Source organism: Stenella coeruleoalba (assembly GCF_951394435.1).
Source record: "Stenella coeruleoalba genome assembly, chromosome: X".
Lineage (NCBI taxonomy): Eukaryota > Metazoa > Chordata > Mammalia > Artiodactyla > Delphinidae > Stenella > Stenella coeruleoalba.
The window spans coordinates 826,337-963,153 of record NC_137152.1 but is presented as its reverse complement, the minus strand read 5'-3'; the positions used below and the strand labels follow the sequence as shown (position 1 = coordinate 963,153).

The window sequence follows — 136,817 nt, the reverse complement described above, 5'->3', positions numbered from 1 at the left end:
TCTTCGTGTCTCTCTGTTTCCTACGATCTCATCCTTTCAGGCTCCATCTTTTCTTTGAGATCCCGCCCTCTCTTTTATTTTGCAGGATCATTGCTTTGGCTTTCTGAAGTCTGTCAGCTCAATCCTTTCTCTTTTCCCTTGTGCATTTTTCTCCTGGGGCTGCTGGGGGGCTTCAACAACACAGATTCAGCGTCTCTCCTTTCCGGAGACCTGAAGTCTGAAGTCAAGGCGCCTGCAGGGTTGGTTCCTCCTGGAAGCTGTCGGGGAGACTCTATTCCATGCCTCTCTCCCAACTTCTGGTGTTTCCTGGCCACCCTTGGCATTTCTTGATTACAGAAACATCACCTCCGGTCTCTGCATCCATTGCCACCTGGCTGTCTCCCTCCTTCTGTGTGTTTGTGTCCAAATGTCCCCTTAGGGACACCGGTCATAGTGGACTCAGGTCCCACCCTGCTCCAGTGAGATCTCAGCTAAATCTAACTAATTACATCTGCAAAGACCCTCCTTGGAACTAAAGTCACATGCTGACCTACAGGGAGTTAGGACTTCAACCTATGAACTTGGGGGGAGACGGAGTTCACCCACGACAACCCCAGAGTTTCCTATGTCTTCCGTGAGTTGCCCATGGTCGACCAGAAAACCCAATGCAGCTTCCTCTGCCGGGCAGCTCCAGAAGCATCAGCCAGGTCCTGGGGTCGCTGGCAAGAAGGGGGTCTTCCACACGAGGCTGGTGGTGAGGGCGCACAGCCTCCTGGCGTCCCGACCCTTGAGGAACGGGAATTCCTGGGCGTGATGGTTAGATTCCAGACCAGCCTTGTGTTCCTTCCACCTCTGCAGCATGGGTGCCCGGGGTGGGCGGAGGGGGTCTTCTCTCCAAAAACCAAGGCCTCAGCCTTGGTGCTGGAGGGGATGTGGCTAAAACTGGAACCCTCACCCTGGGATGCACTGAGGTCAAAGAGCGCTTACAAATAATCTCCCTGATGCCTGAAGTTGGCTGAGTGGGGGTCTGCAAAAAACATCTCCACGTCCTGGCCTCCAGAGCCTATGAATGTGATTTGTTTGGAAACAGGGTCTTTGCAGATGTGATGAAATGTAGGATCTGCAATGAGCTTCTCCTGGAATTGGGGTGGCCCTGCATCCCACGACAGGGTCCTTCCACAAGTGTGTCAGGCAGTCGGTGACCCTGAGCTATTCTTTAAAAGCCTACTGATTAGTACTGATTATTGGCACCTACGTAAGGATTCTGGAAAGACAAGTGCATCAGATGTCATGATCAAATTCCAGGAGAAACTCCCCTGTTATGAGCTGAGCTGTTTATCGGGCTCTTGCCCAGTGGGAGGGTGTGGTGAATTGAATGGTGTCCCCCAAGATGCATGACCACCCAGAACCTCGGGAAGGGGTATTATTTGGAAACAGGGTCTTTGCAGATGTGATGAAGTGAAGGGTCTGAGATGAGGTCCTCCTGGAGGAGGGTGGCCCTAAATCCAATGACAGGTCCTTCTAAGAGACAGAAGAGGAGAGACCCAGACACAGAGCAGAAGCCCCAGGAAGACAGAGGCAGAGACGGGAGGGATGTGGCCACAAGCCCAGGGACGCCTGGAGCCCCCAGAAGCTGGAAGAGGCGGGAAGGATCCTCCCCTGGAGCCTCTGGAGGGAGTGCGGCCCTGGGACACCTTGAGCTCAGACGTCTGGTCCCCAGGATGGGGGAGGGTGGATGCCTGTTATTGCAAAGCCCCCAGCTTGCGGTCATTTGTTAGGACAACCCAGGACACCCCCCAGTTACTGACCTAGTTAATATTTATGGGCACACCCCAGTTTATGACATGCTTCACCATCACTGGGTCACTTGGTACCCTGGCCACCCTCAGAGGATGAGTGTATATCCCCGATGTGACACACGAGGACACTTGAGCGTTTGGGTGGGGAGACCCCACGCCACTCGTTTTCCCAGCACTTCCCACATCGCTCAGCTGTTAGTGCAGCGTGGCTCCGTCATCCTGAGTCTGTTGAACAAAATCTGTGGGGTGGGAGCTGTCCCGGGTACGAGAGGAACCAGTGGTCCCTGCAGCGATCAGCCGGGCAGGGCTGCTCAGCCCATGTGCATCTCAGGAGTGAATAGTCTACGTACCACGAGGCACCAACCATTTGGAGGCTCCGACATCACCCGCTCTCTGAAGCAGAGGCCCTTGAACGCTTCGGGGCTGAGGCTCCCGCGGCAGAGCACCGCAACCCCAAGAAACCCAGAAGGAAGGCCGGTCCACGCTGCACAGGGTCCAGACCCTCCAGTCCCCGCCACTGTGAGTTTAGCCCCAGCACTCGGGAAACACTGGCTGTGATGGTTGAACGGATATGGGGGGGCGGTCCCCAAACGGCACTCATCCCTTTGACTCAGGGGTGCTTTTCACCTCCCCACCTGAGTAAGACCCACCTCAACAGAGATGGAAGGACCACTGTACTCAGCATCTCCAAACTTCACATCGGGAGTGGTCCCAGGCGGGGTGTGACCGATAAGCACTTTGGTTCACAACAAACAAAAAGTGGAAACCCAAGTGTCCATGGATGGAAGGAGGGATGGATGGGTGGGTGGGTGGATGGATGGATGGATGGATGGATGGATGGATGGGTGGATGGATGGGTGGGTGGATGGATGGATGGATGGATGGGTGGGTGGATGGATGGGTGGGTGGATGGATGGATGGATGGATGGATGGGTGGGTGGATGGATGGGTGGATGGATGGATGGGTGGGTGGATGGGTGGATGGATGGATGGACGGGTGGATGGATGGATGGATAAACAGCATGGGGTCCGTCCACACAGTAGAATATGACTCAGCCATGAAAAGGAGTGAAGCTCTGACACAGGCTGCCACGTGGATGGACCTTGAACACACGATGCTCAGTGAGAGAAGCAGACACAGAAGGACACACAGTGTGTGATTCCGTTGGTAGGAAACTTCCAGAACAGGCAAATCCACAGACACAGAAGACAGATTAAGGGCTAGGGGAGGGAGATAGGGAGAGACTCTTAATGGGGACGGGGTCTCCTTTCGGGATAATAAACACTTTCTAGAAACAGATAGAGGCGATGGTCCCAAAACGTTGTGAATGTGCTCCGTGCCACCGAATGGTCCACTTTAAACATGGTCACTCGTACGACACATGAATTTGAACTTAATTTGTAAACCTGTATCCATGTGTGCTGGGGCAGGGGAGTGTGGGGTGATGGCCGTGGTGTGCAAGGTTTCTTTTCGAGACAATGAAAATGTTCTGGGATCACGTGATGGGGGTGGGTGCACATCTGCAAATCTATGAAAAACTGCTGCAGTGTGCATTTTTAAAAAAAATTTATTTTATTTACTTATTTTTGGCTGTGTTGGGTCTTCCTTGCTGCGCACAGGCTTTCTCTAGTTGCAGCGAGCAGGGGCTACTCTTTGTTGCCGTGCGCGGGCTTCTCATTGCGGTGGCTTCTCTTGTTGCGGAGCACAGGCTCTAGGCGCGCGGGCTCAGTAGTTGTGGCTCGCGGGCTCTAGAGCGCAGGCTCGGTAGTTGTGGCGCACGGGCTTAGTTGCCCTGCAGCATGTGGGATCTTCCTGGACCGCGGCTCGAACCCATGTTCCCTGCGTTGGCAGGCGGGTTCTTAACCACTGCGCCACCAGGGAAGCCCTGAAGTGCCCCATTGTAAACGGGGGAACTTGATGATCTATAACTTACAGCTCAATAAGACTATTAAGAAAAAAGAGACCAAGACGGGGGGCGGGGGGCCTGCAGGGGGGATGCACGGGAGCCCTGGACACCTGAGACGCAGCTGAGTCTGTGTCTCAGAACTGCCTGCGGTTTCCTGCAGAGAACAAGCCAGAACTTCCCACCCGCCGCCTCCAGGCCGCCTGCTTCGGGCAGCCCTGTGTCCGGTGCCTTTTGCAAGAGCCACCTCTGCTCGCCCAGCGCCTGGGGAGCGTCTGGCGGCCACCAGTGGCTGTTCGTTGCTCGTTTCACAAAATTTCCATCCTGTCACCGCCCAGACCTCCTCCAGGTCCAAACCACAAACGCCGTGGGTTTCAGAGAAGCCGGCATCTGTTAGAGGTGATTTCTTTATTAATCAGCCGTGATCTCTGCAGCCGGCGGCAGGCTGGGCTTCCGGAGCCCCAAGGGGGCTGCCTGCCCTCCCCTGAGATGGTACAGGTGAAAGCACGGGGGGGCCCACGGCGGGGGGAAGGCAGCAGCTACAGGGCTGCAGAGGGTGGCCGGAGCCTCCTGACATCCACATGGGTTTTCTGCAACCCATGCAGGGCAGCCGCGTGTTATGCAAATTCACACTCTTTTGAAGCTCCCACCTGGAGCTTAGGACAGATCAAAACCCCTGGGGGGTGGGGGTGGCATTCATAACTGAGCAGAAATGGAAAAAGGCCTCCCAAATGCCGCCCCGCCCTCGGAATTCCACTCGAGGGGGATGGGTTCTCTGTCTGAAGCTCTGTCCCTCATCGATCTTCTCAGACCACCCCCCCCATCCCCCGGGGACACACAGCAGCCTCCCAGGTCACACACACCCCCACCCCCCCCACCCCCGTCTTCTGTAAATTATCGGCATCTCTCCCTTCCATGGGTCCCGCTGCAGCACCCACGGGGATCCCAAGAAGTCCGGCTCCCTTTTCCTCCTGAAGCCGAGGATGGATGGAGGTGGGTGGCTGTGAGGAGGGGCCCGTACCCACCCCCCGCAATGACCATAGGATGGCACCTGGCCGTGAGCCAGCAGAGCAGAACTCTTTCCACTCAAAGCGAAACCCGGGCCATTTTTAAGTGGGTTTGCGGAAGCTCGCTGTGCACACGCGCACCACAGGTGGCACGGCTCCTGCAGAGGAAGAAAGACCAGGGCAGGAAGGCTTGAAAGGGGAGTTGCAGTCAGATCAGCGTCGAAGGCTGGGTCCTGGCCTCGCCGGTGGCTCAAGGACCACGTTTCCCGCTAACAGACATCCAGGGATGGACGCCCCTGTGACCATGTCGGGACAAGTCAGACTGCAGTGCGGATGGGAGCCGTGGGTGTCTTAGGGTCCTGTGCCCGGCTGAGCCCCACGCCCTGATTTCAGGAGCCCCGGCATCGTACATACTCGCGGTCAAATGCAGAAGGGACAGCCTCGGCCAACGGCGAAATAGCAACGCGGTCATCCCCGGCGGGATCTCGAGAAGAGAAGTAAGAGGTACGGTGAGAAACACAGACCTCGAAACCCCAGGCCGATGGCAGAGTTTCCTCTCGTGGGGTGTACGCTGGGCTCCAGGGAAAGACCCCCAGGCTGGCTAAGACCCGGCCAACTTTTACACAACGTGCTGTTTGCACAAGCTTGCAGCTCCGGTTTCCGAGTCCCAAACCCTCGGGGGCAAAGGGCTTCTCCAGGTGACCCCAGCCAGAAGGAAACTCTGGATTCAAGTGGAGCGAGTCAAAACCCAGGTGAACCCATCAGGGAGACCTAAGAGCCAGATGCGGGGTCCTGTGAGGTGCGGTGCAGGGAATACACACCTGTGGCCACCGCCGTGTCACCACCACAGCTCGCATGCAGCCACGGGCTGAGGCCATCAGTATAACGTCTGTCTGGGTCAGTTCGGGCAGCTATCACAGAATATTGCAGACGGGGCAGCTTAAACAACAGACATTTACTTCTCCTAGTCCCGGAGGCCGGATGTCTGGGATCGAGGTGCCAACGGGGTCACGTTGTGGTGAGGACCTCTTCCTGGCTTGCAGACGGCCCCTTACAGGAACGTGGCATCCTGGGCAGATCCTCAGCACAACAGCACACCTAACGGTCCCTTACAGCATCCTTAAGCCACGTCCTTGACCCCCACCAGCTGTCCCCACCCCGTGGACTCCAGGTCAGGTCGCCCAACTTGAGTGCCATCTTTGAAAGTGAGAAAACGCACACGCCGCGCTTCTCTTTCTTCCTTTTGTGTTTGTTTGTGTGTTTTGTTGGGGTGTTTTTGTTGCTGGTTTTCCTACTTTAAGTGTTAAAGCTCTTTTGTCCGGCATTCGAAGAAAGAGAAATCCGGTGTCCTCCAGGTCGATAGGGCAGCAAAGCCATCACCCAGACTTTGAAAACCAGCAGAAGTGAACAGTGCGCCGCCTTTGGTTTGCATTTACATAAGAAATTAGAAAGAAAGTGAAACGGGGACCCGCTGTGCCCAGAAGGCGGGGTGTAGGCAGCCCCAGGGATCCCTTGTCCCCGCCGGGCCCGGGCCCTCCCTCTCTGTGGGTCTGAGGGGCCGGCAGTCAGGAGTGGGGTGTGCGGACAGCTGGGTGGACTTCTCTGTCACGGGGCGGGGGCAGATCAGCGGGAAAAACAGAAGTTCAGGAGTGCGAGGCTCAGGTGCCAGCAGCTCAGAGCCCACTGGCTCCGGAGGGCATCCAGGGCATCTGCCCGCACCTCAGTTATGCCCATATTTGCAGGAGGGACCCGGCGTGTTGGGACCTGGCATCGGCATGGCTGCCCGGCCGGGCTCTGGGGCTCTGGCTCCAGACTCTGCTCCGTGAGCTCTGAAGGGCAGGCTTGGTGCTCCCCAGCGGCTCCAGGCAAAGAACAGGGGCTTTCACGCCATGAACGTGGGCAGGAGACCCAGCCACTTGTTCCCAGCTGGTTTTGGATTTAACGTTTCTGAGAAAGCGCGGCCTGAGGACGCGGTGGGAGGTGCCGCCGTGGGCAGGGACCTCGCACCTCTGTTATCCCCAGTGCTCTATGGAAGGGTCTGGAAATGCAAACCCACTGTCTCTTAACATGAGGGTCAGCATAAAAGTAACGAGCATCTCGTCATGGTCCCCCAGCCCCAGGAGGGCCCTCAGGACCATTGGCTCTGTATCGTCAGGGTTCTCCGGAGGAACAGAAACCAAAGGATGGAGAGCTATAGAAGCATGTATCTATACACGTGTATATTCAATTGCATGTACATGTATGTGCACACATGTACTACTGCACAGATGTGTGTGCATATCTATACATAGACATCCTGTGACGTGCATACACACGCACACACACACCCTACGGCATATATACCCTGTTGCATTTAGATACATATTTATGTCTACATATATACACATACTTGTGCAATTGAATATACACACACATGCATGGATATGCCATAGGATATATATCTGTGTGTGTACACACACACACACACACACACACACACACACACGCACACACACACATATTGGGTTGGCCAAAAAGTTTGTTTCGGTTTTCCCATAAGACCGTACAGAAAAACCCGAGCGAACTTTTTGGCCAACCCACTGCATGCAGGCAATAGGGTGTGTACGTGTATATACACGTGTGTGTACATGCAATATGACATATATGCGACCAGACACGTGTGTGTACACACACACACGTATATACACACCCACACACACAGCTATATGCAAGAGGATATATATATACACAAGTGTACAGGTGTATACACACACACAAGCCTACATTTGCACATATACGTCCCTACAAATGTAAAATACAATATATACAGAAAGATATTCATCTCAAGGAATTGGCTCACACTGGTTGTGGGGCTGGTGAGTCTGAAATCCGCAGGGCAGGGGGCGGGGCTAGAGACCCAGGCACCAGCTGACCCTGCTGTCTGGACTCAGAATTCCTTCTTCTCTGGGAAACCTCAGCGTCTGCTCCTAAGACCGTGACCTGATGGGCAGTTTCCCCCACTCCTGTAACACATATTCCGATCGCATCCTCCTTTGCCCACAAAGAGCCCGTCCTATGCTTGGGAAAAGCCCTGGGAGCTCACGGGGGGGTCAAGACAAGAACAAAGATGCCACACACCTGCCCGACAGCCGTTCCGTCTTCCCCATGGTTTGCAGGGAATGGGCTGCCAGCCACACGAGGTACCTGGGCCTCTCCATGGGCTCCTGTATTGCTGTGCACTTCCCAGGAGGCAGGGAGGCCGCTGGGGTTCCAAAACCACGTCCGGCGGGGATGGCGGGGACGTGGCACCTGGAAGCAGGTGCTTGCAAGACAGACACCGCTCCCTTCAACCGTGGTCCCTGGATCCCTCGGCTGGGAGCAGCCCGGGGGAGGTTCCTCTGTGGGATCATTGGGGAGGAGCGGAGGATGCTCTGTGTGGTCTGGGGGGAACCCCCAGGACCCCCCATCAGGGCCGGAGCCGGGCAGGGGATCCACTCCCCTTTGCAGTTTGGGAACGTGTCACCAGCACACCTCTGAGCCCCTTTTCTATCTTCATGTCCTGCTGGTGCTACCGGTGATGTCACAATAAGAGGATTACTGTGACATCGCCGGGGAGGGAGGGAGGGAGGGAAGACATGGGGATGATGTCTCAGGGGCCCCAACATCCACCACCACCCCCGCCCCAAAGGAGCAGCCACAACGGGTGCTCTGGGATTGGGGTCCCGAACTTGGAAGGGAGTGGAGCTGCGGTGTTGGGGTGATGAGCGGTTATGGGCCAAAGGCAGGAGGCCAGGCGCAGGGTGACAGTTACTATCCTGCTGGGACCACGACGCCAGCAGCACAGCACACCCGTGTGGTCGGGGAGGGCAGACTGCGATACCGAGCACAGCCCTGGGGTGGGGGAACCCTGACTTCACTGTGTGCCAGTGAAGAAATCGGGGCTCAGAGCATCCGAGGGAAGCTACTTTGCAGGTTGGAAACAGAGTCATTCCCTTGGTAACTTTGTAACCTTGTACCTCAGCCTCACCGCCCTGCATCCTCATGGCCCCAGCATTGAAGCCTCCGCACCGTGCCTCACAGCACGCTCCCCATGCTTCCAAGTCACAGGAAGGAAGCAAGTTGCCAGGGGAGGGGCAGGAGTGCAGTGACCCAGGTGCAGCTGGGCCGTGGGCAGTTACAGGAACAGTCCTGTGTCCTCTGGCCCCAGCAGACTTCAGCCCACACCTGCTGCCTGCAGGGACAGGACACGGGGTCTCCACGTCCCGGTGTGGGGTCTCTTTCCCCCACCACCACCCGGTGCAGGATGGGGGGGGCAGGTTTGTGACCCCCATGCTGGGTCAGGAGCCTGGCAGCGGTGGTGGGTGTTTTCATATGGTTCCTTGTAGCTTTTGTGGGTGATGCAGCCCTTGAGGATTTAGCATCTATTGGGTCTGGGATACAGGTGGAGGGCGGGAAGAGGGACCAGAAGGGAGGGAGGGCCAGCAGAGGAGGAACCGGGAGCTGCCCGCCCCCCGGGCGCCGGGGACCCTCGCATCTCTCCGTTCCTGTGCGGGCAGACGCCGTCGTCCGCCCCTCTCACCCCTGGCGCCCCTTTTCTCTTCCAGATCGGCCCCCCGACCCCCGGCTCCAGGATGGACATGAACGTGACGCGTCCGGACAACGCCACCCTCCTGATGCTGCGGGACCCGGCCATCGCGGTGGTCCTGCCGGTGGTGTACTCGCTGGTGGCCCTGATAAGTATCCCTGGCAACTTGTTCTCCCTGTGGGTGCTGTGCCGCCACATCGGACCCAAGACACCCTCGGTCATTTTCATGATCAACCTGAGCGTCACGGACCTGATGCTGGCCTGCGTGCTGCCCTTCCAGATCTACTACCACTGCAACGGCAACCACTGGGTGTTCGGCGAGCTGCTGTGCAACGTGGTGACCGTGGCCTTCTACGCGAACATGTACTCCTCCATCCTCACCATGACCTGCATCAGCGTGGACCGCTTCCTGGGCGTCGTGTACCCGCTGGCCTCCGCCCGCTGGCGCTGCCGCCGCTACGCCGTGGCTGCCTGCGCCGGCACGTGGCTCCTCCTTCTGGCCGCCCTGTCGCCGCTGGCCCGCACGGACCTCACCTACGCCGTGGAGGTGCTGGGCATCGTCACGTGCTTCGACGTGCTCAAGTCCAGCATGCTGCCCAGCGTGGCCATGTGGGCGGTGTTCCTCCTCACCCTGTTCGTCGTGCTCTTCCTCGTTCCCTTCGTGGTCACCGTGGCCTGCTACACGGCCACCATCCTCACGCTGCTGCGCTCGGCCGACCGCCACGGGGAGGCCCGGAGGTCCCGCGCCGTGTGCCTGGCGGCCGTGGTGCTTCTGGCCTTCGTCACCTGCTTCGCGCCCAACAACTTCGTGCTGCTGGTGCACGTGGTCAGCCGGCTCTTCTTCGGCCGCAGCTACTACCACGTGTACAAGCTCACGCTCTGCCTCAGCTGCCTCAACAACTGCCTGGACCCCTTCGTCTACTACTTCGCGTCCCGCGAGTTCCAGCTCCACATGCGGCACTACTTGGGTTACAGGCCCCTGCCCACCGGCAGCCCCGAGGGGCACCTCGAGAGCCTCGCCTCCGGACGCACGCTGTCCGTGCGCTCCGTGGAGGGGCTGGACGCCGCCGGCCGGCCCAGCGTCAAGCGGCAGGAGAGCGTCTTCTGAGCCGGGCGCCCCTCGGGGGCGGGGGCGGGGCAGCCGCGAGAGGGCGGCGCGGTCCTTCCCCCGCCCTGCGACAATCCACCCGCGGTCCCTCCGGGCACTGGGATTTGGCCACGTGCCCGTGGACAGGCCACCTCGGGCCCCGTGCTCTGGGGGCCCATGGGGCCCTGCGACATCACCTGTTTCCCCCGACATCACCTGGTTCCCCCCGTCCCCCGGAGCCAAACAAACACGGGGGCTCCCCGGCGGGGATCAGGTTCTCCTTAAATATCCCCAAGCCACAGCCCCCAGACCGGAAGGTCGTCCGTCCCGGAGGTGTGGACCGAGGGTCTCTGGGCGGATGACAAGTTTCTGAGTGTTCGCAGCTACAGCTGCACCTCCCTGACCTGCCTAGGGGTTCAGCTTGCCTCAGGGGGCTCCTCCGGCCCGTTCTCTGGCTCTGCCTTCGAGCTGAGAACGCTGGGCCATGGCAAGTCGTCTTGGGGGTCTGGGAGGCTCCTGGCCTGACCCGTGGGATCCTTGGAGGACCAGGGGAGAGCACTGACCACACGAGCCCGTAGCAGGTCTGCTCAGCACCTGGGACACACCTGTGCCAGCCCCACTACCTGGGCTGCTTTGGGAAGATAAGGGGCCCAGTCCCCGGACTGCCCAGGATGCTAAACCAGCAGGTTCCCGGGAGGCCGGGATTTGCCTGCAAGAACAAACTTTGGGGTGCTCTGCACATCACGAGGGATGCACAGGACTCAGCTCAGGGCTCTCTTGGGAAAGGAAAACAGCCCTGCAGCCTATAAGGTGAGACCTTGGAGGGGCTGGCAGGCGGGGGCTCAGGGACCTGAGAGTGGCTTGGCTGTGGGGCAGGTGACGTCCCCTCCGTGGGTCAGAGATGTGGATGGGGGTTGTGAGCTGATGTTCTGGAAGCACCTGGTCACATTGGAAGAGAAGCAGACATATGTACGCCGGGGTGAACGGTGTCTCGCCAAAGTCCATGTCCGCTAGGAACCGCAAAGTGTGACCTATGGGATCAGGGTGGCCCTACATCCAACGACAGGGTCCTTCTAAGGGGCAGAAGAGGAGAGACCCAGACACACAGGAGAAGAACCGGGAAGACAGAGGCAGAGACGGGAGGGACGCGGCCACAAGCCCAGGGAAGCCTGGAGCCCCCAGAAGCTGGAAGAGGCGGGAAGGACCCTCCCCTGGAGCCTCTGGAGGGGGCGCGGCCCTGGGACGCCCTGACCTCAGACGTCTGGTCTCCTGGATGGGGGAAGATGCAGGTCTGTCCGGGGTTTTAGCCTGCAGTTTACGGGAACTTGTTATGGCTGCCCTCAGACGTGTGGTCTCCGGGCTGGGGGAGGGTGCAGTCTGTCCGGGGTTTTAGCCTGCAGTTTATGGGAATTTGTCACGGCTGCCCCAGGAGACACACACACTCTGAAATTCTGAGCCTGAGCCTCTGGCTTCTGCTTCGGTGGCTGCAGGAGGGCCCATGCCTGGTGCTGGCTCCCAGGGTGGGACCTGCTTTGTGGAATCCAGTCCCTCGGCTTGGAGGTGCAGGCTGGAGGGCCCCTTCACCGTCCTCCGCCCCAGGCCACGCAGCTGGGGCATCTCCACAGAGGACGGTGTCCGAGCCAGTGTCTGTGTTTACAGGGAGCCGAGAGCCACCCTCGGGAGCCTCAGAGGGACAGCCGGACGTGCCCCTGGGGAAGGACTTGAGCCCATGGGTGCAAGGGACGAGAAAAGGGCACGTGTCCGGGACCTGGATGGTCCGTGCATGGCGTGCTGTCCCCCCGCTCTTCCCCACTGTCCCAAAGGCGAACCCTAGAAAGCCAGGTCAAGGGAGCAACAGTCTGGGGGCGGAAACCCTGAGCCGGAGAGACAGTGGCACCCACGTCTGGGCGTGGGCCTCCAGCATCTGATGCTACAAAAGTGTGAAAAACCTCAAACCACCCTCACAGGACGTTTTTCTGCTGCTTTGTGATTAAGCGTCATAGTTCGAATTCAGAGGAAGCCAGTCTAGGTAGTAATACCCTCCCCCAGTGGCTGTCACGTCCCTCCAGCCTTTGGGTCCCAGAGGGCTGTGCGAGCCCTTATTTGGTTGGCGGCCACTCCGCCATCCAGGGCTGTCGACCCCATGACTTCTGCCTTCTAGGGGCCCCCAGTTCCACCGAAGTTCAGGAGGTCCGACAGGGTCTTTCGAATTGCTGGGAATTTCCATCCAGAACTTCAGGTGACCGTCAGCCTGTCCGAGAGGTCCGTCAGATCACCTGAAATCCCAGGGCGGGATTTGCCCCTCTTTCGGCCTTTTAATAATGGTGTGTGTGTGTGTGTGTGTGTGTGTGTTCTCCCCACACACTCCTTCAATCTGTTGCCCTCTTAAGCCTCCTGTAAAAGGATAACACATTCGCATGTACATAGACATGAGAAAAAAACAAGATGTGGTTCTGTGATTCACCTCTTGGGAGGGTGTGGGAGGAAAAACGCAGAGACCCATATCCCTGACTTCTCCCCGTGTGCTGGGCGGACAGGTTTCTCCCTCGGACTCCTGAGACCCCTGCCTGACCAAGACCCTCCCATCTCACGGCCGAGCCGTCCCATGACCCTCCCACCAGGCTCCCTGGAATTTCAAGGATGGCAGAATCATGGTGTTCTGGGCTCCTGGCGTGAACCGGGCCAGCAGAACACGAACGGGGCACGGGTGGAACCCAGGATTGGTTGGGGGGGATGATGGGGCTTTGGCCTTGTTAAAGGAGACCCTAAAATGCTGAAGGTGTAAATGAAAACAGTCCTGGGCGGAGTGCGACGATGGTTGATGCTTGCTCTAAAATATGACAGCAGATACAAGCACGCACATATATACACGCGTGCACACCCATACATGCACACGTCACACACGTGTACACGTGCATGCGCCCACGTCTCTGTGTGTGCACGCGCGTGTGTGCATTTGTGCCCGCGTATTTGGGGACTGGACGAACGAAAACTGCCAGAATGCTGATAGCTCATAATGCTTGAGCCTGGGTGAAGGGAACACGGGGTTTCATTATGTCATTCTCTTTACTTGAGCCTGTTTTAAAATATCCACGCTCAAAACAGGTGGTTTGTTGGAAACTCTCGCACGGAGACGTTGATTTATTTTTTCTTCCAGCGTCTGATCTGTCTTTGGAAACCTATACGGTTCTGTAATGCCAATGAGATTCCTTAGTGCTGTTAACATACCTCTAGGGTAGGAGTGGATGTAAATAAATGTGCAGGGCGGGTTCCTAAGTGGGATGAGATTACTGCTGTGGGACTCACCGATAAAGGCCACAACGGTGGACCGGAGCTGGTGAGTTAGCCAGCAGGGAGTCGAACCCAGCGCCTGCCTCAGAGTCCCATCCCACACCCGTGGGGACCCAGCTTTGGCTGGTAACCCCTGCCGGACATCCCTGGCTAAATCCCTAGTTTACAGTGTGTCCCGTGCCAACCACCGTTCCTTTCTTGCCTTCCTTGTCCCCTTGTTGATTTTGTCTGTCACCAAGACCTTCCTACAGCGTAAGTCAAAACCATCAAGACATCCGTCAGTCTGCTCCCCTCCTTGTCCACAATCCTGAGAAGATGGAAGCTGGAACATCTAAGGAAAATGAGAGGATCGCAGACTGAATCCCAGAAGAGCACGGGGAACACGGGCGAGATTCCAACCCCGATCCCTCCTCGGAAAACGACCGATGTCGGTTCTTCGTTATGGCGGGGATGTCGGGGGTTAACGTGACGGGGAAGGATGGGGGAGGTGGCTGAGGAGCCCCAGTACTACACTGACAAGCGCCCTGTACACCTCGAACTTCCTCAGAATAAACCGTCTATTTTTGTAAGCAAGATGTTCGGCTTGTGCAGTGAACGGAATGGGAGCCTTCGGGGCTGGTTCTGGAGATGCGGGGGGAATTGACCCCATCGGACAGTGATCCTTCATTAAGTGGTTTTCCAGTTTGCCTTTGCAATACCTTCTCTGATGTCTTCATCCAGATAAAACTCAGTGACACCAGCATCGGCAGAGGAGAACCAGTAAGGGGGCCTCAAGCTCGGCTGGAGGGCGGGCAGTTTGACACCTTTTCTGCTGTGCAATTTGAAAACAAGTATTTATGCCTCCACCCTGACCTTTCGAGCTAAACATTCATTGTCACTGTCCGGGGAAAGATGATTCGGTGATAAAGATGCTTCCTGACTGGTTGAACTTGTACATTTCCTTGAAATGCCTAGAATTAGAAAGAAGAAGAAGAAAAAGAAGAATGATTTCTAACTCCAGACATTGGAGGGAAACGTAAAGTTCAACCAATCAGGAAATGACTCCCCCCAAATGGGTAAAGTTTGGGGCAAGGTGAGTCCACACGGTGAATCAGAACTCACTGTGGAGGGGCTTCCTGGTGGGTGGTCAGCCTCTGATGGGTTAACCAAGAGGGGGTTAGGGTGGAGACCTGGGGGGCTTGGTGCACAGGGACCTGGTTTGCACGACCATCTGATGCCTTGTGCTGGATCACCCAGCACAGAAGGTTAAGGGGGAAAAACTAGGACATTACGATGCTATCAAAACATACACTGGGGGGCTTCCCTGGTGGCGCAGTGGTTGAGAATCTGCCTGCCAATGCAGGGGAGGCGGGTTTGAGCCCCGGTCTGGGAGGATCCCACATGCCGCAGAGCCACTAGGCCTGTGAGCCAGAACTACTGAGCCTGTGCGTCTGGAGCCTGTGCTCCGCAACGGGAGAGGCCACAGCAGTGAGAGGCCCGCGCACCGCGATGAAGAGTGGCTCCCGCTCGCCGCAACTAGAGAAAGCCCTCACACGGAAACGAAGACCCAACACAGCCAAATAAATAAATAAAATTAAAAAAAACATACATTAGGATGTCATGTTGATATATACCACATACCATGATATGCCACGTATATATACAGGCACATGGACATCTACGTACACATAGGTATGTATTTATATGTGCGATGTATTAGTCAGGGGTCATTTTGGTTGTCACCGTGGTGGCGAGGGGTGCTCCTGGCACCTGGTGGGGGGAGACCAGGGATGCTGCTCCACAGCCCACAGTGCATAGGACGCCCCGTATCAGAGAGTCACCAGCCCCCAATGTCAGTAGTGTGAGGCTGAGAATTCTGACTAGAATGACTCTATCTGTCATCTATCTATTAATCATCTGTGTATCTATCTATGTATCCATCCATCCACCCATCCATCCGTCATATCTATTTGTCTCTATATTAATAAATAATCTATCTCTAGCATTTATCCATCTAGCATTTATCTAACATCCATTTATCTATCTACGATCTATGTATCTGTGGCCATCCATCCATCTAACTGCCCATCCATCCATTGTATCTATCAATCGTCTATTCACCTTATCTATCCATCATCTATCTATCTATCTATCTATCTATCTATCTATCTATCTATCTATCTATCTATCTATCTATCTACTATCTATGTATCATCTATCTATCTATAGCCCTGGCACACAACGAGGGGCGATTCGGTCCCCCAGTGGCTAGGACATGCGCAGACGGTCGGTTGTCCCCAACTTGGAGGGCAGCTACTGCCATCTAGTGGACAGAAACCAGACATACTGCTAAATACCCTGCAATCGCCCAGGGCAGCCCCACAAAAATGAATGACCTGCCCCCAAACAGCACTAGCGCTGAGGCTGAGAAGTGCCGCACGCCCAGTGCGCCCCGTCGACCCCATCTCCGCCCCCCACCGCGCCCCGGGGACCCCTCATCTCCGTCCCCCACAGCACCCGCGGGGACTCCTCCACCGATTCACACGGACACTCCTTTTTTTCCCCCCATCGCCCTCTTGGTGCTCCCAAGGTGCTCCTTGGTCTCCGGGTTCCGAGGACCTGGAGACCGCCCTCGCCCCAGGCCCCCAGCCCGCGCCCAGCTCGCGTCGCCGGCTGCGTGGGGGCGGGGCTTCGTGGGTGGGGCGGGGCTTCGTTCGGGGCCAGCACGGAAGCGGTCCGGAGCCGCTTCCTCCGGGGGGGGGAGGGGGGGGAGGGGGGGAGGGGGGGAGGGGGGAAGGGCGGGCCCTGGGTGGGGCTTCGTGGCGGTGGGGGGGGGGTGAGGCCTGGGCGGAGCTCCAGTGGCCGGGGCGGGGCTTGGTTGGGGCGGAGCCGGGGCGGGGCCTGGGCCGCGGTGGTAGGCGCCTGTCGCTGGGCGCGCGGCCTGGGGCGTGCGGTTCTAGGCGCGGAGTCGAGCTTGGGTCGGGTCGCGGCGGCACCATGGTGCTGTGCCCGGTGATCGGGAAGCTGCAGCACAAGCGCGTGGTGTTGGCCAGCGCCTCCCCGCGCCGCCAGGAGATCCTCAGCAACGCGGTGAGCGGCCTGGGCCTGGCCTGGGCCGGGGTCTGCAGGGCCGGGGTCTGGGGCGGGCCTAGTGGCCCGGGGGCTAGTGACCAGGACTTAGCTGGGGGCGGGGTGGTGTCTGCAGGGCCGGGGCCTAGTAACTGGGAGTGGCCAGTGATGGGGGGGGCAGGGTCTGGTGGCTGGAGACGAGTGACCGAGGGTCCTAGTGACCTGGGCTTAGTGGGGGGCGGGGGCACGGGGGTCGGTTGGTCTGCAGGGCCGGGGCCTAGTGACTGGGGGTCTGGGGTCTCTGCAAGGCTGGGGCCTTGAGGGAACCAGGGGGCAGGACCCTAGTGACCGTGGTCCAGGCCTGTGGGCCGGGGGGAAGGAGGAGTCTACCTGATCTGGGGGCCAGCGTCTTCCAGCCAGGGCCTGGAGACCTGGTGCCCTGCCGGCCGGGGTCTGTGGGCCTTCAGGCCAAGGCCAGGTCTGTGGGCCTGAGCCGTGTCTGTCCAGGAGTTGGGAGGGAGCGGACAGAGGCTCCAGTGGAGGCTTGGTCTTGGTGGGGAGGCCCTGCCTGGTGGGGGGGAGTGGGCTGGGGTAGGGATAGGTGCCGAGTAAGGGGTGCTGCCTGTACCTTCGGGGGAGGACGGGCGGGTGCTGTGCTGTGTGGCGTGGGAGGGTAGGGTAGGGGGGAGTGGAGGGGGCCCTGGCAGGACATGGGCGGGGTGAGGAGCGGTAGGTGCAGAGTGAGGGGTGCCGGCTGGGGTTGTACAGAGCCAAGGGGGGCTCACAGTGTGGTCCAGGGGGACCTGGGGGTGCGGGAGGTCCGTGATGGAGGGGAGGGCGCTGGGATGCAGGGAAGGTAAGAGCCAGCTGGGTGCTCCACGGGGCTCCCCGTGGGGATGGGAGTTTTATCCTCTGTGGGCAAGACCCGCAGTCCTGTCCCCCATCCCACTCTGGATGTCGCTGTGTCCGTGACCTGCCTTCCACAGGCGCTGCCTGGTCACACGTGTTGGGGACCAAGTGAAAGCAGCCATGTTCACCCTCGCGCAGCCCTCGTTAGTGGCATTTTTGTGGCATTTCCTGCAGGCGGTGTCATTTCAGTAGTTTGACCCCTGTGGAGGCAAAGCCTTTGGGACTCTCTGGGAGCCCTTTGACCCCTCGGGGCTGCGGGCCCCAGCATGGCAATCAATACAGCCCTGCTGGCCTCTGCGTGTGCAGAGGTCTTCCCGCCAGCGCCCCCGGGTCCTCTGCAAGTCCCGCACCCCCTGCGGCCGGGGGCTGGCGCTGGGTCAGCACCCAGTGTCTAGACCAGATAGTCAGGGAAGGTGGGCCGCGCGGGGAAAGGCCAGTTCCTGCAGAGCCTGCACGTCCGTCAGCATCCTCAGGTTCCTCCCATAAACCCTCCTGACCCCTTCTGTCCTGTTGCAGGGCCTCAGGTTCGAGGTGGTCCCTTCCAGGTTCAAGGAGAAGCTGCACAAGGCCTCATTCGCTACTCCGTACGCATACGCGGTGGAAACAGCCAAGCAGAAGGCCCTGGAGGTGGCCGGCAGGATGCACCAGGCGAGGGCTCCTGCTTCTGCTTCTTCCTGGGTCTCCTGCTAGGAGGGCCTCTTCAGGTTTTAAACATACGTGTTATCAATAAGTGCAGTTAGTCTAGCGTCTCTGCGGCTGAGGGTCCTCGTGTTGTGCACTGCTGTTAATTTACGTGATAGTATCACTTATAGAACATAGCTTACCTCTTGCTTTGCTAGAATGTAACATACTATTGCAATTCCCATCATAGTATCATTTACGATAAAGAATTGATCTACCTGATCTATTACTAGGTGTTACCATGTCATATGCTATTGTAACTAATATAATAGCATCGTTTATGATATAGAATTAATGTAGTTTATCTGTTACTAAGTGTTACTATATAATATATTGTGATATTTAATATAACAGCATCATTTATGGTACAGAAATAACCTAGCTTATCTACTCCTGTTCCTATATAATATCCTATGGTATTTAGTACGTCAGCATCATTTACGATATAGAAACAATGTAGCTTATCTATTACTGTTACCATATAATATACTATGGTATTTAATATAACAACGTCATTTCTGATATAGAAACAATACAGTCTCTGCATTACTATGAGTGTTACTATATAATATATCATTGCAATTAACATAACAGTATGACTTACGATATAGAACTAACTATAGAATTAATGTACCTTATCTATTATTAGGTCTTACTATATAATATACTCTTATAATTAATGTAATTACATTAATTGTATCACAAATGTATCATTTATGATATGGAATTAACGTAGCTTCTCTATTGCTGTGTGTTACTATCTAATATGCTAATTAATATAATAGTGTCATTTATGATACACAATCAAAGTAGCTTACCTGTTACTATGTGTTATAATAATACCTAATCGCAGTTAACATATAGGACCCATATATTCAAGTTAATGCTGTAAGAAGTATTGGTATAAATAAACGAACATTGACGGACTGATTTCCGGCCGTGGAAAGGTTAGAATTTAAGTGCAGCCAGAGCAGAAGGTTGTGTGCAGGTTTCCAATGAGTGTCTTGGGGTCACGTCTTCCTTGCTTGGCGTGTCGAGGACACTGAAATCTTGCTTTCCGAAGTGAGACTGGATTCGCAAGTAAGCAGCGATGCTGTGTCATGTGCGTCATGGCATGACAACGTGTAAGACGTGCAGAGTCGTCCTTTCTAAAGCTGAGTCTGGATTTCTTGCAGAAGGACCTGCGGGCCCCTGACGTTGTCATCGGAGCAGACACCATCGTGGTGAGTCTGCTTTCTGGCTCTCAGTGTGGCGGGCATGTCCTTGGTAACCGAAATCAAGGCCTCGGCAAGGCTGGTTCTTTCTGGAAGACCTAAGGGAGGATCCGTCCCAGGCCTCTCTCTCTCTCTCTCATCCCCACCCCCCGGCTTCTGGTGGTTTGCCTGAAATCCCGGGTGTCCCAGGGCTTGTGGCCGCATCCCTCCCATCTCTGCCTCCGTCTTCACATGCCTTCTCCTCTGTGTCCCAGTTTCCTTCTTCTTACAAGGACACCAGTCATCATGGATTAGGGCCCACCTACTGCAGTACGATCTCATCTTAAATTTTCTTACATCTGTAAAGACCCTATTACCAAATAATGTCCTGTTCACAGGGCTGGGCATCAGGACCCCGGCAGATGTTTTGGAGGGAAACGGTTCTCGCTAAGATAGGGGTTTTGGCCACTGAGGGCTGGACTTTTTGGTGGGAGGTCACAGTGATCGGTACGGTAGCGGTGCCATGCTGGTGACAACCCTCTGTCTGAGACCCTCGCTGGCCTGATGGCAGGCATCTCCCAGGGATGCTGGGCCTCATTGCTAGGGTACCGTCATGGTCTCCAGGCGAGGGACCACCTGTTTGAAAGAGTCTGGAGTTACTGTGTAGAACAGGGAACTATATTCAATATCTTGTAATAACCTGTAATGGAAACGGATCTGAAATACATATATGTACATATATATATATATGTATACGTATAACTGAACCACTTTGCTGTATACCTGAAACTTACACAATATTGCAAATCAACTGTAAAGAGTCCAGGGTTGGAAAATGCCAGATGGGGTGATCCCAGGGTCTGCCTTGCCCTCAACGTGGCATTTGTTTCTGTGCAGCCCAGGTGGATGGGACCTACCTGTGTGCAGGTGAGAATCAGACATCGTTTCTGGTTCATGCTTAAGGCTGCATGGAAGTAAAAGAGTGAACGGTGCAGGTTCTTCAAAATGTTAGTCGAAGAATTACAATATGACCCAGCAGTTGTGTTATGGGCTGAATTGTGTCCCCCAACCCGATTCCTATATTGAAGTCCTAGTGCCCAGGACCTCAGAACATGACTGTATTTGGAGATGGGGTCTTTAAAGAGGGGATGAAGGTAAAATGAGGTCACTATGGTGGGTTCTGATCCCACAGGACTGGGGTCCTTATAAGAAGGGGAGATCAGGACACAGACACACACAGAGGGATGACCCTTTGAGGACACAGGGAGGAGACTGCCGTCTACACGCCCAGGAGAGAGGCCTCAAGAGGAACCAGCCCTGCTCACACCTGGATCTCAGATTCCAGCCTCCAGGACTGGGAGAAATAATGTCTGCTGTTTAAGCTGCCCCGTCTGTACTGCTCTCGGGCAGCCCCAGCTAAGACATCTACGCTTAGGTACATGCCCCAAAGAATTGAAAACAGGTGTCCAGACAAATATTTGTACGTGAATGTTCATAGCATTATTCGCAACAGCCAAAAGATGTGAACAGCCCAGACATCCCCCCTTTGATGGACGGATGGGGTCCATCCACACAGTGGAATATGACCCAGCCGTGAAAAGGAGCGAAGCCCTGACACAGGCTACAGCGTGGATGGACCTTGAACACACGATGCTGAGTGAAAGAAGCAGACACAGAAGGACACACAGTGTGTGATTCCATTGACAGGAAACGTCCAGAACGGGCAAATCCACAGAGACAGAGAGCGGGTTGGGGTGTCAGGGGCTGGGGAGGGAGGTGGGGAGTGACAGCTCACGGGGATCGAGTGTTCCAGATGATGAAAAAGTTCTGGAACTCAACAGCGCTCCTCGCCCAGCCCTGGAAATGTACCACACACTTGAGTTCAAAATGGTGAAATTCATTATACACATCTCTCCTGCTTTAAAAAAAAAAAAATGTGAATCTAAACAGTAGACAGTGCCGTTTGCACAGACCAGCCCAGGGAGCGGAAAAGGACGCTTTCCCTCCCGTTTCTCTTGCAGGCGGTGGGAGCGATGATCCTGGAGAAGCCTGTGGACAAGCAGGACGCCTACCGCATGCTGTCAAGGTGGGCCTTGGCCGTCCTATGGGGAAGTAGCCCTGCATCCGACAGAGCCTGGGCCCGGTGGAGGGGCCGGGCTTCCTCGGGGTGGGCTGTGGGTGTCCGTGCATCACCTCCCCCGTCTCCCACCGGCAGCCCCTCCAGGTCCAGGTCCGAGCATGGGCCGGTGCCTCGAACGTCCGCTGCGCTGGCTTTGCCCTAACGGGCTCGTCCGGGAGCCCCGTGTCTGCCCCTCCTCACTTTCCTCATCCTGACTCCCCCTGCCTTGTCGCCCCAGGAGCCCAGTGCCCCCGAGCTCCCGCCATGGGAAGCAGGCCCTGTCCCTCTCAGCGTCCCGGAACCCTGCCCCCGGGCGGGAGCGGGGGGCCACACCACCGCCCACCTTCAGGGTCTCTTCCTGGCTCAGCACTCCCACGTGTCTGCGCCCAAGAGAGAGAAGGGACCCGAGAAAGAGCCGCTGAGAGCTGCCAGGACCCGGGTCCTCCCGGCGTGGCCCAGGTGCTCCGTCCTCTCATCCCGTGAGACGGCCCGGCCATCCCCCAGCCCCGACTCCGAGGGCACCGAGCGCCCTCTCGCCTAGACCTGCGCGCTTGCTGCGGGAAGGTTTCCCCGGAGGCCGCGTGGCCAGGGCCGGCGGGTGGACCAGGGGCTCGCGCCCGGTGGTGGCAGGGATGGCGCTGTCTCGGACACCCCACACGGTCGCCTGCTGGGCCCCGTCGTGTCTTGCAGGCTGAACGGGAAGGAGCACAGTGTGTTCACGGGCGTGGCCATCGTCCACTGCTGCAGCAAAGGTACCAAGGCCCCCTCCGTCCCCGTCCCCCCCCCACCCCCGGAGTCGGGCGTCGTGAAGGGAGCCTGGGGTCCTCGGGGACGGCTCTGTCTTTGCTCCCCGTGACCCTGCCTTCCCGTCCTGCCTGGGAGCGTCAGGGTCCCACGGGGAAATCCTGGGGTGCACCCTGAGCGCCCGATGGAGACCGTGCTGGGGGGCGGGGGCCGTCCTAAAAGCCCGTCCCATGCGACCGGCCCAGACGCTTTCTCTGAGGTTTTTGGTCTGGAAGGTGGAGGAGTTCGGCCCCTGTTGGCGAGGGTTTTCTCTGTGTGTGTTTTGGCCGAGCCCTGTGGCTTGTGGGGTCTTAGTTCTCCGACCGGGAATCAAACCCGTACCCACTGCAGTGGAGGCGCAGAGTCCTAACCACTGGACCGCCAGCGAAGTCCCAACGGGCTTTTTTTTTTTTTTTTTTTTTAATGCACAATTTTTAAAGCTGCTTAAGAGATATTTTAGGTCCAGGAAGGACCCTGAGGCTGACTTTGAGCTCTTGGGCTCCCCGAGCACATCCCACAGGTGGGTGACCGCGCACCTGTCTGCTAATTAGTGATTGGGTTACTCTTACCTTCTTGGTCTGTCCTGGACTTTAACCTGTGCTCTTTGGGGAGAAAGCACTTGCTGGACAGTGTGGTTCCTTTACCTGGGGCTTGAGACCACAGGCATCCATCCTTCCCCATCCTGGACACCAGACGTCTGAGGTCAAGGTGGCCCAGGGCCGCGCTCCCTCCAGAGGCTCCAGGGGAGGGTCCTTCTTGCCTCTTCCAGCTTCTGGGGGCTCCAGGCATCCCTGGACTCGTGGCCGCCTCCCTCCCATCTCTGCCTCCGTCTTCACAGGTCTTCTTCTCTGTGTCTGTGTCTCTCCTCTTCTGTCTCTTAGAAGGACCCTGTCATTGGATATAGGGCCACCCTCCTCCAGGAGGACCTCATCTCAGACCCTTTGTTCCATCACATCTGCAGAGACCCTGTTTCCTAATAAGGTCCGGTTCTGAGGTTTTCAGAGGGTGTGACGTTTGGGGGGCACCGTTCACGCCAGGACGGCTGGTGTGGAGAGCCCTCACAACTGGCCGCCATGCACAGCCACCGTACTGTGGGCCTGGGGCATTTCCAGCCCCACAGCCGAAAGCCTCGTGTAGACTGCAGCATCACCCTGTGGTAACTCTGCTCCACGACTTAGCACAGAAACCGGAGGCCCGTGTCATCCGGCTCTGCAGGCTGCAGCTTTTTCTCCTGCTTTTGCCAATTCTGTTGCCCTCTTTCTGTTTTATTCTTTCTCTTTTCCCTTGTCTAAAAGGAACCGTTAACGACCGTGTGTGAATCCCACGCAAAGCTCAGGCCAACTCCCCCCAAAGGCAGCGGCTAGAACCTGGGGACGCGGGGGCCTGGTGCCGGCCACGTACCCTCACTGCGGGGTCCTTCCTTGCAGACGGCCGGCTGGACACGGAGGTCTCGGAGTTCTACGAGGAGACCACGGTGAAGTTCTCAGAGCTGTCAGAGGAGCTGCTGTGGGAGTACATCAACAGCGGAGAGCCCATGTGAGTCTCTGTTGGGAGCTGCGGTGCCGAGTCCCCACTGTGGGCGGCGGATACACCGGGCGCGTGGCTCAGCCTGTGTTGGGGGCCAGGGCTCCTGACGAGCCCGGTGCCCCGGTGCCTGGAAGGTGCTGGAAGGATGCCTTCCTAGGGGTCCCCGTCCCGTGGATGCTCCTACAGCGCAGCCAGCCCTCCCAGGGTGCCACGCCCGCTCCCATGATGGTGGGGCAGCCGGGGCCGGTCCCTGGAGGGCAGAGGTCACCATGACCCCAATGTCACTGACCGCCCCAAAGCGCGCCGGGTCCGGGCAGCAGTCTTCTCAAGGTCACGGAGGCTCAGCTCGTCCTGCAGCCTCGCTGGCTTCACTCCCCACCCCCGCCGGGGCTGGGCTCGGCGCCAGCTGGTGGCTGGTGGCCTCGCCACGGGTCTGACGGTGCCCCGGGGACCAGCCTCCCCATGTATCTTCAGGAAGCGGCTCACTCAGGGTGCTCACGAGGGGCCGGGCACCGACAGCCGTGGGGAGGTGAGCGCAGAAGCCCTGGGCTCCTGAGACCGAGGGTCCGAGCGTGTGTTCTGCTGGTTAAAGCTGGTCTCAGGCCTGCTCAAGGTAAAGGCAGGGGAGAAGAGTCTCCCTGGGGTATTGATCTTGTGGAAGCAGCCCCAGCAAAGGAACTCCCCGACCGGCTTGTCCTTCTGGCGGGCGTGGGAGCCCCCTTTGCAGGGTAGTACGGGAGTGCTGTGCGCCCAGCCCTGTTCGCACCATCTTCTGTGATGAGTCCTCAGGAGCCTCAGATGTGGGGCATCCTAGTCTGCTTGGGGCCCTAAGAAAGCGCTACAGGCAGGGAGCTCGTAAACAAGAGACTTATTTCTCACCGTCCTGGAGGCTGGAGGTCTGAGATCCTGGCGGGGCCAGACTTAGCGTCTGGTGAGGCTGCTTCCTGGTTCATAGATGGTGACTCCTCGCTGTGTCCTCGCCTGGAGGAAGGGGCCAGGGAGCTCCCTGGGGTCTCTTCTGGAGGACACTAATCCCATCCACGGGGGCTGCACCCTCATGACCTCATCACCTCCCCGAGGTCCCACCTCCTGACACCATCGCGTTGTGGGTTAGGATTCCGCAGGGTGCCGGGCTCTGGGTGGTGACGGCTGTCAAGAGCGGAGCTGCTGGGTATCGGGGTGTCTGATCAGGACAACACACCAAAACGAGAGGCAGGGTCAGGCCGTTCACCGCTGCAGCTGCAGCGGGACCAAGAGGCCGAACCAGAGGGCATGCCAGCTCCCCTTTCCCCCAGGAAAGGGCCCGGGCGAGGGTTGGGGGGTGAGCGCAGGCGTGAGGACCATGGGGGTGGGTTCACTGCCGGGGGGCCGCCCAGATCACTGCCCCTGTCGCTTGATGGACCCGTGTCTGGCACAGCGGGAGAGGCGGGGGAGTCAGGGCGGAGGGAGGGGCTTCACGGGCCCCTCTTCCCCCGTAAGGAGGTCTCAGCAGTGGCGCCCGGGGAAGACCTGGGCCGAGGACCCACATGCATGGACATCCGAGGGACGGGGATGCAGGTGGCAGGAGAGTACGGCCGGGGGCCTGGGTCCTTGACAGCAATCCCCCTCCCCTCAGAGAGCCTGCTGGTGGCCATGCGCCAGGCCTGGGGTGGGGGGCAGCTTCCTGAGTGGCCGCCAGGTGCCCCTCGTCACGTCCCAGGGGCGGGACCGAGGGGTCACTGGGATCTGGGCCCGGACGCCCCAGCGCACAGCCACCCGGGTCCAGGGTTGGTGGGTTCCCCTGCAGGGGGCCTGGCTGCAGGTCTGCTGACCCCAGGAAGGTCAACGTCGCTGCCATCTTCTCTACCCTCCTTCCCTCCCCGCTGTGGTTCCCCGCCCCAGGGACAAGGCTGGCGGCTACGGGATCCAGGCGCTGGGCGGGATGCTCGTGGAGTACGTGCACGGGGACTTCCTCAACGTCGTGGGCTTCCCCCTGAACCACTTCTGCAAGGAGCTGGCACGGCTGTACTACCCGCCCCGCCCCGAGGACCTGCGGCGGGTCAGGCACGACTCCATCCCCGCCGTCGACACCTTCGAGAACCTGAGTGACTCGGAGGCAGGTGGCGCAGACCCAGGTCAGAGCGCCAAGGGCGGCCGTGGTGGCGAGCAGGCGGACGGAGACCGGTCACAGGCTCCGCGCGCGCTGGATGCAGCCCTTAACGGGGCGGACAGCCGGCCCCGGTTCCCCACAGGCCTCCTGGAGCTGATGGACGGCTTCAAAGCATCCAAGGTACTTGTGTGATTCATGACCACATGACCCCAACACAGGGGAGCCCAAAACCGCACGCATCCATCCTCGCCCATGCCGGGGACCACAGCTCAAGGTGTCCCAGGGCCGCGCTCCCTCCAGAGGCTCCAAGGGAGGGTCCTTCCCGCCTCTTCCAGCTTCTGGGGGCTCCAGGCGTCCCTGGGCTTGTGGCCGCGTCCCTCCCGTCTCTGCCTCTGTCTTCCTGGGGCTTCTCCTCTGTGTCTGTGTCTCTTCTCTTCTGTGTCTGTCATTGGATGTAGGGCCACCCTCCTCCAGGAGGACCTCATCTCAGACCTTTCACTTCCTCACATCTGCAGAGACCCTGTTTCCACATAAGGCCTCATTCCCATATTTTGGGGGTCAGGGCATGCACATATCCTTTTGGGGCCACCGTTGAGCCCATAACTGTGGTCTGTGCCTGGAGGGGGCAGGGTGGGGTCTGTGCGGGTGTTTGAAGGTAAGCAGGCCTCACGTGACCCCAGCGAGGGGCCACATTATGTCCCAAGTCCAGGGAGGTGGGGCTGGAATGCTGGCCGTGCGGCCGCCTCTGGGACCCTGCAGCCCTGCTGGCCGGGCAGCAGGTGGATGGTGGCCCCCAGGACACCAGCTGCCTGCAGGGCAGACCAGGTCAGTGTGTGTGTCCTCATCGTCCTGTGGCCTCGGGATCCTGGGCAGCCGTCCCAGCCAGAGGGCGTCCTGGGCAGGGGAGGGGGCAGTGCTGGGCCAGCTCGATGCTTCCTGGAACCACCAGGTACCTTTGACCACAGGTTGCCCTGTGCCCACGTGCAAGGCAGCTGTGTGCAGGTGCTTCAGGGAAGCCCCAGGCCCGGGGCCCGATGGGAAGTGGGTTGGGCAGCGGCCCATCCAGCTGGCCGCCACCATCTCTCTGGCTCTTGCGGACGCACTTGTGCACCCGCCCAGCTGTGACACGTGGCCCGGCCCACCCCCTTCCCCACCAGACCCTCTCCTGCAGCTCTGGGCTCCTGGGGGTTGGAGCAGGGGGCGGCCTTGCTCGCGCTAGGGCCCCTCAGGGGTAGCCTCAGTGGCTCGTGGAGAGACAGGACGCTGGCTGGGGAAGGACTGGGGGCCTGACCTTCCCCCCTCCACCCCGGCCACCTTCCTGTCACCTCCTCCTCAGGAGAGGGGACCTGTGTGCCTAGGACAGAAGGTGGTTATGCTGCGTTGTAGGTCAGATTCTCTGATCCACCTGGAGATGCTGGTGCAGACAGCGTTGCTGCAGCCCGTCAGGCTGGCGCCCGGTGGAGCTGTGCTGTGCTTCCACGGTCTGTCGCTCTAGCATCTGTCCATCCATCCGTCTGTCCATTTCATTTGTCTGTCGTCTATATCATCAGGCTATATATACTGTCATCATCGTCTGTCTGTGTACCTGTCATCTGTCCCTCCATCCTCTGATCTAGGTGTAATCTATATCCGTCGTCTATGTGTGTCTGTTGTTTACCTGTGTCTGTTGTTACTATCATCTGTCTACCTTCTGTCCATCCATTCATACATCTGTCTCCCTACCTATCATTTATCTCTCCACCAATCTATCAATCATCTCTCCAGCTATGTGTCTGTGTTTATATCTATCATTTATCTATACACATCATTATATATATATATCATTATCTGTCTTCTCTGTATCCACCATTAATCTAGCTATCATTTACCTATCTGTTTCTATCTGTTATCTATGTTTATCTATCTGCATCATCAATGTATGCATACCTATGGTTATCTACCTATATAACTATCATCTGTCTATCCATCCCTCTACTTATCTGTGTGTAATTTATATCTATTGTCTCTCTATATCTGTTATCATCTGTTTTCTCTCCATTGTTCATCCATCCATTTTCCCATCATTTCTCTGTCTTTATCTATTTATCTGTCATCTGTCTATCCACCTGCTTATCTGTCACGTCTATCTGTGTCTATCGTCTGTGTCTCTATCTGTTTATCTATTTATCTGTCACCTGTCTATCCACCTGCTTATCTGTCACGTCTATCTGTATCTATCGTCTGTGTCTATTTTTATTCCTATCTATGTATCCACCCATTTATTTATCATCTCTGGCTATCTGTATATATCATCTACATGTCTATTATTATCACCTGCCTACCTGTCTATCCCTCCATCCACCCATTTACTTATCACCTGTCTGTATCTGTCACCTACCTACATACCTCCCCATCTGTCCGTCCACCCTCGTGTGACACGGATCTCCTTACAAAGGTCTCCCAATGGCGGACCATGCCGACCAAGCCGGGGTCTGCTGGGGGTCTTGGAGCAAGTGTCACCCACCCCCGCCCAAGGTCAGTCATGGTAGTTCTAGACGCAGCTCAGGTAGGGCCCTTTCCCGAAGTGCCCCTTTACTCGTCCCTGGAGGTGTTTGCGTTACGACGAGGTGAGAGCTCCAGGGAGGTTTACGGTGTCACGTGAGGGTGTGTCCTGAGCAGCGTGGAGCGTCCGTGCCCTGCGCAGAGGCCCCGTCTCCACGTGGTCTCATCCTGAGGTCCTGGGACTTGGGGCATCGACATAGGAACCTTGGGGGGACACCACACAGCCCCTGACAGCAGCGCTTTGGTCTTTCTCCTCTGGGACAGTTTCTCCGCTTGGTGTTCATCGACTTGGTCTTACTTGGAGCAAACCTTGTACAACCTGGAGCCTAAACCCACTCGCCTCTGCAGAAGTTTCCCTTGATGAGCTCGATGTTTTTGACCATCCTGCCGTCCCTCTTTGGAGTCCCTGGGAATAAAGAGCAATTGATAAGTCATGTTGTACGTCTAACTGTAACTGTTCTTCACGGACAGGTCCTGTTCACGGCTTGCAAGCTCAAACTGTTCGATGTGTTAAAAGACCAAGGCCCCCTGCAGGCCGTGGATGTCGCCCGCAAACTCAGCACCTGCGCGGGCAGGACTGAGCAGCTGCTGGATGTGTGCGCGGCCCTGGGTTTACTGGAGAAGACGCGCAGAGGTGAGGGGCTTCCTGGGTGTCTTTCCAGCAACTGTGCCTGCGAGACCAAGTCACCAGGTGGCAGTGGCTTCTGAGCCGAGGCAGGGAGGACAGACCATGCGTCATCCCTGTGCCCCAAGAATGCCCCAGAGGGTCAGGAGCGGAGGAAGGATGGAAGGAGGAAACGCGCGCGCGCGTGTGTGTGCGCGCGTGTGCGTGTGTGCGTGTGCTTGTGTGGTGTGTTAGGAGACAGGCTTCTTTATGGGCTCAGAGGGCCTGTATCAGCCAGGGTTCTCGAGAGAAACAGCCCATAGGGTTTGCATGGGTGCACAGCATAGATGGCAGTTTATTCTTCCTTATTTGCTTAGATAGGCAGACAGATGAGGTGGATGGATGGATAGGTAGATATCAATTGATAGTAGAGATGATAGATAGGTACGTGGATGGCTAGCTAGATGATAGATTAACAGATGATACGTGGATGGGTGAATGGACAAGTAGGTAATAGATGGGTGGGTGGATAAATGACGGATAGATGATTGTTTGGTTGATAGGTGGGTGCATAGATATGTAGATAGATAAGCAGATAGATGGGTGAAGAGGTAGAGGATAGAAAGATAGATAATAGAATAGATATGATGGATTAGATAGATAATAGAATAGATATGATGGATGCATAGATCAATGATAGATGATAGAAAGATAGATAGATAGATGATAGAAAATACATGATAGATGGAGGGATGGGTGAATAGATAATAGATGGGTGGATGGATAAATGATAGATGAACAGAGAGATGATAAAAAGATAAATGATCGGTATATAGATCATGTATACATGCACAGGTGATAGATGATAAATGAACAGGTGGATGGTAGATGGACGAATAGGTGATGTTGAAGATAGATGATTACTAGATGAGAGAGATACATGTAGTGACTGATAGGTAATAGATGGATAGGTAGACACGTAGATAGACAGACAGATAAAACGAAGTAGACGGCGTAGGTGGTAAATGGACGGATGAAGGGTGACAGTGTGGGTTTGCTGGGTGCACAGAGCTCTCGAGGGTGTTCTCAGAGCAGAGGGTGCTACGGATGGTCCTTGAGCAGATGGAGAGAGGCAGGGGCTCAGAAGACCCCAGAGCAGGAGACACAGCATCCCTTCTGTGGTGAGCAGGGAAGCAGGGTGCTGGCGGAAGCCCCCCAGAGCCACCCCTCATACGAGAGGCGGACAAGTACACGCTAAAGATTTGGGTCGCAGGATGCAGAACTTCCCCCCAGCCAGAGCATCTTAGTAATGTTCTCCTCCATTTTTTAAAAAAATGTATTTATTTATTACGTTTGGCTGTGTTGGGTCTTTGTTGCTGCGTGCGGGCTTTCTCTAGTTGTGGCGAGCAGGGGCTACTCTTCATTGTGGTGCGCGGGCTTCTCATTGCGGTGGCTTCTCTTGGTGTGGAGCACAGGCTCTAGGCGCACGGGCTTCAGTAGTTGTGGTTCACGGGCTCAGTAGTTGTGCACAGGCTCAGTAATTGTGGCACGTGGGCTCAGCAGTTGTGGCGCACGGGCTTAGTTGCTCTGCGGCATGTGGGATCTTCCCAGACCAGGGCTCGAACCCGTGTCCTCTGCATTGGCAGGCGGATTCTTAACCTCTGTGCCACCAGGGAAGCCCCTCTCCTCAACTGAAAATAATGACCAAATGTGGAGAAAGGGTCCAAGGTCCGGACTTCCAGTCCCTGCTACCTGGCAGACGCCCTGCAGGGTCCTCAGCTGAGCCCTGCCAGCCGCTCCTGTGCCTCTGCACGGGGCCTGGGGTGGGGCGGGCGGGGTGGGTGTTGCCCGTCAGAGGACCCCAGGCCTCAGAACTCAGAGCTCTCGGTCATTAGGGAACACTGCTCAGCGTCTGTGACAACCTAAATGGGAAAAGAATTTGAAAAAGCACAGATACGTGTCTATGTGCAACTGAATCACTCTGAGTGCACCTCAAACCAACACAACATCGCTCACCAACTATACTCCAATATAAAATAAAAAGTTTTTAAAAAATATATATTTATATAATTAAAGATAATAGTCTTTAAAAAAACACGTGTGAGGACTTCCCTGGCGGTTCAGTGGTTAAGGCTCCACGCTTCCACTGCAGGGGGCCTGGGTTCCACCGCTAACTAAGATCCCGCGTGCCGTGCGGTGCCACCACAAAAAGGAAAAAAAGAAAATTAAGCAACAGTAAAAATCCAGTTTCTAAAACAAAGACAACATGTAAAGTGCCAAATGGGGCTTCCCTGGTGGCGCAGTGGTTAAGAATACGCCTGCCGATGCAGGGGACACGGGTTCGAGCCCTGGTCCAGGAAGATCCCACATGCCGCGGAGCAGCTAAGCCCGAGCACCACAACTACTGAGCCTGCACTCTAGAGCCCACAAAGCACAACTACTGAGCCCGTGAGCCACAACTACTGAAGCCTGCGAGCCTAGAGCCCGTGCTCCGCAACAAGAGAAGCCACCGCAATGAGAAGCCTGCGCACCACAATGAAGAGTAGCCCCCGCTCGCCACAACTAGAGAAAGCCCGCGTGCAGCAACGAAGACCCAATGCAGCCAAAAATAAATATAATTAATTAATTAATTAAAAAAGAAAGTGTCGAATGGACAGTTAGTTTCAATAAACTTTTTAAAAGTTCAGAAAAGGAAAACCGTAGACACCACGCTGTTCTGTCCGTCCGACGACAGATGGTGTTACGTGGGGCTGTGGAGGTACAGGGCGTCTCAGCCACCGTCCCCTCTGCCTGCAGCCTCCAATTCTGCAGGTAGGGGTGTCTCGGAAGGGCCCTTGGAGACCGGGCCGGATGAACAGCCCGCCAGGAAGTGGGAAGAGAGCGGGGCGCCCCGTACCCCTCAGGGCTCCGGAGAGGCAGACCCCGCGGGATATGGACAGATGGGTCCGTGCCTTTGGGCTCCGGCGCGTCTGAACCCCTGCGGCTGGCCGCTCGGTGCTTCTCTGCTCTCAAGGCCGTCAGCTAATGGGATGAGACCCACCCACGTTACATAGGGTCACCTCCTTTACCCGAAGTCTGCTGACTTGCAGGTCGAAGCACATGACCAAACCGCGCCCTCTCCCCGACGGGGACGTCTCACTGGGGACTGTAGCCTGGCCAAGTGACCATCCCAGGGGCTTGGAGGGTCATCTCGAGGAAGAGCAACACCCTTGCGTCGTTCTCTGGGCCGCCTCTGGGCGTCCGTGCGCTTGGCACTTAGTCAGATAGACATCCCGATGACGCTGGGCGGTGGCTCGCCCCGCGGTCAGCTGAGCCGTCACACGGCGCTCCGTCCTTTCAGGTTACAGCAACACGGAGGTGGCGACCCTGCACCTAGTGTCAGACGGCGAACACTCTCTCCAGGGCGTGGCCGAGTACAATGACGCCCACGTCTGGGGCGTCTTCACACGCCTGGGCCTGGCCGTGCGGGAGGGGGCAGAGCAGACCCGCGGGGCTCTGGGGGCGATGGAGGAGGAACGCCTGTCCCAGGTACTGTAACCCCCGTGTTCCTTTTCACGCCCCGTCTGTGCTGCGAAAGGACCAGTGGGCACGGACCAGTGGGCACGGAAACGTCTCAGATTCTGGCCGACGTGGGAATCCCTGCGGGAGGCCGCCGTGACGGGGAGCGTGCGGCTGGCTGGTCACAGCTCCTGAAAAGAGGGCTTTTGTAGGAAGGGGCTGCCTTGACTCAAGGCACCGTGTTTCCTACGTGGAGTTGCATTGCACAGACTCCTGGTTCTTAGCGCAGGGTGTGCAAAGGGCTTCCCGGCCCTTCCCCCGCCCCCTGGCACCCACGACCCCTGTTCACCGTTGTGTGGGAGGGAAGGAGTCTCAGAGGGTCTTGGAGGGTCTTGGGTGATAATCTGAGGGTCTTGGGTGGTCTGGGGGGTCTCGGAGGGTCTTGGAGGGTCTCGGGGGGTCTTGGAGGGCCTCGAGGGGTCGTAGAGGGCAGTGTCCTGGGAGATGCTGAGGTCCCCAGGCCCGAAATCTGGGTGAAACGGCAGCAGCACCATCGTGGCCTCAGGCAACGAGTCCGGCCCCCTCGGGCCCCGGTCTGCACCCCCTGCCCCTTGGGATTTCAGCTGACTCCCTGCCCATCCCTCGCCTCCTGACCACCCTCAGGAGCCCTAAGAGTGTCAGGCCCAGGCGGGTCCCCTGCACGCTGTCCTGCCGGCCTCCTTCTCTGCCCCAGGGACTCATTCCCTCCCACCTGGGTGGGGCCCGAGCACACGTGGACCCCACCGGGGAGCTGGGCAGGGAGCCCTGGTCTCTTGTAAACGGTCAGATCAGATCCTCCTCAGTGAGGCGACAGCTGAGGGGGCAGGGGGTCGTTACCCCCTAAGTCCTCCTGGTTTGGTCCAGTGAGACCCGAGTGGGGAGTCGGCAGTCTCCCAGGAGGAGACCCCCTGCAAACTGGAAATCAGACCCAGATAGTGCGCTGTGTCAGGGTGCAGTGGAGCTGCCCTCCTGGCAACGCTCCAGCCTCACCGCCTAGGTGGACACAGTTCAGACCCAGTGCCCCCTCCCACCCTGCTCTACCCAGACCCCTCTCGCCCTCCTCTCCTCTACCCCGGACCCTCCCCGCCCTCCTCTACCCCAGGCCCCCTCCCACCCTGCTCTACCCCGGACCCATACCCCTCCTCCTCTACCCCAGGCCCCTCCCACTCTCCTCTATCCCGGACCCCTCCCACCCTGCTCTACTCAGACCCCTCCCACCCTCCTCTACCCAGACTCCTCCCACCCTGCTCTACCCCAGACCCCTCCCACCCTGCTCTACCTAGGCCCCTCCCACCCTGCTCTACCCCGGACCCTCCCCGCCCTCCTCTACCCCAGGCCCCTCCCACCCTCCTCTACCCAGACCCCTCCCACCCTGCTCTACCCCGGACCCCTCCCATCCTGCTCTACCCCAGACCCCTCCCACCCTGCTCTTCCCAGGCCCCTCCCACCCTCCTCTACCCCAGACCCCTCTCCATGATCCCTGCTGAGCTCCCCACCCACACGAATGCCGGGTGGAACCTCATCCCGGGTGCAGGACGGCCTGCGCTCCGGGTGGGTCTCCTCAGACCTGCTTCCACCACCAGAGCAGGGAGCTGACGCTGCAGTTCATGAGGGCCAAGCACAGCCTCAGCAAACTGACCGCCCACCACGTGGCCACGGCCTTCGACCTGTCCCGATTCGCCTCTGCCTGCGACCTGGGAGGTACACTCACCCCCCCCCCCAGGAGTCGGGTGCAGAGGGCTACGTGCTTTTCTTCTTTTGTATTAAATCTAGGGCACCTTACCTGCTAATGAGACTTGCAGAATGGGTTTATCTCTACAAACCATCTGAGGACCTAAATATATCCAGGGTGGGTGCGGGGGCTTGAGCTGATATTCCCAAGTGCTAGGAGGTCCCGGGGATGGCCCAGGACCCCCGTAGAGGTTATGGGACCCTTCCTGGTGGCTGCCAAGTAGGGGAGGGGCTGTGGAGCCCGTCTGCTGCCTTTGCGTCAGGTCTAATTATGCCACACACACCCTCCACCCCATCCCAACCAATCCTTTCCCCAGGACAGTGGACGGAGGAGGAGGAGTTGCCCTGCCCAAGCGGTGTAGTGGGATTGGTGTCCAGGAGGGCTCCTGAGCTGCCAGCTTGCGTTTCCCCACCCTCTGCTCGCCTGTCCTCCTGGCGGTCCAGAGTGGCTGCTGTGGCACCAGCCATTGCGGCTGCATTCCCGCAGCAGAAAGGGGCAGGGAAGAGTACGGCTCCCTAGAGCTTTGCTGCCAGGATTCCCCACGAGTCTGTGCCCACCCCACTCACCTGCTCTGGGCCAGCACCCGCCCACGAGGCCCTGACTTTGAGACACCAGTGGTCTCCCCACTGGCTGACCTCATTTCAGGGCACAAGCTCAGGCCGCATCTGAGAGCATCGTTTTGGTTTTGTCAGAGCTGAACTCTGGAGACACTCCAAGGGCTTCACACATGCCAGGAGGGTCCAGAGTCTGCCTTTGCTTCTCGCAGGCTGCACGGGCATCCTGGCCCGCGAGCTCGCCCAGGAGTACCCGCGTCTGCAGGTGACGGTGTTTGACCTCCCAGAGGTCACTGAGCTCTCTGGGGGCTTTCAGCGTGGCGGACGACAGACAGAGCGGATCCGCTTTGTGCCAGGTTAGCGTGGCTTTGTGTCCGCTGGGCGTCAGCATTTGGGTGACCTTATTTATCTCGTATGCAGAGCGGGTGTGTGTGTGTGTGTCGGTATACGTGTGTGTGTGTGTGTATCCGTCTCTCTCTGTGTTTCTGTCTGTATGTCTGAGTGTGTACATTTCTGTTTGTGTGTTTCTGGGTCTGTGGGTACGTATCTGTGTATATATGCACATTTCTGTGTGTTTCTGTGTCTATGTACATGTATATGTATGTATCCGTGTGTCTGTGTGTAGCTCTGTCTTTGTGTGTCTGTGTGTGTCTGTATCCATGTTCCCGTGTCTGAATATGTTTGTATCTGTGTATCTGTATATCTGTGTGTATTCTCTGTGTGTCTGTATGTGTCTTATATCCATGTTTCTGTGTGTTTCTGTGTCTGTGTGTGTATATATACTGGTGTGTCTGTGTGTCTGTGTGTGTCTCAGTGTCTCTGTGTGTCTGTCTCTATACATGTCTGTATCTGTGTGTCGATGTGTTTGTATATGCGTATGTGTCTGTGTGTGTACGTGTATCTTGGTGCGTGTTTGCACATCTGCACACAGGGGCGCATCTGCAAACCCCGAGAACAGGAGTTTGAAGTTCTCAGTGAGGGGAGTAGCCGGGCGGGAGGGCAGGTGGGGATGGGCACGGGCCAAGATCGGCGTCTGCAGATGTCGACCAGCGACCCAGGCCTCACAGGGAAGTGACACGGGGGCTACAGCAGGAGGGCCTTGGGGTGGATGTGAGGAAGGACTTCCCGGCGGGGCCGGATTGAAAGGAAACTCTTGACATCTGGTGACTCATCCACACTGCGGCCCGGCCTGAGGGTGGATGTGCTAGACGGGCCTGTGCCCCACGACCACCTGATACTTTCCTACTTAAAAAAAAAAGAGCCAGTCACCCTGCTGTGGACTGAATTGTGTCCCCAAGTGCCTATGTTGAAGCCCCACCCCCAGCGTGACTCTTATCTGAAGGTAATTAAGGTGAAGGAGGTCACAAGGGTGAAGTCCTAATCCCGCAAGACTGCGTCCTTAGAAGGGACACCAGGAACGTCTGTCTATGTATCTATCGTTTATCCATCATCTGTCTATCTATGTATGTAGCGTTTGTCTGTCATCTGTCCATCCATCATCTATCTGTATATCGTTTATTTATCTATCATCTGTCCATCCATCCACTTAGTCATCTATCAGTGTATCTATCTGTCCATCAATATCTATTTATCCGTCTATCCATCCAAGTATTATCTATGTATGTATCATTTGTCTGTCTGTCCGTCCATCATCTATCTACCTGTGTATCGCTTATCTATCATCTGTCCATCCATCCACTTCGTCATCTATCAGTGTATCTGTCTGTCCATCCATCTATCATCTGTCTGTCTGTCCGTGCATTATATCTACCATCTAGCTATCCATCCATCCATTCATCCATTTATTCATCTATCATCTATGTAACTATCAATGTAGCTATCTACCCGTCTGTCATATCTATCTATCTTTTATCTACCTGTCTTTATATCACTCATCTATCATTTATCTATGTATCATCTATTATTTCTCATCTATGCATCCATCCACCTATCATTTATGTCCTATCCTGTTTCTCTATCTAATATCTATTATCTGTCTATATCATGTATGTATCCATCCATCATATCTCTTCTATTATCTATCATCTATTTATCTATCACATGTCTATATCTCTCCATCCATCATATCTGTTATCAATCTATGTATCATCTGTGTATCTGTCATTTATCTATTATCTATCTATCCAATATTTATCAATCTATCAATCATTTGTCTAGCCCTCTGTCTTTATATCAATCATGTATCTAGCATCTGTCTCCCTCTCTGTTATTTATCATCGATCTCTCCGTCCATCCATTCACCTGTCACTTATCTGTTCTTTCTATGTATGTATGTATCTATCATCCATCTCTCCCCACTGTGAGGACACAGCGAGTAGGCCACTACCTACAAGCCCAGCAGAGGGTCCTCCGCAGGAACTGACCCTGCCAACACCTTGATCTCGGATGTCCAGCCTCCAGACCGTGAGAAATCAGCGTGTGTTGTTGAAGCCCCTGTCGGTGGGACTTTGTTGCTTCTGCCTGAGCTGACAGACACACCCTAAAGCTTCAAATCTAGGAGCAGCACGATGGAAGCTGTGCTGCTGCTTCACCACGTATAGGAAGGAGAACCACAAAAGCAAACCACAGCTGCACCTCTGTGCAGCTGTCTGGGGCCGCCCCGTGTAGACTTGTCTGCACCCCCGTGTTTACTCTCCCCTCATGCCAATTCGAAAGCAAGCAGTGTCTGCTTGCTTTCTTGTTTTGTCTTGTGTGTGTAAACGTGAGCTACATCTGACCCTTTGTGGAACGAGGCAGGGTTAGGAGTCACAAATAGCAAAGGTGCTGTGTCCACAGTTACAGACACACATTGGGTAGATGCAGGGACAAATGACCCCAAACTGGGGGCTTAAAATGACCCGAATCCATCCTCCTTCAGTTCTGGAGACCAGACCTCTGAGGTCGAGGTGTCCCAGGGCCGCGCTCCCTCCAGAGGCTCCAGGGGAGGGTCCTTCCCGCCTCTTCCAGCTTCTGGGGGCTCCAGGTGTCCCTGGGCTTGTGGCTGCCTAGTTCCCGTCTCTGCCTCCGTCTTCACGGGGCTTCTCCTCTGTGTCTGTGACTCTCCTCTTCTGTGTCTTAGAAGGACATTGGATGTAGGGCCACCCTCATCCAGGAGGACCTCATCTCAGACCCTTCCCTTCATTTCATCTGCAAAGACCCTATTTCCAGAGGGCCCGTCCCCAGGTCAGCCCTTGAACGTCTCTTCTTTGGAGAACACAGATCTCCCCACTGCAGGCAGCGTCTCTTTCGGTTTCATCCCTTGTAGAACATGGTGCAACTCCTTTCTGTCGGGTGCAGGACCAGTTCCTGTGGCCCTAACGGTTCAATGCCATTTGTTTTTAAACCAGGTGACTTTTTCAAAGACAGCCTCCCGGAAGCAGATCTGTACGTCCTTTCCAGAATTCTGCAGGACTGGCCGGATGACAAACTCCACAAGCTACTGAGCCGGATCTCAAGCAGCTGCAAACCAGGTGAGACCACATCACGTACTTGCCTTTTTCAACACGTAAAGACAGTTTCCAATGTTAAAAAAAGCGTACATTTTATAGAGGAAGCTCCCCGTCCTCCAGCCCGCCGTCTGGTGCTCAGTTTACCGGCTCCCTGAGGATGCACCTGATTCTCGGGTGTCAGTGATGCGTTTCGGAACTTTATGGTGCCAGCGTCTGGGGCTTGGGCTCGTGGACACCCCCCCACCCACCCTAGCCATGTCCCTCCCCAGGCCCCGCCGGGCTCAGGGTCTCCCTCCTCCGATGATGATGATTTTCCGGGCTGCTCTGTGGTACCCAGCCTCTCCCCACGGCGCTCGGGGCCAACGTGGGTCATCGGGCTCGTGGAGTCGAGGGCAGCAAGCCGCCCGGGCCCCTCCCTGGGTCCCCACGTCCAGCGGCGCAAGACGAGCTCTCTTTCCACGTCCTGCGACCCCGGCGTCTCCCGGGGCACCTCCACTGCCTCTTCTGTGCAGTTATGAAACAAAATATTCAACAATCCGGGGTCATCTTCAACTCCCAAATGCCCCTCCTGTTCTCCACCTCTCAGGAAAACGACCCCCATTCCCGATCTTTTATTTGGGACAAAAACCAGAGCGAGGGTCGAGTCCATGCAGGCAGTGTCTGCAGGAAGTAACCACGTGGCAGCCGTCCTGGGGCCCCGTCTCCTATAGCCGTGACCTGTTCCCAGGACCCACGCGGTTCAGTACGACTGCAGCCCCTCCCCTGGGGTCTGAGCCCTGCAAGCTGTGACGAGCATCTCCATCTGGGGCACCCAAAGGGCCGTTTCTTGTTTGTTTGTTTGTTAGATTTATTTATTCTTTTTTTAGACTGTAGTTGCTTTACAACGTTTTGTTAGTTTCTGCTGTATAGCAAAGTGAATCAGTTGTATGTATACATATATCCCCTCTTTTATTTTATTTAATTTTATATACACTTTTTGGCTGCATCACGCGGCATGCGGGATCCTAGCTCCCCATCCAGGGATCAAACCCGCACCCCCTGCATTGGAAGCGTGGAGTCCTAACCACTGGACCGCCAGGGAAATGCCTAGGAAAATATTAATAAAAGCGTGGAAGGCTAAGTAAATTTTTTAAATGAGCCAGTTTTAGGCCCCCAAACAACAGTGTAGTTAAGGCATTCTTGTTGGTCCCTGTAGCACAATGAAGAGGGTCCCCCCCCCAAATTCACGTCCACCTAGAATATTACTTGGAAGCAGGGTCTTTGCTGATGTGATGAAGTGAAGGGTCTGACATGAGGTCCTCCTGGATGAGGGTGGCCCTAAATCCAATGACAGGTCCTTCCAAGAGACAGAAGAGAAGAGACACAGACACAGAGAAGCCCCAGGAAGACAGAGGCAGAGACGGGAGGGATGCGGCCACAAGCCCAGGGATGCCTGGAGCCCCCAGAAGCTGGAAGAGGCAGGAAGGACCCTCCCCTGGAGCCTCTGGAGGGAGCGCGGCCCTGGGACACCTTGACCTCAGACGTCTGGTCTCCAGGACTGGGGGAGGATGGAGGTCTGTGGTTTTAAGTAGTTTGTTCCGGCCGCCCCAGGACACCCACGCAGCCTGTGAGATGCGGGTTTTCGTGTGGTCACAGGAGCATCACACGGACATTCGGGGTACCCTGTCCAAGAATGTGGCCCCAGGAGGGCCGGTTCCTGTTTGCTCCCTGCTGTGCCCCAGCCCGAGAACAGAGTCCCCACATAATGGATGGAACACAGTTGAGAAGGAAGGAATCACAAAACAGGGGTGCCCCCGGGGGCGAAGAAGGGCCGGGAGATGTGAGAGCTGGATTCTCACCCGCCTCAGAGACAGGCACTGAACCTGGGGACAGTCAGTTCCACGTTGCCTTTATGCTGTGAAGGGTTTTTGGGGGGCGGGGGTGGGGGGGTGGGCATGGGTGTGTTGGAGCTTAGACCTGCTGGCTAGAACCGCTTGTTAAATGTTCAGCACTCCTGCCAGCCAGCTCATACCAAGCTGTCAGCGTGAAATTGGCAGTGGAGGAAATCCTTAGAGCTCAGAAATTGGCAGGCACGGGGAACCAGGCTTCCCTCCACCCCCGTAGCTGGGATTGCAAAGGTTGCCTGCACCCTGGGTACAGTGGGGGTCACAGATAAGAACTGAGCGTGACCTCCTGGGAATTCCCTGGCGGTCCAGTGGTTAGGAGTCTGCGCTTTCAGTGCCGAGGGCGCGGGTTCAATCGCTGGTCAGGGAACTAAGATCCTGCCAGCTGCACGGCAAGGCCAAAAAAAAGAAAACAAACCCTCAATATAGGGCTTCTGAAGCCGCTGAGTTAATAAACCCGTGTAGCCGTGAGTCTGAAAAACATAAAAACTGACAGAATGAGCACACCATATGATCCCTTTTTTTTTTTGCGGTACGCGGGCCTCTCACTGCTGTGGCCTCTCCCGTTGCGGAGCACAGGCTCTGGACGCGCAGGCTCAGCGGCCATGGCTCACGGGCCCAGCCGCTCCGCGGCATGTGGGATCTTCCCGGACCGGGGCACGAACCCGTGTCCCCTGCATCGGCAGGCGGACTCTCAACCACTGCGCCACCAGGGAAGCCCGATCCCAATTCTTTTTATTGAAGTATAGCTGCTGTACAATGTTACATAAGTTACAGGTGTACAGTATAGTAATTCACCATGGTTAAAGGTTACACTCCATTTATAGTTATTATAAAATATGGACTCTATCCCCTGTGCTGTACCATACATCCTTGCAGCTGACTTTATACCTAATAGTGTGGAGCTATGATCCCAGTTTTGTTAACTTCACGTTTACTTAAATGCCTAGAACCCAAATGAGATTTTGCACCAAAATTCTCCCAGTTACCGTCACCGGCAAGCAGAGCTGGGGCTCGTGTGCCACCACCTGCTTTGTGTCTCTTCTCGGGGTCCCCCCGGTAACCCAAACAAAAGGAAGAAGCAAGCGCGAGCTACCTCCTGCCCCTCTGCTCTCTGTCCCAAGGCTTGTCTTCTCCCGGCTTGGTTCCCCCTTCTTCACAAGCACTTCTGAAAATACATACACAGAGAGTTGGACAGATACAGGTGTGTGTACACACACACATGCACACTTTCTACTTCTCAAGGCTCTCGTGTAGGTTGTTCCCACCAACAGTGCAGCTCCACATATAAACACCACTCTATATGAAACAGAGAACCAACAAGGACCTACTGTACAGCACAGGGAACTCTGCTCCAGTACGTTGGAATAACCTATAATTGAAGAGAATATAAAGAATATATATTTATATACATACATGTATAACGGAATCACTTGTCTGTACACCTAAAACTAACACAACGTTGCAAATCAAGTATAATTCAAAAAAAAAAAGATAATCTCGCTGAACCAATTAAACGTCAGAAAAAAACAAATCGTGCTCCTGGCACCGTCGTGGCCGGTGCTGTCCCTGTGCCACGCAGGTCCGCCAGGGGCACCGCTGCCAGGGAAGTCCCGGTGCGGTTCATTATGGCATCAGGGAGGCTGCAGCCGTGTCCCTACGTTCAGAATCCCTGCCGTCCGTGTCTTCCTGCAGCGAATCCCTTCAGTGGGGAGCCCGGGGCACCCGCAGCCTGGGTCCTGAGACTCTTTCCCCACCCCGTCTCTCTCTGTCTCTGTGTGTCTGGCTCCCCAGGCGGTGGCCTCCTGGTGGCTGAAGCGGCGGCAGAGGAGGAGGGGGCGTCGCAGAGCCCCCGGCTGCGGACCCTGAGCGCCGGGCAGCCCCGGAGCCCCGACGAGCACCGGCGCCTTCTGCAGCGACACGGCTTCCAGGACGTGCGGGTGGCGCGCGCGGGGGACCTGCTGTGCGTGGTCCTGGGCACCCGAGCTGCGCCCTGAGGGTCACCGGGAACCCGGCGGGGCCCAGCACCCGGAAGTGAGGGGTTCCTGGAGAGCAGGTGTCACCGGACACATTAAAGGAGGCGGAAAGCACGGCTGTCTCCGCGCATCTGTGACGCGCCCGGGTGGTGGGATGCGTGGGCGGGGGGACCCCGGGGCCGGCGAGGGATGCGCGGGCCAGGCCAGGTCCCCAGGTGATGTCAGCATCTCCCTCGCTCCCTCTTAGCTGGTGACTAGATCTTGGCGCATCTAGACCCTACTCCCCAGTGTTTCACTCCTATTTTCAGTGCGTTTGTCCTCTGCCCTCCCGGCCGCGTGCACCTTCTCTTACCTTCAGGGCGGCGGAACCTACCTCTGCCCCCGTCCATGGTGAAACCGCGTACAGGAGCTCACGCGGTGGGAGGTTTATGGGGTCAAGATGCTTGTTTACTGCAAACGTTCTCCAGGTACCTGGGTGAGGCTGTGTCTCTTCTCTTAATGACTAGGCGAGTACAGTGGTGACTGCGTAGCAATGTATACGTTGTCTGTTACGTGTACACCATTATTGTTAGGAAAAAATGCCCCGAATGTCAGATGGGGTCCTTTCAAACAGGCCCCCTGTGAGTGTTGACATTCACCTGTGCTTTCCAGCTAAAACCACCACAGACTCTTAGATACATAACTTCCAAGAAGAGAGACGTATGTATAATTTTCTAGGTGTAAGGATATATTTTAGGGGCTTCCCTGGTGGCGCAGTGGTTAAGAATCCGCCTGCCAACACAGGGGACACGGGTTCGAGCCCTGGTCCGGGAAGATCCCACATGCCATGGAGCAACTAAGCCCGTAGGCCGCAGATACTGAGCCTGCGCTCTAGAGCCCGTGAGCCACAACCACTGAGCCTGTGAGCCACAACCACTGAGCCCGTGTGCCACAAGTACTGAAGCCCATGCACCTAGAGCCTGTGCTCCACAACAAGAGAAGCCCCCGCAGTGAGAAGCCTGTGCACCGCAATGAAGAGTAGCCCCCGCTCGCCGCAACTACAGAAAGCCTGCGCTCAGCAACGGAGACCCAACAGCCAAAAATAAATAATTTTTTAAAAATCCCTTATAAAAATAATATATTTTATATATTTAGAGCATATAAACTATGTATGTCATATATAAATGGGTAAGTATATATTTGTAACGTATAATATATACACACACACTAGTATATAATTTTGGACGGACTCCAAGTTTTAAAAAATCACAGATTGTGTCTCCATGTGAGACACAGACAGAGGAGGGAGGAAATGAAACACTGGCTATAAAGGGAGCTGTGCCATCCCGATGGAGCGCCGGCAGCTCTCCTGAGTGAGAGGGACAAAGGAGAGGGGTCACGGTCCCTCCATCCGTCTGGCCCCCGGGTGGACCTGCAGCCTCAGTGAAACTGCAGCTAGGGTCGCAGGAGACCGCCCACCGGGTCCCCTCTGCCCGCCGCGTCCCTTCACCTGGGCAGGGCGGTGCTTGGCTGCTGGCAGGGCCACATCCCCCGCGCGGTGGACCCGGGGTGACGCCGATCCTGTTCACTGGGGGCCACTCCCTTCAACCCGCTTCCTACCCGGGAGGAGAGGTGAATCCCTGCAGGTGACCCTGCGTCAGCCAAGGGCACCGTGTTGCAGCAGGGCTGGGTCCCCAATACCAAGCGACGGGTACAGGGCATGTGGAACGCCCGTGCTCTGGCCGGGCAGGGAGCCAGCCGTCTTGACACTGGGTTTGCTAGAAGAAACTGCGCTTGTAACCAGAGGTGTCAGAGCGCCTGCCTCGGCCGGGGGAAGGGGGGTGGTACCCGACCCCCGCTTAGTCCTGGCTACTGGGAGCCCTGCGGGCTGCGGGCAGGGGGGCTGCTACAGGCAAGGCTCTGACCCACGACTGTTCCCGTAAACCAAGGATGCGCCCGAGGGCCACGCCCAGTTGGAAGAGTAACTAACGGGCAGATGACGCTTGTGGAAGCAACGAAGGGCCCATGGCTTCCTTGTACCGCTCCCTCTCCTTGTGTTGGAACAGTTTGCAGTAAGAAAAAAAGATAAGAAACTAAAAGGTGAGAAAAGAAAGTGTGACTTCCACACAACCTGTCTCTTCATTTCTTAGAAATACATGCAAAAGCAGGACTTTTAGGGAAGCTGGCGTAAAACAGCACACGGGCGTGGCTGCCCGCACGTGCCTGTGTCTTTAAATCAACAGGGATTTCTAGGCTGGAATTGCCCTGGACCTGACCCCCGCCTTCCGGGTCACATTGATTCATTCATCCATCCATCCATCCATCCATCCATTCACTCAGGAGATGTCCGAGTGCCCACTGCAGACGGGGCCTGTCTGGATGCATCACTGGGTGACACCTCTGTCCTCTCCACTTGTCTGGGGTGGACGGGCAGTGGGCGTAGGGGACGATAAGGATGACACCCGAGACAGCAGCGTGTGGTCCCCCCCAGGTCCCCCCTGCAGGGTCCCTCCACCAGGCAGGCGCCTTCCCTGAGCAGCCCCCAGCCCCTCACCAGACCAGTTCACTTAAAGGCCACGCCCCCCAATGCCACCCTCATCCCTTCTGTGACTCACTCTGAGCCGTCAGTGGAAACCCGATCATCTTTAAGCACCTCCTCCTTTACTTTTCGTTAGGCCACCCGTTTTTCAGATACCCAGCTTCTAATACTGTCCAGGTCGTAGTAAGACTTTGCAGCAGCGTAAGGAAGGGGGGGCCATACCTCGGCCTCCCCACCCCTGCCCCTGGGGATCCTAGGACATAACCCCTTCCTCTCCCCGCCGCAACCCCACCTCTCAGCCCCCTTTCTCCCTTTCCAATCCCCGGTGCGCAGTCTACCTCCTTTACCAGGTACACAGTATTCTTGTGCGTGGTCCTGCCGCCCTCCCGGGTCAGCCCCCCTGAAGCACGAGGGGTGGGTCACCCCCGCTCAGCCCCACCCCGACAGAGGCACATATGCACTGGTTAGACAGATGGGTCTGCGTCTAAGGCCCGCATGAGATGCTTTTTAAAGAGAAACGCGTTCTGAACCCCAGTTAGCAATGGGGAAGAGGTCACAGCCATTCATTCCTCCCAACAGCGGGGTGCTGACGTGCTAGGGGGGCGGGGGGCGGGCGCTGGGAATGCAGGTGGGGCACAGGGAGGGGTGTCCCTTGCCTGGGGGAGGGGAGCGGGTCGCTCAGAGGTTAACCGCTCCCACCGGGGCGGGAGAGGCTCTCCAACAGAAGCGCCTACTTCCAGGGCCTCACAGCCGGAGCCTGCAGGACCAGCTTCGGCTGGTTGGCCCCTGTCGGCCCAGCGGGCAGTGATAACCATCACAGGGTCCCTGCACGCCCAGACAGGTGGCGCCTGCGTACAAATGCAGACAGGAGAGATGCTCTCTTCACCTGGGAGTGCCCAGACGGCGCCAGCACCCCGTCCCTGCCCAGAACCCACGGCCGCCCTGTCCTCTACCCCAAAGCCCTGCGGTTGCTGCCAACGGGAGCCGGGCAGGGCCCCCCAGCTCTGTTCTGTCCCCCAGTCCCGTGAAGCCTCAGAAAGCGCCAGAACATCAAGCACACACACACACACACACACACACACACCCCCACACACACACCCCAATCCTCGCCCAGTGCATGCCCTGAGCCGCCCCACCCTCTGCAGCGGCACCAGCCTCAGGTCCCGCCTCTTACCTGCTTCTCCACGGAAGTCATGAGAGGGCAGAGCAAGGCCCTGCAAGGACACCGGGGTCCGGGGAAACGAATGGCAGGCTCCGGGTGCCCTGGGCTCTGGTGGGCCCGCCCCTGGCATCCATCCACCCAGCGTCACCGGCTGGAGGGGATGCAGGAAAGCCCCTCATAAAAATATGGGGGGTGGAGCAAAGAGAAAAAAGAGGAAGAGAGAAAGAAGAAACAGGCAGGGAGCGGAATAAATGAAAGGACGCATCCTTGCACCAAGAAAAGGATACTTTGTTGACCTGGGTGCTGAGACACCATTGCACTCACTTAGTGAAAATTCACAGAACAATACACTTACGACTTGTGCCATTTAGTTATAATTCAATAAAAAGTTCACAGCATTTCAAAACACCTAGGTCTCAGACTTCCTGGGGGGAGGGGGGTAGATGTGCTCCTGCGGGTGACATATGTGCCTGTCTGCGTGTGTATGCAGGTGTGCGTGGGCATGTGTGGGCACGTGTCTAGGCATGGGCACGTGGATGCATGTGTGAGTGAGCGTGTGCGGGCAGCACATGTGCCCCTGTCGCTCTTGGAGCCGCCACGTCGCAGCGCGCGGCATGGCAGGGGGACCCGAGTCTGAGGCCCACTGGGCCCCGAGAGGTCAGGGCCCAGGGAAAGCGGCCGGGTGGGTGGAGAGGGACCCCCGGGACCCCCCAGTGCCCGGCGCGCCCAGTGCAGCCGGAGTCTCGGGGTCAGGGTCGGGGGACCCCCCGGCAGGGCGGGGTCCTCCGGGGGCGCTCCTACGGGCGGACCCGGGGCCTACCGGGCAGGGGACAGGCAAGCCCTCGAGAAACCGGGCCTGGGGGGCTCGGAGCGGCCTCCTACTCCGGCCCTGACCCCGCGACCTGTCGCTTCTCCCGCGGGGTGATCCCTGGGGTCGCGGCCGGGACTCGGGAGTCTACAGGAGTCATTAAGACGAGTCCGGGGTCGCCGCCGGTCCTCAAAGGTCAGCGGACTTAGACTGGGGGTCGCGGTCGGGACTCGGGAATCACCGGGACGACCCCAAGGGTCCGAGGGTCCGATGCCGGGGCCGGGGCAGGATGAACATCGGGCGTCGGACTCAGCGACCCCTGGCCTTCCCCTTACATAACCGCCGTCTATCGCGTCCCCCTGGCCCGGCGTGACCTTCATAAGGTCAAGGCGGCCGCCGCGCCCCCCCAGCCCGCAAGGCACATGGGCGGGGCCCGGCTCCCTACATGCCCCGGGCGCGGCGAGCGGGAAGGGGAGGGACGTCGGCGGCGGCTCAGCCAATGGGCGCGGCGCTCGAGGGCGAGGGGCGGGGCGCAAGCTGCTCCCGGCAGCCCGTGGGGGCGAGACGAGCGGGAAGGGGCGGGGCTTGTGCGGTGGCGCAGCCAATGGGCTCGGCGCGCGGGGGATCGGGGCGGGGCGTGGGCGCCTTAGCGGCTGCGCGCTGGCCACCCCGTCTTTTCGGTCCCGGCGGCGGCAGCGCAGACCAGCGGTGCCCACGCTCCGGCTCTCCGGGCCTCCCCTCCACTCTCTTCCCGCTGCGTTGCCCGCCTCGCCACCATGACGGAACAGGCCATCTCATTCGCCAAGGATTTCCTGGCCGGAGGCATCGCCGCCGCCATCTCCAAGACGGCCGTGGCCCCGATCGAGCGGGTCAAGCTGCTGCTACAGGTGGGAGCCGGCTACGCACACGCGGACGCCGGGCGAGGTGCGAGGGTCCGGGGCGCGGGGACAACGGGCCGGGCAGGCCGCGTGCACCGGAAGCGGGAGGCTGCGCCGCTTTGTCCGCGCGCCGCCAGCTTCCGGGGATTGCCCGGGCGCGCGTCACGTGGGCGCTATCGCCTGCGCAGAAATGGGGCCGCGGGCGCGTGCGCACTGGGCCTTGCGGCACAGTTCGGGGAACGCATGCGCATGGAGCAGCCGCGTGGACGGGCCCCGCGGGGCGAGGGCCGTGACCTTGGGCGGGTCACGAGGGCAGTCGTCGTGTCCTTCATTGGACTTCCGTTCTTTTCCCCTTTTTATTTCCCTTTTGCTGTTCTGAGTCAGAATAAGCTGTTTTTGTTGCGGGATTGTTAGAAATGTAGCGCTAATGCAAACATCGTTGCTAGTTTGTTGTTTGTAACACTTGTAGGGACCCGTAGTGACCAAAAGATGCTTTTTTTCTGGTAGGACGTTTGGCCAGCTTAAAGGCCCCATGCACATGTTATCTTACGAAGACGACACCTTTCGTTGGGGGTTCTTGGGGGCGTCTGACTTAGGCCCTCGTGTAAAACCCCTGTCTCTGCCCCCAGGTACAGCACGCCAGCAAGCAGATCGCGGCCGACAAACAGTACAAGGGTATCGTGGACTGCATCGTGCGCATCCCCAAGGAGCAGGGTGTGCTGTCCTTCTGGAGGGGCAACCTGGCCAATGTCATCCGCTACTTCCCCACGCAAGCCCTCAACTTCGCCTTTAAGGATAAGTATAAGCAGATCTTCCTGGGGGGCGTGGACAAGCACACGCAGTTCTGGAAGTACTTCGCCGGCAACCTGGCCTCCGGCGGGGCGGCCGGAGCCACCTCGCTCTGCTTCGTCTACCCCCTGGATTTCGCCAGAACCCGGCTGGCGGCTGACGTCGGCAAATCCGGCACGGAGCGGGAGTTCAAAGGCCTGGGAGACTGTCTGGTGAAGATTACCAAGTCTGACGGCATCCGGGGGCTGTACCAGGGCTTCAGCGTCTCTGTGCAGGGCATCATCATCTACCGGGCCGCGTACTTCGGCGTGTATGACACCGCCAAAGGTGAGTGCGCTCTGCTCTCGGGGCTGACTGGACGGGTGCTGGGCGGGGGGCTTCAATAGCATGTCTGTGGACTCCCAGGCCTGGAGGCTGGAATCTGAGATCCAGGTGTGGGCAGGGCTGGTTCCTCCCGAGGCCTCTCTCTTGGGCTTGTAGACGGCTGTTTCCTCCCTGTGTCCTCACAGTGTTGTTCCCTTTGTGTGTCTGTGTCCCAATTTCTTCTTATAAGGACACCAGTCCTATGTGATCTGGACCCACCCTGATGACCTGATTTTTTTTACTTTAATTATCTCTGTAAAAGCTTTTATTTCCTAGTACAGTTACACTCTGAGGTCCTGGGGTTTGGGGCTTTAGTATATTTTGGGGGAGGACACACTTCACGCCCTGTGAAGTAAGTCACCCTGGTTGTCGGGGCCCAGGCCCGCTGGCACCTTTGCAGTGGAATGGGTGTGAAACCTTCCACTTGCCAAGGCCCGCCTGTTTCCCTCTAGAGAGGCCCCTGCCGCCGGGTACTGGGTTGGTCTCTGGGGCCATCCTCCCAGCCTGCAGGTGGCTTCCCCATTTCTGGCTGGTGTGCTGACCCCAGTGTGACCAGTCTAGCGTCACCTGGTGCTGGGATTCCCCGCGTGGAGATCCCGGGGGCCTCACGCCCACGGTGACCCCGCAGGCATGCTCCCCGACCCTAAGAACACGCACATCGTGGTGAGCTGGATGATCGCGCAGACGGTGACGGCCGTGGCGGGCGTGGTCTCCTACCCCTTCGACACCGTAAGGCGGAGGATGATGATGCAGTCGGGGCGCAAAGGAGGTACCGTCTCCGCCCTGCTCCGGGCTGCCTGTGCTCTGGGGGTGGGGCATCGCTGAGTGGCCTGGCGTTCGGTCCTTCGGAGGTGCACAGCCAGCACGTGAGGTGCTCCGTGCCAGGCGGGGGGGGGGGGGGGGGCGTGCAGCATTTGGTCCCAGAGGGAAGTAGCTGGGCTTCGTGGGGGAGGCCTGGGCCGGGTGCCTGCCCCCTCTCTGCCCTTGATCCTCGGGTGTGCTGGGCCCTAGGGAGGCTGGGGCTCTAGTTTGTGTTCGATCCCACCCAAACTGGGGGTGTCCAGAGCTTCCTTTTCCTGCGGTCGAAACGCCTAGCCACCCAGGTGGTGGCAGCTGGGGCCCCGCGTCGGCACCGTGTCTCTCCGGGGCCTGCTTCGCGCCTGTGGGATCCTCTCCGTGACCCCCGCCCTCTCCCCGCAGCCGACATCATGTACAGGGGCACCGTGGACTGCTGGCGAAAGATCTTCAAGGACGAGGGCGGCAGAGCCTTTTTTAAGGGCGCCTGGTCCAACGTGCTCCGCGGCATGGGCGGCGCCTTCGTGCTGGTCCTGTATGACGAGCTGAAGAAGGTCATCTAGGCGCCCTGCCCACTCGCCACAGCGACCAACACCTCCACATAGAGGAATACCTGTTACGGACCATCGACCTTCGAGAAATTCCAGTGTCCTCGCGGAGGGCTGGGGCGGCCCCGCAGAGGGCTCCTCGTGACCGTCGGCCCTGGGTCCATGTATTGATTACGGGGGGAGGGTAATCGTGACGTCTTCGTGGGTCCACAGGCGGTGAGGCACCTCTACCCGCCAGACCTAGATTCCAGGTGCTTGTAGGACCGACTCGTGTTTAAGTATTTATTTAAGAAAATCTTGTCTCCATTTGTACTTAAGCACTATTCTTTTTTGCACAGCCGAATATTTAGTTATGTTTTATGTCAGGCGTTCTGCTGCGAAACAATAAAATCAGGACACACGGACGCCGGTTTTGTTTCTGAGTCGAGCGGCCTCGTGGGGTGGGAGCAGGAAACAGCAGGGTCTCGAGCTGGGGAGGGGGGGGCCCTGGCTGCCCATCTGTGGCCCGGCCTGTCCCAGGGGCCGCCCTCGGGTGCTGAGGGGAGCACGCAGATGCGGGGACCCTGGGGCTTCCTAACCTGAAGTTCCCTTCCCCCAGTGCCCGCCCTTCCAGGCCTACCTGTCACTGGGGTTTAACCACAGAGAAGCCCCCCAGGGTGGTAGCAGCTGTGTGTCCCGTGGGCCACCCCTGCCCTGGGCTCACAGTGGAATCCCTTGCAAGGTGAGCACGTGCACCCTCTCAGGTGTCCCTGACCCCCAGCCCCAGGCAGGCAAGCATCCTCCCCCCCTTGGAGCCGTATCTGCAGGAAGCCTGATGTCTCCAGCACGGAGAGAACTTGCTTTGAGCGTCTCTCCCAGGCTGGCCCCAGGGTCCTGGTACGTCATCATGGGGGAATGGGGTGTATTCTGGGGCTTGCTCTGGGTGTTCTCAGGGTCTGGCACTGTGCCTGTAGGGTCATCACCAGTCTGAGGCCTCACGGTCGCACGCAGAGCCGCCCAAGAACAGAACTGTCCCCTGGGTCCACGTGGAGCTTCCAGCACCAAGTGACCTTGAAGAGGTCAGACGGGTCCGCTGCAGGGGCTGGAGAGGGGAAGCCAGCTGCAGGCCACAGCAGGACCGCCTCGAGGGGAAGCCAGCTGCAGGCCACAGCAGGACCGCCCCGAGGCCGGCTGAGTTCATCGGAGAGCAGAGCTTCCATCTCCAGCCCAGGGTGAGGTCGGTCAGAGAAGACGAGCTGGAGCTGGCTTTCCCCAAGGTTACCTTGTTGGAGCTGGGTGGGGGACAGGACCGGCACCGGCCGCCACACGCCCACGTGGGTCCCGCCAGCCCCGGCTCCACAGAGGAGTCCTGAGGAGCAGCCTGGGCTTCTGACGCACCTGTGCCCCAGCCCTTGGGGTGGAGTCACTTAGAACTGGGACATCGTCTGTCTGTCTACCCAGACCTGTGCTGACTGCCGGGGTCACACCTGGGACACGGTTCCACCCGTGTGCATTTAGGCCCATAGACTGTGCGCCATCCTGCAGACGCAGCAGGGGTGCCTTCCGCAAAGCTAGCAAGTCTGCATCTGCCGTTGGGGTTGAATTCTTTGCTACAGAACTTGACATGTTAAGCATGTAAACAAGGGAACGAAATTAGAGGTCCTCCAGGGAAGCCTTGCCTCTTGGAGACTCGGGTTCCCGTGGGCCAGGCAGTGCACGTGGGCGTACAGGTGGGTGTCTTCACTGCCCACCACGACCATGTCTGGACGCAGGGCCACACCTCTGCGCCTGCGGGCCCCCGAGGCCCACAGGCCACACTGCCCTGACACCCCCTTTCCTGCCGCCTTGACAGCCTGTCTCCCGTGTGCCTTCCCTGGGGTCGCACACGTAGCCAGGGGAGGGATGTAGACACCACCCCCCCCCCAGCCCCGCGTTGTCACACAAGTGATTTAAGGGGCTTACAAAGGGGAAATGCAGCAAGAAAACAGTTCAAGACAGAGAAACCAGGCAGGCAGGGCCCCTTAACGGACTTGGGAGGGAGCAAACCCAGTGGGCATGTGGGCGTGCGAGCACCGGCCAAGTCCAGGAGGCTGGAACGTGGGGCTCAGCGGCGCTGGGGGGTGACCCCCACTTCCAGGGGTCACGGATGAGGAAAAAAGCCGTGACATGAGACATGAGCCCAACACATGTTTTGTTCTTTCTTCCTCGAGGTGACCCCGTGTCAACTGCACCGGGCTTTTCCATCCCTGACCCCGCTTGAAACATCCACGACCTGCCATGAGCAGGCTGTGCGCCCTCTGCCTGGCGGAAAACCGGGCCTCTGCACCAGCTTCATGTTTCCCCCAGAACCTGCACCTCGGCCACTGGACACTCCTCCTGGCTGTCTTGGTCGGGGTCCCAGGTCATCTGCGGGGTGAGGGAGGCGAGGTGAGTGCAGAGCCACAGTGGGGGCAAGTGCACCCTGGAAAGCCCCAGGGGCAGGGCCAGCGCAGAACACACGGCGGCGGGAGGCTCCCCAGGGGCTCCCGGACCCGCATCTCGGAGTGGCCGCCTGTGTCACAGGACCGGAGCCGGCTCCTCCCCTGCCCATCACATTCCTAGGCCACCCTCCAGGGCCAGCAGTGCCCTGCTCCCTGGGTGGGGCTGCAGGCACCTGGCACCAGATGTGTCCCCGGCGGGAGACCACGTACCGTCCTTCCGTTCTGAAGTTTGCCATTGATATGGTCTTTCATGTGAGGGATGGGAGGGAACAGCTTCTGCATCACCGAGAACCTCGGAGGAGAGAGAGACACCTGTTCTGAAACCCGCACCCACCAGCGGAGGGGAGATGCGGCGTCCACTAGAGCCCCAGCGAGGCCCCGATGTAGTAGGAGTGCAGCCTCCTTTGGGAGGGGTCCCTGCAGGAGACGTGCGGAAATGAGAAAGCGGAGCCCTAGCAGAGCTGCATCTGCTCAGTCAGCTGCACCGCACCCACCTTGGCACCTCTCACGAGACCCCATCCTATCACCATGGCAACCTTCCCACCCCACAGCCTCCGCGCCGAGCCGGTGGTCCCCTCCCTGGGTCGGCGTCCCATCCGCTCCCAAACCAAGCCCCTGGGCGGGGCGGCTCAGCCTGAAGCGGCTGGGAGGGGTGGGCGTGAAGCCAGCAGCCAGACGAAGCAGGAGCCGGCGCTCGGGGCGGGGCGGGGCGGGGCGGGGCCTGTGCCGGGCGCACCCTTTCGGCTCAGCACGCAGGCCTGTGGAAGGGACCGCAACCGGCCTGGCTGACGCTGCCGCGCGCCTGCTGCCTGCCAGGCTGGGGAGGGGTCCCGGAGCCCCGTCCGGAGGAGCTACCTTTTCTAGGGTTGTTTTTACGGCTGCCCCAGGGAACCAAGACGGCCGCCCAAGAGAGAGCCCGGCCAGCCCCCCTTGGGAGACAGGAAGATGCCTGGTGCTCAGAGGGGCCTGGAACCTCAAGCTCCCTTTGCGTCTCAGCTCAGGCTCTTGGCATCCAAAGAAAAATATTCTTTCTAATCACTAGAAAGATTATTTCTAGTCGGCGTCGGGGTGAGGTGTGAGGGAGCGAACAGCGCGGGCATGTGGGGACCAGCAGACCCCCCACACAGGTGCTGGGGAGGGAGGGGCCCGCAGGGTGCTGCACGGGGGACCCGGCTCCTTGGGTTCCGCGGGCGGCAGGGACCAGGTGGCAGAAACCAGGTTCTGGTTGGCAAAAGACCGCTGGGGCGACGAGAGGCGGTGGCTTGCGACTGGCGGGGGAGCGTCCCGCAGCCCAGACGCACGGGTGCACGGGGCGGGGCGGGGGCGGCGGAGAGTGGGCAGCGCGGGCTGCCTGGCCTAAGGATCGCACTCCAGAAAACGACCGCGCAAACCAGGGGCCCGCGGGCTCACCTGCAAAACCGGAGCACGAGCCCCATAGCCAGCAGCGTCCCCAGGGCGATCAGCAAAGACGTCAGCCAGACGGGGAGGCGCGCGCCCTCCTCACACACTACGGAAGAGGGGCGGGACGCGTCGGGCAGGTCCCAGGAGGTCCGGGGTCAGCACCTCCACGGGGGCTCGGGAAGGAGGTGGCCGGCACGGGGGGCGGGAGGCGCGTCCAGGAGCACCGTCCACCTGGGGACAGCGGCCACCTGCGCACCGGGCCGGGCCCCTCGGGAATCCCTCCCAAGTCGCCAGAATCCCGATGCCCCCCGACCACCGACCGACACTTGGAGTTGGGGGCTGGTAGCGCCGACCCGTCGGATCAATTCGAGTCGCGGGCGGGGGGGACGGGGGGTCAGCCACGCCCATCGGGAGGGGCGGGGCCGAGGTTGGTCTGTTCCCCACCTCCCTCCCTCCCTGCCACGCTGCGTCCTGGGTGCGCGCTGCCCTAGTTCTTGAATCTAATATATGGATTAAACATCATGGATTTTTCGCCTCAATTTCGATTCTTTTTTTAAACTGCATTAAAAGGTTTGTCTTGTAACTCAGAGTGTTGGCGATAGCCGTCTCCGCGCGCCTGGCGCAGCGCCATGGGACAGCTTGGACACACCATCACAGACGGGAGGGAGGCGGTCACAAGCCCAGGGACGTCGGGAGCCCCCAGAAGCTGGAAGAGACAGGAGGGACCCTCCCACTCACCGAAGTGTTGGGGGACACTCCACGGACCCCAAGGTTTGTAATGGGAGAAGGTGGCATCCCTGGCCCTTACTTGCACCGTGTAGGTCCCAGGATTGTTCAGCTCCAAGAAGGCTTTATAGATCTGCAGTTTAAAAGAAAGTAGAGGGAAAAAAAAAAAAAAAAAGAAAGTAGAGGGGAAAGTCCATTCCCAGTCCGTGGCAGAAGAATGGGGCCTTCAAGGGGTTGAGTGGGTCCTCCCCACATTCACGTGTTGGGGTCCTAACACTCAGCGTCTCAGAAGACGACTTTATTTGGAAATAGGGTTGATGCAGATGTGATGAGTTAAGAGGAGGTTGGATAGGGTACAGTGGACCCCTAGCCACTATGACTGGTGTCTTTATAAAGAGGGGAAACTCGGAGACAGACACGTGCATACACACAGGGAGACACCTTGTGGATATGGAAGGGATACGGCCACAAGCCCGGGGATGCCTGGAGCCCCCAGAAGCTGGAAGAGGCAGGAAGGACCCTCCGCTGGAGCCTTTGGAGGGAGCGCGGCCCTGGGACACCTTGACCTCAGACGTCTGGTCCCCAGGACTGGGGGAGGGTGAATGTCTGTGGTTCTCAGTCACCCAGTCTACGGCTGCCCCAGGGAACTAAGACGGCTACCCAAGAGAGAGCCCGGCCAGCCCCCCTTGGGAGACAGGAAGATGCCTGGTGCTCAGAGGGGCCGGGAACCGCAAGCTCCCTTTGCGTCTCAGCCCAGGTTCTTGGCATCTAAATAAAAATATTCTTTCTAATCACTAGAAGGTCAGTATTCGTGGTGGCCACCGCCGGTGAGGTCAAGAAGAGTGGTGGCATCTCGGGTGTCAGGCAGAATGGAGCCTGTAGAACATTCAGTGGGGTCCCCCCAAGAAGAGTCGTACCCCCAGAACCTGGGACCTTATTTGGAAACAGGGTCTCTGCAGAGGTGATGCAGTGAAGGGTCTGAGATGAGGTCCTCCTGGAGGAGGGTGGCCCTACATTCAATGACAGGGTCCTTCTAAGACACAGAAGAGGAGAGACACAGACACAGAGGAGAAGCCCCGGGAAGACAGAGGCAGAGACGGGAGGGATGCGGCCACAAGCCCAGGGACGCCTGGAGCCCCCAGGAGCTGGAAGAGGCGGGAAGGACCCTCCCCTGGAGCCTCTGGAGGGAGCGCGGCCCTGGGACACTTTTATCTCACTCAGACGTCTGGTCCCCAGGACCGAGGGAGAATGAAGGTCTGTTGCCCACACTGTGTGGTCCTCTGTATATACACACACACATATATCTAGTATGGATTTGAATCATATCCCCTAAAACAATAGATAAGTCCATATTCTAACAGCTGGTACCCGTGAATGCGATCTTACACGGACAAAGGGTCTTTGCAGTTGTGATGAGGTGAAGGGTCTGAGATGAGGTCCTCCTGGAGGAAGGTGGCCCTACATCCAATGACAGGGTCCTTCTAAGACACAGAAGAGGAGAGACACAGACACAGAGGAGAAGCCCCGAGAAGACAGAGGCAGAGACGGGAGGAAGAGGCAGAGACAGAGACAGAGAGAGACAAAGGAGAGACGGGGGCCATGGGGTCTGTGGCCGGTAGTTGCGGAACGGAAGCAGCTGCCTCCGCAGGTTGGAGGCAGTTAGGTAGTGAATTAGGGCGTGGTGACACTCCCACCGAATCCTGAGGGATTTGGGGGCCGGGGGGTGGACCTTTAGGGCAGCACCAGGCAGGTGATGGCACCCGGTCTATGGACAGGGGAGCTTCATCTCAGAGTCACTGGACAGTAATAGACGTAAGGAGCCTGCGCTTGGGATGCCAGACTGGGGCGGGGGCGGGGGCCACCCACCTCCTGTTTGTAGGCGAGCTCCGTACCCTGTAAGAGAAAAGCAGAGCGTGGGTGCCTGACCCCATCCCCAGGAAGGGCCATCATTTGTCAGAGCCTCTTCAGGTTTACAGAAAAGTCGAGGATAAAATAATCAGTCATTGAGTAGAAATAATAAATAGAGTACTGCTGTACACAAAAATAATAAATAGAGGTAACTGAGTATAACATATCGATGAACTAAAAAGTACCTGGGGGAGGGATAAATTAGGAGTTTGGGATTAACAGACACACACTACTCTATATATATAATAGATAGATAACAAGGACCTACTGTAGAGCACAGGGCACTCTACTCACTATCTTGTAATAACTTACGATGGAAAAGAATCTGAAATATATATATATATATATATAAAACTGAATATATACAGTTAATATGTGTATGTAACTGAATCACTTTGCTGTGACCTGAAACTAACACAACATTGTAAATCAACTATGTTCCAATTAAAAACAAAAAGTTTTTTAAGTACCTAGTCTTTTATGAAAAAAATAAAATGGATAGACTTGATTTTTTTGAGTCGTTTTGGTTAACAGAAAAATTGACCATACGCTAGTTGAGTCTAAATAATAAATATAGTACATAAGTCAGTAGACAGCAATAGTGAATGTAAGTAAATTGTAGAGTATAAAATACCAGCTACCTCAAAAATATTTGGTCTTTTTAATCAATAGACTTGACTTTTTTTGAGTGGTTTTGGGTTTACAGAAAACTTGAAGATAAGCAGTAATGGAGTATAAATCATAGGTATATAAATACATTGACATAATGAATAAATATAAGTAAATAACTGAGTATAAAAATACCAATGAGCTCAAAACTACTTATTTTCTTTTAATTTATGGACTAATTTTTTGAGCAGTTCTAGGTTTATAGAACAGTTGAGTATGAAATAATCAGAACACGAATATAAATAATAAATACACACAAACAGGTAAATACACATAAAAGATAAATATAAGTAAATAATTGAGTATAAGATGCTGATTAGTGCAAAGATATTTGGTCTTTTAAATTAATAGATGTTTTGAGTAGTTTTAAGGTTGTGGAAAAATTGAGTATAAGCAGTGATTGAACATAGATAATAAATAAATGTAATAAATATAAGTAAATAATTGAGTATAAAATACTGATTGACTCAAAGTGCTCGGTCTTTTTTTAATTAATAGATTTTTTTGAATAGTTTTGTGTTTATAGAAAAATTGAGTAAACAGCAAGGTCCTACTGTGTAGCACAGGGAACTATATTCAATACCCCGTGACAAACCATCATGGAAAAGAATATGAAAAAGAATGTATATATCGGTATAACTGAATCACTTCGCTGTATAGCAGAAATTAACACAACAGAGTAAATCAACTATACTTCAATAAAATAAAAAATGAGTACAAGCAGTTATTGACTATAAATACATAAACAATAAATAATTACAAGTAGACAGTTAAATTGTACAAAATACCACCTAGCTCAAAAATAGCTGGTCCTTTTTTTTTTAAATCTATTGACTCCATTTTTTTGAGCAGTCTTGGGCTTATGAAAAAGTTGAGTGTAAAGTATAAATAAATGTAACACTACAGAAAAATAAACATAGTCAATAACTATGACAGTCACTGAGTATAGAATACCGGTGATCTCCAGCATATTTTTTTAAAAGTAGCTTTATTCAGGTATGATTTGCATACAGCAAAGCACACCAGCAGAGCATATAATCTGCTGACTTTGGCAAACGTGTGCGTGAAACCGGCACAATACAGGAAACGTGTCCATCACCCCCAAATTCCCTCCAGCTTCTCCTCCATAGGCCCTCCTCCCTGCGCCCCTGCCCCAGCCCTCAGATCTGTCCCTACAGAGCATCCTGAGTTTTCCTGTGTAAATCGTTTCTTTTATGACACTTTCAAACATACACAAGGGACCCTCCAGTTCTTGGTGGCTAGGATTCCGCTGCGTGGCTATATTTTGTTCATCCCTTCCCTAGGGTTGTGTCCTGTTTAGGGACCATTATACACGTAGGTGCTACAAACACTTAGGTCCCATCTTTGGGGGGGGGGCTACTGGTCTCATTTCTCGCAGGGGAATTGCAGGCTCTGTGACATACGGTCAGACAGAGTTTCACCAAGTGGCTGTTTCAACCTTTTGCTCTTTTTCTGTAGGGTTATCTTCTGCGTGTTGACAGGTAAATATCCCTCCTCTACCCCAAACCTGAAGAAAGTATGCAAGCATTTCCTTCCATGTTCTGATTCCTTTCCAACGTCAGCGGTGTCACTCAAACGGCCAAACACTTGGAGTTTTGCTAAAGCTCATTTATTTTACAGTTCCTCTGTTTTTTTTTGTTTTGAATGTTTCACCTACCCCCAAAGCCCCGGAGTCCAGGGGGATGTAAGAGTATAAGAGATGCCCACCCAGGAAACCGCTTACCTTCTGTATCTGCAGTTCGTACTTGAAGTCATCATTAAGGTGACTCCTCACTTGCCACTGCATGAACGAGTAGCTCTGGTTACACCACCTGCTAGTGATGTTGGGAGCAGCTAATACCTCTAGGGAGAAAAAAACCACTTTTATGAGTAAAGCACATCAAAAAAGAATTTCTCTCCCCCCCCCGCCCCGCCCAGAGATACTTTTAAAAGAGGCCTCCTACAAGCTGGGGGGGGGGGGGGGAAGAGAGGAAAATGTCATTCCAAGGTTAAAAAGTATCAAGAGACAGAGACAAGTGAGAGAAAACTGTTGGGATGATTAGGGTCTCGGAGCCTGCGGACCAGCTCAGACACTGGCCCGGGGGGACCCCTCACCCACTCGGAGGCCCTTGCAAAGCTTTCTTCTCGTCTGTGCAGGGACACCCCTCAGAGCAGCGCTGTTCTTTTCCCTCTTGGCGATTCCAGTCCCTGGGGCTACGCTTCTCCAGCAGGGGGAGCAAAGCGCGGTCCAGCTGCAAGGTCCCGCCCTCCTGCCCACTGGACCAATCGGCTCTGCTCAGACCCCACCTCCAGGGCAGCTGGCCCCTCCCCGAGCTGCCCGGGGCCAGTCCTGCCCCCAAGACTTTGGCCGCCAATCCCACTCCCAAAAGTTCACCCGGAATCTTCTGCCCCCGCCTTGGACTCTGACCGGGTCCCACCCCCTGCTTCCTTCTCACCTGCCACCCCCATAGTGGGACCCAGCTCCTCCAGGACCCTCGGGGCCCCTCTGTGGGCTGTCCCAGGGCTCCGCCCTTTGCCCTCCCTGGGGTGTTGTGCATCCCTGATTCCGGCTCCATCAGTTTCCTGAGGGACGGCGTCTAGGTCTACAGGTCTGACCCCCCGCCAGGACCCCACTGGTGTCTGCCCAGGCTCACCATGGGGTGGTCCCCAGTCCCGGGTCCCCCCACTGATGTGCACTCAAACCTCCGGCCACCTCCACTCCCACTGCCACACGGGCTGGCACCACCCCGCCACCCCTGCTGGGAACCAGGCCGTGGACACCCCACGTGGACAGCAGGGCTGGGGCCGGAGCACAGTGCGGAGTTGCGGGCGGGGCTACACGTGTAGGGCTGCACTCGCCCAGGGGTGCGTGGTGTGTGAGGGACGTGGCATCAGAGTGAGGTTGGCTCCGGGCCGGGGGGACACCACAGACAAAGGCAGGAGGCCCATCCCGGCTTCTGAACCGGAGGCCCCCATCTTCTCCCCTTTTGCACCCACCTCTCCGCTCATATGCTTCCCTGCTACACGTGGACCAGCCAGGGTGGTGAGGGGCCAGGTTTCATGGGGCTTGAAGCTGTCCTAGTTTGGGGGGCAGTGGGGTCTAATTTAAAGTAAAAAGTATTGACAGAGCTTTGCTAAGATGGGTTTTGTGTCCTGAAAACCTGCCGTCGATAGATTCAAACAAAAAGAATAACTATTTTTGAGCTATTTTTGAACACAGGGCCTGGAGAGGGGCGACCCGTGTGAGACCCCCAGCCTCATGGTGCAGCTGTCCTCGGTGGATGGGGGGCACAGCGCCATCTGCTAGGTGTGTTCTGGAAATGCTTCCTTAGGTCCCGGGAACACAGAGCAGCTGCTGTGAGCTAGGTGTCTGTGTCTCCCCAGATTCACGTGCGGAAGCCCTGACACCCAGTGGGACGGCTTTAGAGGCAGGGCCTTTGGGACACAATCGGGGTTAGATGAGGTCCTGAAGGTGAGGCCCCCATGATGGGATCAGTACCCTTATAATCAGAGCAAGGGGGTGTGGGATGAATTGGGAGATTGGGACGGACATACGTACACTAAGATGTGTAACACAGATACCTAATGAGAACCTGCCGTACAGCACAGGGAACTCTACTTCGCGTTACAGCAGAAACTAACACAACACTGTAAAACAACTCTACCCCAATAAGAAATAAGAATAAAAAAGAAGTGGGGGAAGAGGCACCAGAGTTCGCTCTCCACTGTGTGAGGACACAGCAAACACGCAAGCCAGGAAGAGGGTCTCGCCAGGAACTGACGTGCCCACGCCCCGACCTCCGACTCCCAGCCCCCAGGACTCTGGGAGGGGAGTGTGTCATCTGAGCGCCCAGCCTCGGGTATTCGGTTTCAGGACGGCAAGCAGCGTCTCCACGGAAGTACGGCACGCGAAGCAGGGTCACATTTTCTTACTCACCGATTTTGGCTAGTCTATCAGTCGTTTCAGAGCAGGGGATTTTGGAACCGCTGCCGGTACCATTCACCAGGAAACGCGTCAGATCCTTGGATAACACAGAGATGTTGTGAAAACGGCACTGGACGTTTGTCCCTTGCTCATCTGCTCTGTACTGGGAGCACGGCCACTTCTCATAGGAGCTGTGAGGGGTGCGGCTGCGTCATGAGCGGCCCTGAAGCCCCCGCTCCAGCCCGGGGGAGCCCCGGCGAGCCCAAGGTCACACCTACTCCAGGTTCTCCAGGTAGAGATGGTACTGCACGTCCCTCGGGGCCTCCCGGCCCACCGCCCAGCTGCACGTCAGGAAATCCACGTCGTGAACCCAGCAGGTCAGGTTTTCTGCAGCCGCCCTGGGATTCCCTTCTGGGCTTGCAAAGAAGAGGGGAAAAAAAACCAAAACTGAGTCCCGGATAAACACCAAGGTCCTACTGTAGAGCCCAGGGAACTATATTCAATATCCTGGGATAAACCATCATGGAAAAGAATATGAAAAAGACTATTTATGTATAACTGAGTCACTTTGCTGGGCAGCAGAAATTAACACAACGTTGTAAATCAACTATACGCCAATAAAATTAAAAAAAAATTTTTTTAAGTGAGTCTCTTTTTAGTGATCCTTGTGAATTCTCACGCGGTTCTAAGAAATAATAGAGGGGCTTCCCTGGTGGCGCAGTGGTTGAGAGTCCGCCTGCCGATGCAGGGGACGTGGGTTCGTGCCCCGGTCCGGGAAGATCCCACATGCCGTGGAGCGGCTGGGCCCGTGAGCCGTGGCCGCTGAGCCTGCGCGTCCGGAGCCTGTGCTCCGCAACGGGAGAGGCCACGGCAGTGAGAGGCCCGCGTACCGCAAAAAAAAAAAAAAGAAAAAAGAAAAGAAATAATAGACACATCCATGTAGCGCTTACCCTTTCTGCAGTGGTAACACCTCCCCTCCCTGCAAGGCTCCCCGCCCATGGCCCGCCCCCCCGTGACCCCATATACCCTTACCGGACCCCTCCTGCTCCCAACCCTGCCCACCTAACCCTAAGCCTAAGAAACGCCCAACAGTCTTCTGGAACTTTCTTTCTTTCTCTTACTAGCTACTCCTCAGCTAAAGTCCGTTGCCATCAGAACCCTATTTTTAAGAAGTGACGTATTTTGGATGAAACCTGGATCAGCTAGAGTCACGGAAGACATTTTTGTTTTTTTTGCGGTACGCGGGCCCCTCACTGCCGTGGCCTCTCCCGTTGCGGAGCACAGGCTCCGGACGCGCAGGCTCAGCGGCCATGGCTCACGGGCCCAGCCGCTCCGCGGCATGTGGGATCTTCCCGGACCGGGGCACGAACCCGCGTCCCCCGCATCGGCAGGCGGGCTCTCAACCACTGCGCCACCAGGGAAGACCCATTTTTTTTTTTTTTTAATGAAAGGGGAAAAGAAAAATCCAACAACATAAACTGTATTTCCAACAATTTGGAGCCAGAGTTTATCTTCCTCGTTTTCCCATTCTCAGAAGAGCACAGTTTTGTGATATTCCAACTTCCTGACAAAGAGCGCAGGAGGTGTTCAGACTTGCTACTGATGTTCTCTCTGTCCAAACCGTATATGGGATCAGACAATCTGTTTGCTTGGCATGAGGAAAATGATAAAACTCTGTTCTCAAACTAAAAAAACAAAACAAAACAAAAAAGCAAAAACACAAAAACCAACAACAACAAAACCGCTCTGTTTCTACAGCTCCGTTCATTCAGGCAGGTGCCGTGTGTGAAATTGCGTGAGACCCTCCGAGATGGTCTTTTTCCCACGAAGCTATGTCCCTGGAGACCCATCCAAGGTAAAAGCCATTATTTTGGTATTCAGAGCACTGACGGATGATTGAAAGCAAAGAACACCCTGAAAGAGCATCTTCCCCTCACCTTGACTAGGATACCGAATCCACGTGGAGAATGGCTGACCTTTGGTCACCTTGATGCTGTAGTTTGTAGCTTGGCATGACAAGTCAGGAATACTGCAATACGTCTTTTTCCGTGCCTGAGAGAGACAGAGCAATCTATTATTGCTCTGTTCCTAATTATTATCACCAATCATAATTAGGGGAGAACTAATAAAACACTGAGACTTTAGATTTAAAAAAGAAAGAAAGAAAACTATAGGTTTTCTTTAGTTTTCCTCAACATCCAAAGCCGGAGTCTTGGTATGCAGAGAGAGAGAGAGAGAGAGAGAGGGAGATGAAAATGAGGAGATCACTCACCAAAAGGAAAAAATATCCTAGAAGGTTCTGAGACAGAGTTGGCAGAATGCCTTGATATTTTGAGAAGATATTTAGCCATTTGGCCAAGAATGTGATGGTAAAGTAGTGATGGACAAACTGGGCAAACAGATAAAACCTCAAGGAAATGGAAATGATTAAATTTAGGAGAAACAAACATTTGTGTAAGACAGGAAAGAAAAATCCCCATTAACCACATGGCTCAGGTGTGAATAGTGTTCATATGGTTATAATAAACTGAATATTTGTCGAGAGAGGAGAGAGTGTGAGCTGGGGATGGCAACTGCTGGGGAGGTGAGTTGTGCATAGGAAATAGAGAGTGAAGCCTCCCGTCCCTTAGGAGAAAAATCAACACATTTTGGCTAAACGGAATGAATCAAGAATTTGTGTTATAGAGAGATGCAGAGGTCTAGAACAACAGCATCAGGTGTAAAAAGGTAAGAAGTGATGTCTCACTGAAAAGTTGCTATTTTGTTATAACGAACCCCGTACGACTATTTTCCTCTTTAAACTCTGTGCAGGTATTGCTTTGATTTGAAAACAAAAAACAGAAAACAGGAAAAGAGGGCTTCCCTGGTGGCGCAGAGGTTAAGAATCCGCCAGCCAATGCAGGGGACACGGGTTCGAGCCCTGGTCCAGGAAGATCCCACATGCCGCGAGCAACTAAGCCCGTGCGCCACAACTACTGAGCCCACGTGCCACAACTACTGAAGCCCGTGTGCCTAGGGCCGTGCTCTGCAAGAAGAGAAGCCACCGCAATGAGAAGCCCATGCACTGCAATGAAGAGTAGCCCCCGCTCGCCGCAACTAGAGAAAGCCCGCGCACAGCAACGAAGACCCAACGCAGCCAAAAGTAACTAAATTAATTAATTTAAAAAAATTTCTCGGTTCTTCTGCAACATTTGTTCTTGCAGATAGAGTTTAGGGTCAACTGGCCAAGCTCCATTAAAATCCCATAGGGGTTTGTCATGAACTGGATTGTGCCCTACCCACCCCCCGCAAAAAAAAAACCCCTCATATATTGAAATCCAAGCCCTTAATGGAAATGTATTTGGCGTTGGGGGTCCTTTAAAGAGGGGATGAAAGTAAAATGAGATCATTAGGGTGGGTCCTGATCCCATAGGACTGCTGTCCTTATGAGAAGAGGAGATCAGGACACAGACGCACACAGAGGGACGACCCCGTGAGGACACAGGGAGGAGACGGCCGTCTACACGCCCAGGAGAGAGGCCTCGGGAGGGACCAGCCCTGCCCACGCCTGGATCTCAGATTCCAGCCTCCAGGACTTGGGGAGACACATGTCTGTTGTTTACGCCGCCCCGTGTGCGGTGCTTTGCTACAGCAGCAGCCCAAGCGGACTAACATAGGGTGTGATTTGGATTGTACTCAGTTGAGAGTCATTTGAGGGAACCAATGTTCTTCCCAAGGACGCAGACAGGTGCGTCCTTCTCATGAAACATGCTCAGCGGTTGGCATTCTCGCCACGGCCTCTGCCCATGAGACGTGTCACAGTTCTCACGCCCTCCGAACCCTCTGATACAGGAGGGGATTTGAGTGGGGGGCAGGGGATGGTGGAGGGGGACAGCGTTTCCCGAGGTCTCACTTTCAACTGGGCTTGGTTCTCTACCTGCAGTATCTCAGCCCATTTCCACACCAACCCTCTCCGGTGGGTACCATTCTGGATGTCTTACAGATCAGGAGCCCCAAGCCGCAGTGCCCGTAAAGGACCCCACATTCCACAGCTGAGCCCAGGAGTAGAACCCGTGTCTCTGTGATGCTATGTACAGGGACGACGGTTTACCTTAGTGAAAGCTTTTGAATTGATGAAACACATAATTTCGGAAACGTTTCCATGGAGGTCCCAGGTCAATCTTTTTCTTTCTGGCTCCATCCTTAGGTTCTTAATTGGTGGGTCTGGATCGGAAATGTCTATAGGGTAAGGGTCTGGAGAGAGGCACACAGCGCTTAAACTTTGTCCTACTCAGTTACCCCTTGGGAAGCTGAGTTCCACACGGAGAAGTGGTTGCCTGAAGCAGGCAGAGGCCCCGAATCTGTAGTACCTTAGTGAGCTCACCAGCTCACCCTCCCAACAATGGGGGGAGAGAGTCAGAAAAGCAGATCACTGCTGCCGTCCGCGTTGATGGGAAATGTACCTTTCTTAAGCATGTATGTCAAAGAAGGTCGTTTTCACTGAAAACCAATTCAGGCTGAGAGAGTTGGCTCAGTGTCTGCTCTACAGGCTGAGAATTCGGAATGCTTTGCAAGTTGCAATAGAAATTTTAATGTAGGGACTTCCCTGGCGGTCCCGTGGTTAAGACTTCGCCTTCCAATGCAGGGGGTGCGGGTTCGATCCCCGGTTGGGGAGTGAGATGCCACATGCCTCGGGGCCAAAAAACCCAAACATAAAACAGAAGAAGTATTGTAACAAATTCAATAAAGACTTTAAAAGTGGTCCACAACAGAAAATCTTTAAAAAAAAAAGAAATTTTAATGTGATATATTAAAAGTATACAAACTTATATACAAGTATATATAATGGAGTATATATTTTCATAAAGTAGGAGACCTGATCTTTACACAATGATATTTATGTTCTTACACAGAGGAATTCTCATCTTCTTGGAAAACCACCCAAAATGCGTACATCTAAATACATTTTGAAGTGCAATCAAAGCACATATATATTCGTATGATGCTGTCAATGGGGACGGAGGTCAAAGTTTGCAGACCAAAGGATTCCACGTGTTTTATCAGTGACTTGCTTCATGAAGCAATCACATAGGACCAACAACTCAAAGTTATAAAGGTCCATCAGATATTTCTTCAGCTGTTATCTGTGACCCCTCATTTAGAGGATTTCGCAGAAATGACTGTTTATAAACCGCAAGTACTGTGATCAGTTATCAGGATCAACAACCTTAGTTTGACAAGCAAGACCAAATCCTGTGAATATCCTGGTTTCTGGCATTACGGTCTCCCAACCTATAAGGATAATTTATTCCTTAAAAAAAACTTCCCTAGGGAAATTTCTTAAAAGTGAAAATGTAATTTTTAATGGATTCTTATGCCTCAGAATTTATATTCACTTCTTCCAAAACAACAGTAAATATCATTAAAACAGCTATGAGTGATGCAGTAGAAAATATGAGTTTTAGCATATTTTTATTACATTTGTTTTTAATTTTTATAGCTTTATTTACAACTTTAATTATTTTATTTTATTTTGTTTTGTTTTGTTTTTGGTTTTTTTTTTTGCGGTACATGGGCCTGTCACTGTTGTGGCCTCTCTTGTTACGGAGCACAGGCTCCGGACGCGCAGGCTCAGCGGCCATGGCTCACGGGCCCAGCTGCTCCACGGCATGTGGGATCCTCCCGGACCGGGGCATGAACCCGCATCCCCTGCATCGGCAGGTGGACCCTCAACCACTGCGCCACCAGGGAAGCCCACAACTTTAATTATTTTAAAATTAAAATTTAAAAATAATCTTTATAATCTGATATGAAATGTACTTATATAAAATTATATATATTTATATAAATAAGTCCGTATATATTTAAATCACATAACAAGGGAGTTTTCTGTCACTATGTTTTCCATAAAATCTACCTGTGCTCCCTTAGAGTGGTTATTATCTACCCAATTACAGTTGTGCTCACAAATAAAAAAGAACTTTAATGCCAACAGAAGAAAGTAAAAGCAAATCTGTAAAGACAAAATGAAACAAAATCAATGCAAGTACACATAAGAGTGTTTACTGCAATATACTCGTGACCCTCCAGTACTCTGAAAGAAAAGGGACATAGTGTTCTCAACCCTAGAGCTTTTGAAAAACTATAGATGGTGGGAAATACTCTTCCAGTCATGGTAAAGTAGTCTCAGATGTATCTCTCACCATAAGCCCCTAGAAAACGGCCAAATATATAAAGCAACTATTTTTAGACTTTCTGAAAACGAAGACAAACAATTCTGAGAGTGTATTTTGGGGTGGGAGACATTCACAATCCAATGGGACAAGGTGGAGATTCCTTGCTGAACACTGAGAAGTCAGTAAAGACCCCAGAAGAGTCAGGCCTTTGTTGTCGGAGAGAAAAAGCTAAAGGTGACTCACCTTGAAAAACTTCAAAACAAGGCGACCCACCAATAAAGGAACGGCCTGCTGAAACAAGACTCACCATCTTTAAAGAAGGCAACCAAAGAAGACCCTCACCAACTCATCCTTCACAATATCCAGCACCCAATAAAAAATGACTAGACACGCAGAGAAGCAGGAATGTGTTGGCTGTGACCAGAAGAAATGTCAGGTCATAGAAATCGTCCCCTGAGTGGCTGACGATGAAATTAACAGAGACGTCCATTAAAACAGCCACTATAAATGTGTTAGAGGACTTGAAGGAAAACATGAACACTATGCAGTGAGGAATGGAAGATATAAAGGAGGAACCAATCAGAATTTTTAGAGGTAAAACATATAGCATCTGAGATGAAAAAATTCACTTGGATGAACTGGAAGACAATGGAAATGATCTATGCTGAAGCCCCCAAAGAAAAATATTTGAAGAAGTTGTGGCCAAACATTTCCTAACTTAATGAAAATTATAAACCTACAGGCCCAGGAAGCTCAGAAACCCTACTAGGATACACAGACACACAGGTACCAACAAACACAAACGCTAAGACACATCATCCTCAAATGCCTTTTTAAAAAGTGGAATCAAGAAAATCTTACAAAACCAACGGAAAAAAGGCACCGCACCTATCAGAGAACAAAGATAAGAATTTCTGCTGATTTCTCTTTAGAAACAATGGGAGACAGAAGGTGACAGAACGACTTCTCCCAATGCTGCAAGAAAACAATACAAATCCTGGTCAACCTAGAATCTGTATCTTAGCGATAAATGGAAGGTGAAATATAAAGACTTTTTATAGTGACAGAAAGTGAAAGGTTTTTTTTTTGTATTTTTGTATTTGTTTGTTTTTTTGCCAGAAGAGCAGGTCTGTAAGAAATGTTTTCAAAAAAGGCTTTTGTGGCTGAAGGAGAAATCAGCAGATGGACACTCACGAAGGAATGTGGAACCAAGGTGAGCAGAGATGCAACACAAGCATACCAGAAATAGTAGGAATGTAGGCAAACTGGAAAGCTTTCCCATTTTTTTAAGGTTTTAAAAAGATAATTCTTTAAAAGAAAATATTGTATTGTGTATTGTGGGCTTATAGAGACGTAGAAGTACATGTGTGACATGGCATAAAGGATGAGGCAGGAAGTAAACGTAAACTGTTGTGAGATTCCTATGTTCTGTGTGAAGTAGAATAACATTATTTGAAGAGAGTATGTACTGAATGAATCATCCCAGGGGAACGGCACAAGCCGTGGAACAAAGAGGGCTAGCCCAAAAGCCAACGGTAGAGAAAAACACAAAAACAAGAAAAGCACTAAAAGAGTAACTGGAAAGAAGTCAGGAAAGGAGGGGCGACAAAAAGAAAAAAAAGAAAAACTGAAAAAAAAAAACAGCAAACAAGTAGCAAAATGGTAGAATTAAAGTCAATCATCTTAATAAGTTCATTGCATGCAAATGGTCTAAACGCTCCAGTGAGAAGGAAAGGTTTTCAGACTAGACTTTAAAAGTACCCCACAGTACGCTGTCTGCAAGAAAGGTACTTTAAATATAGTTTAAATGGCAATAATAGGAAAGCATATCTTATGCAAGCTCCAATTGTATAAAACCTAGGATTTTATCCCAGGATTTTATTTCCGGGGGTAAGAAGGGACCATTTCAAGCGATTAAATGGCCAATTCATCCTAATATATGTGCTCTCAACAGTCATTTTGAAAATACATGAGGCATAAGCACCACCTCCCTCTCTAATAGAACAGATAGACAGAATATGGGAGGGGTATACAGGACTTGAACAAAATATCAACAATTTGACCTAATTGACATTGTGGGGACATTCTAACCAATGACGGCAGGGTGCACATTTGTTTTTGTTTTTTTTTTTGTCGGGGGGCGAGCCGCACGTCTTGCGGGATCTTAGTTCCCTGACCAGGGCTGGAACCCGCGTCCCCTGCAGTGGAAGTGCAGAGTCCTAACCACTGGACCACCAGGGAAGTCCCAGGATGCACATTTTTATGAACTACAGACAGAAGATTCATCAAAATAGACCGTGTACTGGCATGGGGAGTGTCAGTCCTTTTAAAAAGGTTTAAATCATTCACTGTGTATATATTCTCTGACTACAATTCTCTCTTGATTAAATTCAAGATCACTCTTTTAAAATCTGGAACACACCAGATATTTGCAAACAAAATGACAAAGTGATAAATTACCATGTGCATCTTAGAAGAAATCACAGGAAATGTAGAAAATATTTTGAACTGAATGAAAATGAAAGAAAAAAAAAGTGCGACGCAGCTACAGCAATGCTTATAGGGAAATTTATAACATTACATGTTTAGGTTAGGAATAGAGTTTAAATTCAAGAATCAGTTTCCACATGAAGACGTTAGAGAAAGAAGAACAAATTAAACTGAAAAGAAATTAAGCCTAAAGCAAAATCCCTAAAAAAAATAAAGGGAACAAAAAAGAATCAGTGAAAAAGAAAATGGAAAAACTATATAGATTGTCAAGGAAACCAAAAGCTGGTGCTATACAAGAGACAATATAATGGAAAACCCTCTCTCTTGCTACACTGATCAAGAAAAAAACAAAAAAAGACCAATTTTAGGAATGAAAGAGGGGACACTGATACACATCCTGAAAGACGTTGAAAGAAGAATTGGGGGTAATTTGAACAAAAGTTATGCCAATACCATCAACAATGTATGACATGAACCAGCTTCTTGAAAGACACACATTAGCAGTACTGACATAAGTGGCAAACCTGAGTAACCCTGTAAGTATTAAAGGAGTAGAATATATAATGAAAAAGCTTCCCCGGAAGAAAGCATCAGGTGCATATGGCTTTGCGGCTGAATTCCACCAGCAATTTAAAAAAGAAACAGTAACAATGTGCAGAAACTTTCCGAAAACAGAGGAAAGGCGGGAAACATGTTCTGACTCACTTTATGAGGCCAGCGTTATCCGGATACCAAAAGCAAAACATTAGAAGTAAACTGAAACCGAAAACGCCTTATACTCCTGGACACCAAATTCCTTCACAGAATACTAGCCCAGAAAATCAGGTAAAGTACAAAAGTGGTAACACCTCCTGACCCAATGGATTTACTCCAGGAATATTATAAGGCTATTTTAACCATCGCTATAATGGGCCCCTTTAACAGAAAACTGGTGATCGTATCCATAGAAGCAGGAAAACCTTTTGACCATGTTTAACACCCCTTTGAGACGAAAAACTCTCAGCAAACTAGACAGGGACGAAAACGTCCTTCCCCTGATAAATCTGTGAAAATCCTGGCGCTAATTCAGACTCAGTAGGGAAGGACTAACCACTTCTCCGTACGATTCGAACAAGACAAGGTGTCTGGTTTCAACGCTTCTATTCCACCGTGTCCTGTACCCACGGCCTCTCTAATGCACTTTGACCAACGTTGTAGTTTTAGGGCGCTTTGGGGGGAAATGTTAGAACGGTACAACACGCTCCCTGCTTCCTTCAGCGTTTGGCTCCTAGAAAGCTACTCACTTCCTGCCTGTGGTCAGTGACCCCAGAATGCCCATGGGCCTGAAGCCACCACAAAGGTGGCAGCTGCCTCAGCCCCGTACAAGTGGGGCAAAGACGGGGGGGGGGTGGGAGCCTCAGGCGTGGAGAAAGCCCCCTCCCCTCCCAGACCTCCTGCATCTCCCGGCCCCTCTGGTCACCAGGTGCGGCCACGTGACTGACTTGGAGTCCAGGAAATGGACAGAAGCAATGTGTGGTCCTTTTAGCTCAGACCTGTAAAAACTCCCGTGTGATCCGTCTACAAACTCCTCCAAGGAGATGATGGAGCTTCCCAGGTCCATCCGTATGTAAGGGTCCCGGGTCTGTACATGGAACAGAGCCACCTGGGATGGAGTGAACTGTGTCCTTTCCCCAGCCCTCCCCAAATCATGCTGGAGTCCTAACCTCAGAACGGGACCTTAGCTGGAAATAGGGTGAGTGCAGATGTAATTAATTAAGATGAGGTCCTGCTGCCATACTGTGGCCCTAACCCAATTTGACTGGTGTCCTTATTAAGAGGGGAAATTTGGGTACAGGTGCACACCCGGGGAGAACCCCCTGTGAAGACAGGAGGGAGGCAGCCACAAGCCCAGGGACACCTGGAGCCTCCCAAAGCTGGTAGAGGCGGGAAGGGCCCTCCCCGGGAGCCTCTGGAGGGAGCGTGGCCCTGGGACACCTTGACCTCAGACGTCTGGTCTCCAGGACTGGGATAAATAAATGTATGTCACTCAAGTCCTCCAGACTACGGTATTTTGTTAAGGCAGCCTGAGCTGAGTAAGCCAGCAGTCCCCGGAAGAATGATACCTATGCCCTAACACACACACACACACACACACACACGCACACACACACACTCACACCATCTGAACTCCACTACTCTTTGAGGAAGGAACGAACTTCTCATGGTTAGGCAATGCTGTGGCCATCACAGCGGCACAGGGCGCGGCGCCTGATGCAAGCACCCAGCGTCCGTGGTGAGGGGGTGCACTCTGCTCCCGTTGCCTGAAGCGCTGCTCCACATGTGCGTGTTGTGCGAGCTGGACAGGAGGCTTGGTCACTGTCCCGGGTCCACCGGTCACTCAGCGAAGCCCTGATGGGAGGGGCTTCTCTGCAGACCCTCCCCAAGGCAGCATGCCCGCCTGGAGGGCACCATATCTCTTGTACTCCTGTAAGCATCCAGGTCTTTGCACCCCGAGTTGGGCGCCCTCACTACTGGGCGCCCAGGAAACGTAGACTCTCCGTACCCCGGGGCCGAGGGCATGGCTCCCCTTGGGGGTTCTGCTGCCTGGTGGTGGGCACTCTCCACCAGCAGCAGACTGGCTCTGCACCCTGCCCCACCTGGGATATTCTCTCCCAGCCACACCTGTCACCCGGTCAGCCGGACACTTGACAGTCAGAGGTGGGCACGGCAGCTTAAGAACCGACATCACTGTCTTTTCACCTCCTTATCGTGTGTCACGGTCGAACTTCACTATCACGTCGCGAATTGTTTCCTACCCATCACCACCGTGCTTGAAGATGGTGGGAACTTCCTGGACGCCACGGAGACCCTGGTTTTCACCCTACCCCCCATAAATCTCCGTTACAAATGTGAGAAAAACAGGATGGAGTTGCCCCAAAAGCATCTTACTCGTTGCTCATCTGCCTGTCCAAGCTCCAGACGACGCATCTCTCATGACACCTGGATTTTTATCTCCCGGTCCCGGAGGCCAGGATGCTATAGGATTGGTTCTTCCCACAGACTCAGAGGGAGAATCCGTTCCAGCTGGAGAACCTCTGCAGCTTCTGGGAGCTGCCCCGCCCCAGTCCTAGGCGTTCCTGCACTTGTGACTGCATCACCCCAATCTCTCCTCTATCGCCACCTGGCTTCTCCCTGTGTCCATGCCTGGGTCCAAATCTCCCCTCCTCATAAGGACACCCATTGTTCTGGACGGGGATCCACCCACGTGACCTCATCTTAACTCAGGGACGTCTGTAAAGACCCTATTTCCAAATAACTCCGGTTGACAGGTTCTGTTCGTTAGGACTTCAGCGCATGAATCTGGCGAGGACCCAGTTCAGCCCATCACCCTAATGTTTGCACGGGGTTCTTCCGACCCAGAGAGAGGGTGACAGTAAATCCAAGCACACTGCCGGGTCCCAGCGCCGTAGCTACACCCAGAGCTCTGGACGTAGAGTCTTGACCATATCAGGATGAACATCCTGTCTGTGAGGTACCAGTTTTGCAAGATGAACCCGCCGGGGTGACTGAGGGGAAGGCTACGTGGAAAGTGTCTGCACTATCTCTCATGGCAGCCGAGTGACTCAACCGTGACCCCAACGTAAACAGTTTCACTGAAAAGCAACACAGCCCCAGGGACCCACAGACCGCACGCGGCTTTTCCTCCGGCTTTTCCTACCGTGGTCCGGTGGCAGCAGGCCGGAGACGGGCACCAGGAAGACCGCCAGGCAGACGAAAGCCATGGCCAAGGCAGCTCCCACAGGAGGGCGGGCACCAGCTGGAAGAGAAGAGACAGTGGCCGCATGGGGTGGCGGCAGGGAGGAGGCTGAGCCCCCAGGGCTGTCTTGCTCCGAGCGCAGGGAGCTGCTTCCGGGAGGAGAGCCTCCCGTGCGTGAGCACGTGTGTGTGCACGTGTGCGTGTGCGTGTGCGCACGTGTGTGTGCACCCGTGTATGCCGCATGCCTGCGCGCATGTGTCTGCATGTGCCTGCACATATTACTTGTGTGTGTGTGTCTGCGCACTGTGTGTGCATGTGTGCACGTGTGTATCTGTGTGCGTGTCTCTGCGTCTTGTATGTGTATCTGTGTGCGTGTCTCTGCGTCTTGTATGTGTATCTGTGTGCGCTGCGTGTCTCTATATGCATATGCACGCATGCGTGTGCACACATGACGTGTTTGTGTGTCTCTGTGTGTGCTGTGTATGCATGCGTGTGTCTCTGTGTGTGTGCGCACATCACACAGGTCTTTGTGTGTCTGTGTGTGCATGTACGTCTGTGTGCATGCATGCGTGCATGTGTGTGTCTGTGTGTCTTGCGCACACACACCACACAGGTCTGTGTGTGCATGTGTACATGCATTCCTGCGTGTATGCAGGTCTGCACATATGTGTCTGTGTGCGTGCGTGTGTGTGTGCGTGTGTGCGCGCGTGTGTGTGCGTGCATGTGTGTGTGTGTGTGTGTGTGTGTGTGTGTCAGCCTCCCTAAAAAGCTCCCGCCCTGGGGTTTGAGCTCACTCTTGGCTCCAGCCCCATCCCGGAACCCAGAAAACACCCTCCACGCAGCACCAGGAAACACTGGGCTCACAGAACAGTTGAAGGAAGTTTAGTTAAGAGCATGAAGTACAACGCAGTTTCCTGAACAGACCGAGTTACGGTCACTAAATCCCGTGCTGTCTCATCGTTCCTGCCAGAGCTTTTCCCCAGGTCCCCATGAAGCCCCCCTCTGCAGGCCGGCTCTCCTGGACCCTCCCCCGGGGGTCCACCTTCTGCATCTTCCGGGCCCCAGAGGCAGGGTCTCCCGACGGACCCCACCCATCCCCCCCCCACCTGAGTCACTCATGCAAATGCCCTTGGCGTCTGGAGGCCGACCTGGGGCTGCCACCCAAGCAGAGCCTTGGACCCTCAGCTGCCTCGGGGGCCACACCCTCAGCAGGGCCGCAGGCTCTCTGTGCCAGTCAGGGTCGCCCAAAGACTGACCGCCACTCCCCGCCATCCCACCTGGAGCGTCTTGGCTGGGATTGGGGGGGGCCCAGGACGCACCCTACCTCCTTCAGGGCCTGTCCAGCACCCCCATCATGAGACCCAACCCGGACTCCATCCATCTGGGGTCTCACCTGCTCCCCCATCCAGGTCTGGGGCTCCCACAAGATTCCCCAGGACTGACCTGGTCCCCCAAAAGTGCCAACTTTCACACAGATTTGACACCGGAAGCCGACACCCAGGGTCCTTCTTGCCAAACTGGGTGGAGGGAAACCCGAGAGACCCCTTTCCAGGACAAGGCAACGGGTCAGATCCGGAACTGCCCATCACGGGGAGGCGTCCCGGGACAGACGCCAAACCGTCTATCTGTGGTACAGGGATGAGGGTGAGGAGGGCCAGGCGTCGGGCACAAAGCTTCAGGGGAGGTGCCTCCCAGCCGGGCCTCACGATCCAGAGCAGTAAACGCCGCGCTCACAAAAGGCCCAGGCGCGGATCCACAGGGAGAAGAATATCGGATGAGCACGACCTCGGGCTCCTCTTTGATTGATGAAGACGGGCCCCCGTGGGCGTCGAGGCAGGGCTGGGTGTCTGTTCCTGGCGTCTGCTCAGGTGAGCTGAGCCCCACAGGTACCCACGGCTCCAGCCTCGCGACACTGAGCCCACCCACAGGCATCTCTCCTCGCTCGGAGAAGCTCACGTCCTTTAAACACCCACATTGCATGAGGGTCATCGACGTATCCTGCTGCCCCCCGATCGCAAAGGGAAGAGGCGTCCCTGGGCGGAGTCAAGCCCCCAGAGGCGGGGGATGGGGCCGGGCTCAGCAGGGTCGGGGCGAGGGAAGGGGCCTTGGGGCTCTGCACCCCGGCAGCTCGCCTGCCTGCGTCTGGGGGCAAATGTGAGCCTGCAGGAGTCGGGGGCACTGTGATTAGGGGGAAGCCTCTCGTCCGGGGAGAGCCACTCCGAACTGTTCATCCGTTCGGCCAACGCATAGGACCCGGCGCAAGACACAGAGGTGGTCAAGACCCCCGGGCACCCAGCCTGGTCCAGGGTGGCACCGCGGTCGGATCCCGTAACCGGGGTCCGTGACACACTCGGCATCCTCCTTGGGCATAAAGGCTTTGAATCCGTTGTGTGTTGCCCCGGCCACGAGCCACGTTCAAGTCCTGGGGGTCCCGCCCCCGCCCCCGGGGCTGGCGGTCGGTACTGAGTCTCCAGGGACAGCAGTGGAGGCCGCTGCCTGCCTCCCGCCCCCAAGCCCGGCCCCAGGGTCTTACCTGGGATGCAGGCAGCCTCTCCTGGTGCTGGTCTAGCTGGCCTGGGGGTGGGCCCCAAGCTCTCCTGGCTTCTCAGCTGTGCTGCAGGCAGCCTCCCGAAAGAGAAAGAACCTTGTTTCTTCTCTCATCAGTGTTTTTATAGCCTCCGGGGTCAGCCCCACCCCTAAAAACTAAGCCCCAGTGAGCCGGGGAGGCGGGGAGAATGTGTTGAGGGTGTGACCAGGTCCAGGAGCCCTCTGCACCCCTCAGCTCAGAATTACGGTCTGGGGTCAGGACTGCAGCTCTGTGCTCTCCTGGAAGGAGCACCCTTGCTTTCAAAGTCTGCTTTTCCCGTTCTCACTTCTGTTTGCAGGTTCCTCTTTGTCACAATCCTAGTGGCTTCCTGCCATTCACCCGGCTTGGGCAGTTTCCCGGAGCCGTGTCGTGGGTAAAGCCGGTCAGCGTGAATGGCCGGGGCCCTGGCCCCTTCCTTCGAGGTCCCATTGGAATGACCGCTCGTGCCCAAGGGGACAGGGAGGTGACCCCGGGCCCCCGATGCGCTGGCTGCACGGGACTCACGCAGCTCTCAGCCTGGCCCCTACCAACCTGCTCCCGGGTGACCTTCCCTCACCCGGGCCCTCCTGGGCATCCCTTGCCTTCGCCCTACACCTGTCATCTGCCTGTCGCCGCTCCCAAGCTCCAGCCCCACGTGTCCGTCCCTCCACCCTCTCCCTTGAGGCAGGTCCTCTTGTCTCCTCCAGTGTTTCCTGTCTACTCCACAGCCCCAGTGCACATCCACCTGGACTCTCAGAGCGCGGTTTATTTAGAAACAGGGCTGTCACAGGTGTAGTGGATTAAGGTAACACAGACTCCACCTGGAACAGGCTGGTCCCTATGTCCCATGGGACTGCTGTCCTTATGAGAAGGTGGCCCCCGGGAGACAGGGACACAGGGAGGACACAGCCACATAAGGACAGAGGTGGGAGCCGCCTGGTGCCCCCAGAAGCTGGAAGAGCCGGGAAGGACCCTCCCCTGGAGCCTCTGGAGGGAGCGCAGCCCCGGGGCACGTTGAGCTCAGACATCTGGTCCCCGGGGCTGGGGGAGGATGCAGGCCTGTGGATTTAAGCCGAGCAGCCTGGGGTCCTTTGTGACGGCCGCCCACTTCCCGCAGAGCACGAGTCTTGGTGGCTGACCAGCGCCTCTGAGAGACAAAAGCCGCGTCTCCCCAAGGGAAGGACCAGACGCCCATCCCCTCATCCCTGTTCAGGGCTGGTGAGCATCTTGCTAAGACCTGAGGCGACTGTGAAACGCACGCTAGGCAGTGCCCACTCTTGGTGGACACCTCATGTCTGCCCAGGGTCCCTCTTCGCCTGGGACTGAAGCACAGTGATGCCGGGGCAGGGGGTGTCTAGGCAGATGCAGTGCGGGGCAGGGGTGGGCACAGATGACAAAGCTGAGGAATGACAGTCCAGAGTGGACTTCACCCCCGGGGCTGAGCCCAGGCTGGACCCCTTTCCTGGCAGTGCGCCCCCAGATGCTGAGGGGTGACGTTCAGATGTGGGTTCTGACTCCTGGGTCTGGGGCGGATGCCCCACGACCCTTCTTTCTTTTCTTTCTCTTTCTCTCCCTCTCTCCCTCCCTCCTCTCCTTCCTGCCCTTTTAGTTTTCCCCGAAAAGCCCAAAACCCCAGTAGAAAAGGAAGACACAACAGAAAAGCACCGCGGGGCCTCCAGGCCACAGGACAGGTGCTCATTAGCTCAGCAGATCCAAAAAAGCTGAGCCCTGACTGTCCGTGGGGATACTCAGCCCCAAGGCAGCCCAAACGTGCAGGCACGGCACAGACCCCGGGAACCTTGCCAACCGGAAGCCCTGGGCGTGCGTACGTGGGGTGACAAGAGGACAAACAGGGGCCACTGGTGTCAAGTCTGTTCCATGAAGGCCACACCCCCAAATCCCCCCGCAGCCCCGCCGGTGTCGCTATAACCCCGGGGAAGACTTGAGGTTTAGTGTTTGGGGGGGGGGGGGTCTCCGGATGGGGGGTGGGACCAGGTGAGGCAGAGGATGGTGGCGCTACCCAGAGGAGGCGACAGAGGCCCAGGGGCGCATGCGTGCTGAGCCGTCTCCCTCCATGGGACCGCAGACCCCTCGGCCGCCCACTCCGGGGCCCCCGGCTCCGTCCCCATCAGCGGTTTAGTGCCGTCAGACAAGCAATGACTAATTTCAGAAAAGCCCCCACACACCCGGGGGCTGGCGGCGTGGGGAGTGTGCGTTGTGTGCCTGGAATCCAGCCCTCCATGTGGGGAAGGAGCTACGGGGAACAGAAATGGGGAACCGGGAAAGGGGGTGGGCAAGGCCAGGGCACGGAGCAGCTGGGCCGGGAGAGACCAGAATAGCAGCCCGTCCAGCCAGCGCCTAGCACCTGCCACGCGGCCCGGGGTCATGGCCGGCTCGGCGAGGAGGGCGGGGTCGGCAGCGCCTCCGCCCCAGGAAACCCGTGGCCCCCTGGACGGCAGACGACAGCCCAAGGCCGCATGCCCGTTGGGAGGCCGGCCGCCGGGGGGCTCCTAGGGACCTGCCGAGGGGCGGGACGCCCCCCCGCGGGATGCAGTGGATCAGTTCCCGGGGGGCTGCTTCCCTGTGGCCATGGTCACCGCCCAGCAACACAGCCCCTAAAGCCCCTTCCCACGCGGCCTCCGGCTGGGCCCGCGTACCCAGAACGCAGGCCACGGCACAGAGCTTCGACCGGCCCGTGGACATAAAAGTGATGGGCTCCCACCCTTATCATCCAGGCGCCCGGGCTTCCCATCCTCCCAACAACGTTTATGAGACAGGGTTTGGCCATGAGATGACGCTTTTTGGCTACATGTCCTTCAAACACCACAGTAAAATGCTAACAATACTAGTGACTGTGATTCTATGATGAAATAGTTGCAGGACCACCTTAAATCAAAGTAGGCTCACATATTTAAGAGAATATATGTACACAGTGCTATATATAGGATGGATAACCAACAAGGACCTACCGTGTCGCACAGGGAACTCTATTCAATATCTTGTAATAGGAAACGAATCTGGAAAAGAATATATATGTGTAACTGAATCACTTTGCTGCACACCTGAAACTAACACAACACTGGTAATCAACTATACTCCAATATAAAATAAAAAGTTTAAAAGTAAATAATAGGGAATTCCCTGGTGGTGCAGTGGTTGAGAATCCGCCTGCCAATGCAGGGGACATGGGTTCGAGCCCTGGTCCAGGAAGATCCCGCATGCCGCGGAGCAACTAAGCCCGTGCGCCACAACTGCTGAGCCTGCGTGCCACAACTACTGAAGCCCACGTGCTTAGAGCCTGTGCTCCGCAACAAGAGAAGCCACCGCAATGAGAAGCCCGCGTACCGCAAAGAGCAGCCCCCACTCGCCGCAACTAGAGGAAGCCCGCGCGCAGCAATGAAGACCCAACGCAGCCAAAGATAAATAAATAAATAATTTTTTTAAAGTAAATAACAACTAAATAAAAGACTACATGTATATAGTATATTATAATCATACAGGTGCATTAATGATGACTTACATGGTGTACATTAATTAATGTTTGCATCAATGTTACATAGCGTTCATGTCTATTAATTAACCTTGGTGTATAAGTACATTCGTATACATTAAATATTAAATGTGTGTTTATTTATTTAAGGGAAAACGTTCCGTCTGTCTGTCTGTCGCTACAGACACACGCGTGTTTCCGGCGGGGTTCAGCCCGTCTCCCTGGGGCCTGCGTCTCACACACCCTGTTGGGTCCAGCGGGTCCATCCTGAGGGCAGAACCTGACCTTCCTGGGGCCACCATCCCCAGCCCCTGGGGGGCCCCGGACCCACTTCAAATCTACTCTGGTTTAGACGCCAACACCCACTCCTGCTCTGAAGCGTTTCAGGAACCTCTCTCTCACGGGGAGACTTGTATCTAGTCTTCCGTCCAGAAAAACGTGCAGAGAGAAATTCTTGTCTCCAGGGAGTCCCCCCTCCCCCTCCCCCTCCCCCTCCCCCCCACCCCGCGCTCTGCCTCTAAACCGGAAGTCCCTCGATTTTGCACGACCTTCGGGGAAGCCAGGGCGGGGAGTGGCGGGGGGGGGGGGGGGGGGGGGAGGGGGGGCGGGGGGGGGAGCGGGGGGTGTGTCTCAGGCAGGAGGCTCCAAACCGCAGCTCATGACCTGGGGTCACCCCATCCCGCCCCCCTGAGCTGCGCTGCACCTCCCTCGCTGGCCGAGGCCGAGCTCTGCAAAGCTGCAAACGGGCGTGGTGGGGTGCACGTCGGAACCTGCAGTCCTGCCGGTCTGAGAGCCCAGGGCAAGAGCGAGAAGTGAACATCACAGGCTGAGGGGACTTCCCTGGCCGTCCAGTGGCTAAGACTCCGCGCTCTCCATGCAGGGGGCCCGGGATCGATCCCTGTTCAAGGAACTAAGATCCCACACGCGTGCCGCAACTAAGACCCGACGCAGCCAAATAAATAAATAAATATTTTCTTAAAAAAGAAAGAAAAATAAAGAAATTCGCAGGCTGAGGCACAGGGTACCCCGTGCGCTCTGAGGTCCCCAGAGACCCTCCAGGGCCACTTCCCGGCACAAGGCTGGGCCGTGCCCTCGGGGTCAGGCCGGGCTGGTCTCCGGGATTCTCCCGAGGGGAGGGGCTGCTCTCCTGACCTTTCCCAACAAAAGCACTTCCGCCGTGGTGGCGGAGCGTCTTCCTGGAGGAGGGGACACGCCTTGCTGTAAGATTCCTGGCCTGGCGCTCCGGACACGGACACGGCGCGGGTGAGCTGTACCCTCTGCGTTCTCGGGGAACCTGCAGACCTGTCCTCCCAGCTGCTGCTTCTGGGGGCCCCGGCACTTAGGGATCACCAGCGCCCTGTCCGCTGGGGGTGGGAATCTTTGCTGCACTTTTTAAAAACTCTCCAAATTCACATCCCTTAGAGCCTCAGAACGGGACCTTGGTAGGAAACAGGGCCTTTGCAGATGGGATAAAGTCAAAGATCTGAGCTGAGGTCCTCCTGGAGGAGGGTGGCCCTACATCCAATGACAGGGTCCTTCTAAGACACAGAAGGCGAGAGACCCAGACACAGAGGAGAAGCCCCGGGAAGACGGAGGCAGAGATGGGAGGGACGCGGCCACAAGCCCAGGGACGCCTGGAGCCCCCAGGAGCTGGAAGAGGCGGGAAGGACCTTCCCCTGGAGCCTCCGGAGGGAGTGCGGCCCTGGGACACCTTGACCTCAGGCTTCTGGTCTCCAGGACTGGGGGGAGGATGGATGCCTGTGGTTTTTGGCCCTCAGTCTGTGGTTGTTAGAGCCCCCGCTGGACTCTGCTGTAAGAAATAACACTCTTTTTCTCTCACCATGCACCCCTACCCCCTCCCTCTGGCCTCCTGAAACCTGCCCAGGTCCCTGGCCCCATGCCAGGGAAGCTTACCCTTCCCATAGGGTGCCTGTCCCACCGGTGCACAGGGCCGCTCTGGAACCTGCCGGTGGCCAGCCCAGGCTTGGGCCGACTTGCCAGGTTCTGATTTTTATCGTAAACCCTTCCGTGTAAATAAGAGCGTGCCGGGGCCAAGCCCATCCGTAGCCGGAGCTGATGCTCCCACGAGAAGCCCGTCTTTCCAGGTCCAGGTTGTCTCAGGTGGCGTCACGGCCAGAGGCTCTCTGGGGTGATGACACAGGGTATCTCGGGGTCACGGGTTCCTCGGCCACAGAGATAGCGAGTGTTTCCTCCACTTAGACCTCATCTTTTCTATTTTCTCTGAAGCACCGCACGTCTTTTGAAAGAGACGCCTTCTTAGCTCTGGCCCAACCCCAAACATGGAAGTTTCTAAATGAAATCTTCCTTATCAGTGGCCGCAGCCTTTCGTGAAACACCCGTTTCTTCGTAGTGTTTTCTTCGGTTGGGCTCAGGGCGTCCCAGGAAATCGGAGCGGGCATCTCCCTCTGTGTCTGGGGCGCGACTCTGCTGTTTGCTTCCCTGGCTGACAGCCTGAGCGAGCCCCGCCTGGGAGATGGGTCTCTTGTGGGTGTGGACGGAACCCAGCCTGGATGTTTAATGTGGGGTTGTAGAGACACGCCACCGAAGAGAACTGTCCTCAGCTGGGCGTTTTCCATCCTCGTCCTGTCTGTACTCCCTTTGTCCTTCTTCTCCCCGTGGCTGGAAGATGGGCAGGGAGATAGGTGTCTTTGTTGTTCATATCGAGTTTTGGGGATGCCCCATGTTGGCCACCTTGGGGGGAAGTTTGTGATTATTTTCCTCAATGCCTTCGCTCATTCTTTCTTTCTTTTTTTTTTAATAAATTTATTTATTTATTTTTGTCTGCGTTGGGTCTTCGTTGCTGCGCGTGGGCTTTCTCTAGTTGCGGCGAGCGGGGGCTACTCTTCGTTGCGGTGCACAGGCTTCTCATTGCAGTGGCTTCTCTTGTTGCGGAGCACGGGCTCTAGGCGCGCGGGCTTCAGTAGTTGCGGTGCACGGGCTTAGTTGCTCTGCCACATGTGGGATCTTCCCGGACCAGGGCTCGAACCCGTGTCCCCTTCATGGGCAGGCAGATTCTTAACCACTGCGCCACCAGGGAAGTCCTGTCACTTTTTAATTTTACTAAAAATACACCACGAATATCTTTCCTTAGGCGCAGAAATGAATCTACGTCTCCTTACAATTTCTGCACAGCCCACACCATTGCATTCATACAAGTCCGTGAATAAACATCCAGGCGATTTTTCGTTTTCTTTACTTATCATAAACGGTTTTCCCTGAAAGGGAGAGAGGTCACACCCGGACAGGGGAGGGTCAGGGCGGAGCACAGATGCCAGCTCCGAAGTCTGCACGTGGTAGTGTGAGAGCAAGGATGGGGCCATCTGTCCTAAGTCGGAGGCTGTCTGTCTGTCTGTCTGCCCCCCAAGAGACGGCGAAAACCCATCCCTCCACCTGGATTGCAGGCATCTCGGAGATGGAGATGCCCGTGATGTGTTCGTTCTTTTCTTTCTTAAAAACGGCTTTATTGACGTTTAACTCACGAGCTGCAGAATTCATGCTAAGCGCACAGTTTGACGGCACTCAGCACATTCCCAGTGTTGTGCAGCCATCACCTCTGTCTGGTTCCAAAGCACTATCATCCCCCCAGACGGAGGCCCTGGGGGCCCTACACATTCCCAAGCCCCCCCGGACTCCCCAAGTCTCTCCAGATGTCCCCCAGGGCTGCATGCTATAGGAGAACCCCAAGACGCTCCATCAGTGATTCTGGTCCTTGTGTATGCAATGGTCCACAGACGTCCGCAGCGGACATGGGACGCCCCCACCTTCCTTCACACGCCCGCAGCCCCTTGGCTGGGTGGTCTCCTAGGGATGCCCGTGCCCCAGGCACTCCAGGTGGTCACCAGGCATTCAACACATGCTGCACAGGTGTGGCGAGCCAGCCGGCAAAGGGGGCAGAGCCTGCATCTGCAGCCAGGGCTGATGCCACCGCCCTGAGTCGACCCCTCGGGCCAGACACCACCCGCCTCGGGGCCTGGGAAGCTGAGAAACCGGGGCCGGGAAATAGGCGGGTTGCTCACCGCTGCCCCCGTGTGGTGGCTGTGACCATAGCCGGCCTCCATCGCCTGTGCCTGGACGGTCACCCAGCAGGTGGTTCCGAATTGTGACACCAGGGACAGCCCCTAACCGGTACTGAGCTCACAGTCGCTTTGCCCGGCGGCATCCTCAGGACCCGTCTTCCAGACACGTGTGTGCTCTCTGCAGAGACCCCTGGCTTTGCCTCTTTCTTGAAAGCCTCTTCTTTTTAATCAATACACTAATTTATTCATTTTTTATTGGCGTATAATTGCCTTACCATGGTGTGTCAGTTTCTGCTGTACAATGAAGTGACTCAGCTCTATGTATACCTGTATCCCCTCCCTCTTGGACCTTCCTTCCATCCCCCTCCCCCATCCCACCCACCTGGGTCATCACAGAGCACCGGAGCTGAGCTCCTTGTGCTATGCCGCAGGTTCCCACTGGCTATCTGTTACCCATGGTAGCGTATTTATGTCAATCCTAACCTCTTTTTAAAGTTTATTCTTTGGAGCACAAAATAATGACTGCCTTTTGCGGGAAGCGTAAAGCCCGCAAGCACACGGGAAAGTCAAACTCCCCCCGACCCGGCCACCAGGAGAGAACCAGTGCGGACATTGGGCCACGTATGGGGCTCAGGCAGCAGATGGGCCATCCCTTTAGCAGCCGCCCCCTGCCCTCATTCCCCTCCCTCCGCCCTAAGCAACCTCAAATCTGCTTTTTGAATCTGGGTTTCTGGCCATTCTGCGTGCACGGGGTGACAGGCGTGGGCCCTTTTGTGTGTGGCCTCCGTCATGCTGTTCTCGAGGGTTTTTTGGGGGTGGGGGGGGGTGTTGCCTTTTACAGAGGAATTTCAGGCCCATGCTGGACAAAACCGCTGCCCTCACCACCAGCCCGATCAGGACCACAAGGAAGTTCTTCTCTGGGAAACCTGATGGGACAGAGGCGCAGAGGGTCAGGAGTGACCGGGTGGTCAGGTTTGCACACGTCGGCTACCAACCCGGTATCAGACTGTGGGGCGGGGGAAGCAGGGCTGAGCAGAGGAGGAGAGAACTTCCAGACAGGGGCCTGAGGAACGTGCGAATCTTGGCAGTGAAGAATCGATTCTTCTGCGATCCTGTCCCACCCCACCCCACCCCTTTTCACTGTCCCCATATTTCCCACCCTGCTGCTCACAAGACAGGACCCACCAATTACATTTCCACGAGGGCACAGCTAATACCACACAATGCCTTCCTTCTCAATGGATATTAACTTTCAGTACTGCACTACATAACCAAAGGAATGAATGTGTAATTGTGAAATGTCAAGGATGAGAGAAAGGGGTGTGTGTGTGTGTGTGTGTGTGTGTGTGTGTGTGTGTGTGTGTGTTGTTTTCATTTTAATTGCAAATGAGGCTTTTCTGGGGGAACTCTGACTTGACTCGTGTAGCCTGGACCCCTTCTGCAAGCCATAAACCCACTGCCTATGGGGAAGGAGGCTCAGACATGGATTTGGTAGTTCCTCTCTGGGGAAGGGGTGGGGCAGCCTGTATGTCTTTTAGGCATTCAACAGGTGCATACTTAGAGCTCATGCCCTGTTGGCTGCTAATGAATCCCGAGGGAGCCCTGGAGGGAGGGACTGGGTGGATCCCGACCTTGTGGGTTTTCTGCTGGTCCTACAGGGCAGGCATGAGGCTGCATGAGGTGCCCTGTGGGTCTGCCAACCTTGAGCTTATGGGGCCAACCCTTGGCATTTCCTGCCAGGAACCAAGCCAGCCGTGCTGACAGATGGCAGCTGTCAGATTTTCAGGCAACTCGCTTTGTGATACCCCTCCCGGCCCCCTGAAGGAGGGAGGCACTCTGGAGGTCAGAGCCCCCTCATGTGGGGAGAGAAGTGGGGACACCCTGGCTGACCCCACGAGGCTGACATCCCTGGGGTGGGGGGTGACGGGCAGCCAAAGCCTCAGACATCCCAGTGAGATCGAGGCAGGAGTGACCACAGCAGCTTGTGTTCCTGTGGTTGCAGCTGGGTGGGGCCCTCCCCATAGGGTTACCCCAGAAACATGGGAGGGCGCGTAGGGCCGCAGGACAGGCTGCAGGATGTGTGTTTAATCAGAGAGCTTGCAGGACCCACCCTGGGGCCCCTCTGCTGGGAGGGGCCCTGCAGTTGGCTCAGTGGACCCCCGTAAAGATATGTCCCCATCCTATACCCTGAGAACGGGACCTTATTTGCAAAGAGAGTCTCTGCAGATGTGATGCAGTGAAGGGTCTGAGATGAGGTCCTCCTGGAGGAGGGTGGCCCTACATCCAATGACAGGGTCCTTCTAAGAGACAGAAGATTCCTTCCTACCAACCAACCTCTGTACTGTTACCATTCTATAGGAGAATGGTTTCCAGGAGCACATAATCTTTTAACAGTTCAGTTATTAATGTGCAAGTTTTTAAGTTATAGAACAAACATTAAAATTGCACTTACAGTTACCTCCTCGCAAAATGGAGATTCAATGAGATAATGCATATACCTGACTGTTTTGTAAGCTCTTAATGAAGGTGAAACTATTTGAAATAAAAGAGAAACTGACCCCCCCCCCAAAAAAGAAGGAAGGTCAAGCAGCAGGATTCAGAGGAAGGGCCCCTGCTTCCCTCCCCCCTGGCCAGGCATCGGTGGCCTCGGGTGTTCCCGGGAGACTCACCGAAGTGCTGCATGGAGCTCCATTCACTCCAGATTTTATAGGACACGCGCTTCACACGCATGCGGGCGGTGTGCTCTCCCTTCACGGCAGAATCGGGCCTTCGCTACTCATTTTTATCACCTCCTCTTTGCAAAACCTTTAAAAGAAAAGAGGATCTTGTGATGGACTTTGGTGACAAACGCCAGGCTGGGAACAGGGCGAAGGCAGAGCGTGTGCACATTGCAGGAGAGCGTCCTGACAGCGGGCGGACACCTGGGACCCGCTTCCTCGGTCCATATTCCCCTCCCTCCCCGCAATGGCAGGGCCCTAAGGGGTTTTGCCGGCTTGCACCTGGGTCTCACAGCTGTCCGTCTGTGCCCACATCTCGGGCAGGGTCCCCATGCCCTTGGGAAGTGAGGTTGGGGTTATTCTGATTCTTTCTACACAGAGGACAGATCCTTCACTTCATCACATCTGCAAAGGCTCTGCTTCCAAATGAAGTCCCATTCTGTGGTTCTGGGTGGACATGACTTTTAGGGGGACGCTTTCAGGTCGCTGCACTGTGTACTGAGAAGGTGTCAGTAGCTCCATTGGGAAGAAGGACGTTGCTCTCTCCTCGGGGCGGGTGACAACCGGCTCCTTGAGCTGAGTCAGAGGCATTTGGGAAATCACAGCTTCACCATCGGAGACAAAGCCCGGTGACCCCTAAAGGGGCTCAGTGGGACCCGGGGCTGAGCTGTGCTGGCTGCCCGCTGAGGGCTCAACTTCGAGCATCTAAGACCCAAGCAGGGAGGCTGCAGAGAAAGGAAGGGGTACTTACGGGGTCTCGCTTAGAGAGGCTGCCCTGTAGAGACAGAACAAAGGAAAGATGGTAAGTGGCTCTCTTCTCAGCCTGGTCTGCAAATGTGGGAACCCCCTCGGAACCCCAGGATGGGTATGAAATGATTTTAAGCAGAAGATATTTGGGATTCAACAGATGCAGGAAAAATAAGCCTTCTCGGAGTTTCTCTTATCAGACTGAAAGCAAAAACTTCTGGGAGTGAAGCATGCCATAAATTCCCTCGGGGACACTTCACTCCCAGGAAAGGGTTGAAACCGTCATAAATTCTGTCTCCAGGGAAGTTTTATGGCCTTGAAGACAGTACCACTGTACTGGCATAAACAAACATTCTCACAGACTTTCTTATGCACCATTTGTTCTCCTAGAAACCCATCTGTCTTTCCTAAAGATACCCATCTGTAGGAAATTCCCTGGCGGGCCAGTGCGCTTTCCCTGCCGTGGACCCGGGTTTGCAAGAAAGCCATTTTTTTTTTTTCTCCCATTGAAGCCTCTTCTCCCTTCTTTCCTTTCCCCTATTCATTTAGGAAGAAAAGTTCCTAAGTTCAGCTATTTCAAAGTGAGTTCTTTTGTGCACTCCGTACGGATAGGAATCAATGTTGCCTTTTGTGACGGGGCCCCTGCTCTAACGGGACTTGCTTTCCGAAGAAAGCAAATGTGGATGAAAAAAAAAAGCGGAATCTTTACAACTTTGGGTGAGGCAAGCCAGTTTGCTAGGTACTACAATGTCTTTTGTCTTTCAATGACAAAAGAAAACAAGATAAGTGAACGTTTTCAGAAAGGAATGAGCAGGGCTTCCCTGCTGGCGCAGTGGTTGAGAGTCCGCCTGCCGATGCAGGGAACACGGGTTCGTGCCCCGGTCCGGGAAGATCCCACATGCCGCGGAGCGGCTGGGCCCGTGAGCCATGGCCGCTGAGCCTGCGCGTCCGGAGCCTGTGCTCTGCAACGGGAGAGGCCACAACAGTGAGAGGCCTGCTTACCGCAAAAACAAACAAACAAACAAACAAAAAAACAAAACCAAAAGAAAACAAAGATAAAGTTGCTAATTTCCTGACACTTTCAGACCAGAGGAGGATTTTAGAACCTAGAGCCACTAGCCAGATGAAGGAGATGGGTGTTTTCTTCCTGGATGTTTGGACATTTTAGACCGGTGCCCCCCCCCCCCGGGGCCTTGAGGAAACATTTCTGGACTGTGGGACAGCATTTAACGTGACGACCCCAGCGAGGCCTCATGTGTAATTCACTGTATGTCTATTCGTCGTCAGTGACAAGATAAGAAAACAAAACCTCTTTGGGGGGTCACAGGAACTCTTGTCAAACCTGCACCTTCATCAGAGAGCTTGAACGACGTTCGTTACGGGGTACCATCTGCTACAGGTTTTAGACGCACTTGATGAACACGCTGAATGTATGGTAAGATGATTTTGCGGGGTAGGGGATGTTTAGGGTGTTACGAAAATTTAACTTCGCCCACAGGTATGATATAGGATTCAAAAAGGCTCTTGTTATAAATTAAACCAGCAAAGTTGTAACCAAATTCCCAGGGAGGGAAGAGCCCATAAGACGGTATCACTGAGCTGAGAAATCATTCTTTCTTTTCAGCTAAAAGCTACTGACAGGGACTTCCCTGGCAGTGCAGTGGTTAGGACTCTGTGCTTCCACTGCAGGGGGTGCAGTTTCCGTCCCTGGTCGGGGAACTAAGATCCTGCAAGCCATGCGATGCAGCCTCAATAAATAAATAAATAAAGGTCCTTTTTGGAATCATGCAGACGTTTTGATATCTAAGGGTAGGCATTCTATCAAAGCTCATATATATATAGAAACAAGCAGCGGGAAGGTTACGAAAAAGATCATAACGAGAGCTGCTAGGGATGCTGACGACCCAGCACCCTCAAGCGCTGTTTGTGGGGATCTAAAATAGTGCAGCTGCCTTGGAGAACAGTCTGCCATTAACCTGCTCGAGCTGCCATAGCAAATACCATTAGTCGAGGGGTTTAAACCACAGACGCTTATTTCCCACAGTTCTGGGGCTGAATGTCTAAGATCAGGGCACTGGCATGGCTGGGTTTCTGGAGAAAACCTTCTTCTTGTCCTTCGGACAGCCACCTTCTCACTGGGACCTCACGTGATGGAGAGAGGGGCTCTGGTGCATCTTCTTCTCTTTTAAGGACACTAATCTCATCATGGGGGCCCCACCCTCATGACCTCATCTAACCCTAATTAATCACCTCCCAAAAGCCTCACCTCCTAACACCATCCCATGGGGGGTCAGAGCTTCAGCATATAAATGTTGGGGAGCACACAGCAAAAAGCAGGCAGTTCTTAGACCTTATAAAGCCAGACATACAGTTCCTATGCGGCTCGGGAATTTCACTCTCAGGTATTTACCCCAAATAAACGAAGAATCCCTTCCACAGAAAGACTTGTACCCAAATGTCATACAGCGGCTTGATTTTTTTGTCACCCCAAACTGGGAATGACCAAAGCGCCCATCAGTGGGAAAATGCACCTAGCAACTGTGATACAGACGTGCGCTGGGTTGGAGTGAGATTCATCTATGAAAAGCACCGAGCTCCCCGTATACTCAAGGGCGTGGACCAATCTCAAAACACGCTGAGCTAAAAGAAAGCCAGACCACAGGATTCATACCGTGGGCTTCCCTCTCTAGGAAACTCGGGAGATGGTGCATCTCATCTACAGGGGCTGGGGTGTCCCCTGGCTGAGGGAGGGACAGGGAATCCAGAGGCAAGCATTCCACATCGTGCTTGTGACACGGGTTTGTCCACTTGCTAAACCGCACGAGGCTGCACGAAGGATGTTCAAATCATCCCTCCGTCCGGCAGATTTTCCAGAAGACCTTAGAGTTGTTAGCTAGGAGATGTTGAATTAGGAGAGATGTGACTGCCCCCTCCCCACTCACCACACCCCTCCCGGGATTAGAGAAGGAGATCCCAGCCCTGGTAGATGTTTGTGCTGCCCTCAGCAATGGGGTCCCCGGCTGCCCTGAACTTTTAGGACCGCACAGGGTGATGCGGGGTGGGAAAGACCCGGTGCGCAGTGTCACCACGCAGAGTACTAACCCCACGGGCTGGCTGGTCCCAGGGACCCTGAGGGCTGCATCGCCCTGAAAGCTCAGGGATGGAACACCTTGAGGGCACCCTGGGGAGAGACAGGCCCTGCCCCTGCAGGATGGCGTGTGGGTCAGTGAGTGAGTCAACGAGTCCACGTCCCGTTTCCCCCTCTGACCTGGCCGCCCACGATGGACCGGGGTCCCTGGCGTGGACCCCAGAGGCAGCAGGCTTCACCCACGGCCGGGGTCTGTCCCCTGTGTCTCAATGAGAGGGGGGGCCTCCCCGGGACCCTCAGGTCCTGCAGGTCAGCCACTGCCCGCTGGGGACTCCACTGAGAAAGACAGAGACAGAGAGACACCGCCGGAAATAGTGCAAGTTGGCGGTGACTCAGTTTGTACTGCGGTCTGTCCGCAAATGACATTTCCTGAACTGTCACTATTCTGTGTTCCTTCCGTGTTTCATCACCTAAAACAGAGAGTCTGCCGAGACACGGTTTTCCTTCCAGAGACCCTGATACGCTTTGCAGATATTCGCCTTTTATTTCCCTGCTGTTCCCCTAGCCTCTCCCCCCTGGCCCTTTAATATTATTATCATCCTCGTTACTAACGGACAAGTTGTTCAGCAGGTTTCGGTTTTCGGAGACGCTCAGCGGAAGGCACGGAGTTCCCATGGACCCCTCTCCCACCCTCTCCCAGGTTCCCCTGTTACCCTCCTATTATGGGATATCCCGCGTTGGGCGGTGCATCTGTTACCATGGATACGTCGATACTGATAACATTGTTCTTAGCCGGGATGTCGTGTAGCCACACGGAACCGGTTCCCTGTCGGAACCAGGGCTTCCAAAGCCCCAGAACCCACTTTTCTATTTCTTTTTTTCCGCATATGAAACAGAGAAGTGGCAGCTGCCATGGGGGGAGGATTGGGCTCCAGACTCTACCCTCATCCCCGCTTTCCTTGCCCTCCTTCCGCACCCCCAACCCATCTATGAATTTCTTTTTGTGTTTCAACAAGAAGTGGGGCCCTTTACTAATGAACTCAGCCGTGTTCCTTCCTTAGGGGGTTTACGACCATCCGGTGTTTTGTGGTTTGTGAGCAGGGACTGTGCTGGTGACAGAGGAGGGTCCGTTCGTCTGATCTGGGTGGCCGGGCTGGACTTGAGGATTTGAGCTGGCGGGGTGGGGAAGGGGCTTCTGGGTTTGCTCCCTGAGTCCAGGTGGGTGGTCACGGGTCCCTGGTCCTGGACACCCTCCCCCCATGTGAGATGCCCCGGCAGGTCTTGTCTTGTAGGGCTGGACCCCTGTGTCCCTGTGGGGGGGTGATGCCTGGTCCCGGAGACTACTGGGCCCCCCCTCCTGTGGGTGGCCTTCCCGCAGCACCCCAGCTTCTCCATCCCAGGGAGGCCTCAGCCCCCAGAGCACCGGGGTCCCCGGTGCAGCCCTGAGGAGGAATCAGTGTGCTGGGGTGAGGCAGGAAAGTGCATCCTCAGGGCTCCAAGAAAGTCAGGAAAATCCTGGCTTTATTCCGGGCTCTTCCCTCCCCACCCCATACTAGCCCCTCCAGACCCAGTACAGACAAAAGTCTCAGCACAAGCCCCTCCCCTTCCACCCCTCCCCTCCCCAAGCCTCAGGGCTCTGTTCAGGGACTTTGTGGGCCTCCCTGGAATTCCCACAACCCAGTGGAGCAAGCACTGTCTTCAATCCCATTTCACAGATGCGGCCCAGAGAGGGCAAGCAGGCTGCCCAAAGTCACACAGCCTTGACGGCATATCCCCTGTGCGCACTTGGGGACTGTTGCCTGGAGTTCCGAGTTGGCACTCAGCGAAACAAAGAAAGCATTGCTCTCTGAGCAGGTACGGCAAACACCCAAAGACCCTGCAGGGCGGGTATGGCCCAGTCACTCAGTGCCGGTGGGGATGTGCAGAGGGGTCCCCAGAACGGGGTGGAGGTCATTTATGACATTGGGGGATCCACGTAGTGCGATGCCGTAGTGAGCAGATTCCCAGCCTCACCCTGTTGGGGAAACATAATTAACCCCAAGCCTCCTGCGAACCCAGGAAACCTCCCCACAATGACTGGAGGGGAAGAACACAGTTTTATCACTGAAGGAGCCCAAAACCAGGAAGGGACGCCCATCACAGGCTGAGACCTGGCAGGGACCGGAAAAGTCCCACCTTCTCGCACAGCCCGGAGGGGACGACCAACCCCAGCCTCCTTGTCGGGATAAACGATCACTATTTCCTGAAGCAACAGGCCTTGACTGCCCCGCGGGCCGCGCAGCGTTTGCCCTAAACCCCCTGGCTTATAGGGGCCCCATCTACGGTAACCAGCTGCCTCTCCCCAGAGAAAGAAAACACACGTCTCCCAGCTTTAGTGCCAGGAGGTACGTGTGCAACTTGGAGCGAGGTCGTCCTTGCCCTGATGTCACAGAAGAGAGAGTTCAAATCATCTTTCTTGGCCTCCCACCTTCTGAGACGGCCCACACTCTGTCTGTGGTGTGTGTTTCTCTCTAAATAAAGAAAAACAAATATCATATAATATCACTTCCATGTTGAATTTAGAAAAATGGTACAGATGGACTTATTTGCAAAGTAAACACAGAGTCACGAGATGTAGAGAACAAACGTATGGTTACCAAGGGGGGGTGGGGGGGTGGGATATACTGGGCGACTGGGACGGACATCTATACACACTACTATGTATAAAATAGGTAACTAAGGAGAACCTGCTGTATAGAACGGGGAACTCCACTCAGTGCTCTGCGGTGACCCGAATGGGAAGGAGGGGACAGGTGTATATGTATAACTGATACACTTAGCAGTACAGCAGAAACTCACACAACAATGTAAAGCAACTCTACTCCAGTAAAAATTAATTTTAAAAATAAATAAAATTATTTTCCTTCATTTTAATTTGTGTCTGTCCTTACAAATCTCATTTACCTGACCTTCACCTCAGAGAGGGCATGCACTGGGGTTACCGGCCAAAAAGCGGCCTGTGTTTGGAGGGCCTGTGAGCTAAGAATAAATTGTTACATTTTTAAAGGGTTGTTAAAAAAAAAAAAAAGAGAGACTGGATCTGGTTGACAGATGCGCGTGGCCTGCGGAGCCTGGAATGTCTGGTTTTCACAGGAGCGAACGTTTGCGGACGCTTGGGGAAAGTGGTTGGAGGTAGGGCTGTGGGTGCAGGTTGGGGGCACTTTGGGGCAGGGCTGGGGGTTAGGGGTGCACACAGTCGGGAAGGAGCCTCTTTAGAGGGGCGTGTGGGCAGAACTGTGTTCCTTCCAAAGCGGTAAGTCCACCTCTGGACGCCCCAGAACCTCAGAAAGTGACTTAATTTGGAAACAGGGACTCTGCAGAGGTGATGGAGGGAAGGGTCTGAGATGAGGTCCTCCTGGATGAGGGTGGCCCTACATCCAGTGACAGGGTCCTTCTAAGACACAGAAGAGGAGGGACCCAGACACAGAGAAGCCACGTGCAGACAGGGGCAGAGACGGGAGGGAGGCGGCCACAAGCCCAGGGACACCTGGAGCCCCCAGAAGCTGGAAGAGGCAGGAAGCACCCTCCCCTGGAGCCTCTGGAGGGGGCGTGGCCCTGGGACACATTGACCTCAGACGTCTGGTCCCCAGGATGGGGGAGGATGGATGCCTGTGGTGTTTAGCCCCCCGGTCTGCGTCATTTGCTGCTGCCGCCCCAGGACACCGTCCATGCTTCCCCCCAACCCCGGCCCTCCCGCCTGTACATCCAGACCCAGATTCTCCTCCAAAGGTCCCCATTTCCCCCCACCCAGCCATCACTGCCCCTGCTCCCTGGTCCCCGGCAGTGTGGAGACCCCTCGCCCTGCCCGGAATCCCCTCTCCGGCCTCCACGAGAGCCAGCACTGGCTCAGCTTTAGTTGTTCCCGGGAGAACCCTTTCCCCCCAGTACGGGGCTGAGAGCTCACCCTCAACTACGAGGTGCTTCCGAGTCCTCTGCCCCCGGATCACGTCACTCACACGCCGTCCACGTCCTTCCCTGCTGTCCAATGGTCGGCTGCCTCAGCAGGAGGAGAGCTCCATTGGGGCGGGACTTTTCTTCTGTCTCCGCCTTCCAGGGCCCCTTGGTACCCCGTGATCCTAGGACAGAGCCCGGGGCGTGAATCTGTGCGCGGTCAGTCTTTGCTGACCTAGTGCCTCAACTGTCTATTTAAGGACGCAACTTAGGCAACTACACAGCTGCCCCGAGAGGGGTCCCCAGGAAGCACATGCTCACCCTTTGCCCTCCCACGGGGAGAGGATGCCGGGGAGACGGCTGGTGTCACTGGGACCAATCCCACCACCCCAGCTGTGCCAGCCTCACACATCCTGTTGGCCAATGCTGTGGCCTGAAAGTTCCTGAAAGTCTGCCTCTGCAGCCGCTGCCCCCTCGTGTGAGCACAGGGGCACCATTGTGCAAACCACAGTCACCGGGAGGGTCCAGGCCGGGCCTCCCGGGTGGCAGAGACGGGCGGGCACCTGCAGCCTGAGCGTCGGGGAGATGATGGGCTGGGACGCTGCAGCCGGTCACCACTGGGGCCACAGAGGACACAGGGGCATTAGGTCCTGAGTGCCTGGGGCATCAGTCCAAGAACTCGTTTTTTTCCATTAGAATGACCTTAGTTTCTTTTTTAATTTTTATTTTCTATGGCAGTCTAGTTGATTTACAATGTTGTGTTGGTTTCAGGTGTACGACAAAGTGATTCAGTTAAATATATATATATTTTTTCAGATTATTTTCCACTCCAAGTTATTACAAGATATTGAATATTGTTCCCTGTGTTACAAAGTAAATCGTTGTCGCTTATCGATTTTTTGTATAGTAGTTTGTACCTCTTAATCCCAAACTCCTGATTTATCCCCCCCCCCACTTCCTTTCTCCTTTGGTAATCATCACTTTGGAATCTAAAAAATAAATGAATTTATATACAAAGCAGAAACAGACTCACAGACATAAATAACTCATTTCTCTTGAGATGTGACATCCATGCAGTACAATGCTCAGCTGCTCTGCCTTTCATGCGGGTGTGTGCGGTCTGCTGGGCCATCTTCCAGCACCTACAACCGGCTCCCCAAGACTCCAGACCTCACTCCCTTCAGACCCCCAGGTGGGAGCCCTGGGCAGCCCGGACTTCGGAACGACTGGCTATAAATCAGGGCTTCCCATGACCCGCCTCCTCAGGGTTGATAATTTGCTAAAACTGCTCACGGGACTCAGGCAAAGACGGGAATTGAAAACAAAGACTTTGCTGGCTTACGATAAAGCATGTAACTCAGCTGGTTTTGACTTAGGATCCAAGTCAGGTGGGAGGGATGCACAGGGCAGGTATGTGGAGGGGGCACAGAGCCCAGTGGGCCAGGTGCGAACTCGGAGGAGTGAGGGCGGCTCTGAGCTCGCCCATCACAGCCGCTCAACCAAGCTTCCCTCCTTGGGCTCCGTGGGGTGGACAGAAAAATGTCCCCAAAGAGGTCCACATCCTAATACCTGGACCCTATAAAAATGTTGCCTTCTGACAGAAGGGACTTTACAGGTGTGATTAGGTCCCGGATGTCGATCTCGAGATGGGGACACGGTCCTGGATTACCAGGTGGGTGTGACATAACCCACAAGCGTCCCTGTAAGAAGCAGGCAGGAGGGCTTACAAGCTATAATGAGTAGGCGTCCGCTGTGTCGACTCGGCAATTGTGGTCCTGTTACAGCAGCCACTGGAAAGTCATTCCTTTCTGAACTGCAGCCAGTAGAGAAAGAAGGAGGATGTCAATTTTCTGCCAGTGGAAGCGGGCGGCGGCACAGACCCTCATCCCAGCCCCAGCGGCCAGCAGCAGCTCCGACCCCTCCCTGTAAGGAAGGGGTGGTGTTTCCCTGGAGCAGCTGGAAGGCGCATTACGTGGTCAGGGTCCACGGGCCTCGAAACATCCCTCCAACTACAAAGCATCTTTGCAAAACATCACATTAGTTTTCAGAGTAAAAAACCAAAACAAAACAGAACAGAAAGGTAGAAAAATGCTCAAAACAATTTAAAAAAGCTACATTCACAACAATTAAGCAAAACATTGAAAAAACATTAAAAGAAATTGTAAAAAAACCAACGACTTCCAGAAAGTGCCGGGGATGCAGACACCTGGAGTTCACGCATTCGCTGGGGCTTCTGTGACTTCTTCCACGGCTAAGACCTCTTCCTTGTCACCTTTTCCCGCGTCATGTGCAAATTTCTCCCAAAGGATCTGCTGGGGAGAAGGATGGGGGTGTCAGGAGCCCCGCGAGCAGTGGCCATGGGGGGTTTAGCTAGAAATCCGAGACGGCTCTCTGCGTCAGATCTTGTAGCTGGCAGACGAGTTTGTGGGAGGGACATCTGAGCCTAGGGTACCACATATGCTAGGGCCACCCGGAGCTCAGGGGTAGCGGGACGTGTCTCATGCTGGCCCCCTAGGGTGGGCGGGCCCCTGGAGGTCCCAGGGACCCGGAAAGGGTGTGGGTCGGTGCTCCTGAGAGGAGAGCTGCCCAGCTCAAGAATGGAGGTGAGCAAGCTGACAGCTGGGGGATATGATGCCAGACAGCGGAGTAGGTAGACGTACCCCCGCCGCACGGAGAGGCAGATGTGATGGGTGCACCCAAGGGGGGTGTCGCGTAGGGGGGGGTCTCCCTTGTCCCTTGTCCTTTTTCATCCTCTCTGGGAGCTGTCCGCTCCCGGAGATCTGGTCAGACCCCTTTCACTCTGTCTCTACCTCTCTCTTTCTCCCTCCCCGTCTTCCTTCTCTCCTTCTCCCCGCACCCCATTTCCCCAGACACAGCTCGCAGGTAAAACTCCAGTCCCTGACCCCTGAAGAAGGCCAGGGAGCAGGACACGGGATGGCAGCCACACCCTGTGGACCCCTTTGGGTGGACACAGTTGAGATTCTGGGGTCATTGTCCCCTCTTCTCCATCCTGGCTTACCCCCCCCCCATATGTACCTGGTGGTCAATTTGATGGCTATCGCTCAATTTATCTTTGATCCGTGGAATTGGCGGGAATAACCTGTTCATCCCTAGGAACCTGGTGAGACAAGAAACGTGTGAAAAAAAGACCTAGACGCCCACTTTCCTTCTTGCGCCCAAAGGGGACATGTTGTCATGTCACGTGCAAACACGCCACGCAGGCTCATTTCTTCAGAACAATTTCCTTTAAGAATCACAGAAGGACCAACTCCAGGCTTAGACCATGGAGGAAATGACAGACTCTCTGAGGGTCTTTCTAGAACCTTCACTCACTCCCTTGGACACAGGGATGGGAATGAGGGACATGTCCAGTCTCCGGCAGCTTGGAGGAGTCTGGGGTCTCTTGTGTTTAAAGACCAGGAGCCTTATCCAACCTTGAAGCCCACGGTTCCAGATTGGGCCACCTTTGTCATGCCTTTTCAGTGCTCTCTCTCAACCAGCATATTCCACGGTCCCGCAGCACCCCAGTCCGCTGCATGTTCACAGGGGCGTTTTCTTTCTCACCACACGAATGGTACCTCCAATCCTGTGACATCGTCAGGAGAGGTTGTACTGAGTTGAAAGGTTGCCTCCAAAGTTATATTCACCTCCTGACCCCTGAAACCTGGGAGCGGGAGTTTATGTGGAAACGGGGTCTTTGCAGATGTGATGTAGTGAACGGTCTGAGATGAGGTCCCCCTGGATGAGGGTGGACCTAAACCCAATGACAGGGCCCTTCTAAGAGACAGAAGAGGAGAGACCCAGACACAGAGGAGAAGCCCCGGGAAGACAGAGGCAGAGACGAGAGGGAGGCGGCCACGAGCCCAGGGACGCCTGGAGCCCCCAGAAGCTGGAAGAGGTGGGAAGGACCCTCCCCTGGAGCCTCTGGAGTGAACGTGACCCTGAGACACCTTGACCTCAGAGGTGTGCTCTCCAGGATGGGGGAGGATGGATGCCTGTGGCTTTAAGCCTCTGGCTTGTGGTCGCTGGTTCCGGCAGCTACAAGAAACTCACACATCTTTTCTTTAAGATAAGTCTTCTGTGTAAGGCACGAGATCTGTCCCTGTCACCACAGCCAGTGGCCGGGCTGCCCAAACGCCTCTTTGCTCCCAGGTCCAGTGTCCCTCACAGTTGCTTTCCCAGGGCAGACCAGTGTCTCGCCTGGTCCCGGGGGACATTTAGCACAGGACGCCCAACCAGGACAGGGGCATCAGGACAGGGGCCGCAGGTGGACGCCCACAGCATCCCCACATCCTGCAGGAGGGTCTCAGGTGCAAAATCTCTCCATGATTTGCAGAGGGCGTCATGCCGTACGCATGCAGGTTTAGTCTGCGTGTTCATTGCAAAGCGTTTGCCCGGTGGCCACAGACCCTGTGTGATGCCTGGGTCACACAACAGGAAAGATGACTGCGGAGGTGCCCATGGACAGGCTGACTGCAGTGGTCTGGGAGCCGGGGCTGAATGACTTGTGCTGGGGGAAATGAAAATCAGAGGAGGAGAGACCTTCTGGGAACTCCAGAAGCTCCAAGGGGCTGAGGGCAGGCAGAGCTCTGAGCACAGCAGGGCTGTGAGGGGCGCCCGGCAGGAGTCTGGGGGCAGGAAAGACCCTTGTTGGTCTCCTGCCACTGACGGACGCAGCCTCAGAGCTGTTTCTCTCCTGTGTGTTTTTCCATCTCTCCAACTTCCTTCCCTTTTTCCAGACAAGTTTTCCTCCAGAAAACCCACACGCCAATTGGCTGCTAGGACTGCCTGGGATGTTTGCAGGCTGCCCTCTCTTTTTTGCCAGCTGATCGGGGCTGCCTTTGGAATAAACACCGGCCCCCTCCGCTGACCACGGGGATGCCCACCTAGGACGACCTGAGGTTACCTTTTGAAAAGGCAGCTGATGGTCAGGCCACAGACGAAGGTCCCCAGGACCACCAGCAGGTAGACGTGCACCAGGCTGGATTCTGGTTCCGCAGAGCCTGGGGAGAGAGAGGGGAACACGCCAAGTACGCCAGGGGCCGGGGCATGAGCGATCGCCACTCAGCCAGCTTATGTCCTCACTAGCTCACGGAGGAGGAAACATGCCCAGAGCAGGACGGACATCTAAGGAAAGGACCCAGTCCTGCAACTTTCACAAAAAGATATTCGTGAGACAACACGACCCCGGGATCACGTCCAAAACACATAAAGCGATTTTAAGACACAGCAACCCAAAGACCGAGAATTCAATTTAGAAACGGACCAAAAAAGGATGAATACACATTTCCAGGCATACGGTTTTAAACAAAATGGCGTCCCATCTCTTCTTAAGCTCTAATTTCGCGTGTCATTTAGGATAAGTGCTCTTTACAGCACATTATTTTTCTAATAAGGCACATTTTGTCAGTGAGTATTTAACAAGCCAATGAGAAATCCCAATTCTACCAGGATCCTCATAACCTGATGGAGGGGCCGCCATTGTGAGATTTTTCAGTAGGAACAGATAAAATGTGACCTATTACACAAAGCTGTCGTTGTTTATTTTAAGCGATACGTTAATTGTCAAAAGTGCGTATTCCGGCGGGGAAATGAAACCAGAAAAAGCCACACGGATGTCAGCCAAGTCTGTTTAGAACTCTGTTCCGGGAAAAGTCTATTCTTTTTGTCTATTCTTATTTTTTTGGTGGGGGGGGGGCATATTTTAAACCCATTTGTAAAGTGGGTTGTCAGTGTTTTTGTTCTTGGCGTCTCGGAATACTTTATATGCTCTGGAGGCTTGGCCCTTATCAAATGATTTGAAATATTTCCTCCCTTTCATGGGTTGTCTTTTCACTGTCTCGAGCGTGTCCTTTGATGCACAAGCGTTTTCATTTTTGATGAAGTCCGCTTTACCAATTTGTTTCTTTCATCAGTCCTGCTTTTGGTGTCACGGCTAAGAACCCGCTGACAAATGCAACACGGCAAATCAACTCCTTACGGTACTCAGCTGTCGCTTCCAGCTTATGAAATATCGCTGAATCCTTATTTCATTTCATAAATTCGACACCGGCAGGTATCAAAGGCATTGATCTTGGATCAGAAAAAAACAACCACAAAAAAAAACGTATGCATACTGTGCTTGCTAAAACACTGAAGGTGTTTGAGACTGGATGGAAGGGAAGGTAGACTCTGAAGTATCAGATGGGCTTTAGGGCCAAACCATTATATTCTTGCCAGCTGATCAAAGTTAGAAGGAGGAAGGTAGTAAAATCTGTCAGGCTAGGGCTTCCCTGGTGGCGCAGTGGTTGAGAGTCCGCCTGCCGAGGCAGGGGACGCGGGTTCGTGCCCCGGTCCGGGAAGATCTCACATGCCGCGGAGCGGCTGGGCCCGTGAGCCATGGCCACTGAGCCTTCGTGTCCGGAGCCTGTGCTCCACAACGGGAGGGGCCCCAACAGTAAGAGGCCCGCGTACCGCAAAAAAAAAAAAACAAAAAACCAAAATCTGTCAGGTTAGCCCTCCCCCGATTAGAAAGAAACAGAGCCAGTTTGGATGTGAGCTGTATCCCGATCAGAGGTGGACCGTGACGGCTGTTTGGTGTGACCAGGAGGGATGGGTCATTTCCTGGTGGGGCGGAGGCTTAGGAAGGCTCTTAGTTATTCTTAAAGGGTCCCTCTCACGAGCCCTTGCTGTTGCCAGGGGAACAGTGTTGCGGGGGCCGGTGGACAGGAACCCCTCCCAGAATGGCTCAGAGATGAATTCAGGATGCCAGGATCTGTCTGGTGATGATCTCGGGACACGTACCAAACTCAGTTGGCTGACTCCAGGGACCCCAGTGCGCTTTCCGGGCATCTGCCGTCCTGATCTTCACAGTATGTTTGGCTCTGAACCCCGGTCTCGGAAAGCTGTATTTATTCCCCGAGTCACCAGACACCACAATCTTTGGAGAAAACAGAAAGTTAGACAGAGTTGTTGCCTGTGTTGAGAAACAGAATGCGGGTGTCTTTTCAGTTGCCCAACTGAAGTGAAAGATTCAAAGCCACACTCTCCCAATCTGGGCATGAATGTGGTATTTTACGTCCTGAGAACTTGGGAGGAATGCTTAAGGGAATAATGACAATGAGTGATTCTGCCATTTTCCGAGTAACCACTCCTGGAGTTGCTACGATCATAAGTATAGATGCAGAAATGATTCAAGAGCTACAGTGGGTATGAACCCACCCATGGATGGATAATGCCCCTGTAAATGATGTTAAGAGGACCAAGTTCGACTTCCTCATCGGACAGAGGAGGATACTGAGGTCAGAGTGGTGGTGAAACTTAGAAAAGATCAACAAAAATTACTTTGATGATCAACCTCGAGAGGAATTTTGGAAGAAGACATCATCCCCTTGACACTCCAAGGAATATTTCCTTGACCAACATGGATAGAAGAGGGAGACCCCATCCAGGGGCCTACTGGGGGGGTGCCCCTATATCACTGACTGGACGGTACTCTAGGAAACCTCCATCCTCTGGTTTTTAACCCGTCCCCATCCTGGCCACCGCTGGACGAAGTTTGCAGTTGGCATGTGTCCATTGCCCAACATCGTACGCTTAAGCTACAAGGGTGATATTTTGGGTCAGAGTTGTAACTCACCAGTTGATTTCCACTGCTTCCGGTATTACTCTAGAAAAAAAAAAATCCAGACCAAAATAGAATGTTTATTTCTCTCCATTTTGAAGGTTTTTCATGGGTCTCATCCAATCTCCCCCTTTGAGCGCAGTCAGGAAAAACCAAAACAGTCAGGGTCCAACAAAGGGTTGAGCTCCTACTGTCCCCCCTAACCTTCAGTGGCCCCCAGATAGAAGGATAGAACATGCCCACAGGAGGGAGGGTGCCCCTGTTCATGGCTCCTTCTAGAACCTCAGCTGGTTATGGATCCTAATAAGAATTCAGGTGGGCTTGGAGCATAGGTTCCTCCTTGTCTGCACTGGGTCCAGGTGGACATAGGGAGAGGGTTCCTCCTTGTCTACACTGGGTCCAGGTGGGCTTGGAGCAGACCCTGAATTTTCCCAGATGTTCACCCATTCTGAGCCCACCTCATGTGCCCCAGGTTCTCATGGTGGGTCATGCGGGTGGCTGCCAAGCTTCTTGAGGTGTGGTGCCCTGCTTGGAGCAGTGTCCACTCACCTGTCTCTGGATGTCCAGCTGGTACTGGAACTCCCTGATGGACAATGTTTTTCGGGTCCTGGGCTTTTCCCACCGGATGAAGCAGTGTGATTCATTGCAGTGCACAGTGATATTGTTGGGTGGGTTGTATTGCTCTGTAATGAGAACCCAGCAGACACCTCTAATCCAGAATGCTTCCCCTGGACCACAGAGAGGAGACCCAGTTCTGCCTTTGCAACATTGATGGTGCCTCACCAAGGTCACCGGGAGGCAGGGGTGGGTCTGAGTGTTGTCTCTTGGGGAAGATATCAATCATCAGGCCGCCATGTGCAGAAGGGAGGAAGTTGCGGTTCAACAAGACCTGGGGAGACTTTCCTGGTGGCGCAGTGGTTAAGAATCCACCTGCTGATGCAGGGGACACGGGTTCGAGCCCTGTTCTGGGAAGATCCCACATGCCGCAGAGCAACTAAGCCAGTGAGCCACAATTACTGAGCCTGTGCTCTAGAGCCTGTGAGCCACAACTGCTGAAGCCCATGCACCACAACTACTGAAGCCCGCGCGCCTAGAGCCCGTGCTCCACAACAAGAGAAGCCACCACAATGAGAAGCCCGTGCGCCATAACAAAGAGTAGCCCTCGCAACTAGAGAAAGCCCGCGCGCAGCAACGAAGACCCAACGCAGCCAAAAATAAATAAAATTTTTAGAAAAAGAAGACCTGGGGAGGTAGGTGGTGATGGGTTTGGAGGGCAGGAGAGAGCCCGGTTTGAAATGACTTTAGCCTTAAGAGGCCTGGACTATCCTATGGGATCAGGGAGCCTGCAGGTAGAAAGAGGGGCTGGCGTTCAAGAGAAGACATTGTTTGGCATACGGGAGTAACTTCAAGAGACCAGCCTGGAGCAGAGCGCTAGAAAGAAGAGAAAGAGCTGGCAAAAAAGAAGAAGAAGAAGAAGAAGTAAATTCACAGTGGCCCAGGGTGGGCAGAGGGGCTTGGACTGTCACATTCTAAGGAGAGAAAGAGGAGGTGGCATCTGGGTAGATTCAACTGGGTGTACACTTGTCCTTGTAGCAGGTTACCCAAAGGGAGGGAAGGAGGGAAAGATGGGGGCTTGGAGGAATTGGGTCCACATGGAGCTAGCAAAGTCATGGTTTCCAAATGGGGGAGTTGATGCATGTTTGAAAAGGTCAAGGAACTTCAGTGTCCTTCATCGTTGAACAGATACCCAAACAGTGACCCCATGACGGTGCGTGCCAGCAATCAACAGGATGGGAGTTCTGTACCTGACTGCATTTTGAGGGCATCTGTTCCATTCTAAAAGCTGAGACTCAATTCTGTTGTTGGAATCTTTGAAGGTCTGTTTGGACAGCTTGGCTGTGTGAAGCTTCTCTCGTGACTGTGAATCTCAAGGACTCCACTTCCACATTGAGTAGATCTGATCGTCTTTAAATTTAGAGATGAGATGCTCTATCCCTAGGATACTTACACTGGATTTCCCAGCTCAGAAAAAAGTAAGGGATATGACTCCTCTGGCCTATCGTTGTGATCGGGACTTAGGATTCTGCACCCAGTTCTAATGTGTGGGACTTCCCTCCGACCCCCAACACCACCAAGCAATTCTCTGACACCAGCTGGGTGTCCTACAATTCAACTCAATTCTGACACTATCTACCTGGAGGTGGCGTCAGATTCCACAGGTGAAGGGCTCAGTCCTCCCACTTCAAATGTCAATCCCAAGTCCGGGTCATCACCTGGGCTTCCAACTCACCTGCTATAGATCAAAGATTCCCCTGACCTCCTCCGTGGGTTTGATTCATTTGCAAGAGAAGCTCACAGAACTCAGGAAACATTTTACTCACTAGATCACTATTTTACAATAAAAGGACATAACTCAGGAGCAGCCAGACAGAAGAGATGCATAGGGCAAGGCATGGGCAAAGGGTGTGGAGCTACCATGCCTGCTCTTCTCGGGTGGCTGTCTCTCTAATTTGTGGACATGTTTGACTGAGTAATTAAGGATCTTGAGATGAGGTCATTCTGGATAAGATGAGCTCTAAATCCAATGACTGGTGTCTGTATAAAAGGAAGGAAGGGAGATTTGTGATATACCAGGAAGATGGACATGTGGACAGAGATTGAAATGATGCATCCATAAGCCAAGGACTCCTGGCCATCACCAGAAGCTAGGAAAGAGGCATGGGAGCAGAAGTTCTTTCAGACAGTCCAGAAGGAACCAACCCTGCCAATGCCTTGATTTTGGATTTCTGACCTCCAGAACTGCAAGAGAATACATTTCCATTGTTTTAAGCCTCCCAGTTTGTGGTCATTTGTTACAGCATCTCCAGGAAACTTACACAGATTTCAATGCAAATTCTGTCGGACCTACTAGGCAGTGGTTAAATCACAGGTGGTTGCTCTCACCTATTTCTTTTAACAGCAAAACCGAATCGAAGAACTGGATTCCTGCTTCTTGGCTGGTACCGTTAACCAGGAAGTAACTGTACGAAGTTAATCCCGAGAGGTCTTGGAGGTGACATCCCACGTGGGTTCCCGAGTCTTTTAGGTAGTGAGGACATTCTCTTTCGATTTTTTTCCTGTAAGATTCCAAAGTGTTCAGAGAACAATCAAGGCATATTTCGTTCTTCACTGTATTTCTCAGGGTTGTCTACATGAGGTCAACACTTACTTTGAGTCTCTTATATACAAAAAATATTGAACGTCGTTGGGCGCTGCTTGGCCCTTGGCCCAGGTGCAGTTCATGAAATCCGCATTGTAGATAAGACAGGAGAAGTTTTGGGCAGCTGTGCCCTCCCCACCTGGGAAGAGACAGAAACAAAATAATTTGTACATGGAGTTTAAAGGGGGATGGACCGGATGGCTTCATGGTTCAAAGAAGAATCAATACCAATTCTTCTCAAACTCTTCCCAAAAAGAGAAGAGGGAACACTTCTAAACTCATTTTCTGAGGTCAGCATCACTCATCACTCTGATACCAAAGCCAGACAAAGACACAAGAAAAGAAAATTACAGGCCAATATCCCTAATAAGCATAGATGTAAAAATCTCCAACAAAATGTTAGCAAACCACATCCAACAGCATGTTAAAAGTCAAATTTATCCCTTGAATGTAAGAATGATTCAACATATGCAAATCAATCAACGTGATGCACCACATTAACAGAGTGAAAGAGATAAACTACATAATCATCTCAATAGATGCAGAAAAAGTGTTTGACAAAATTCAACATCCATTCAGGATAAAAACTCTCAACAAAATAGGTATAAAAAGGATTTACTTCAGCACAATGAAGGGCAAATATGAAAATCCCACAGCTAATGTCATACTCAATGGAGAAAAACTGAAAGCGTTTCCTCTAAGGTCCTGTACAAGACAAGGATGCCCACTCTCACCACTCCTATTAACATAGTACCTGAAGTCCTAGCCAGAGCAATTAGACAGGAAAAAGAAATAAAGTTATTCAAATCAGAAAGGAAGAAGTAAGATGATCTCTGTTTGCAGATGATATGATCATATACGTAGAAAACCTTAAGACTAAACAAAAAAAAATATTGAAACTAATACATTTAGTAAAGTTGCAGGATACAAAATCAACATACACAAATCAGTGGCATTTCCACACAGTAACAATGACATAGCTGAAACAGAAATTAAGAAAAAAAAATCTCATTTACAATAGCAACAAAAAGAGTAAAGTACCTAGGAATACACTTAACCAAGGAGGTGAAAGGCTTGTAAGTTCAATGTTGCAAGACATTGATGAGGGAAATGAAAAAAGACACAGATAAATGGAAAGACACCTTGTGTTAATGGACTGAAAGAATTAATAGTGTTAAAATGTCCATACTACCCAAAGTGATCTATAGATCAATGTGACCCCTATCAAAACCCCAATGACATTCTTTAAAGAAAAAGAAAAAACAGTCCTAAAATTCGTATGGAACCACAAGACTCCAAATAGCGAAAACCATCTTGAGCAAGAAGAACAAAGCTGGAAGCTTCATGTTGCCTGATCCCAAGATATATTACAAAGCTACAGTAAGTAAAACTGTACTATGATGGCATAAAAGTAGACGTGAGATAACTGAAACAGAGTAGAGAGCCCAGAAATAAATTCCCACACTTATGGTGTACTGATATTTGATAAACCTGCCAAGAACATACCAGGGAGAAAGGATTAGTGTCTTTACTAAATGATGATGGGACAACTGCATATCCACATGCAGAAGAATGAAATTGGGTCCTTATCCCACACCACATACAGAAATCAAGTCAAAATGGATTAAAGACTTAAATATAAGACCTGAAACTGTAAAAGTCCTAGAAGAAAGCACAGGGAAGGAACATCTTGACATTGGTCCCAGCGAGGATTCTTTGGATTTAACACCAAAAGCACAGGCAACAAAAACAAAAGTAGAAAACTAGAATTGGATCAAACTAAACACTTCTGCACAGCAAAGGAAACAATCAACACAGCGGAAAGCCAACCTATGGAATGGGAGAAAATATTTGCAAACCATATGTATCTGATAAGGAGTTAATATCCAAAATATAAAAAGAGTTCAAGCAACCCAAGAGCAAAAAACAAATTTTTAAAAACAAATAATCAGATTAAAAACAGTCAAAGGATCTGAATAGACGTTTTTCCAAAGAAGACATCCAAATGTCCAACAGGTACCTAAAAAGATGCTCAACATCACTAATTGTCAGGGAAATGCAAATTAAAACCACAATGAGGTATCACCTCGCACCTGTCAGAACGGCTCTCATCAAAAAGACAAGAAATAACAAGTGTTGGCAAGGATGTGGAGAAAAGGGAAACCTCGTGCCCTGTTGGTGGGGATGTAAATTGGTGCAGCCACCATGGGAAACAGTGTGGCGATTCCCCCCAAAATTAAAAATGGAACTATCATATGATCCAGCGATCCTTTTTTTTTTTTTTTTTTGGTACGCGGGCCTCTCACTGTTGTGGCCTCTCCCGTTGTGGAGCACAGGCTCCGGACGCGCAGGCTCAGCGGCCATGGCTCACGGGCCCAGCCGCTCCGTGGCATGTGGGATTTTCCCGGACCGGGGCACGAACCCGCGTCCCCTGCATCGGCAGGCGGACTGTCAACCACTGCGCCACCAGGGAAGCCCTCCAGCGATCCTTTTTATGAGTGTATATTCCATGGAAATAAAATCTGGATCTCGAAGAGATATCTGCACCCCCATCTTCACTGCAGAATTATTCACAGAAGCCAAGATATGGAAATAAACTAAGTGTCTGTGTGGACAGATGAATGAATAAAGAAGATGTGATACACACACAAACACACACACACACACACGGAGGAATATTAGTCAGCCATGAAAGGGAGGAAATTCTGCCATTTGCAACAACATGGATGGACATGGGGGGTATTATGCTAAGTGAAATAAATCCGACAGAGAGAGACAAATACTATATGATTCACTTATATGTGGAATCTCACGAAAACTCATAGAAACAGAATCGAATGGGGGTTCCAGGGGCTAGGGAGGGTGGGGGAAATGGGGAGATGTTCGTCAAAAGGTACAAATATCCAGCTATAAGGTGAGTAAGTTCCAGGGACCTAACGCACAACATAGTGACTATAGTTAAAATACCGGATTGTTCACTTGAAAGTCACTAAGAGAGTAGATCTCCAGGGTTTTCACCACAAAACAAACAAACAAACAAAAAACGACTTGACAGGATGGATACGTTAATAGCTCAATTGTGGTAATCATTTCACAAAGTATACGTACATCAAAACACCAAATGTGGGAATTCCCTGGGGGTCCAGTGGTTAGGACTCTAACCACTGCGCTCTCACTTCTGAGGGCCCAGGTTCAATCCCTGGTTTGGGAACTAAGATCCCACAAGCCGCGCAGCATGGCCAAAAAGATAAAAAAACAAAAAACAAAAAACCCGCCAAATGTACCTCTTAAATATGTGCAATTCCTGTGTGTCAATTCTATCTCCATGTAGCAGAAAAAAGTGGGGGAATGTACCCTGATGCTCATGTGGGAAGGAGAAGAATCATCACCATGTTTTCCCTACCTGGGTTCAGGTAGACCAGTGTTTCTGAAATTCGTCTTTGGTTGATATTTACTTCGACAGTGAGCGTGACTCCCCCATGGAGAGAACAGTCCTGAAAGGTGCACTGACATTCCTTGTCTTTGACCTGAAAAGATGTCACCAGTCAGTGAATTAAGAACCAGTCTTCTTTCGTTACATCCTGGTTGTTTGCTCCTACACTGACCCTGTGATGACATCCACCTCCCTCTGTGACATCTCCCCCAGGTACCTTCTTTGGCAAGACGCCAACTAGCAGTCTTCATAAGGTCAGAATAGAGCTCGCCTTTTCTTTTTATTTTATTTTATTTATTTATGTTTGGCCGCATTGGGTCTTCGTTGCCGTGTGCAAGCTTTCTCTAGTTGCGGCGAGCGGGGGCTACTCTTCATTGCGGTGTGTGGGCTTCTCATGGCGGTGGCTTCTCTTGTTGTGGAGCACAGGCCCTAGGAGCGAGGGCTTCAGCAGTTGTGGCGTGCAGGCTCAGTAGTTGTGGTGAACAGGCTCTAGAGCGCAGGCTCAGTAGTTGTGGCGCACAGGCTTAGTTGCTCTGCGGCATGTGGGATCTTCCTGGACCAGGGATCGAACCCATGTCCCCTGCATTGGCAGGCGGATTCTTAACCGCTGTGCCACCAGGGGAAGTCCCAGAGCTCACCTTTTAATATGAGAGCCCTCATCCCTTTAAACTGTATGGGAACTTCACACCCTCTTTTATGGGATTGACTTTTCTTGTCCTATCTCATACCCACCGTTCTCTCACAGGTGTCACGTTTACATTGTATCCAAGTCAGTCTGTTTACTTTATTTCCATTGAACAGGCAGAGCTAATGTTATTTCTCTCTCAGGATTAAATCTTGCAGGTGGACCAACTGAGCAAAAGGCTGCCATTGCAGGCAGCCAGGAGCCCCCAGGCTAATTGGAATGGGGATGCCTGAGAGAGGAATGGGGTCCCCTCAGGGAATCAGTCCTCTGGACACATCTTGGACACAGCAGCACTTTCCTGGTGCACTTCGAACCATGAGTCTGTGATGTGTCCCAGTGTCACGCGTATGTTTTTTATTTGTCCTGCTTGACGAGAGCTCTACAAAGAACAGTGATCGAGCACATCCAGTCCATCTTACCTTTTTTTTAATCTGTCCCTTCTCCTTGTGAATCAACACGCATTCCCCGTAGGTAGCGTTTTCCTGGCAGTCCCAAGTTAATTTTGTTGTCTTTGGGTCAAACTTCATGTTTAGACTGGAGTTCTGTTCCACGGTTGGAAGATCTGAAACATACAGCCTCAGGAGTCAGAAACTACTCTTCCTCTCCCGTCTCCATTCTCCCTTAACCAATGCATCTCACATCTTGTGAGCAGAGATCAGGGCTGGGAATCACTGTGCCCCTACCCCTCTCACACACCCTCATCACCCCCTACCCCTTTCCCGCCTCTCCTTCCTGCCCTTTCTGCAAGGGGAGATGTCCACTGTGGAAATAAATGAAGACAGGAAGCAGCAAAGGCTATTTATCCAGATCCTGCCATAGTAAAGGGAGTCGGCCACCATCACCTGTGTCTGCAGAATGGGTGGGGGGGAATTCACATCACCAGCAGGGGGAGCACAACAGGAGGTGTGATGCCGGTTGACAGTTGCATATGAGGATAAAATGAAATGAGATGCAGGCATTGGGATGTTTCCCGCAGAACCCAGGGTCATGGGAATGGGAGCAACGGGAAGAGGGGAAGCACATTCATACGTTTATCCCATTGGTCCTGGGTCAGGAAGAGTGAGGGTACCAGCAGCATGGAGAGTAGAACGGCCATCACCAGGGCGCACAGGGGGCTGACCGAGGGACGTGAAAGTGCTGGGGGAAGAGAAAATCAGCTTTCATGGGGGTCTGGACATGGAGATCAGGGGTGTTTCCCTGGCGGGATGTCCAGGGAAAAAACTCAGAACTCTCTCCAGGGTGATGGTCAGCATGGTGACCTGGCCAGCCTGGGTCACTGTTGGCTACAGAGGGTCCTCAGGCTTCAGTAAGCCTCAGAGATGGCCCCAGAACCAAGAGCCTGTCCTCAAGCCTGAGCACCACGTCCAGTCTTCCCTGTTACCGCCTGAATCACTTTGGGCAAGTTGCCCACCTGCCTGGTCTGTAACATGGTGGCAGGGCTTGGGAGGCTGGGGGATAACTCCCAAGTCAAAGGCAATGAAAGGCCATGTACCGCGCCCAAGATGGGGCTCCTTCATGCAGTGGGAGACCCTTGGGAGACCCTCCACCTGACCCTTCAGCATCCTTTCTCCAGAGCCTGAGGACGAGGGTCCCTCCATGCAGTGCATTTGGGGAAACCCAAACCCTGAGTCTCCAACGTGGTTATCAGAGTCTGTGGATGGGAATCCCTCTGGGCAGTGTCTTTCTCTCTGCCCTGAGAGACTGTAAGCCCCCAGCCATAGCTGTTTCTCTATCCCCAGAAATGCATCCCCAGCGTATGGGCATCAGGGCGCTGGATGCACATTTTACAAATTGAGTGGATTATTTCTCCAGAGCAGAAAGCAGGGGGAGCCCCTGGAGCAGCTGCTGACGTTGGGAACAGAATAGCAGGGATGGGCTATGGAAAGAAAATAGAAGCCATTTATATACATTATTATATAATTCCCCTATGTATTAATTATAAAATCTATCTCTTCATTTATAATAGAGCTCTTCATATAAAATTGTAAATATAATGTGAAATATATAGAAAGAATCCATGTTTGTATGAATATGAACAATTTTATAAATAATATTGATACATAAGGACATTCTGTGACTTATGTATATTATCTTTATGCTAGGAGACTCTCTCTCTGACAAGCTTGCTTCACACTTTGATCCCTTTGTTATTCACACCCGATGAGGGAAGTTGATAAATGAGCAGAAAGACAGACACAAAATCAGACAGATGTCATGAGTTTGTAGGGGCTGAGCCTGACGTGGATGTACAGTTCCCCACAGAGCGTGGAAACCAGGGAGCTTTTCCTGCTCCCCAAGAAAACTGTGTTACTTTCCTTGTGCTCCTGTAACAAATTCCCACAAACTTGGCATTTTCTTTTTTAATTTTTTTATAAATTTATTTTAATTTATTTATTATTTTTGGTTGTGTTGGGTCTTTGTTGCTGCACGCGGGCTTTTCTCTAGTTGCAGCGAGCGGGGGCTACTCTTCGTTGTGGTGCACGGGGGTTTCTCACTGCGGTGGCTTCTCTTGTGGCGGAGCTCAGGCTCTAGGTGCATGGGCTTCAGGAGTTGTGGCGCACAGGCCGTTTAGTTGCTCCGCGGCATGTGGGATCTTCCCGGACCAGGGCTCGAACCCGCGTCCCCTGCATTGGCGGGCGGATTCTTAACCACCGCGCCGCCAGGGAAGCCCCAGACTTGGCATTTTAAAAACTCCGCCCTTCATCTCTTGCAGTGCTGCAGATCAGAAGTCTGACAGGGTCCCTTTGGGGTAAAATCAAGGAATTGGCAGAGAGCTGCTTCCCTGTGAAAACTCCACAGGGGAACGCGTTTCCTTGGCTTTTCCAGCTTCCGGAAGCCACCTCCTTCCTGGGTGCATGGTCCCCCTCCATCTTCAAAGTGCATTACTCCAGCCTCTTCATCATCACAGCACTGCCTCTCTCTTATAAGGACACTTGTGATGACACTGAGCTCAACCAGATAATCCAGAATAATCCACCATCTCAATACTTTTCACTTAGTCCTGTCTGTCATGTAAGGTAACATATCAAAGTTTCTAGGGATTAGGACGTGGGTGTTTTGGGGGACGTTTTCTGTCGACCATACGGGGACCAGGACTTGGAATTCGTGGCTCAGGTGACCCATGAATCCATGGCTGCCACATCACGGTGATTATAAGATGCTTTGGGGGGCTTCCCTGGTGGCGCAGTGGTTAAGAATCTGCCCATCAATGCAGGGGAAGCGGGTTCGAGCCCTGGTCCGAGAGATCCCACACGCCGCAGAGCAACTAAGCCCGTGCGCCACAACTACTGAGTCTGCGCTCTAGAGCCCACGAGCCACAACTACTGAGCCTGTGAGCCACAACTACTGAGCCTGCGCTCTAGAGCCCGCGAGCCACAACTACTGAAGCCCGCGCGCCTAGAGTCCGTGCTCCGCAACAAGAGAAGCCACCACAATGAGAAATCTGCTCACCGCAACGAAGAGTAGCCCCCGCTCGCGACAATTAGAGAAAGCCCGTGCGCAGCAACGAAGCCCCAATGCAGCCAAAGATAAATAAATAAATTTATTATTATTTTTTTTACAAAAAAGATGCTTTGGGGAAAATTACAGCCCCTTTGCTTTGTGTCTCATTGCTCTGACTCTCTCTTACTAATCAGACTGGATTTGGGGAGAGTGGAACAAGAAATGCATGTTCAGGTTTCCTTCATGATATTAACACATTTTTTGAGATCTTAAAATATTTTTTAAAACTTGAGTGTTGCAACAATTAAAAAGCGTCATTAGGAACAAAACAGAAAAATAGGAACAGTCAGTACACAGAGAGACACGGAGGAACTTTCAGTGCCTGTGACTGGGTAAAGGAACCAATCTGAAAAGGGCTTGTAGTGCATGATTCCAGCTCTACGACAGTCTGGACGAAGCAAAACCATGCAGACAGCAAAAGCATCAATGGTTGCCAGGGGTTAAGAGGGGAAGAGGGATGAAGAAGTGGAGCACAGGGGATTTTTAGGGCAATGAAACTACTCTGCATGACACTATGTATCATGATGGCTACAGGTCATCATGCGTTTGTCCACACCCATAAAATGTGCAACACCAAGACTGACCCCTAATGCAAATTATGAACTTGAGTCAAGAATCCTGCGTCCAACTTGCTCCATCAGTCGTAAGACATGCGCCACACTGATGAATGGTGTCCGTCACGGGAACTCTCTGTAGGGGAAGTGGGTACGTAGGAATCCCCTTACTTTCCACCTAAGGTTTCTGTAAACCTACAGCTGCCTTACACAAAGTCAATTAACATTACCAAAATATAGCACTGCAAAAGCACCACGCTCTATTCCAACAAAGCCGCACCCCACAGAAGACACCTGGTCTTCCGGCTGGGTCTGGGGTGGCATCTGCGACTCTGCTCACCGTTTCCCCAACAGTATCTTTGGTTGTGGTGATTCATTTTTTGGTGTTGCTGTGACTTGGAATGTGGCCTTTCCTTCTCTGGCGCTAGGTTCTGCCAGTGCGCGCCTCACCTCTCTGCGCTCCCAGAATCCCATCCTTTTAACGCTTCATCCTTTCCTGGAGGGCCCTCTCTCTCTGCATTTTATGGTGCACGATCATATTTTCTGTAATTTCCTTGCATTTATGGCGTCTATTGGTCTAAACGCAGCCTCTGTCTCTTGGTGTTTTAGTTGACTGGGGGCTGCCCTAAGAAAGGACCACAAGTTTTCTTCCCTCCCTCCCTCCCCCCTCCCTCCCCCCTCCCTCCTGGCCTTCCTTCCTTCCTCCTGGCATTTCCCTAATTCATTCCTTCTCTATCCAATCCTGTCCTGCCTCTGCTTTTCTTCCCACTATGCCCAGCACGCCAACCCCTTGGACCTCCTTCTCCACATTCTCGTATCTCCCTCCTGGGCTCCAGCCCCACCAAGGGGGCTCCTCCATCTTCCACCAAGGCTCTCGGACGACCTACAGGACCCGCCATCAGCGGACCGCTGGCCCAGCTCCTCCGTGGCCTGTGTCACCCTGGTGACTTCGGCATCCATTGTACAAGGGGGACCTCCCGACTTCCGTGAGCCATCTCCACCAGCAAAGACCCCTTCACCCCAGCTGCCTTCACACGCCCAGTCCCCCTGGCCCGTTATCACCTGGACCCGCCCCCCCCGCCCCCGAGACGTGTTCAGGAGTGTCCCGAGCCTGCTGGCGCTCCACGGGCACCGGACACCCTCTCCTCACACCCCAGCTGCCTCTGCTAAGAAGCCGCCAGCACCTCCTGCGTTTAATTCGCTGTTTCCATGAACGCGCCTCCTTTCCCACCTCCTCTGTCGAAGGCTGGACTGGCTCATCTATTGGAGCCGGGAAGGAAGGAAGGAAAGAAGGAAGGAAGGAAGGAAGGGAGGGAGGAAGGGAGGGAGGGAGGAAGGGAGGGAGGGAGGGAGGGAGGAGGGAAGGAAGGGAGGGAGGAGGGAGAAAGGAAATAGATTCCCTGAACCTTCACCATCTCCTCCTGGCTGGGTCCCAACAATGGAGGACCCCACCCACTCCCTTTTTCAGGTGTGCATACCTGGGCCACCGCACACCTGGAGACAAGCACCCAGCCTCAGATTCCTGCCCCCAACTCCCCCCCCCCGCCCCCTGGGACCTCACTTGCTATCAGAGAGGAAATAAAAACCACAGAGCCGACCTGTTCCAACTGCCCCACCCGCCTGACATCTCCTGCCCTTCTCCCACGATGGGAAAGCACCCAGCTTCCTCCACCTGCGAACGGGACCCCGGACCACCCAGCTTTCCTCTGGGTCTTGTCCCCGGTCCTCTGTGCTGGGGCCGGGGCACCCAGAGGCTCTGAGAGAGGACCTTCCTGGGTCAGTGCACGCCCGCAGCGACTCTTGCCTTGATTTTCACATCCGCAATTTGTGCACGGCCCTTGCGGTTGGAGCTGAGCCTCACTTAACAGGGCGGGGGATGGGTCGCGGAAGGGCCACTGACCAGAGCACCTTAGTCCTCAGCGGTTACAGCACCTGCGCCCATCACCTGGCCCTCTGTCCCGTCAGCTTCCTGGGTGCACTTTTCTCCCCCTTAGTGCCTCGCATCGTACCTGCCTTGGGAAGCGGGGTGGACACGCAGCGGGTACCCAAGGATACGCACTATCTTAGACTGATCGACACCCTACAGCGCAGTTCCCCATTCAGCTTCCTCTGAACCGAAACTGCCTTCCTTGGCTTCTTGCTCATTGTGATGGGGCAAAACCAGAAACTTCTGTAAACTTGACTTAAAAGAAAACAGCCAAGTTCTCACACACCACAAAGGGACACAGAAATCCACCCAAAGGTTGCTGCTTTAGATCAGCGGTCCATTGCAGCTCCCGGCTCTGGCCGAGGATGGCGAGAAACCTCCAGAGGACAGTTCGCGCAGAGCATGAGATCATCAGTGCGATGACGTATCATGTGCAGACAGAGCCTGGTTTAGTTCTCACCCCCGTCCTACGAGGCAGCTCCTGGTACCCTCACAGAAGTGGCCGGAAGACCAAAGCCCAGGGAAATCTCATTCTCTTACTTTATTTGTTGCCTTGATTGTTTCTAAAGTCGCGGCAAAATTCACATGGTATAAAATTCGCCCTTTAAAACGTACAGCTCAGCGGCACTTAGGACATTCATAATGTTGTGTATCCCACCACCTCTATCTGGTTCCAGAACCTTCTCATCCCTCCAGAAGGAGACCCTGTCCGCATGAGCTGTCACTCCCCAGCCCACGCCCCCAGCCCCCAGACACCATGAACCCACTGTCTGTCTCTGTGGAGTTGCCCGTCTGCTTGTTTCCTGTAAATGGAATCGTGCCCTATTTTGCCTTTTGTACCCACTTTCCCTCTTCTTCTGGTTTTCACCAGGCTGGGTTTTCTTTCCTCTTTTAAAGATTTCAGCTTTACACAGATGTCAGCTGGAAAGAAGGTGCTGAGACCTTGTCTCAGAACAACCTCTCTCAAATTCGAGGCACACAGGAAACACCTTGCAGGGGCGTGGGTCCACGGGGGACCCTGGCACAAGCTGGCATTTTGATCTCGCTGTAGTTCTGGGGTGCCACGCATCACTGATCGGGCAACACACAGACACAGAATGCAACGCCACCCTCTTCAACAGCACCTGTAACCTGGGCAGGCCACCCGCTCTGCAGGACACACAGCTCCACGAAGGCGTCCCACCCGAGCCTTTGGACTAAATCCAAGCTACGTCCCAGGCACAGGCTTGTACAGAGAACTCCACACACGCTCACTGCAAGCTGGCTGGGTCCCTGGGACTCACTCAGACCTTACAATGCAGCGTCACGTGCTACGAGACGTACCCATCACCAATAACCATCTTCACCTGGGTGCCCTTCACCCAGCAGTTTTCACTGCCCACCCTCAAGTTCTCGCCCACCTGGAATGCCAGCTGCCCGGAGCAGCAACAGAGGCAGGAAAAGGTCCCCTAGTGACTTGACACTTTGGAGGACCCCAGGATCAAGGGGACCGGACTAGCCCACCGTACCACGCTCGCCCCTGCCAACCTGTGTTCCTCCATGCTGCTGCCTGACGCTCCCACATCTGGCCGCTCTGACAACTAAGTCTCTTCCTCGTCCGAAAGCAAGTGCCCAGATTGCGCGACAAGAGCATTTCAGCTCAATATCTTCCTTTTTTTTTCCCCCTCCCCCATCTGTGGTGTTTCTCATTACAAGGAATTGGGAAACCTTCGTGGTGGAGTTGCCCCCTTCACCATAGCTACAGAGAAGGTCACCCTCCTTAAAGTCCAAGCAGTGGCTCAGGAGGCTGCCCAGACCAGCTACCAGGTGGGCCTCTCGTGTCACTGCCCATTTTCATGGAGAAGGTCATCCTCCTAAGAGTTGGACCAGATAGATCACCAGGTCTTCTCAGAGTGGACACCATGGTGGGTCTCCATGTCTTCGGTGGAGAACACCCCCTTGCTCACATTCACAACCAACCCAGTTCTGGTCAATTCAATTCGTCAGAACTTTCCTGAGTATCCCAGGGATTTAAAACCGGCCAGAGTGGGTAGGAAGTGGCTTTCCAGCTCATGATGGGGCAAGGCTGAACAGAAGGGTCATGGGGGCTGGGGACACAAACGCAGCACTGGATGTCCCCAAGGAGGGTCCGTCACATGAGGTGGTGGACAAGAGTGGGTGTGGGGTTTCATGGGGACTACATCCTGGGTGTGAGGGACAGATGTTGTCTCCCAAGCTCACTGGGGCTCCGGGGCTTCAGAAATGCAGGAATGCTGGTACGGATCAGTGTTAGGGCAAGAGGAGGTACTGGCAAAGGGGATGGAGCTGGGGGAAGGCTCAGTCCTGCCATGTTTAAGTGGCTTCCCTGATGGGCCCCGAAGGGGAGGCGTCCATCAGGGAGCTGGATGTAGGGCTCGGCCTCAAGGGAGAGATCTGGAAATCTGAGCTCCCTTCCGGGCAGGACTCCTCTTCCTGATTCTTACAGGATTTGAGTGGCGGCAGAATGAACATGCTTGGGTAGTAAAGGGTCACCTCAGCAGCCCTGCGTGGTCCACACCCTGCCCACTGCAAAGAAAGGTCTGACCCTTGACCAGCTCCTGGCAGGTCACCTAGGAACCCTTGGAACATCCTGCCTTGTTTGCCTAGAGTCTTGGGTCACATCCAGTGGTCTGTGCTCCAATGTAAGTTATGATGGGACTGTGGGTCACGCCGTGTCCAGACCTCGGGAGGGGCTGAGTAACTCACATCAGCCATGTGGACGCTCCGTGCTACGTGACTGACCCCAGTACAAAGCCTGGACGCCAATGCTGGCTGAATTTTCCCGTTGACACATACCCCATGCCTGTCAGCAGGCATCATTGCTGGGAGAAGTAAGCCCTGTCCAGACAAGCCCACAGGGAGCCGACCCTGAGACGCCTAGTCCCTCCTGGACCCTGCTCCCTGCATCTTTTGCCTTTGATGACTTCAGTCTGTATCCCTTTGCTGTATGAAACCAGAGCTGTGTATATAACGGTCTTGCTGATTTCCGTAGGTCCTTCTAGTGAATCGTAGAACCTGAGGGTGGTCTCAGGGACCCCGGCACACTACCTGTTTACCATCGTACAGGCCGCTATGTCTGGTCAAGCATGACACACACAAGAGAAGGTGAATAACTAAAGGTCTGGACAAGCGACACCGTGATGTTTCTCGGGACCCCCTGGTGTTCATCTTTTTTTTTTTTAATTAATTTTTATTAGAGTATAGTTGCTTTACACTGTTGTGTTAGTTTGTACTGTACAGCAAAGTGAATCAGCTCTATGTATACATATATCCCCTCTTTTTTGGATTTCCTTCCCATGTAGGTCACCACAGAGCACCGAGTAGAGTTCTCTGCGCTATGCAGTAGGTTCTCATTAGTGATCTATTTTATACATAGTAGTGTATAGATGTCCATCCCAATCTCCCAATTCATCCCACCACGCACCTCTCCCCCTTGGTATGCATACACCTGTTCTCTACGTCTGCGTCTCTATTTCTGCTTTGCCAGTAAGTTCATCCGTATCATCTTTCTAGACTCCACGTATCTGTGTTTCTCTTTCTTAGTTCACTCTGTAGGACACTCTCTCGGTCTGCTTTTCGTCTTCTGTGCTCTTCCCTGGCTTTTTCAGATTCGCTCAGAGTTCCCACCAGGGTGTGGACAAGGGGAAGGAGAGTAAAGGCGATGCTGCCTGGTCTTGGGTGTCTTGTAAGGGTCCTTCTGGGACAGGCTGGGGAGAGCATGCAGGGTGGGGCGGGGGCGTGGACGCCAGGGTCCTCTCTAGTGACCACCAATTTCACAGGGCTTCTCACCATTAGACTGTCACGTTAGCACAATGCACTGTGTGTTCTTGTTTTCACTTTCTCTATTTGGGGCTTGGGTGTTTTGTTTTGTTTTATTCTGACACAATACATTTTACCCTTTATTAGAGGGTAAGTGTAACCTTTGTCATAAGTCACATTCTGAGAGCTGAATGTGGGCCTGGATGGGCACACTCCAGCCTTCCAGGAACTCACAAAGGAGGAGGAAAGGTTAAACTGTCCCCAACAGCTCCAGCCCTCCGGTTCAGTACTGCTCCGGGCATCAGGATGGGGTGGGCTGGAAGCATCCCAGGGCCCGGGGACAGGCCACCAAGGCTGGGGACTCAGCGGCCATCACTCGTGCCGAGGCAGCATGAGCCCTCACTCCTTCTTTGTTTCGAGAATATTTTGCGTCTTCTGGATCCCTTGCATTTCTGTGTGAATTTTAGGATCAGCTGGTCCATTTCTGCAAAAAAAGGCAACTGGACTTTTTGAAGGGATTGCATTAAACCTGAAGACCACGTGTACGATTTCAGAGTGTCTTAAGAAGATGAAGGCTTCTGATGGAACACAGGATATCTTTCTATCTATTTGGGTCTTCTCGTCCCTTTCAGCAAAGCTTCGCAGGTTTCAGTGTATAGATCTTCCACTCTTTGGTTAAACTGATGTTATTATTTATTTATGGGTAAAATGACTCAACAGTCAACACGGATGTCCTTTGTTCTTTCGGATGCTCTCGTACACGGGCTTGTTTTCTTAACGTCATGTTTGGATGGCCCATTGCACACGTGTGTTTACGCGTGCATCTCGTGTCCTGCAGCCACGCTGAATCTGTTTATTGGTTCGAGGAGTTTTTTAGGGGATTCCTTAAGATGGTCTATATATAATAGCCGTCTGCAAGTACATAGAGTTTTACTTCTCTTTTCCGATCTGCATGTTTTGAAAAGATTTTTTTTTTTGTTGAAGTATAGTTGGTTTACAATGTTGTGTTAGTTTTGGGTGTACAGCAAAGTGATTCGGCTATTATATATATATATTCTTTTTCAGGTTCTTTTCCCTTACCGGTTACTACAAAATATTGAGTACAGTTCCCTGTGCTGTACAGTAGGTCCTTGTTGGCTATTGCATCTGTTAAGGCAAGTTCACGTGCCTGACGCACAGTGAGGCCAAACAAGGTCACGCAAGGAGACGAGGGGCCTCGTGCCCTGAGAAGCCCCGAGCTCCCCGAAGCGTTCTGGCAAAGCACTTTTACGAGCCAGGTGAGGGAGGGGTGTCGCAGGGTATGTGATCAGCGTGTGCACAGCTGTCTGACCCGCGGATGGTGAGGCAGCAGGGTGGTGTCACGGGGTCAACGTGATCAGTCCTTAGGCTCCAGGAGGCCTGGGGCTGTGCGTGCATGCTCTCTAAGGAGTTAACATCCACCATTTCGTAGGGAGGTTTTCACATCTGCAAAGGAACTCGGGGAGGGCTTCCCTGGCGGCGCAGTGGTTGGGAGTCCGCCTGCCGATGCAGGGGACATGGGTTCGTGCCGCGGTCCGGGAAGATCCCACGTGCCGCAGAGCGGCTGGGCCCGTGAGCCATGGCCGCTGGGTACGCGCGTCCGGAGCCTGTGCTCCGCAACGGGAGAGGCCACAACAGTGAGAGGCCCGCGTACCGCAAAAAAAAAATTTCGAAGAAAACACCACCCCGCAAAGCGGCTTTTCCTAACGTTTGGGGCAGCCAGTCTGGAAGTCACAGCTGTAACAGAAATGATGACGCGCTGAGCGTCTACGTTGGGATGGTTTTTACTGACGTCACTCCCTGCAGCAGTTCCCCTGACACTGGTTAATCAACGGGGCCACGGCGATGATTCACGGGCCTGCAGCCAGTTCTGCCCATACCCTGGCTGTTGAGACACCCACACCCACTGAAGCCCGACGCTCCCCCCATAAGAACACTGAGGTGCCAGGCGCTGGTGGGGAGCCTGTGTCCATCGCATCACCTGGCAACAGGATCCCAAGGTGTGCCTTCAACAGGGACTGATGCTGGGGGTGTACTTACCACCCAGTGTGGACGCTCCCCTTCCCCCGCCGACACTGGGGAGCTTCATGGGGCCCCCAGCTCGCAAAGCGCTTCCCGCGTCTAAAGCCCAGTTGCTGATACACAGAGCCGGAGATCACAGTCGTGACAGCAGACGGGCGAGGACCCGTCTTCCGCCTTCCTTTTCCTCGTCAAACCCGCCTTCCTGCAGGATTAAATTCTGCTTCACGCTACTTCACACCAGACCTGCCCTCGCGCCCCACGTCCCGTGGAATGTGCTCTTTACACAGGTTTGCTGACGTTCCCAATGGGGGGGGGGAACTTTGCTTTCCTACCCCCAGGGGACACTTGGTGATGTCTGGGGACATTTCTGGTTGTCACAGCTGGGAGAGGGGGTGCTCCTGGCGCGTGGTGGGTGGAGACCAGGATGCTGCCCCACACCCCACAGGGCCCAGGATGCCCCACGTGAGAGAGTCATCCAGCCCCAGATGTCAGCAGTGCTGAGGCTGAGACACCCTGACGGAGCATTAGACTTTACCTACCACCTCTCATCTCTCTATCCATCTATCCATGTACCTACGTCCTCTATCATCTATCTACCTACCTACCCATGTATCTATCTCTTGTCAATCTCTCTGTGCATCTGCCTATCTATCATCTGTCTCTGTGTATCTCTTAACCCTAACCCAATCTCCATCATCTATCCATCTTTCATCTATCACGTATATCGATCACGCATCTATCTGTCCATCCGTTTATCACCTCTCTATCTGTCTGTCTGTCTGTGGCAGTAGTTCAAAATCAGACATGACTTTGCCCCCAGGGGACACTTGGCAGCAGCTGGAGACATTTGGGCTGTGACAGCTATGGGGGAGGGCAGCTCCTGGCACGTGGTGGGTGGAGACCAGGGATGCTGCTTCACAGCCCACAGGGCCCAGGATGCCTCACACTGGAGCCACCCAGCCCCGAATGTCAGTAATGCTGAGGCTTAGAACCCTGACAGCCTCAGAGACTTTATCTATCATCTATCTATCTGTGTATCTATCTAGCCATCATCTAGCCATCATTCATCTATCATCTCTATCGATCATGCATCTATCCATTTATCAGGCTGTCACTTCTCTGTCTGTCTTTGGCAGGAGTTCCAAACCAGAGATGACTTTGCCCCCAGGGGACAAATAACAATGTCTGGAGACATTTTGGCTGTGACAGCTATGGGGGAGGGGAGCTCCTGGCACCTGGTGGGTGGAGACAAGGGAAGCTGCTGCACACCCCGCAGTGCCCAGGACGCCCCGCATCAGAGAGTCCTCCCGCCGCAGATGCCCGTGGGGTGAGGCTGAGAAGCCCGCCCCAGGTGCTGGGTGAGTCTATCCGTTTGCCGACACCTGCCCCGCGCCCCCAGAGTCACGCTTTTCCTGCTTCCCCAGCCTCTCCTCCTGGGCAGAGAAGGGGGGTGGGAGGAGCAAGTCAGCCACTCTTCCAGAGAAGAACAGACGTGAGGGCAGGAGCTGCTAAGAAGCAGGACCTCTGTGAGTGAACGCTCTGGGGAGGGTGTAGCCCGGCAAGTTGTAGCATCTCTGTTCCCAGAAATGGAAGCAGGTACTTGGAGACACATTTCCAAATAGCTCCACCTCGTCCGAACTTCCAGAAGGAGTGTCTTCAGGCCACAAGAAGGCTGGGCTGGGCTGCTTTTCTTCTTTTTTTTTTTTAGGCTCCGGACGCGCAGGCTCAGCGGCCATGGCTCACGGGCCCAGCCGCTCCGCGGCATGTGGGATCCTCCCGGACCGGGGCACGAACCCGCGTTCCCTGCATCGGCAGGCGGACCCTCAACCACTGCGCCACCAGGGAAGCCCTGGGCTGCTCTTCTTAAATGCCTAGGTTTGTGTTGTTTAGTTTTTATTTTAGTTTTATTTATTTTATTATTGTGATGATTGTTTTTTTTATTGTGATGATTTTTGACACGCGGCATGTGAGATCTTAGTTCCCTGACAAGGGATCGAACCCGTGCCCCCTGCAGTGGAAGTGTGGAGTCCTAACCACTAGACTACCGGGGAAGCCCCTATTTTATTATTTTTTTAATTGAAGTGTAGTTGACTACCAATCTTGTATGCGTTTCAGGTGTAGGGCAAAGTCATTCGGTTATACATATGTATTTTTTTTCAGATTCATTTCCGTTATAGGTTATTCCAAGATGCTGAGTCTAGTTCCCTGTGCTATCCAGTAGGTCCTTGTTGGTTATCTATTTTATATATAGTAGTGTGTATCTGCTAATCCCAAACTCCTGATTTATCCCTCCCCCACCCCCTTTCGCCTTTGGTAACCATAGGTTTGTTTTCTATGGCTAGGAGTATTTCTGTTTTGTAAATAAATTCATTTGTATCATTTTTTTAGATTTCACATATAAGTGATGTCATATGGTATTTGTCTTTCTCTGTCTGACTTACTTCACTCAGTATGATCATCTCTAGGTCCATCCATGTTGCTGCCAATGGCATTAGTTCATACTTTTTCATGGCCGAGTAATATTCCATTGTGTACAGGTACCACATCTTCTTTATCCACTCCTCTGTCGATGGGTTGCTTCCATGTCTTGGCTACTGTAAATAATGCTACAGTGAACATTGGGGCGTGTGTGGACCTTAAACGTTTGCAGCTGCTTTTCCTTATGCAGGTAAATCGGGCCACCCCAGGAGCAGAGAGCACCCATCACTAACCTGGCTTCAGGAATTGGCAGACAACTTTATGTGTCTCCTCGTGTAGACTAGGGTTCTACCTGGAAGGTGAGACTTGATCAGAGAAGAAATAAAATGGTAGGATGAGTCCCTGAGGTTTTCCCTGAAGGAATGAGCATGGTGTCACCATCTCCTTGGCTGTCTAGATGACAGATACAAAGGTGACACTGATTAAGGTGTTCTGGAAACTTCTACCCCGCCCTGACCAGCAAGGCAAAGGAGGATTCTGCCAGGACCAATGCACTGGAAGAACCCTGGGGCCTCACCTGCATCTCCGGCCCCTGTTTACCTCTCGACCAAGATTCTTCCGTGCCTTGGTCTCTTCTCAGGTGTGCTGAAGCAAGGAGAAGTTTCTTCCTCTCCCTTGAAGACGCACCCGAGACACAGAACATGTCAGATTGCACAGGGCACACAGAATCCTTTCCTTCTGCCCTCACTCCATGGAGTGTGGTGGGCCTTTGCCATTCCACTTGCTCCTCAGGCCAGAAGCCAGCAGGCCCCCATAGCATCTCCTGCACCTTGAAGATCAGCGGACCAGGGTCCTGGGAGCACATCGCTGCTCCATCACCACATGGCTTCTCCTATGAGCGTCTCTGCGTCTTCTCTTCTTATAATGACACTGGTTATACTGGATTAAAGACCCACCCTCAGAAGCAACCTCAATGTCCATCGACAGACAAATGGATAAAGAAGATGCGGTACGTATATATGAGGGAATATTACTCAGCCATGAAAAAGAATGCAGTTATGCCATTGGCAGCGACATGGATGGACCTAGAGGTGATCATACTAAGTGAAGTCAGACACAGACAAATATCATACGATATCACTTATACACGGAATCTAAAGAAAACGATACAAAGGAACTTATCTACAAAACAGAAACACACTCCCAGACCTAGAAAACAAACTTATGGGTACCAAAGGGGAAAGGGAGGGGAGGGATGAATTAGGAGTTTGGGATCAACAGATACACACCACTGTACATAAAATAGAAAAACAACAGGACCTACTGTATAGCACGGGGAAGTCTCCTCAATATCTTATATAAAATATAAAAAAACAAGGAATTACCATAGAGCACAGGGAACTATTCATATCTTGCAATAACCTATAATGGAAAATAATCTGAAAAAGATATATATATGTAAAGTTTAAGGTCGGTAGACATAAGCAAGACCCGTTCTTAAAAACGTTAAGACTCTTCATCCCAGCCTTCTGCCCTATTTTACAGAAAGAACTGAAAACCCTCACCAGAGATGAAAAGAACAAGAAAATACATCGACCAACATGGCAAGACAGAGTCAAAAGCACGTAGCGCATACTTTGGACCGAAGAAAGCCAGGGCAGGACCCAGAGGACAGCGTCCCCTGCCCAGCCCGTTAGGAGAACGCGCTGGACACACAGTCAGAAATCCCCAAACAAAACCAGCTGGGACCCACACCCTCCAGGATGCCTGATGGAAGATGTGACCTCCTTGCTTTCAGGTCCTGCCTTTGAGCTACATTTCTCTCCAGCTTCCTGAGAGGCAGGACTTAAGTCTGCTGCTGGCCCATGACTCTGGGTCCCTTGGAGGGGTCGCTCCCGGGGGACGGCTCGGACACTGCGCAGTGGTCCTGGGCCACCTCGGAGCTGCCCTCGTGAGACATTCCGGGGCTCCAGACGTCCCTCCTCGCCCTGGGGCCTCTCGGGTGTTGGACTGTGCACCCCAGGCTCTCAGCTCGGCCTCCCTCCCCACTCCCACCCCCGACCACCACGATGCCCAATTCAAACTTCAGTTTCACTTTTGAGCCCAGCGCTCCTGCACCTGGTTTGCAGAGAGCGCTACTGACCCCTAGTGACCAAAACTTCCCAATGAAAGCACAAACCCCAGGACACGGTGCTAGCCAGCCGGGCTCCCAGCCCAGTGAAGTAAAGAGCTTTCAGCACAGACCTACCCTCCCAAGTTCCGCCCAGCAGGACCTGAGCGCAAAGGCCTTCCTTGTAGCTCAGGAGTTGCTGAGTCAGAAGGTGCAGGAAGTCCTGGATGCTTCGGTGGCTGGGTGGGTGGTCACAGCTGCTCTGGCCAATGTCCCCTGGTGTGCGTTTAATTGTCCCCCCAAAGATATACTGAAATCTGACTCCCCGGTACCTGCGACTTTGACAGCACTGGGAAATAGGGTTTTTGCAGATGTAATGAGTTGCGATGAGATCCCTAGGGTGGGTCCTTCGTCCGACTGGACCAGCGTCCTTAAAAGAAGAGACAAATTCAGGTACGGATGCGTCTTAGAATTCCAGTGGAAGGACACTGCTGACCTTTACGTCCGGTGTTCCCTCTGCACCCCTCCATGCAAGGGTGGACAGCTCAGACCCCAGGGCGACCCCCCCGAATCTTTCTTGCCCAACTGTCTCGTTGCTGCCCTCCCCTCATTGGAAAGGTCTCTCTAGTTTGGGGATCAGTGAAAATAGAGGGTGTTTTTTAGGGGGTTGCATCTTTTGAAATACTTACCTGTCACCCCTTAATTATTCAACCCCAAAGTCTTCCAGGGGACGCTGAGAACTGGGCTTCTGCTGGGAATCGGTCTGTTTCTGATGACACTCACCCCGCCATGGGCAGACCCTGGTCCCTGTGGACGGAGGGCTCAGGGGTTCAGGGTGAAGTTTGGGGGCGGGCGCTCTGGGCAACACCTTCAGGAGGAGCATCATATTTAGGGTGCTCTTGGCCCCAAGAAATGGTAAATGCTGTCAAGCTGCCCGCCGGGGAGCAGGGTGGCATCCTGTCCTGGGGTTTGCGCCTTGATTGGGAAGTTTTGGTCACTAGGGGTCAGTAGCGCTCTCTGCAAACCCGGTCCAGGCGCGCTGGGGTCTGAAGAGCGGCGGGCAGCGAAGGGGGCCTCCCTCGTCACAGGACTCAGAAACCCATCTTTGGCAAAGCAGGGGCGGTGCCCCACCGTGGATGGCTCGGCGTAAGCAGTGGGGGATTGGGAAGTGCTCCTCCCTCGTGGGAGAGGTACCACTGGGCACAGGGGTCACGCTGGACCGGTGGGCTTCTCAGAAGCCCCCAGATTCTCTTTCGAATGTAGAAACGATTCTTCCCGGGGATGCCCTGTGATGCAACCCAGGAGAGAAATCGTTGGCCGTTCCGTTTTCGGGTTTCCAACCCCAGCCAGACACCACGCCGCAAGGGGCTGGTACGTGACAACCTGAGTGCCCGGAGGGAAGCTCTCGCCCAAATCTGGAGCCCGGGAGAGGCCACCGGGCCCAACCAAGGAGGCCTCCTTCTTTCATTTGCATTTTTTCTTCCACACCAGGCACTACCTCACCTGCAGGGGGGCTGCAGAACAGGCTCGGTAACAGTTTTGGGTTTTTTTGTTTTTTTAATTTAAATAGGAGAATAGCATGCTTATCTCCCGGGCTTATCTCCATTGTTGCTGCAGTTTCGGAAACTCCCTCCCAGCCCCCTGGGCTGTGTGGAGCTGCTGTTCCTGGAAAAGCAGGTAACCCGTGGGCAGAGGTCAGATGCGCGAGAGATTGCGGGGTGACGGGGGAGGGGTTCACAATGGAGAGAGCGCCCCGCACCCCTCAAGAGTGCGAAGCTCTGAGAGGCGCGGTGACGGCCTCGGCAGGTGCGCGGCTGTGTCGGGGGGTCTGCGTGGCCCTTCGCTCTGTGCCCTCCGGCTGCGCCCCGTCCCCAGCTCACACACCCGCGGCCTCTTTTTATCACTGGGCTGTGATAAGGTGTTTGTTGTTGGCTTCCTCTTGTGTTTCTTGTTTTTGAATCTTGTCGCGGGAGAAGGAACAAAGATAAATTTTCAGCCTTCTTGCACTTTCGATCCTGCGTCTGCGGGGCACAGGCAGCTTTAGGGTTACCCGATTTCTGACGATGCCCGGGCTCACTCCAGAGACCACCCCCCCGATCACCTCAGATATCCATGCCTCACCCCAGAGACCCTCAGGCTCACCCCACATTTCTATCAGTCACCCCAGGGGTTCCCCATTCACCCCAAATTTCCATCCCTTATCCACAGTCCCTGAGGCTTGCTGACAACTTCCAGGATGGGAGAGATGGAGCTTTTCTACGGGGAGAGGGCTGTGTGTCAGCAACTCAGCGTTAGTCTCTGCTTGAAAAATCTCCTCGGTCTAGAGCCTGGGGTAGGGACGCTGCCGACACCCACTGTGGGTGGAAAATAAAACTGATTCTCCACAAGGTGCTGAGGTCTAAGCGGAATTTAGAGACCACCACTCATTTTGCCCTCAATCCTTCTTTCCCTCCATCCCCTAAACCGTTTAGGACCTCCCTTTTCCAGGGGACCAGCAGAGCAGGGATCGAGGGGACCCGGGACCAGAAGTGTCAGCATCCCACGGGGCAGGTTAAAAACGCAGAGCCTCAGGTCCCAGCCAGATCCACTGCTCGGAACCTGCATTTTCCCCAGACCTCCTCTCCGCGTGATTCAGACGCACCTCACTGTTCGAGAATCTCTGCTTATCCCAAATTAGCTTTGGCATCTCCTGAATTCTGTATTTCCTGCCCAGCTTCTTTGCAGAGTTTCTCTTTCTGTGAAACCAAAGCGGAGGGTAGATTCCCGTGTCCTAGACGTGGCTGCAGAGACGCACTCTGTTGTTTCATGATCCCCGGTGGTGGAGTATTAACCGCTTACTGTGTTCCCCGAGAGGGCTGCTCTGTGGGATTTCAAGGTCCTTCCTGGGGGACAGTGAAACGCTTCTGAGATGTGGACAAAGCATTGACAGAGAATGTCAGGGACGGCTTTGTCTGCTCACTAAAAAAGAAAAATAATAACCGGAGGAGGCAAAACCAGAAAAATCCACGTCTCCCTTTGCCAGACACACATATTGGGTTTTTGGATGAACACAGCTAAGCAGTGTACACACCCTTAATTGCGTTTTCCACCCGGGGTGCTTCCATGTAAATGAAATGGACGAGACAGCTGGCAGCCCACGTACCCGAAGCCACAGGGATGTGGGTACCAGGGCTGCAGGCGTTTTGGGTGAGGGGGCAGAAATACATCAGCAGCAAGTTCAGTGGGATTGCCCCCATTTTCCACCTGCCGTCCTATCTGAGGCACAATCTGCCTCAGATTGTGCGACGTGCAAAGGTCACGTTTTCTCCCCCAGTCTCGGGGCATCATTGCACGCCCCCCCCCCTCCCCGTTAAGGGATCAAGGGATCACTTGATCCCAAGGTAATTTCTGCAGCCTTTCTAGGCTCTTAACTCTGGTTAAGAACCGTGGCGTTTCATGGTTCATACCTGCTTAGATGCACCTGGGTCGTCGGCTCCAAGGAGCTCGAAGGACCTTGCAGCTGCCGGGCCCTGCAAACTGTCCCAGGACCAAGCTGGGGAGGGCTGTGTGTGTGTGTTGGGGGGGGGGGTAGTAGGAACACAGCCTCCCAACTTTTCCAAACCAGGAGAGCAAAAGTTTGTAGGGCCGCCCCGAGATTCCAGAAAACCCTTTCTGAGCCCGTCGATTAAGTTCTCCGTGTGCTTCCAAAGGTTACAGAAGCGGGTTCCACTAAGTCAGCCTCGGGGGGCGATCCCCTGGAGGGCTGTTTCTTGGGGTAAGATAGGCATTTTCAGGGTAAAGAATTTCGGTGTCAGGAGGCCGGCACTCAGTTTACAGTTATTGCATCTTCGGCTGTAATTTCAATCACTTCTATACACGAACGTTGAAATGTACTCCGAAGTGTGTCTCCTGATCGTTTGGAGGAAGGGCTTACGGTTTTATTTTTTTTCGTGCCCACTTATAATGCTGATAAAGTAGGCGAGAAGGCAAAGGGCCAGGACGTCTCTGGGGCCACTCGGGAGCTGCTTAATGCTGAGAGAGGAATATCATGGGTGTCGGCTGCCACGTCAGGGAGAAGGAAGGACCCACATAAGGATCAAAGCAACAGCGGAGAACAGATGTGATTTCCTGGGAAAAGGAGTGTTCATTTTCACGCATTTCAGAGCATCAAACTGCTCGCTTGCCAGGGGCAGGTCCAAGCAGTGAGCATGCGACAGGAAAGCAAACGTGAATTTGGAACAGAGCAAGGGAGCACAAGCAGGGGCTCATTTCGAAACGCTGACCGATTCCCAAATATCCCGGCGTCCGGGAATGAGGTCTGAAACGCTGAGGGACAGGCTGCTGGGTGCGGCTCTGGTGCACCTTTCCACGGACCGGCTTTGGGCTCGCTGCCCTGCATTTTCACACATGCTCCTGGCACGCGTGCCCTGACACAGAGATGCGTGTGCCCTGACACAGAGATGCGTGGCCACCATCGACCCCTGGCCCCTCCCATCGTGGGCCAGTGAGTCAGGACCGTGGCTGGTAGGGATATTCATAGACGGCACACCACTGGGCTGGATAGTGACCCCAGAGTTAGACCCGGCTGTGATGGAAAGTAGTCCACACATCCCACACACGCCCACAAAGGCATCCCCGCCCAGCTCCCCGTGGCCAATCCCGAAAGACATTTGCCACAAAAGGGAAGCAGGAGCCACGAAAAGTGGGAGTGGAAAGACACCGTGGCTGAATGTGCCTTAATGTCACACAAAGCTCAGTGCCAAATAAGGGGCAATTGTGCCTCACGCGTGACCTATAAAGTCACTTTTCCGCTGTTTTACGAATGTCAGAGACTTCAGGGTTGCCAGCTTTTCCTACTGTTGGCCCTTCCTTCCAACGTTGGGTCCTTCCTCTAAAAGAAAACTCTTTTTATATTTCAGAGGCAGAACGTATACTTGTAAAAATTTATTTTTAATTGTGATAAAAACACACAACATAAAATTTCCCATCTTAACCATTTTTACATGCGCAGTTCAGGGGCACCAAGTACATTCACCTTGTGTGACCATCCCCACCGTCCGTCTCCAGAACTTGTTCATCTTCCCAAACTGAGACTCTGTCCCCATGAAACACTCACTCCCCATCACCCTCCCCCAGCTCCTGGACCCACCATCTACTTTCTCTTTTTAAATTTATTTATTTATGTTTGGCTGCGTTGGGTCTTCGTTGCTGCGCGTGGGCTTTCTCTAGCTGCGGCGAGCGGGGGCTACTCTTCCTTGCGGTGCGCGGGCTTCTCGCTGTGGTGGCTTCCCTTGTTGCAGAGCATGGACTCTAGGTGTGTGGGCTTCAGTAGTTGTGGCGCGCGGGCTCTAGAGCACAGGCTCAGTAGTTGTGGCGCATGGGGGCTTAGTTGCTGGGATCTTCCCGGATCAGGGCTCAAACCCGTGTCCCCTGCATTGGCAGGCGGATTCTTAACCACTGCGCCACCAGGGAAGCCCAGAAAAAAGGATTAAGACATTTTTTTGTGTGTGTGGTACGCGGGCCTCTCACTACTGTGGCCTCTCCCGTTGCAGAGCACAGGCTCCGGACGCGCAGGCTCAGCGGCCACGGCTCACGGGGCCAGCCGCTCCGCGGCATGTGGGATCTTCCCGGACCGGGGCACGAACCCGCGTCCCCTGCATCGGCAGGCGGACTCCCAACCACTGCGCCACCAGGGAAGCCCAAGACATTTTTAAGAAGAAAAACATGGGGAGAGGTAGAGGAGCACCGTCCTGAATAACAAGTTAGGGTTATGAATAGGCAAACACACTAACAGAACAGAAACACGTTCTTATATAAACGGAAACTCTGTTTATGGCAGAGAGGGCCCCACGGTGGGGAAAGGGTGGGTGCAACAGTAGACGGTAGTGGAGAACGGGCCATCCATAAGGAAAAAGTAAATAAAATTAAATCTCTGTGATCATGAGCACACAGCCCCCAGACCTCCTGGCAGCTGAGGACTGATGACGTGAACCCCTGTGACCCTGTCCTGGTCCCTCACCGTCAGGCAATCAGAGAACTGTGCAGGAGCTGATCGCACATCCTGGGACACGCCTACCGTGCTTCGCCTTTAAAAACGCTTTGCCGAAGCCCTTCGGGGAGGTCGGGTTTTCGAGCACCAGCCCTGTTCTCCTTGCTGGGCCCTGCAGTGAGGCTGCACTTTCCTTCGCCACAGGGGTGAAGGAGACTGGCTTTACTGCACACAGGACCCAAGTTTGGCTCCGTTACTGAGTTAGACCAAGAAGCCGGGAAAGGAGAAATCAAAGAAAAAGCCAAAACACCAGATCCTTAGGTTTTCATTCGTGTAAAATGCACGTAACATAAGACTGACCCTTTTAACCATTTCAGGTAAACAGCTCAGAAGCGTTTAGGACCTTCACAGTGTTGTGCAAACATCACCTCTATCAAACCTTCTCATCCCCCCGAGGAGACCCCGTCCCCATGAAAAGTCACTCCCCCTCCCCCTCCCCCACCCCCGACAGCCATGAATCTCCTTTCTTGTCTCTGTGGATTTGCCTGTTCCGGACGTTTCCTATCAGTGGAATCACACTGTGTGTCCTTCTGGGTCTGCTTCTCTCACCGAGCATCCTGTGTTCAAGGTCCATCCACGTGGCAGCCTGTGTCAGGGCTTCGCTCCTTTTCACAGACAAAGTTATCCTGTTTACAGGCATCCACACCTGAGAAGGTGGAGATCCCTTTCCAAGGACCCAGGCTGGGTTCTGGTCCTCCCAGACTGTTTAGTTCATCCAATGTCGCCCTATAAAGGATCCATTCCTTTAGGAGCACAGGAAAAGTCCTACAGAGATGGACCATGGGGTCGGTGATGCCCAGGGTATTAAGTGCTGGCCTTGCCCCGTCCTTGGAGCAACTGCGCCAGTCCAGGGGTATCTGGTGCCCTTGGAAGAGCCTTCAAGGGCTCCCGAGGCCAGGCACGGCCCCGATGACACCCTTGTGCTCAGGGTCAGAGATGGGCCCACAGGTCAGAGATGTAGTGCGGTCTCTAAGCCTGTGGCTGAGGGGTGAGAGGACTAAGAAGGAAACTGTGACCCCAGATTGCAGAGCCCTGGACATTAACCACTCAGTCTCTGGCAAACTGGGGGTGATGCGTTACCATCCCTGGAGAATTACTCCACATCCAAGGCAAGGCTTAGAACCCCAAATCTAGACAGCATCCCAGAGAAAAGGTCCTGGACTTTGTCGGTCACCCCTCCACACCTGCAGCCCCTCTTTCTCTTTGCTAGTTCTTCTCCTGGCTAACCCAGAACTCTAAAGGTTATGCCTATACAGGGGCTTCCCTGGTGGCGCAGCGATTGGGAATCCGCCTGCCCGTGCAGGGGACACGGGTTCCAGTCCTGGTCCAGGAAGCTCCCACATGCTGTGGAGCAACTAAGCACATGTGTGCCACATGTGAGCCCGTGTGCCACAACTACTGAAGCCCACGCGCCTAGAGCCCGTGCTCCGCAGCAAGAGAAGCCCCCGCAATGAGAAGCCCGCGCACCGCAATGACGAGTAGACCCCGCTCCCTGCAACTAGAGAAAGCCCGCGCGCAACAACAGAGACTCAACACAGCCAAAAATAAAAATAAAATAAATGTATATATGTATTTTAAAGGAGTATGCGTATACAGGCTTTTTGGGGAAGCATGACAGCTGATTCCCTTTTTCCGGTGTCCCAGGCGAGCTGTGCTGGCTGGTCAGCCCCACTTCAGGCCACGACACTGGGTTGGTGGGTCCAGGAGCTGGTGTGGATTCTTCGGTCTTGCTGGGTGTCCATCTTTCTCCTAACATCTGCTTCCGCCTTATGCCTTACCCAGGCTCCTCCGGGCAAAGGGGCTCCCAGACTTCCTGGAGAATCGTCGACCCAGGCCTGTGAAGGAGATTTGAATATGCCACACCCCAAATAGGCCACTTTGGTATCAAGATGATTTTAACCTGAAGACAGTTGAAATTCAACAGATGCAGGGAAAAAAAAAAAAACCTCTTCCTGGAGCTTCCCTGTCTGAACAAAAGTAGCAGTTTCTGAGAAATAGGGCTCCACAAATTTCCCTTCAGGGAGGATCTGCTCCCAGAAGGGAAAAGGTAATAAAATCCACCGCCAGCCCCTTCTCCAGGGGAGTTTATGGCCAGGAAGGAGGTGGAAAGAGCACTCATATCTGTGTACACAAACATTATCCCACATTTTCTGATCTTCTGTTAGTTCACCTGAAAACACACTTATCTTTTCAAAAGACGTTTGTTTTCCCCTAAGTGTCCTTTCTCCACCTCCCCATAACCTGCTAAGTTAGGTATATAAACCCCAAATTCTAACCATCCCTTTGAGTTACTGATCATTGAGTTTCTCCCCCACGTATGCACGCTGCAGGTGTAACTTCTGCTTTCTTCTTCCCTCTTCGCCTATCTTCTGTCAGTTTAATTTGCAGGGGCCTAGGAAAAGAACCTAAGAGGATAGAGGAAAAAGTTTTTTTTTCCTCCCTTCCCCTACAGTTTCACCTTCCCCCACTTGGATGTTTCCATCCCTGTAAGAGTCAATCCTCTTTCTTAGCCCAGAATCCTATAGAACCCTGTGCTCCGCCAGCGCCTGCCCCTCCTGTCCCCCTCCCTGTGATGGATTTATTCCCTTTCCCGTATTTCTGTTCAGCCACGTGAATGACCTCTATGGAGGGTCACCCACCATCTTGAATCTGAGGGCCCATTGCCAGGACATCAGGCTACCGAAGCGTCTAGGAGCTCATGAGAGAATGAGGCTCATTTAACCTGGAAACCAAGGTAGCGTTGGCCATCCTCAGTTATCTGAACGGGGCTCACACAGAGATGGGTTTTCTGTGTGGTCAGAGGACAGGCTGGGTCGGGGGAACAGGTGGACTTCCTGTGCATTGCAGCCGTTCGGACACGAGATGGAATGTTCTGTCCATAACGAGCTTGGTGCCCCTACCAGACTTAGGGTGACGTCTGTATGAGTTTCCTGGTACAACCGTAACAAACACCACAGATGGCAAGCGGGCTGGGGGGGATTGGCAGGGGGGGCTTACTGTCTGACAGTTCTGGACGCCGGAAGTGCCAAATCAAAGTGTCAGCAGGGTGGGTTCCTTTTGAGGGCCGCGAGGGTGAATCTTTTCAACGTCCTCTCTGCTAATTCCAGGAGCCTCGGGGGTTTCTTGGCTTGTAGATGGCCATCTTCTCCCTGTGTCTTTACACGCTCCTCCCTTTGTATGTTTGTTGGCACGCCCAAGGTCCCGTTTTAGCAGGACACAAGTCATATTGGATTAGGGCCTACTCAAAATTTCATCTTAACTCGATCATCTGCAAAGACCCTATTTCCAAATAAGGTCATAGGCATAGGTTCTGGGGGTTAGAGCTTCAATATGTATTTAGGGGGAAATTCAATCCACAACAACATCTTTCAGGGACCTTGAGAACCCAGACTGGATGATTCTTCCATGATTCTACCCACCCATCTGTCCATTCATCATTCACCCATCCAGCCAGCCAGCCAGCCACCCATTCATCCACCCATATGTTCCTCCATTTGTCCCTCTGTCAGCTTTCAGGATTATACACTTTCTGCGTGTCAGACACAGGGTGGACACCATATGCACCCGGGATGTGTAGACACAGACCAACAGAGTCCTGCTAAGCCCATCATCATTGCACGACTATGCCAACACGTTACATTTAATTAGGCCTCCACTTAGCTAGTGTCGAACTCGTAATTTCATTTTTGAGACTTTATCACGTCACACATGAAGACCTTTTCCTTAGCCGAATTGTATTTCCTCGTTCTAGGAGAAGTCCAGGAGAACTGCTCTGGTTCCCCCATTTTTGCCCATGTCATTGGTCACTTCCTCCACCCCTTCCTGGTATTTCTGTGCGAAGCCAGGCTGGGTTTGGGGATAGGTGGGATGGAGCAGGGCAAGACAGGAGGCTGGGATGGGCTACAAAAACGTCAGCTCTTCCAAGACTCGCTTGTTTATGAAGGGAACGTTACTCAGCAGAGGCAGGCCCTTGTACTCAACGTTGTAACTCTCTGGCCAAGAACACACCATGCAATTAAGAAGTGAGTTTTCTTTGGCTTGTGATATAAGTAAGCATTGTGCACTGGTCCATGCTCTACACCGATGGTGTCTGCGGGCCCGTCCTCAGACAGAGCTGTTAACGTAACCACATGCGGACAAGGCATCCTTCTCCCAGATCCAGATGCGTAGGCCCCCTGAGTTCCACTCACGCCCCCTCCGAAGACAATCCCTCCGTTTCCAAGGTTCTGGATCAGTACAGCTGCCCATCTTCAAATCTGTCCTCAAACAAATGAAATAGCAAAGAGCTTCCCACATGGTTCTGTGCTGTAAAAATGCCGCTGTGCTACGTTCATCGCTCCCAGGCCTCTGCTGTCTGCTGAGCGGGGAAACCCTTCTGTCATGCAACAGTTCTCAATACACAGTAAACCCCGACACGCTTTCGCTGAGATTAATCTGAGAGCAAAGCGCGCAGCTCACGGCTTTCAGCTGCCCCACCCCCGTGCCTTTTTGACATTACATCCAGCAGCGCCGGGCAGATTCAGGAACAGACCGGTGCGGGAGTAGAGGTGAGAGGTCGTGTCACGCTGCACATTCTGACACGATTCGGTGTGGCAGAAGCTGGACATTTAAGGCTGGTGGAACCAACACTGTGGTTCATTATCATTGCTGCGAACCCATCATATCTTGACTTCATGTAAGAAAGAGCTGTCTTTTATGGAAATCACGTGGAACCTGATCAGACAGAGATCGCTATTGCGGAGAAATCTGGCTGGGTGTGAATTCTTTCCAGCTCCTCTCAAGGGGGTTCGTTGTCGCTTGAGTCTGGGCTGGCCCGTGGCTTGCTTTGGCCAATCAAAGACAGCGGAGGTGACCGGACCTTGTGGAACGTTCCATGCAGTCAAGTCTTCCGGTCAGGGAAGGGACCAGTCAGGCTGTCAGCTACTACTCAGTCCAGAGGCCAGGTGTGTGAGCAAAGCTCTAGAACATTCCCACTCAATCAGTCCTCCCGCTGACGATGGATCCAGCCGACACTGAAGCTCGTGAGCATCTGAGTCCCAACCAGTCTGTGAATCGGGAGACACGACAAGCTGCTGTTCATGGGCGCCTCTGAGCTTTGGGGTGTTTGGGGCTACAGCCACAGGTCACCCAAACCGTTCCCACACGCAGGGGGAGTGGGCAGAACAGAAGAAAGCACAGAAACACTGACGTTTCCAGCTCCATTCACACCCACGTCTTAATAACCTCCCTCCTCTTTGCTTTTCTCGCTGCTGACTCACCCTGCACCTCTGATACGGAGAAGAGCGCACGGCACAGTACCCGTTTGTGGCTTTGAGCGCAGAGGGCGGACAGTGGGAAGGAGACGGCATGCGGTTTGATGTGTCATCTCCACGAGACATGGC

At 54.0% G+C, this 136,817-nt stretch overlaps 5 protein-coding genes and 1 long non-coding RNA gene across 8 annotated transcripts; 4 read left to right on the top strand and 2 right to left on the bottom strand.

Moving 5' to 3' along the window:
• The first annotated feature begins 9,176 nt into the window (after positions 1-9,176).
• P2RY8 (P2Y receptor family member 8) lies at positions 9,177-10,753 on the top strand. The gene has a single exon (XM_079909794.1). It carries the CDS (start codon positions 9,300-9,302, stop codon positions 10,359-10,361), a length of 1,062 nt encoding a protein of 353 aa, XP_079765920.1. The 5' UTR covers positions 9,177-9,299; the 3' UTR covers positions 10,362-10,753.
• A 5,761-nt stretch (positions 10,754-16,514) lies between these two features.
• On the top strand, positions 16,515-42,783 carry LOC307179930 (putative bifunctional dTTP/UTP pyrophosphatase/methyltransferase protein). 2 transcript variants are annotated; one of them, XM_079909792.1, is made up of 13 exons: positions 16,515-16,700; positions 18,105-18,236; positions 19,445-19,492; positions 21,484-21,548; positions 22,272-22,333; positions 23,792-23,900; positions 25,773-26,160; positions 28,993-29,155; positions 32,466-32,653; positions 34,246-34,363; positions 35,161-35,304; positions 38,296-38,418; positions 42,075-42,783. In XM_079909792.1, exons 1-13 carry the CDS (start codon positions 16,608-16,610, stop codon positions 42,275-42,277), a joined length of 1,836 nt encoding a protein of 611 aa, XP_079765918.1. In that variant the 5' UTR covers positions 16,515-16,607; the 3' UTR covers positions 42,278-42,783. The 2 variants fall into 2 exon arrangements, with proteins under 2 accessions (XP_079765918.1, XP_079765919.1); XM_079909793.1 differs by lacking the exons at positions 16,515-16,700; positions 18,105-18,236; positions 19,445-19,492 and adding an exon at positions 20,638-20,897.
• Positions 42,784-47,412: 4,629 nt separating this feature from the next.
• Positions 47,413-50,521, top strand: SLC25A6 (solute carrier family 25 member 6). Its single transcript, XM_079910387.1, has 4 exons — positions 47,413-47,631; positions 48,252-48,738; positions 49,403-49,543; positions 49,975-50,521. Exons 1-4 carry the CDS (start codon positions 47,521-47,523, stop codon positions 50,130-50,132), a joined length of 897 nt encoding a protein of 298 aa, XP_079766513.1. The 5' UTR covers positions 47,413-47,520; the 3' UTR covers positions 50,133-50,521.
• A 130-nt stretch (positions 50,522-50,651) lies between these two features.
• On the bottom strand, positions 50,652-76,261 carry IL3RA (interleukin 3 receptor subunit alpha). The gene is made up of 12 exons (XM_079910386.1): positions 76,120-76,261; positions 73,548-73,646; positions 65,296-65,438; positions 63,143-63,257; positions 61,484-61,616; positions 61,218-61,396; positions 59,025-59,143; positions 56,570-56,596; positions 54,716-54,836; positions 53,987-54,083; positions 52,787-52,868; positions 50,652-52,502 (listed from the first exon to the last, which is right to left on the bottom strand). Exons 2-12 carry the CDS (start codon positions 73,609-73,611, stop codon positions 52,428-52,430), a joined length of 1,155 nt encoding a protein of 384 aa, XP_079766512.1. The 5' UTR covers positions 73,612-73,646; positions 76,120-76,261; the 3' UTR covers positions 50,652-52,427.
• An 11,781-nt stretch (positions 76,262-88,042) lies between these two features.
• On the top strand, positions 88,043-92,847 carry LOC307180058. The gene is made up of 3 exons (XR_013825657.1): positions 88,043-88,578; positions 91,947-92,085; positions 92,290-92,847. It is a non-coding gene; the product is annotated as an uncharacterized lncRNA (long non-coding RNA).
• A 1,841-nt stretch (positions 92,848-94,688) lies between these two features.
• CSF2RA (colony stimulating factor 2 receptor subunit alpha) lies at positions 94,689-116,653 on the bottom strand. Of its 2 annotated transcripts, XM_079910684.1 has the most exons (13): positions 116,591-116,653; positions 110,111-110,218; positions 109,501-109,643; positions 108,367-108,490; positions 104,973-105,102; positions 104,708-104,880; positions 102,314-102,447; positions 101,780-101,809; positions 100,945-101,080; positions 99,068-99,164; positions 97,198-97,279; positions 96,368-96,473; positions 94,689-95,974 (listed from the first exon to the last, which is right to left on the bottom strand). In XM_079910684.1, exons 1-12 carry the CDS (start codon positions 116,625-116,627, stop codon positions 96,375-96,377), a joined length of 1,293 nt encoding a protein of 430 aa, XP_079766810.1. In that variant the 5' UTR covers positions 116,628-116,653; the 3' UTR covers positions 94,689-95,974; positions 96,368-96,374. The 2 variants fall into 2 exon arrangements, with proteins under 2 accessions (XP_079766810.1, XP_079766809.1); XM_079910683.1 differs by lacking the exon at positions 94,689-95,974 and having other exon boundaries at positions 96,213-96,473.
• Between the last annotated feature and the right edge of the window lie 20,164 nt (positions 116,654-136,817).

Bases quoted from the DNA above. Each gene is read 5' to 3' on its own strand.
- LOC307179930 (XM_079909792.1), top strand. From the start codon at position 16,608: ATGGTGCTGTGCCCGGTGATCGGGAAGCTGCAGCACAAGCGCGTGGTG. The intron at 19,493-21,483 runs GTGAGTCTGCTT...TTTCTCTTGCAG, and splicing joins TCGGAGCAGACACCATCGTG to GCGGTGGGAGCGATGATCCT. The intron at 21,549-22,271 runs GTGGGCCTTGGC...CGTGTCTTGCAG, and splicing joins GCCTACCGCATGCTGTCAAG to GCTGAACGGGAAGGAGCACA.
- CSF2RA (XM_079910684.1), bottom strand. From the start codon at position 116,627: ATGTGGGAGCGTCAGGCAGCAGCATGGAGGAACACAG. The intron at 110,219-116,590 runs GTTGGCAGGGGC...CTCTTCCCCCAG, and splicing joins AGCAGCATGGAGGAACACAG to CACTTTCACGTCCCTCGGTC. The intron at 101,810-102,313 runs GTGAGTGGACAC...TTTTTTTTCTAG, and splicing joins AGCTGGACATCCAGAGACAG to AGTAATACCGGAAGCAGTGG.
- SLC25A6 (XM_079910387.1), top strand. From the start codon at position 47,521: ATGACGGAACAGGCCATCTCATTCGCCAAGGATTTCCTGGCCGGAGGC. The intron at 47,632-48,251 runs GTGGGAGCCGGC...CTCTGCCCCCAG, and splicing joins GGGTCAAGCTGCTGCTACAG to GTACAGCACGCCAGCAAGCA. The intron at 48,739-49,402 runs GTGAGTGCGCTC...GTGACCCCGCAG, and splicing joins CGTGTATGACACCGCCAAAG to GCATGCTCCCCGACCCTAAG.
- IL3RA (XM_079910386.1), bottom strand. From the start codon at position 73,611: ATGGCTTTCGTCTGCCTGGCGGTCTTCCTGGTGCCCGTCTCCGGCCTG. The intron at 65,439-73,547 runs GTAGGAAAAGCC...GCCTCTCTCCAG, and splicing joins CCTGCTGCCACCGGACCACG to ACCCTTACCCTATAGACATT. The intron at 54,084-54,715 runs GTGAGTGGGAGG...CCTCTTCCGTAG, and splicing joins GAGTGTCCCCCAACACTTCG to TGTGTGAGGAGGGCGCGCGC.
- P2RY8 (XM_079909794.1), top strand. From the start codon at position 9,300: ATGGACATGAACGTGACGCGTCCGGACAACGCCACCCTCCTGATGCTG.